Source organism: Lytechinus variegatus, chromosome 9 (assembly GCF_018143015.1).
Source record: "Lytechinus variegatus isolate NC3 chromosome 9, Lvar_3.0, whole genome shotgun sequence".
Lineage (NCBI taxonomy): Eukaryota > Metazoa > Echinodermata > Echinoidea > Temnopleuroida > Toxopneustidae > Lytechinus > Lytechinus variegatus.
The window spans coordinates 3110171-3254349 of NC_054748.1; the positions used below are offsets into that span (position 1 = coordinate 3110171).

Genomic DNA, 144179 nt, shown 5'->3' on the forward strand with positions numbered 1-144179 from the left:
ATATGACATTTTAAAGTTTTGCTTAATTTCACAAAACAAGTAAATGCACATCATGGTTGGTATGCAAATGTGGAGACTGATGACATCGTCCACTCACTATTTCTTTTGTATTTTATGATATGAAAAATGAAATATTCTAATTCTAATTACACACAAAAAAGAAATATTGTATTTAATTCAAACAATAAAAAACAAAAGAAATAGTGAGTGAGGGACATCGTCGACTGCCTTATTTGCATGTCACTGAGTTGTGCATATCACTGTTTTGTGAAAACTAGGGGAAACCTTAAACCGTAAGAACTTTCTTATTTTACATCCGATTTTGATGAAATTGTCAACGTTATATGTTAGTTTTATTTTTCTGTATTTTCTTTAGATGAAAATTTTCCTGGGGTGAACTTGACCTTTTAGTTAAATGTCGAAAGAAATGAAGAAAGAAGAAAAAGAAGAGGAATAAACTTGAGAGGAGAGACACTGAAAGAGAACGGTAAAGATAGAGGAGAAACAGCCCCCCCCCCAAAAAAAAAAAGATAAAAGAAAAACATGACAAACCAAGATTGAAGAAGAAAAACCAAGGCAAATCAAGAAAAGATTCCAAATTATTTTATTGGTCGATGTAGGGAAATTTTGTTTCCAGTGGTTTTAAAGGACAAGCCCATCCCAACAACGACTTAATTTGAATAAAAGGAGAAAAATCCAACAAGCTTAACACTGAAAACCTTATCAAAATCGGATGTAAAATAAGAAAGTTGTGACATTTTAAAGTTTCGCTTAATTTCACAAAACAGTTATAATTATGCACATTATGATCGGTATGCAAATGAGCAGACTGATGACGTCACCCACTCACTAATTCTTTTGTATTTAATTATATGAAAATTAATTTGAAAAATTCTAATTTTCTCCTAATTGTCATATGCAACAAAAATGTTGATCCTTTTTGAATATGTGGAATCGTCATTATTTCAACAGTTTATGATTAAGTCAAGTTGGTCCTTGTCGCATGTATTGTCAAATTTGTAAAAATTGGAAACAAGAAACGAAATAGTGCGTGAAGGACACCGTCGACTCTCTCGTTTGCATATCACTGAATTGTGCATATAACTGTTTTGTGAAAAATAAGCAAAACTTAAAAATGTCATAACTTTTGTTATTTTACATCCGCTTCGGATGAAATTTTCAGCGTTGTTTGATTTTTTTCTATCAATTCACACCAACATTTTTCTGGGTTGGACTTGTCTTTAACAATAAGTATAATATTGAAATACTTTAGGGCGATTCCACACTAGAACTTCAAAAATATCATAAATTTCAACATGCTTTCAATAAGTCATAAGTAGTGTAATATTGATACCTACATTTTATGAAAATTATGAGTTTTAACCAAAAGTGAAGACAGATATAGTTTTTTGGGGGGAGAACAATGGAATTTTAAATTTTCAATAATTTTGCTAATTGAATAGTCAAGAACAAATTCCGCCTGAAACAATTATTTGCAAAGCAAGAGAAGATTGAAAATATTGCAGGTCAATAGAATAATATATCATTGATGATTCCAAATAATATCTACAACATTTTCATGATCCACCATAGGGGCAGCCCTGATTTTTCCGAACCTATTTTTGGCAATGTCCCGTACGACACATGACAATGCAAAAGTTTTTCCTACAATTTTATTTTTGATGATGCAATTTCATAAAATCAGTTTCTCTTTGTTTGACCCATGGGTGATCGATTTATTCCATAAGGATCTAATTACTGCCCTTTCATTTTTCAATTATTGTCCTATTAAAAGTTGTCCCGTGCGACACACAATATAATAATGCATTTAATTGCAGGATTTGGATTCAGAAACCATAAATAGTAGGCATATTTAAATTCATTTAATTGATTTAACATAAAGTGAACTGAAAAAGTACTATGTTTATCTCCATAGAACATGAAATAGGTGATTCTAAACACTTTAATTGATTTCATGTAGGCTTATTCTTTAGTGAATCCCTTCAGCTAAACTGGTGATTTTCACTGATCAGAGCAGGTCAATTTCTTTTCATTGAGCATGAAAAGAAAACTTTTATAATTATTTCAACCTAGCCTGGAAGATGACTTCTTCTTGCATGCTAATGTGGAATTATTATAAGATGTAAAAAAATACATATCAATCATCATGATCATCTATTTGGACTTCCCTTGATGATCACTATTTTTTTAATACAGTATTGAAACTCCTTACTTTTTTCAAGTTGTAAAAAATATCTGGAAAATAAGACAAACCATATGGTTTCATGAAATGCAGATGGGTTTGAAATAGTAGAACCGCATTTCTTTAGAAAAAAAATTGTGACAAAAAAAAGCAAAAAAAGTGACAGTTGTGACATATATCATGTAGATATACATTTTATTAACAAAATCATAACATTTTAGCCCCATAATTTACACAAAGTTTCATTCATTTATTGTTTAGTGTTTGGAAATCATCAATTAATTCCCTAAAATATAACTTCACACAAAACCTGAAGTTTTTCAGCTCGTAAAAATGCTGTGAACACTTGTATATTTCCCATCATGAAAAAATTATAACATATTGTTCCCAATTGTATATATTGAGGTTACTTAATTGTATTGTCCTGAATGACTACTTATTAAAAGATTTTTCATAAATAAGCAAGAATTTAGGGGCAATGCTCCTTGTACAACACACAAGTGTCCCGTACGACACACAAGTGTCCTGTACGACAAACAATTGTCCCGTACGACACATTATCTTGTTTATGATATATTAACAGAAATATTCACCTAATAGCGGTTTCTAACCTAATGAATGTCTTAGTTTGATAGGATTATTATTACCATCAGCCAAATAATGTGATTGAAGAAGTCAAAGTGACATAAAGTAAGAAAGTTTGGCTTCAATTTAGAGATGTCCCGTACGACAAATTTTGAATGTCCCGTACGCCACAATGTTCTCGAAAATTACAATTTGCTTTATTTATTCATGAATGTTTATTTTGCTTTCTTTTATAAATGTGTTTGTTCTTGGGTAATTGAGAGTCAATTTGAGTTCAGTTTCTATGAAATGTATCTGCCCAACTCACAGACTTTTGAGTACAAACTTGAGGTTTCCAAAAAAGCCACTTTTTCTGCGTCCGTACGACACATTACTATTTTTAATCTGTATTATACAGGATGTGAATTCAAGTCATGTTAAGTCTTGGTTTTTCTTACACTCTGGTAGTAGTTGATGACCACCTATAGTTACTTTTTTTTGTTTTTTCTTGTCAAAAACTGTCAAATGTTCTATAAATGTCCCGTACGACACATATGGAATCACCCTTTACATTAACAATCAAGACATATCATTAATAGCCGTCTGCAATTACTTTTAATGCCCCTTAAATTCATAATATTAGTAATAATATAGGGTATTTATATTGCGCATATATCCACCTTGTTAGGTGCTCAAGGCGCTCCTATATTACCCGGCTAAGCTAGGCGTTCATAGCGCACACAGCTTCTTGAGGAATTACTTCATACCGGTACCCATTTACCTCACCTGGGTTGAGTGCAGCACACTGTGGATCAGTTCCTTGCTGAAGGAAATTACGCCATGGCTGGGATTCGAACCCACGACCCTCTGTTTTCAAAGTCAGTTTAGTCCAGAGGGAAAAATAGATATACCACATTCGAAATAAGGAAATGAATGATGACCCAAGATGAGATAGGTTGGGGGAGAGAGAGAGAGGGGGGGGGGGGTGAGGCAGGGAGGGAGCGGGAGAAAGAGAGTGTGAGAGAGGAAGTACGGGATGATGATGAAGATGGTGATGATGATGACGAAGGTGGTGATGATGATGAAGATGGAGATGATGATGATGATGAAGATGGTGATGATGATGAGGATGACAATGGTGATGATGGTAATGGTGATGATGATGATGATTATGATGGTGATGATGATGATGACGATGATGATGACAACGACGACGATGATGGTCTTGATTTCATTACCATCATGGCAAAGTTGCAGTATTAGTTGAAAGTCTTTAAGGCATAAGTTAACGTTATAGACATGTACCGTAGTTTAAAAAAAAAAGAGAGATCATATATGTACATGGATGCCTTCCTATTCACCTAAAAACTCTGAAACCAACAAAAAATCAAAAGAAATGCTTTTGATACGTTAAAATTTGAGATTTTGTGAAAATTTCTATCGTGCCCATAATAGTAGAACACATAAGTGTATATGATGAAATTAAAATGTTGTTTCTTGTCACTTTATGTTTCACTTTTTGAAAGCACGAAATAATGATTTTCGGACGCGATTTTTTTTTCTGGGCTGGATTTTTGTAACATATCACAGACACGGATGACAAGTGGGGCCTGACTGCTTAGATTTTTTGAAGTCAAATCAATGTTAGCCATTGCCTTTAAGGAAACGAGTTTCGTGTTTCAAATGATATGAATAAAGAATAGATCATAACATTTTAATAAACGGAACATGTTTCGAGGTGTCGCACCTCATCCTCAGCCTGAAAATTATTAACAGAGTCACTGGTATTTATACAGTTAGGATGTCAAGTAACAATTTCAAGAATGCAGTTACACAGGATTACACGGTGTGAATTCAATTGTTAAATAAAATGAAGTAAAAAAAAATTACAATGTCTATGGATTTATCAGATAGGGGTGGGTTGAATTAAATGGATAACATTATTTGGTAATTGTACACCTGTTGGTTTTAGTTGGGGTTGTTTCCATTCGATGAAAAGCCCTTCTTTTATTTTTAGTTGAAAGTCTGTTTGAGCAGTATCGAGAATTTTGAAACAGTGGGTATTGCATTCTAATAATAATAATAATATTCCGCATTTATATAGCGCTTAATACATCGGAACGACGTCTCTAAGCGCTTTACAGACATATTATTACCCCGGTCATCGGATCCTTGCATGCCCGCATACAATGTATGCACCTTCTCCACTCCCTGGGGAGCATTCCAACAAGAGTTCCAAGACTCAATTGCTAGGCATACTACATATAGGCTTTCACATCCTACCGGGTTGCCATTTAACACCTGGGTGGAGAGTGGCAAAGTGTGGATTAACGCATTGCCAAAGGACGCTAGGCCATGGTGGGATTCGAACACACGACCCTCTGATTACAAGGCGAGAGTCAGAACCGCTACACCACGACGCTTCCAATCTAACAAGCATTGTGGTGATGACTGCAAGTGTTTCCAGATATGAAGGTTTTGACATATTGACATATTGACACGCCAATATGGTGCACGTTATATCCTGGGCAATGGGGGTGAAATTGCCTCTCGTCCAGTCCCTTCAAGAGATTTGACTACCTTACGTATTTCTCAACAAGACACACATTACGGCATCCCCAAGCGCACTCCTCTCATTAGTATTGCCGATCTTCCGTTACCATGGCAACGTGAAACAGCTTTTTGATGCGATCCCCCATCTCTGAGGAATTAACAAAGGGTAAGAGGGAAGAGAGAGGACGAGAAATCCAGAAAGTGTGAAAGAGAAAGGGGTAGGGAGATGGAATAGATAGAGGGAGAGACGGAGGAAAGAGCGAAACAGAAGAGGAGAGACGATGAGAAAGGCAAAGGGTTCCAACCCAGCCGGCGTTAGATTTGAGTAAAGCGTTGCTTGGTTACCCCTTGGGAGTATAGTTGGCTGTAAAATTCACGAATTGTTAAGAAGCTTTATCTATGTTGTTTGCATCAAGGAGGAAATGTTAGTAACCAAGTTTCCCCCCGCATACGGCTCAAAGCAAGAGAGAGGGAGGGATAAGCACGAGAAAACGAGACTATACATAGGAGTATTTTTCACAATAATATCTCTCTTCTCTTTTGTCGATCGCTCCTCTCTTACTCTGTCTTCACTCCCTCTTCAGTCTCGAGCTATATCCCTTCTTTCTCCCTCTCTCCTCTCTTCTGTCCATCTCTCTCCTTTCTTCTATGGCTGTCAATCTCTCCCCTCTCTTCTGTCAATCTTTCTCCCCCCCCCCCTCTCTTCCGTTTCTTCACCCTATCTCCCTTCCTTTCTCTCTTATGTAAATCACTCTCTCTTCTGTCCATCTCTTTCCTTTCTTCTATTCTGTCAATCTCTCCCCTCTCTTCTGTCAATCTTTCTCTCTTCTGCGAATGTATCTCTATTCTATATATCTTCTCTTCTGTCCATCTCTCTCCTTTCTTCTCTCCTCTCTTCTGTCAATCTTCCTCTATTCTATCTGTCTACGTCTTTTCTTCTCCTTTTCACTCTTCTGTCAATCTCTCTCCTCTCTTCTGTCCACTTCTCCTTTCATTTCTTCTTTCTTCACTCTCTTCTCTTTATCTTCACCATATAGATGTTATGTTCTTGCACTAACTTATTTTTCTCTTCTTTCGATCTCTCTCTCTCGTATGTCACCCCCTCCCTCTTTCTTTCTCCCTCCCTGTCACACTCAATATCTTTATGAAAACAACTTTCAAGGCAACAAATTGATATTCAACAACACATATTTTTGCAATGCCAATAAAATAGCTTATTTATTTTTGAAACATATTGTGCCCGGTAACCTTTCAGGCCAAGATTTTTTTTTCCACATTTTTTTTCCATATTTTTTCTCTCAAGTTACCTCTCCTCTGCAGAAGAAAATGCCATTCAAAATATGTAATCCTAACAATATTTGTGTACAATATATATAATAACAATCTAGTTTATGATGATAATCCATGCTTTATTTCTTGTCGGTGCAGATGGGTACAGTGAACTAGAACACTCACACGACCCGACAGTACACACAAATAGGAAACAGTACCGCTTTTTCAAAGTTTCGTACAATCGCTATCACCCTAGTACATTCATGTCAACTTCAAATTGGCAACGATGTCACATGGTTAACTAAAATCCAAATCTTCCAATAGTTTGTCGGGCAGAATTACAATCCATGAGTGCTGAAAACGGCTTTTCAGGATCAAAATTATGATCATCAAATCATTTAATATTTTTGGTATTTAACAACCATGCACAAAGCGGAACCTTATTCATTGACTGAATGTACTAAAGCTATTGATCACATCTACAAAATTACATTGAGTTATCTATTCAATCTTCCTACGCATAGAACTGCTACCGCCTATCACTGAACGATTGCAATTTCTCTCCGGACGAAGCAAAATCGAGAAAAAGGCAAAAAATTCGCAACAATTACATCCCCCTACACACTACAATTCTAATATCTGTATTGCACACACACAAAATGTATACTGTCAATAACACAAAAAATTACAATGAATCAAAATGCTATAGCTAGATGAACCTATATAAACACACACAACCCAATGAACAAACATTTTTTGGATTAAAATTAAGTGCAAATGCATTTTCAACTTCATCGCAAACAAGCCTTACAAGGGAAAACCCCACTTTATTCTTGTTACAAAATAATCCTATAAATGTGTATTATTAAGAATAAAATTAAAGTACAATTTTGTCTGGTTTTGCTTTAAAATTGAATTTATGCTGGATGATACTCCTGATTACTCGTAAGAGACAAAAAAAATGTTACAATTAAAAATTAAGAAAAGGCTGAAGGCAATCCCAAAATAGAGCATTTTAAACTCGTTACAAGTAAAATTACGATTAAAACATTAAATATCACATTATAAGCAGCATTGTCAGTTTATTTCATTTTTGCATTGCATACTCCCGCTCGAAGCCCATAATATATCAGTTGAGAAAGGGAACGCAGTTGGAGTCGTGTCAAAATGGGATTCAAACTGCCTTCCAATCCCTCATACATCATAAACCATTAGAGGCTTGAACACTTTTCTTTTAATCATATCTCAATCATTCTCAACATTTTCTGAAGAAACTAAAATGCAGGCATGCCTGACTTATTATATCACCTCTGAATTTTAAAAAGCTTAATAATCACTTAACGAAAACGAATATGCATGTTTCCTGATACAATTATCTTTTGATTTTCCATTAATTAATAATTGAACTGTTATGAATGTCAGGTTCATTAATACACAAGAAAGGTGTGATGTATTATTATATTGGCACAGGGAAATTCAAATATGTTTTTATTCAAATAAAAATATGTTTATATGTAGTACAAGTCTGAATGCATACCAAAGATAAAAATAAAAATAATAACCACACGGAACATAGAAAAACACTGTTGGGTACATGTCATTGTGAAAATATTTGGATAAATTTGATTAAAAAAAAAAAAAAACCTCATGAAATTTCCTCACTACTTACTGATAAAAATTCAATATTTATGTCTCTTCTGTCAAAGGCACATGCAAGTTTTTCTTTCTCAAAAAGTTTTCAAAAGTAACACAATTGCTCAAACAAATACAATACAAATTTGGTAATTATTTTGATTTTTCATTACTAGTCCTTTGCTTACAATATGCAGTAAATAGACATTGGAAATGGATCACAATAAAAACAACACAATTGTGCGAAAAATGTTGTTGTTTTTTAGAAATACAAGTCAACATTTTTTTTTAGAAGCAAAAATTTTAATCAAATGCTGCAGGAGATATCTGGAAGAAAAAAAAAAGCCTGAAAATTGCTGAATTCACGGATATCAAAAGTACTTTGCCAAACAGTTCTTATTTCCCTTACATGAATAATAATTATTCTGATGAGATGAAAAGTCTGCAAGTAACGTCATGAACCTACATGACAACACATATAGAGGGAGCATGAAACAGGAAGGCACCCTGCAAAAACTCTGGTGTTGATTTAACACCAGCCCGGAATATATATATGTTCACACCACAGAAGTGTTAATACCAGTTTCGTTTTGGTCTAACACCAGATAGGTGTTTATACAACACCAATTAGTATTAAAAAAAAACAGCATCGGTTTGATTCAAAACTGGTGCTGTTTCGATACCTCTCTGGTGTGGACATATATAGATTCCGGGCTGGTGTTACATCAACACCAGAGTTTTTTCAGTGTATATTTCATTGAAATCACCTGAGCCTGTATGGTTAATTTACATACTTTCTCCCTAAAAAGACAGTGAGTTTGAAACAAAACGGGGATCGAGCCATTCAAACAGAATAGCTCCCTTTTACTTCTAAAAGTACCATTCGTTTATAAGCAGAAAGCAATCGGTGCAGGAAGACCTTTAATACCACACTTTCGAACATTTCATGCGCGCAAAAATTCCCTTAGCAGCACGCACAAGTGTGTTGTGTATGGGCATTTCTGCAGCGATGTGGTGCGCAAAAATATTTTGCTAAGGGCGTTCTTGCACCAATATGCCAAGCTGTTGACCGTTTCAGCTCCAAAACAGTGTACTAGCATATGTTTAATGATGAAGTTCTGAATACATTTTCAGTTCATATATGTACTCCAAGACGGGGATAATCCGTACTGAAATTAAAGAGTTTAGTTCACTCTAATAAGTCTGGATAAACACTGACTAATGCCCTAATTATAAAGGAGACTCGATAAATACTAAAATGATCTACAAGTCAGGCTTACACGAAGCATTTCAACAAAAATAAAGCATCATTTAGGAAGCATACATGGCAAATAAATGATTAAAACAACTCCAAAATATAACCAGCATATGTTTCTGAAATAAATGAAGTAAATATGATATATGCTCTTTGAAATGGATAATAACATCGACATATTACATCAGCTAGGTTAAACAAATACTTCTGATGCACAAACTAGTCAAAAAACCTATTTTTGCAGTGTAGAAGTGTGTGTGCCGATGACAGAGTATACTAAATAGTACCACACTTATATAAATCCCTCAGACGAAAGGACTTTTTTTATATGTCTTGCATACGTAACATCAAAATCTATAACTCTATATATGGATATGACTAAAGTAATTCACAGCTAAGGCTGCTAGGTTAGGAGAATTCACAACAAATTTGGTATTAAAAAATCAAAAGAAACACCTCATTCACAAATAACCTCAAACTAGCCAATTAACCACTTTAAAAACTCGCCACGCAAAAAAATATGTCATAAAATTCCTTTACAAACACACATTATTTTCAGGAAAGGTAATTAAATCTGAGCAAAAATAAAATAAAAGGAAACATCAATTGGTATGCTACAAGTCACTACGGTTAAGTATTTCAAACAATGTATATTAGATGCAAATATATATAGGTATAGTGAATCCATCAAAGACCAAACAAACGACTTCTCGAAAAAAAGCTAACAGACTAGGATTAAACGACGCGATATGACGAATAATACGGAATGGATAATACTGTTATCGAAAGATACTTTTTAAATAACCATCATAAAAAACGTGCATGTTAAATCTATTGCTGCAACACGAGTCATTATGTACCGACCATTAATAAGATACATGTACAAACACTGATGTAGGCCTACTCACAATGTGGAACTGGTTTTTACGAAATACCACCATATTAATGTCCTCAATGTACCTTTACATGTGACAATCAAAAGAGCACTTTTGTACTATAGATATATATATATATATAAAACACTATCTAGGCAGTGGCTACGACTTTATGACCATTATTGTCGTGAAGGTTGATATATGTTAAGTATTATGGTGTGAATTATGGGGGGGGGGCAGGACAAGGGGGGGCGGAACAGAGGGGAAGAGAGGAAGGGAAGAGAGGAATGAAAGAGATGAAAGAAGAGAGAGAAAGGAGAAAAGGAAAGAAAGAAAGAAAGTAGGAGAAAAAAGAAAGAGAGACACGTAAGTCTATAGAGGTCAAAGACTCCTGTAAGTGTCAATATGGGCTGTGAACTTTCCAACTAAATTTCTCTTTAATCAAGTTGTACTATTAAATCTTCTCTGGAACTTAACTCATGGTAATCTAATACTTGGTAATCTTACAAACGCTATGCAAGGTTGACACAAGTACCATTTTGTGAAAAAAATTACAGATGTCGCCAAATTTCATCAACATTTATCAATCAATGTTCCAAGATTTAACATCGCATCCTTTCATTTCCATCGATTATTTGTGTGGACTTTACAAACGGGGAAAATAGCATAGTTTTCGGAAAACTTTGACAAATTCATTTTGAAAAATTTTACACGCACCATTCAAGGTAATGCTAGCCCTGCACGCATTCGAACGTGCAATTGCTAGAAATGTATCAATTTGGAAGCCTAATGTTAGTGTCTCAAAACTCACACTACACACACATATACATATATATATATATATATATTTATTTATATTTATCAGGAAACAAAATGGCTCACCGAAAATGCAAGCAAATCTAAATATCTACAAACGCCAATAAAATCTCGACTAAAAAGATCACAGCCTAACACGTTTACCGATTATACCCCAAATCTACTACACAAAATAAAATATACATTTATATATAATCCTTAAATGAAATCAACACGCAACAGTGGCCAAAATGCACTTATATTGAAATTACAGAGAAATGCAATAGAGTACAACATCATCTTCAATAAAGTGGACTATGCATACCAAGCTTTAAATCGCTACGAAAAAAAATTCCACTACATGATATACCCACGCTAAAAATTTGCATATATGCAAATATATATATATATTTATATATCTATATATATACTTGAAGTGAGAGACGACACGCTGATAAACAACATACTGAAATAGCAGGAACCATGCTTAGGGACCGGTATCACAAAGCGATTGATATTAGAAGAGATTTTCACAATTGATTGTAGCGACTTGGATGTACCATCAATCGCAACAATCGATCGTTGGATCAGTCACTATGTCCCGAATTCACAAAGGTGGTTTTGAAAACCGACGGTTGAGTCCATGGTTTATGCAGATTTCTTGTATAAATAACGCTTAATTTAGCGCGTACCGAGCGCGTGTTTAAAACATGTCCAATGCTGATGCGCGCATTTGTCACAGTGCGCCAAATTAATTGACGCCTGTTGCCGTGGTTATCAACGCTATTTTATTCATGAGTCCACTCTTCAAACAGTGGACTCATGAATGAAATAGCGTATCTAACCATAGTAACAGGCGTCAATTTGGCGCACTGTGACAAGTGCGCGCATCAGCATTGGACATGTTTTATACACGCGCCCGATAGGCACTAAATTAAGCGTAATTTAACAGGAAATCTGCATAAACCTTGGACTCAATCGTGGGTTTTCAAAACCACCTTTGTGAAATCGGGCCTATGTTTTGTGTGGCATGGACCCTGCCGTGTAACCACCACATGCTCTCCCTTCCACAAAATTCACACTCTTAGGCACACATAAACACAAGTTACTACAAACACTAGTTTGAACACGTAGATTAGCACCTCAAAATAACTATCGACACATGAATATCATTTTCAATCATACAGGCAAAGATACGGTCGGTTGGATTGAGCGGAGCCAAGTCCATGATTGATTAGAAAGCAAGCTACCAGCCGAAATTCATCAAAAAGCTACACAAAAACCAGTTAAGAGTAACCTAACGCCTATCGAACTACATCAACACAATTCTGCTAAGCATCAAATACAATCAAATCAATCCAAATTCAACAAAAGATAACTACAAACTAAGAAAAAAAAAATTAGAAATAAGACTTTTGTAAGCGTCCACAGTCAGACCGTGACGCTTACTTTATTTACAAAAACAGTTTGAAAACTGATTAATTTGGAATGATCGTTAGAGGGTCAATGTCCTTTTATTTCAGGTGGACGTAACATGACGATAAAAAAATGGTCAGTTTCCTTCTTTTTTTATATACAGGACGAATTTGGTTGATAATTTAGTCGTTTAATTTACAATAATCAATCTATTCACAATCTCAATAAGGTTAAAATTTATCTTACAAATTCTTTTTACATAATTATGCCATCTTCAGGCATGGGGAAACAAATTAATTTACATTGGTTCCAAGAAGGAGAGTTGACAAATTGTAATTTACAATATGTTATCATATTCACATGTTAGGCAGGGAAGAGTTGGGGGGGGGATAAATTTCTAAAATGGAAAGGGTTCGAAATAAAATTTTATTCAAAATTCATCAACCGAGTCGAATTTTTATTAATTCCTTTTTTGTATCAGGAATAGGTAGGAAATCAATATTTTAAATTTTGCCACTGAAACATGTGATGCAACCCACAAAAATACAGCATTTCAACCTGGATACAAAAAAGCTCTGTATGAGCTTTAACACGATTTTAATTTATAAATATTTGAGATCAACTCAAGTGTACTTTAAACGGGCGATATCTTCGCGGTCACGCCAGGAAAACACTTTCAAGAAAGACATAAAACTTGAAATCACATCAAACAAAGATCTCTTCACTTCTTCAAATTTCTACTTGACAAATGCAAAAATTCATTAATCCAAAACAGACAAACACGAAGCAAGATGATTCTCCCCCAAAATGTGCAACATTCTCAACCAAGGTACAATGTATACCTCAAAAAAATTGTCCAGTTTCTCCAAATTCGTCTAGCAAAAATAGTTATTCTCTATGTTTACAAATTTCATCATTCACAAAATGTACAAATTTTATTCACAAAATGTTTCCATTTAGTTTCACAAAAAAAACAGAAGTCCATCAAATTCACAAAAGAATCCATCGGAACAGTGATGGTATATACCAGACCAATAATCGAAATGCTTCAATGAAACGCAATCTAAGACGTAATTCGGTAACCTATCAATTCTTAGGTAGGTAATCCATTTTCCACCAATTCAAACAGGATGAACATGTATATAGAAACATGAAGACAAAAGAAGAAAAAAAAATGACTTTTGGTATCATAGTGACTATATATATGTATACAGTCTCAACAAAAACACATATTTCTACAAATTCACCGAAGAGAAATATACATGTACAAAATTACAATTTCATATCACTTGCCCTCGATTGTCCACTATTACACATCCATGCCACGAGTTACAAAAATACTCAAGATTTTATCTAAAATATCAAATACTTTTTATCAAAATGTCAAGTATTTGCCAAATATTCATAATGCTAACTCTCATCAACTATATGACATTGGTTACGTGCATCAAAATGATGCCAAAATATCCAACTAGTATACAATTGTCGAGTAAAGTTCGAATAATGCTATGTTATTACATGTAGAGTGAAGACTAAGAGTACACCAAGAATAATTGTTGGTTTAAATCCATGTAGCACCTGTTAAATATATATATTCAACATTCATATCTCATCTATTGAAAAAAATAATTTTTGAAACTTTTGACAAGTATCTTTTCACACAGTATCGTGTCCTCAAAGTCCCATTGCAAGTCGATTAATCTTATCCATGGAATCCTCGATTCTGATTGGCTGCTGGGGCCATGTAGCCATGGTAACTACCAATGATAGCAAAGCTACCATTTACATTCATTCTATGCAATGGGACCCAGTCGCATACGAATCAGGCCATTTTGAGAAATTCATCGTAGCGATTTTTTATCTTGCGTGAGCTAAATCAGATTGAATGCCTACTCCTAAATATTATCTAGGACATAAAATGGAGGGACAGTTTCATAAAACATCTATCATACAATCCCGCACAGCCGTATTTTGCCTATTACCTACGCCATGCCCGTTTTCACAAATCTCTACGATCAAAATGAATAAATCAACGATGAAAGAACAGAATAAAAGGAGGAAAGGGGTTGGCCGATAAATACATGCTTTGAAAGCTTCTCAATACAAACAGGGAGGGGAAAAATATGTCACTATCATTTTATATACAAGCAATGAGGTATATGTTAAAAAGGCAAAAAAAATATATATTGCAAAAACGTGCACTTTAATTGAGAGAAAGAGTGTCAATAAACATGGGAGAATCTGTACATTAACAAGATACAAGAAGAATAAAACGGTCTGAATTTAGCAAACGCATCATGTACAACGAAGAGATAAGTTTTAAAAGCTAAAATGTATTAAAATATTAACAACAAAGTGTGCATGCTGATAGAGAATGAAACAGTTAGTGTGCCACAAATACTTCATACACTAATGAAGTTCCTTGATTGTAGCGGCAAGTGAAATAAGAGCTTGCTTTGGAAAAAAACAAATGCAAACAGAGCCCCTAGGGCCCCGTAACACAAACGTTAGCGATTGATCATAAACTTGATTTTCACGATTGATTGTGTATCGTAGTCAATGGAATCAATCGCAAAAAATGTTTCTACAATCGTTGCTAAGCTTTGTGTTACAGGGAAAATAAAAGCGATATGGGCAAGACAAGCCTAAGGTTCACCAGCTCCTCTCTCTCTCAACATAATTTTTGTATTGTTCTAGAAGATAATGGGATCCTCAAATTGGCAATCCCACAGGGATGCCACCTTGAATTGGTCTTTAACCCTTTGGAGACTAAGCCTTCTTATATGTGCGCTGGAGTCAATGGAAAACATGTGTTATGGTAAAATTATCTGGTCTCAAATAGGTTAAAAAGTGGTAATTTATAATGAATGGAGCCTTTTGAAAAGTATAAAAGCAATTTCTATTGCTGAAAATAAAAAAAAGGAGAAAAACTTTTCGTCTGGAAGATGGCATCCCTAAACTTAAATTGGATAAATATGGGAAAGTATCAAATACCAAGTAAAATTTACCGGTAGAGTAAAAATGAGCAGTTGAACGCGACATTTTCTCCCATGTTGTGATTAAGAATAACCACCATAATTCTTTCAAAACAGAATTCTTTTAGTTCAAATAAGGTTACAGTAGGCTTTATCTTATTTAAGAAGCTTAAAACGAAATTGACTTTACTGCGTGTAATTGTCAACCAACGTAGCTAGCGGTCGGCTCCAGTAATAAAGCTTTACTGTTCATCAAACTGTGATTCTGGACAAATTATTTGATTTAATGAATTTCAGTCTAAGCTCTTAATTTCATTTTGCTAATGACCAATACGCTATTGTCAGCGCTCACTAGAAATTCTGAATACAATCATTACTAAATTTTTTTTTCTGACTGAAATCTACACGAATATAATAGGGATTTCCCCTTATCATATTATTTGGGGATCCCCATGCAGTATTCAAGGGTATCCCTTGATATCAATTAATCAAACATCCAGTTATGTTTTATATTCTCACGTACAAATACAAGTATGCCTAAAAGGCTTGCCCATTTCCGAAACTAAATATTAAATTTAAAGCGTAGCAATAATATATAATTCATTAACAACATGAAGCAGGTAGCTGCAATTGGGTTTGCTACGAATGTGAAACAAAACAATTAAATCACTCTCTGTACTCTACCAAGATCATGAGACATATAGTAATAAATCAAATTTTCATTTCTTAGTCCCACACATGGTAATTCTTATTATCAGTGCTGATAATTCTTCGATCTCAACCCTTGATGTTATTCTGTAGTGTTGTGGTCCTGTGCCCAAGATGAGGAGTCATCATCTCTTGAAGGCACCACCCTGACCCATCCTGAGTCTAGAAGAAGCCAATCGGTGAGACGGCAGGGCCTCAGAGATGCAGCTGGGAGAGCTTGTCTTGCACCAACAGAAGTCAATCGCCTTGGTAGACATACTGGTAGGGCCGCGCCCTGGTCGGACTCAACGGGTAGGTACTGTAGATGTTACCCGACGGAGACCGGACGTACAGAGGCCTGTTGTAGGGAGGATGATGGTGGTATTGGTGCGGAGGTGGGCCAGGGATGGGCGAGGGGTGGTAGACTTGGGGCGGGACCGTGGGCGAGTGCAGCACTTGCGGTGGAAGAGGGCCTGGAATGTTGGCGGGGCGGTAGTGGATCTGATGCTGGGCCAAGGTCGGCAACGCTCCTCCCGGTGAGCTGATGGGCGTACTGCCGTAGGAGTAACTCACCAGCTGCGACGTTGACTGCAGGTGGTGAGGAGGCGCCTTTGGCTTGTGGGACGGGCTACCAAGGTGAGCTGCAGTCGTTCTTGACAGAGCAGCACTGGCTGCGACGTGAAGCTGTCTCTCTTGTACTGTCCCAAGTTGTGAGTGCGTCACCTGGTTGCCTGTTCTTTGGGTTTGAGGTTGATCTGTCCGATTGGAACGCTTCCTAGAGGCATCACCTCTCGATGCTAGTACCGACGTTGACAAGTTGCTGTTGTTGTTATTAGGGAGGGACGGTAATGTGCTACTACTCGAGTTATTATTGTTATTCGCAGCCGTCGATGATGGTTGTGGCGGTATCGACGGGGTCTCCACATTTGAGCCTCCAGCGCTCTCCGTCTGTAACAACGGAAGATTGATGAAGGCAATTGCAGAGTCTGTCCGATGGTTCATTGGCCGCTCTTTCTTCAGTCTCAAATCACTGGCTTTTCCAACCAGCGCACTTGACGTCTCACTACCCTGTACCCCCACTGATCGTTCCCCAAAATCATCAACATCAATCTCCTCTTTGATCCTATCAACGCCCCTCCGTACCCCGCTTCCCCGAGCAACCTCATTCACCACTTTCACTGTATTATCCTTCACATCACTAAACGACCTTTTCTTCCCCGCTCCACTCTTTGTGAGGGTCTGCTTCTCCGCGTCCCCTCGAGGACCACCCTTCCGTGTTGTCCTGGTGTCCGGGCTCGGGTTGGGGCTGTCGGGGATGGTCACGCAGCTCACCACGTTGGGTCTGCTCCCCTTGACGACGTCGTCACCAGTCTTGTTGATGGGGGACATTCCTAAGGATGAATAGGAGGAGCCTGGCGATGAAGGGATGTTGTGGCGGGCGTGGCCAGCTTCGGGACTTGCACTCAGGATACTGTTCGAGCTACTCAAAGAGCAACTGTGCGTGATGCTGTTGTCATTGCACGCTGTACATCCCTTGTCTTCACATCTATAAGCAGAGAAATATAACAATCATATACATTTAATCACATCTTAAAACATATGCTGGCAGTTTCGGCATGATCATACTATGAGATTACATTGAGGGGAAGTATGTCGATTGATGGCTCTATTTTGTGCACCAGTATTCCCAATTCAATCACTGAAAGGAGGACCTACTGTGACAGGACCAATGACTAGTGAGGACACTGGGTATCGGTAATTTTACTGTATCAGGGATAAAAAGAAATCATGAATTATTGATGTCCTAACAATATTTTCCTACAAAGTTTAACTTTAGGAGCATCCAAAGGGAGTGGAGAAAGTGCTTTCATCTTGTAGGGGCAAGCCAAAATGAGGCTTCAAGTGCAATGATATATCATTTCAATGTTTGAGTGAAGTCTCTGGAAAAGTGTAGCATTATCATTTGATTGTTAACATGAGACCTTATTATCAAGTCATCGACAGATTCAATAACAAAATTCCCTAGGAAGCGCTTCAGGACAGGACTTGTGTCAGATGTTTTACCCAAAAAGCCTGTGATAAAAAAATAGTTAAAATACTATAAAACCTGTGCTTCTAAGCCAATCAAAACCACAGAAAGTTCTCGGGAATGAGCATTGATGACGAACCTTCTCATCCTGTCTCCCAGACCCAATGACTGAAATTCTTACCCCTTAGCTGGTCGCACCACCTCGTCCTCGCTATCACTGCTGATGGTGATGACGCTTGGAGTCGGGCTCGGTGAGTCCGGAATCACGATCGGCTCCCGCTTATTGGCGTACGACGATATCCTCGCTCCTCTGCCAGCGGTCAAGATCCCGTCACCCTTGGTGTCCTGGTCCCTCTCCTGCTTCAACGCAGGGCTAAGACGCAGCTCCGTAGCGGTAGTGGTGGTGGTGTTGAGGGTCCGGCGGCCGTGGGCCCGGGATTCCGACGCCATCGGAGGCGTGTTCCCCTTGATGCGCTTGCTCTTCTGTGGCGAGAGACTGCTGCTGAATGCAGTGTGTGTTCTATTGGGAAAATGATCCAATGAAAATGGGGTTTATTAAAGGCATCTTTATATCACATTATTTCCATAATACGTGCCTGTCAACATACTAGGAGGGAGATTTGTCTAGCCATGTCTAAATAATATCAAATCAAAAGCAAATCAAAATCGAATCAAGGATTCTACGAAAGTTACCATCAGATGGCAAGTTATGATCATAGCAACTCTTATCAAATGGGTCCTAGATAGGATGAAATTCAAGTTGCGATTGATATTGCAACCCACTCTGCAACCTACACCTGGGCCCGTAACACAAAGGTTAGCAATTAATGGTATGCTTGATTTTCACGATGGTTGTGCATTGAAGCCAATGGAAATCAATTGCGTTACAGGCCCCAGATCAGTTGCCGATTCCTAGAGCCAACGACACTCACTTCTTATCCCCTTGTTTCCGAGCCAGCCTGTGCTGCGATCCGCCCCTGTTGTTGGCTGCCGATGCGTGGGGAAGGTTGTTGGTGGTACCCCACGTCTGCGAGTGCTGCAGAGAGTGCTGGGGCGTGACCGGTATCATCGGGTGGAAGTGATGACCTGATGGAAACTGAGCTCTCTGCAGGATCAGAGGAAAGAAACGATTTAGCAGGGTTGCCAACCCTTACGGAATATTAATGAGATACGTTCTGATGTAAATTCCGTGTTTACTTCCCGATTGAGTAACTGAGCAGAAAACTTTTGTTGACATGTTTGGTTCAGCCGTTTGGATATTCACATGGTAATTTCTAATCTGATTCATATTCCGTAACGGTTGGAATCCATGGATTTAGTCCACTTAGTCCTTTACAAAAATAAATGTTGCCCTCTTCCAATCAACCATATAATGTGACAGAGCAGGGTCAACATTTTTTAATGCAATTTTCATTGCTGTGCTGATTTGATTTGTATCCATTTATCCTTTCATTGAGGTGGACTTTACCCTTTCATAGAAATGTTTAACCCTATCTAGGCCGGGGTATTTTGGGAGTTCATATGGCCGGGGGGGGGGGGGCCTCCCAGGCCCCCCCCCAAAGATCTCGGCCGTCAAGAGCGCGATCGCGCCGAAAATTGGCACGCGGGTTGCCTGGGGCATAATCTACAAGATTGTATAGAAATTTATTTCATGCAAATCACTATTAAGTGATTATGCTAATTTATGCGTAATTAGTATGCGAAATCATACTTTTTCCTCTAACTCCCTAAATAAAGCTCCAAATGTACTAATTTTTGGTATAGAAAATCTTTGTGGTGTCCTTAGCAAGTGTACATGAAAAAAATTGTGATATCAAATCATTTTCTTATGTATTATATTGTTTTTTGCAATTTCTTATGTATTTCTTTGTTTTTTGGACCTTTTGTTTTTCATTGTTTTTCCAATGAAATTTGTTGGGGACTCTTCTGTGATCATAAAAAGCATAAAATTAATACATATAGACTTGCAAAACTAAAAATAATCATACATTTATGAATTTTGGTTGGAAACACAATTTGCATTGACTTTGTACACGAAATCACGTTTTTGAGCAATTTTCGGTCTGACATGCACTTACATAATGTTGCGTAATTTCGGAACCACGTACCCGGGTGACGCAAAATTGGTCTCAAAAGTTGCGCAAGACTTGAAATTAAAAAGTCAGCAAGCGGCGCGGTCAAAAAATTTCGCACGGCGAAAATATCGCGCGATTCGTTGAGGGGGGGGCCTCCGAGGCCCCCCCCGGCCTAGATAGGGTTAATGGAGTACATCCATACACATTCAAAGTTATGATGAGAAATCAAAAAGGTTAAGATTTCAAAGCTATGACATTTCAAAAAACTGAACCTTGGTTATGATTTTAATGTTGATGGCATTGCCGCCATAGGAAAAGCAGGCCTATGCCTTCCTTCTATTCAGGCAAGATGACAATTCTATGTCAACCATTTTCTTTTCGTTAAGAGGTCAACTGGGATGGAAAGTCATGTGGAAGCAAAACAAGTAAAAGAATTTCAAGAGAGAGCTCACCTCGATGCCATGATCATAGAAGGTCCCTTCTCCTACGTCCATATGAAATAGGGCCGGGCTGGGCTCCGTTGTGATGAAACCTGATTCATCTGAGCTACGCCACGATACTGGGGCTGCAGAAACATACTGCCGTCTGGAAGAACATGGCAAAAGGAAGCATGCGTAAGTGCCACCTGCATATGATCTTACATTCCCATCTTAAATAGTGTAGCGGCAACAATCACTATCTTCTTTCCTACCTAGATTCTTCTGGAAAATGTACATGTTCATATCTAGAACTTTCTCTTTATACTTATATTTTATCTCTTTAAATCAACGACTCACTGATTTATTTAGATGCGGATTAACAAAGCTATCAAATGGAACCTGAATGGCACGATCTGATCATATATTGTCTGAATATATCGCAAATAGATGATCATGTAATTCTTAGGAAAACAAAAATTTCTTTTTCATGACTTTTAGCTTATGGGATGCCAATCTCTGACAAGCGGGACCTTAAAAAAAAAAAAATTCTGACACCTGTAGGCTATAATTACTAAATGGCTAGCAGACATACTACTGGGTACATCTGAGACAAAATTGCATGCCAGTTTGTTTATCTGTCTGCCTGTTTGTCAATTACTTGTCTGATTTATGTCTGTTTCTCTGAATGTGTCTGCTTTGCTTCTCTGTGTCTGTCTGTCCGAGTCTGTTAAGGGTAACTATAAACCTATCGATAACCGTGTACAGTTTGGTTATCTGAGAATGTTTGCATGCATGTGTCTGCACATGTCAGTTTGTCTGCATGTGCATCTGCTTGTCTGTCTGTGCCTTTGTGTCTTGTCTGTGTCTGCTTATCTTGTCTGTTTGTCTTACCTCCAAGTCTCAGTCAAGGTTTGTGCCTCCGGAATGACTGGCTGCTGTGTCACTGCTGCTGCCCCCTGTTGCCATGGTGACAGGAATACTTGGCCTCCGTTGGGCGGCCACGATTGGACTGGCCCATTCTGAAATATAGAATAAGAAGCACAACTAACTGATGGTTTGTGCTATGAATATAAACATGAAACAAACCAAGGAAAAAAAATAAGAACCATAATAAAAATAGCTAGTTTTTTATGTAGCACTTTTTCCATAACGGCTCAAAGCGCTTTACAGCATATAATTTCCCATAACATATTTTCTAAATTGTAGGTGGGTGTTTCATAAAGCTGCTTGTTAAGTTACGCACAACTTTACGAACGACTGGAACATGTTCTTATATCATATCCTGAATTAGTGACATAGGGATGTATCATTCGGCACAAGAAGGGGTCACCGGTTGTGCGTAAAGTCATTCGTATCTTACCAACAGCTTTATGAAACACCCTCCAGGAATCCGTAATACAAAGATTAGCGATCAATCGTTAATGAATTGACCAATTAAGATCAATGTTACACGCGCATTTGTCGCAAAATACTGACTAGGAGCCAACCAGAAGTGTTCTTTCATATTTGCTATTCATCGCAAACCTTTGTGTTACACCCCCCAGGAATGTATTCCATTCAAATAATTGCTTCACCCACAAAGCTCCCAGAACCCTCTCTTGATAAATTGGTGAGAACCTACCGGTAAGAATACGGTCTGTCCCTGGCCGGCCGGCCTAGGTGGCCACCCCTGCTGCGTGCCTGAGCTACCCACAGCCATCGGTAACGCGACGTGCTGAATCGAATGGTTCGCACCATGACCTCTCTGCCCTATGGGTGCTACCACCGTGGTCGTGTGCCTTGAACTTAATGATGAACTCTGTGAAAACAATAAAACATAAAAGACTCGAATTGGCAACAGTTTTCAGAACCCATAGAATATTGTGCATCTTGAACTTAATGATGAACTCTGTGAAAATAATAAAACGTAAAAGACTCAAATTGGCAACAGTTCTCAGAACCCATAAAATATTGTGCGTCTTGAACTTAATGAACTCTGAAAATAAAGAGAATGAAATACTCAAATTGGCAACAGTGCTCTCAGATATTTCAACGAGTGAAAAACAATAACTTCCAGGAAAATGCAAAGCCTACATACAATAAATGTATAGTATAATTAGTATTGAATTATGCTGAAAAGTCACTATTCGTACCTGAACTACATGTTAAGACAAATTTACAAACTGGTAACACTAGATAGAACCCACCCCCCCCCCCCAAAAAAAAAAAGCAAAATATTTCTCTATTATTGTTTGATGTTGTGCATAAACTAATCCATTATTCAATTTTTAAAACCAATGTACGACATGTACATGTAATTTACATGTGATGAACAATGGAAGGCTTTGGCACTTGTTTGCTATCAATATAATAAACATTCTTCTCATGTGTTTATGAATACAAAGAATAGTGTACTTATTTATTGTTCAAAAGAAGAAATATGAAATAATGGGAAGGGGGGGGGGGGCAAAAAACACTTTGAGGCCCATTGATAATCTTGGCCCTACTACTAAAACTGTCAAAATGCCAGTCATTGTTTTTAGTCTGAATATTTCATAGGTTTGTTTTATAATCAAATATAAAAACAAAACACTCCATACTGGAAGAATGAGACAGAGAGAGAAGGGAGTTAGGGGCAGTGAGAGGGGTAAATATCAAAGAGAGAATCAAAACAATGGCAATCTTCATTGTTTTCAATTAGAATGTTTATTGTTTTGGTATTATGATATAACACCAACCAATATACGAATGGCATAGAGAGAGGTAGTGAGAGAAGTGGGGTGAACACTGAATTAGGACTGGAAACACTAGCAATCTTCATTCATTGCTTTCGATCTCAATATCTTGATAATTTTTGAATAACAACATAAAACAAACAAATCTAAGAATGAGATCGAGAGAAGTCGGGAGAGAGGTGGGGTGAACAATGAATGAGGAATGGAAACGATAGCAATCTTCGTTGTTTTCAATCTGAATATGTTGATGGTTTTCTGTATTACAACATAAAACAAACAAATATAAGAATGAGATATAACGACATAGTGAGAGAAGGGGTGAACATTGAATTGGGAATTGAAACAATAGCAATCTTGGCAACTCAGTGCTAGCATTACAACGCATTGATTTCCTATTGTCGTCTACAGCTTGCTATTAAAGGGCTTTGTTGCGCTTGAAGCACTCGATGGATTTACCATACAGCCATGGCTGCCTCCTTGCTTGCTGTGACCCGGCTATTAATAGCACAGGGAAAAGGGTTTAGGAAGGTGAGTCACGGAGTAGGGATAGCGAGACGCAGAGAGGGGGAAGGAAGGGGAGAGAGACAGAGAGAGGAGAGATAGAAAGAAAGTGAGAGAGAAGTAAAAAGAGAGAGAGAAGTAAAAAGATAGAGAGAAAGACAAGAGGTATACACAGAGAAACAACCAGACAGACAAGCACATAGACATACAAACAAATATAAACAAATAGATACAAATATAGAGCTATATAGAAAGCAGAAAAACAAACAAATAAAGATGAACATAAAACAAAAAAAATTCTATTGTATAACTTTTGTGGGCGATTATCCAAAGAGTTACACTTAACCAATTCCCTCCTAGAACTGGGTGATCACTGTACAAAGCCTATGTGAATTACAAAATTACAGAATTCAGTAGTCTCTGGGTTAATTGCATATAAACTGATTTTGTCTTTTATACAGGGCCTAGAATATATAATAAAAAAATATTTTTGCAATCATATAAAAAAGGGCAAGTATGAAAGAGAGACACAGGACAGAGGATAGAGTGTACGAGAAAGCAGAGAGAGCAAGGGGGAATAAGGAAAAAGCAACAAAAATACATAAGCTGCAAAATAAAGATACAAAGTGCAAGAATGAGAAGAGAGAAAGAAAGAGAGACAGGGAGTACAAGGATAAGAGAGAAAGGGAGAGAGAGAAACTGGAAACGGAGAAAGCAACAAAAAAAAGCTGCAAAAGAAAAATACAGACTGCTAGGATGAGAAGAGAGAAAGAAAAAGAGACAAAGAGTACAAGGATGAGAGAGAAATAGAGAGAGAGTGTGTTAGGAGCAGATGATCCGCTCACTTCCCGAATCTATTTCCTATTGTCTATACTCCAGGGTACATATTACTATGAGCCATACACAGAGGCTGACTCTAACCACTCCTATCCTTACAAATAAACAAAGTTCATGACTTTTATCACTCGGGTTCGTCACCGAAATAGCTTTGGACAATACTCAATCACAATTCTTTACAAGGAATAATAATAATAATAATAATAAGGGTAAGAGTAAGAGTAAGAATAAAAGTATTATTGATGATAATAATAAAGAAAATAAAAATAGTTTATTTACTCCCTACCTCCCCTCCCCTATAAAAAAAATAACCTCTTGCTGAATAAAAGTTAATGAGAATTACAGATTTTAGAATATAACAAGAAGTATTACATATCCCACACCTCCAACGCAACATAGCTTAAGATATTTCAATGTCACTATTAAAAAACATCTTGAAAATATACCCCCTTTTCGACCAGATTACAATTATTTAGTTTAAAATACTGACAAATGGCATACTGTATAAATAAAAATCCCATTACGTCAGAATTCATTTCAAAATTCAATTCAAATTCAAATTCTATTCTGTATCCAAAGCAAACAATCTAACATCAGACATTAATAACACTGATAAAGACATTCTTTAACTGACACAGTTCTAGATTGAATGAGTTTGTACAAGATCATTGCCTTTATATATTAGCGCATGTATAGAAGTATAATAACACAAAATGCACTAAACCGAGGTCATACACTAAACATGTTTACAGTTCTTGAAGCGGTTACATTTCACAACGTGACCTACAAATTAGGATTAGCGCAAATAGTCACAGCTGTTGGAGGCAAGGCGTTTGTTCTACGTTTTGCTGACCTTTGTGAGTAGTAGAAAGACGTTTTACAAGAATCGGTGAACAGATTTGATAGATTTTGCACAGGAAATAGTTGGAGACCTACTTCAAAACAAGGCTAATTTTCATTCTAATTTTTTCAACAAATTGCTGTGCCAGTAATTTGAGTTGCATACAAACAATACCAGTATGGCAAGAAAACAAAAAAATTCAGTGTCCTCTACATAGTTTGCATATGACTAGCTTTGTTTGGGACAAGATTTCACTGGAAGCTGCTACAAAATTGGTTGATGATATAATGGACATAATAGACCAGGAGGCGGTGTTGGTATGTATATACCGAACCGACTAGATTACTCTTGTTTAAAAAATCTTACCCACATGAATGACAGTCTTGAATCACTTTTTATAGAGGTTAAAAATAAACACAGTAGGAATGTAATAATAGGGGTGATTTATCGTCCTCCACAATGTCCCCATGATGAATTCTTAAGAGATATCCAAAACATTTTACAAAGTCCAATTATTCAAAATAAACACTGTTTCTTAATGGGTGACTTCAATGCCAATTTGTTGCAGTCCAATGCTCAAGGATTTCCTCACGATTTTCTTGAAATGATTCTTTCGGCTTCTTTTTTACCTACCATAACTAAACCTACGAGAGTAACAGATCGATCTTCCACATTAATTGATAACATTTTTACTAATATGCAAGATATGCCTTTAGAATCAGGAATCGTTATTTCTGATATATCTGACCATTACCCTATTTTCTGTAGAACTACTCTTTTAAACACACGAGATGAAAGTCGTAATTCTAAAATAAAAACTCGATGTTTAAATGCCAGAAATTTAGAGCGCCTGAATGAAAATTTAAGTACAGTCAACTGGCAACAAATTTACGATTCTGAAGACGTGAATGAGGCTTACAATAATTTTATTGATATCTTAAAGGATAAATTTGATATTTGTATACCATTTAGAGAACGAGTGAATAACTATAAAAAATATCCTAGATCTCCATGGGTGACTAAATCTATCTTAAGATCTATAAACCGGAAAAATAATCTGTTTTATAAATACAAAACTAATCCAAATAATAAGACTCGTGAAAAATACACTCGATATAAAAATATCTTGACCAATTTACTACGAAAAGCGAAAAAACATTATTATGCAATGCAATTTGAGCTTAATAAAAATAACATGAGAAACACATGGAAAATAATTAACAGAACATTAAACAGAAACAGTAAAACGCAAAATATTATCAAAATTAAATCAGAGTCTAACGATCTTATTGAAGAACCTCAAGCGATAGCTGAGATTTTTAACTCGTACTTCTCTCAAATTGGAGAAAAACTTGCTGAAAATATTCCGACAACTGGCAGTAAATTTGATAATTATCTGGGGAATAATAACCAATCTTCTTTGTTTTTTGTCCCTACTGACCGTGAGGAAATTATCGGTATAGTGAATAGGTTAGAAGGAAAGAAAAGCTCAGGACACGACGAAATTGATAACTGTCTCCTAAAATCCATAATCTTAACAATAGCGACTCCGCTGGCCCACATTTTTAACCTATCACTCACTAGTGGCATTGTACCAAATAACATTAAAATTGCGAAAGTAATCCCGATATTCAAAAAAGGAGACACATCTGAAACAAAAAACTACAGACCAATATCACTGTTACCATCCTTATCCAAAGTTTTGGAAAGGATCGTATTTATTAGAGTAACAGACTTCTTAAACAAACATAATATTTTTTGCGAATCACAGTTTGGCTTTCGAGCAAATCACAATACAACTCAAGCGGTATTGAAATGCATCGATACATTATCACATGCCGTTGATCAACATTTACATACAATTGCAATATTCCTGGACTTTTCCAAGGCTTTCGATACAATTAACCATGATATCTTATTAGTAAAGTTGTCACACTATGGTGTTAGAGGGAAAGCCTTGGAATGGTTCAGGAATTATTTATCGAATAGAAAACAATTTGTACAAATAGATAATCACAGTTCTGCATTGCGACCAATAAATTGTGGAGTTCCACAGGGTAGTATACTAGGTCCCTTGTTATTTATAATATACATAAATGACTTTTATAAATCTTCAGATGTTCTATCTTTCATTTTATTTGCAGACGATTCGACCTTATTTTATTCCCATGCGAACCAAAACACACTATTGTCTACTATAAATCGTGAACTGAGACATGTAGTTGAATGGGTTAAAGCAAACAAATTATCCCTTAACATCCTGAAGACAAACTTTATGTTATTTAGTAACACTTTGCAAAATCTACTTGGAGACATCCTTTTGGACGATACTGCTCTAAATAGGGTCTCTTCAACTAAATTTTTAGGTCTCATGATTGACGATAAATTGAAATGGAACATTCATATTCAAAATATATCCAAAACTATATCAAGGAACATTGGTATAATGAATAAAATAAGACACTTTTTTCCAAAATCAACACTTTTTACACTATATTCCTCCCTAATACTTCCCTATCTGAATTATGGAATAATGACATGGGGTAACGCCAACAAATATCTTACAGACAAAATTCTCATCTTACAAAAGAACATTATAAGAATTATACATAATGCTCCTCCTCGTTCTCATACTAACAATTTATTTTACAAGTCCAATATTTTAAAACTTCCAGATCTATTTCTTTTTCAAACAGGGCAATTTATGTACAAATTGAATTCAAACGAACTCCCAAACATATTAACTAACATGTTTACAAAAAATAACGCCATTCACAATTACCCAACAAGACAATCACTCCGTTTTCACCTTCCCCGTACCCGCACTCAACTCGCACAAAAAACAATTTCCTTTTACGGTCCTAAATACTGGAATACACTCAGTCACGACATCATTAACTCCGTTAGTCTGAACTGTTTTAAAATCAAGCTAAAAAAGCACATTCTCGAATCTTATAGAGTAAGTCCAAATTGAGCGCTCAGGACCCAACTTCTCTCTTTCTCTCTCTCTTCTTTCCTCTATGTCCTTCCCTTTCATCTGCCATCACCCTTATTCCCCCCCCCCCCTTCATTCTCTTTCATCCACACAGGTGCACCAGTCTTTCTTCTCGGTTATCTATCTTTTCACTTTCATCCATTTCTGTACTCCATCACAATAGCTTTTTTACGATTTTTTTTTCTCGTTCTTGCATTTATACTTATACCTACAAACCTGTCTTTTAACTTATTCTTTGAGGAATCCACACTCAACAAGCCCTGCTTTTTAGTGGATCCCTCCATTTCCTCAATATTTATTTAAATAGTAAAGATTATATAATGATTATATTGTTCCGTGTCTATTGTATATATTTACTTATATATGCCATATTGTCATACTATATATACTTGCATATTCATGTATATCTTTGTAATGATTTCTTTTGCTGTTAAAATTGATTTGAGTTGAAATGAAATAAACCAAACTGAAACTGAAACTGAAACTGAAACTGACACATTGGTCCCCATTGAAAAATAAGTATAAATAACCCTAGAGGGAAATAATTTAAGATCATTATTACAATGGGGAAATTCTGTAAAATAATTTTTTTTGCACATCCGACCCCCATTTTTCTCGAGTTTTACTTCACTTCAAACACCGACCATGTCATGGTCATTTGACAGCATTCCAGACTGTCAAATGAACCAGAAATCAGAGATAGAAAATTTCATGGAGGTCCCTCATATAGGGGGTCGGACATACATATTTTATGGAATTGCCCAATGGAATGCTGCTAGAACAATTGTTCATTTTCAAAAAATATTTCATATCCATTTCCTTTGTGAAACAATCCAAATGACATAGACTTTCTCAAATATTGTTACAAGCAGTATGCAGGGCCACACTACATGACCGAGCAAGAGACAGTCATAGTCACAAATCCCACATAGAATATCAATATATAGGACTACATAGCAAGATATAGACGTCACTGTGATCTTTAGAGAGGAAAGACTGCGCTTTCACGATAAATATGGCAAGCTTTCTTCCCAACAGAAAATCCAAAAGCCTCCATGCTACTTCCTAAATCTGATATACGTGGGACTACATAATAAATGTTGTCCTGTTATTGTAATTTATTTATAGCCAGTCTGCCACTGGTATCATTTCATCTTTTGCTCCTTGATGCGCCCGATAGCAACGGTTTCCTGCCTCTAAGAATACCTTTTAATTTTCGCCCGACGACTCTCTTTCTTTGTCGCCGCCCTCCCTCCTCTCATCTCATGATCTGACCGCTTTGTTCAAGTTAACACCGTTAATCAATGATCATCTGCCCCTTTGTGTCAAATTTCAATATCCTCCCCCCCTCTAACCCCCAAATAGAAATTGGTATATATCTCAATCATTATACCATCAACTGAACAATGGGTTATACCAATCAGAATCATAGGGGTGATGGGGAGAAGAAATAAATGAGGGGAAGAAATTCTACTATAATAATGAGATACAACATTCAAACATTACAACATGATAAAAACAACCTGCAATAAATCACAATTTGGGATTCACAATCACCCATAAAAACTTTTCAAAAAATTAATTGATTTTTAAAAATTAATCCAACTGTTACAAATTTTCACCCGATTATGCGTCTGCTTCTTGCAGCAACTGATACTGTCAAAATGCATCAGAAACCTACAATTGATCGTAAATCTTTCCTCGCCACCCCCCCCAGTGTTGTTTACTTGATTTTAGTTGTATTCATTCAGGGCACTTAACACATGTACATCCTACCAAAGTGATTCAACCGCAAAAAAAAAGAGCAACAACAATTTAGAGCGAGGATATTAGAGGATAGTTATCGAAGGCGAATTCGTAAACAGAATTGACGAGGTTAAGCGTTCCGTCTAGGTTGAAGTCCCATGTATAAGCCAGGTGTTACATCCTTGGATCGGGCCGGGGTAATGCTATGAATTTCCTGCTTCTGACTAACTTCCCTTTGTGTGTGTGTACTTGCTTCGCTCTCACTAGCTTTCACTCTTTAGCTTTTCTCATCTTCCTCTTTTTTTCTTCCCTCTTCCCTTTTTGTTCTCTTCCATTCTTCTACAATCCTATCTCACTTTCACTTCCCCTATCTGGTTTTCCTTTCTATTTTCCTACTTTTTCTCAAATTGTATAAATATGGTTTTACTTTCTATTTTCCTTTTTTTAACTGTCTAAATATGGTTTTACTTTCTATTTTCCTTTTTTTAACTGTCTAAATATGGTTTTACTTTCTATTTTTCTATTTGTTTTCAAATTGTATAAATCTGGGTTTTCTTTCATTTCCCAACTTTTTCTCAAATTGTATTATAAATCTGGTTTTACTTTCTAGTTTCCTTTTTTTTAGTTGTCTCTAAATATGGTTTTACTTTCTTTTTTTCTGATTTTTTTTCTTTTTCTTCAAATCATATAAATCTGGTTTTACTTTATATTTCCCAACCATGTATACATTTTTCTAAAAATTGCATGCATCTGGCTTTACTTTATGATTTCCTATTTCATTTTCCCAAATCATATAAACATCCATTTCCCTTTGTGTAAAATCAGCATCAAACAATCTCACCAAACTGAAATAATTTTCTTTGGGTGGATATTTGATTTAAACCCCATTTTATGAATATGGGATGTCTGTTTTCCCCCTCCCATCTTCATACAGTCAACATAGTATCATTACTTCCTGACCGTTTTTCCTAATATATTTCTAACATAACTATCCCTCTTATGTTTTCTGATTTATTGTTAGTTCATTAAGGTAATGCTGCAGTAGCATTTCCCTATGGCAGCCCTACGGCGAGTCGAAAACAGCCATTATAGTCATTTTTATTCAAACCACCTATATGTAGCTGTTACAAAAAAAAAAGGTAAAAACAGCCGTTTTCGACTCGCCATGCGGCCGCCGTTAGGGAAATGTGCCTGCGCCATTTGAAACATCACACTTCCCCTATTTGGATCTTATTTTCATATCAATGGCCAATATAGAGAGGAGAGACGATTTGTAATTGTAATGGTTCAGTCATTTGCATTCCAAACTACTATGAAAGGAGGATACTTGGTCCAGTGGTTAGAGCATTGGACTCATAATCAGAAGGTTGTGAGTTCGAATCCCCACTCTGCCATTGCCTCCACTTTGATAAAAAGGCCCAAGAGTTGCATCTGTTGTCTATAAGGTCAGTCACTACGACTGATTAAACCGAGACGTAAAATGTTTGCTAGGTAATTGGTTATATACCAGCTTGGCGTTTACCAGCAAAATGCTGTTCTGCCGAGTTCCTAAGGGAGTTACCATAAACAGAAACAGAAACAATTAATAATAACATTCCAAAAGCACTTCATCTCGAACAATATGGGATTGCAAGACAAAAACATGTACTCCAGGAAGGGGCGAGCACGTATCACTTGCACGGACAAATTAAAGAGGAGACTGGGGATCAAGTCTAATCCGGATGCATTTCTCCTCCTTGTTATGGGCAAGGCCGTGCGAGTTACATGCATTGATAGTTCCTGCCTAGACTCTGGACAAGGTGATTAGAGGTATCCTGCAATTAAGAGTGTCTGGCACCAGGCGTCATGTGGCCCAGGCATAAGAGATAACCCATGGTATGTGAGAGTCGAGTGATTATGCAGTTGGCAAAGAAAAAAGCAGGGCTTTGAGAGAGGTTCAGAATTCGCCATTGGCGAGGTGGGGATAGTCATTTGCAAGGATTTTTTTTTTTTCATTTTAATCTTCTAAGTACTCATTATTCCTAAGTTTTCCTTTGCATTTCCTCATTCATTTATTTCTATTTACTTTTTGAAATCTTATTTTGTAGAAGTAGTAGTAGTAGCAGACTAGCAGTAGTAGTAGTAGTAGTAGCAGTAGCAGCAGTAGTCCAGACTAATGCTGCATAAAACAGGCGGCTGAGTCATTAAATTATGTCTTTAATCACACCCCAGAAAACATGCCATTTTTGAATAGTAGTAGCAGCAGAAGCCAAAGTATTTGTAGTATTTTGTGGAGGGGGGGGGGGTGATGTCACGTATAATTGGTAATACCATTTCTCATTACTCTGCCTCAGACCATTCTACAGCATGTTTGGGTTGGCAGAATTGTACATTTCATACCAATGTTCCATAAAACAGGCGGCTGAGTCATTAAAATTATGTCTTTATTCACCCCCCCCCCAAGAAAATATGCCATATTCGAATTAATGCCTCATCATAACTCAAAACCATCCTTGGAATATTACCTCAACCACATCAAATGAGTCAGACTCAATTCCAAGAACCGGTCCCTAGATTAACCCTATGAAGGTATTGCCTCTACTGATCAGGCACCCCTTGGAGTTGATACATTTTTTTTAAGTTGGGGCTAATGCCCGTGTTTAAGCCAGAAAATGTTAATGTATTTTAGCTCAAAACAAACTCCATCCCCTCCCCACCACCCTTCCTCAACCATCCCTCCTCCTCCTGAAAAAAAAAGTTTGCCTCAGATGATGACTACACCTTTTTTAGTCACGTAACTGAAAATATCTTAGTAATTCTCTTTTCTGTTCAATTGCCACCTTTATACCCCCCATCCCCTTCCCATACTCCATAGCAAAGGGTACAATATACAGGGCTTATGCTTTCATTGAACAATCCAACGCTATTTCTTCAACTCTTTAAAAAAAGACAAAATTTCCATGATACCGAACGTTCATTCCCTCCCCCCCCGCCCTTCCAAGTCTGCAATTGAAAATTCTTGGATTGCAGACTTAAGGAGCTGAATGGGGCTTGAGCGCTATAGCTTCTCGTAACGGAAATTTGCATACCAGCTATAAGACTGGTTAGACTTCTCCAAAGACCCAATCGTTGATCCAAATTTCAATAAGGGCTTTGTGCCTGCAAGACTATTCCGTAGCCTCGACCCCCTCATGTTCCCTCCCACCCCAACCCCCTTAGCAGAGCACATGTCAAACAGATAATGCGAGGGTTGATCCACGGTAGATTACTCCGTAGCGCCTGCACGATCCCGTCACCTGGAATCTCGCTTCATCACTGCAATGAGTCAGGGATATTAATAACCGATCCAACCCCCAAAGTCGACCCCCCGAGGAGCCTCTGAAGGAACCCCTCCAGAGGAACCCCACTGAAGATAATCCTCCAGGAAAGCTCAAAGGAACTTCTTGAAGATATCTTCCTTGTTGGGACATCGTAAGAGAGCCCATGAATAGACTCTTAAAAGAAACTTCCTAGACAACATTCAGAGGGTGCGATTAACCCATTGACTTCTGAGTTCTGTGATTTTTACACAGAAACCAGCTGGTTCGTGTTGGCAATGTGAACTACATGAAATAGAACTTCTAAAAGGAACATTTAGAGATCTGAAAAATTAGTATTAAAAAATGTCAAAGTAAATAAAAAACCTTGTAGAAAAATAATTTTGGAATTTAAATGGCTCTAAAAAAGCACTGGGTGTCCTTTGAGAATGATGTTTGGGAACACAGCTTGATTTTTGTTGCAAGACAGAAAAGAGCTTGCTCATTTTTAATTCAAAACAGAAAATGCGAAAAGAATAAACAAATGACACTCTTCAACAGTCTCTACTTGATATAAATAACCACTCGATGTTAGTCTTTTTTAATGTCTCAGAGGGGAGCTCCCAATATATATATATCTTTTTTCAAGGAACTCACAGGAATACTTCCAGGAAGTCCACTGAATCCCTCATACACCTACAAAGGGCATCGTTCTCAAATATCAGTAGGAACTTCTGAAAACACTCTCTTGAGAGGAAATTGATAAAATTTTGAGAAAGACCATCTACTTTCAAAGTTTATTGAAGAAAGTGTGCATGTGGGGGGGGTTATGTCATGAAACAAATATCATCCACAACTGTTAAAAGCTAGTGAAATCATTGCATCTGATTGGCTCAAAACTATTCAGTCAGTGGAAAGTAAAGTCTGTATGCTTCAAGGAACACTCAGTTCTATAACACGACAGATCAAAAATTAAATAAAAAAAGGATAAAATGAAATATAGGCTGGGGGGCACCATGTCTGGACACTTAAAGTATTGAAGCCTTCTTTTTCTGCTTTGAATTACACACAAATATATTCATTGGTTGTAAAAATTCATTAGTTGTAATCTTCTACATATTTGTTCTTTATAATACTGCCAAACATTTTGTACTACAAACTGATAGAACTTTGCTGTTAATTTTTCCACATGGCTGTTAAATGTAGATTGTCCAGACACAGAACCTGTCCGAACGCACAACAGGGTATACTTTGAAAATAAAACACTCTGATGTATCATAAGATCGGGTCATTAAATTTCTTGTTCAGAGCATGTAAAAATGAAAAATATTAATCTGGTAAATATATCAAACCACAAATTATGTCAAAGCTTGATAAAAATAGCTTGAATGTCACTTGTAATCCCCCTTCCCCTCTCTCTCCCTCCTAAGGTGTGTTCCTATTAATATTCATTTAGGAAACTGGATGTTTTCTGGTCATCTTTCATCATTTTTTAAGTTTGGAAATCCTCCAGAGTGATCTATTTCTGCCATTTTCCATGCCATATGGGATTGGAATCAAGATACCCTGAAAACCACACGATTTCCCGTCAAGCCCTCATCACCTCATAAATATTCTTTTAAATTCTGAAAGGAAGATAGGCATTGGGGAAGTTTTAATGACTAGGATACGCATAAGCATAAAGTGAGGTACTAGAGATAGAAAGAAATGGAAAGACCGAGAAAATAAACAATATAAAGGGAGAAAGAGATAGAGCACGACATATTGACAGAGCCATACAAACAGATAGACCAAAATTATAGATGAGAACAGAAAAGAGAAAGGAGGTAAAAGCAAAAAGGAGACAATTGAGGAAAAAAAAGACATTAAGACCAATAGAGACACACATAAAGGGAGGAAAAACAGTGAAAACGAAAAAGTAATAGAAATAAAATACAAAAAGACACGCAAAAAGAAGGAGACATTTGAGGAAGAAAAAGACATTAAGACCGATACAGACACACATAAAGGGAGGAAAAACGGTGAAAACGAGACAGTGACAGAAATAAAACATAAGAAGCAAAAAGGAGACATTTGAGGAAGAAAAGACATTAAACCTGATACAGACACACATAAAGGGAGGAAAAACAGTGAAAACGAGACAGTGATAGAAATAAAATATAGGAAGACATGCGTACAAAAAGGCGCAAAGACAGAGACAAACGCAGGGTCCTGACTGGCCACTGCTTGCCAACAGACAAACCGATACACACACACACATAAAATTGACCAGTATCAAGAGACATAAAGACAAACAGACAACGTATTACTGACCTGTGTGAATAATTGAGGCTGAATCTGTAGACTCTGCGGTTGGGGGGCTTGACTGACCATTGCGACATGATTGTCCACTCTGACAGGGTAGACCTGTAGGGGCTAACAACATTTACAGTCAATTCATTGATAAAGGCAAGGTATGGTTCTGGTAACTGAAGACTTCTTTTTGACCTATCCAGAAGATATAATGCAGCATGCCCCTTATAATTCCATTGACTTATATACAGTATAGGTCAAAAGTTAAGGCTGGATTTTTACATTCAACAACAAATATTTTCACACCTTCCTGAATATTTTATTAATCTACATCAATGTAGCTAACACCGGTGTGTTGGCTCAGTTGGTAGAGCGTCCGTCTCATAATCGGGAGGTCGGGGGTTCAAACCCCGGCTGCGTCAGACCAAAAGACATTAAAAGATGGGAGTTGCTGCTACCCTATTTGGCGTTCAACAATTAAAGGGATAGAGCCTCGTCGATCTGGCGCTGCACGGTGGCTGCCGGGCCCACGATCAATTGGGCAAAGCAAATTTCCAGAGTATTTCATTTCATGTCTATTTCGAACAATAAATTATGGATTTTCATTTTTTTCATGTTCCAACGTTATGATCAGGCCTTGGGTCATGCGTGGTTGGTGGTCATTTTTGGTTGGTGTTTTGGGACACCCTTTTAGGAATTTGAAGTAAATTCTTTACAGACAGGCCATCTCTTTACCAGAGTATAAAATACAAGAACTATGGTATTACCTGTTGAAAGGGATCTGGTCTTGGGTACTGGGTGGTTGCCGGTTGTTGTTGGTTGGTGTTCTGGGACACCCTCTGAGCGATCTGCGGTGGTTGGTACGGTATGTAGGGACCGGACTGGAGGTGGTACTGGAGGAATGGGAACTCGGGCGCCTGGGACCGGATCGAGGTACCCAACGTCTGCGAGTGTGCCTAACAATGGAAAGGTTAAAAGGTCATTGAGTCAAATAATTTTCTAGGCTTTTGCTTGATTCTGAAAGCATAAAATGTTTTGCACGGCCACAACTCTGCATTGGAGGTCCATCCTTTGTTCTGTGAGTTGTGTTCACACCAGCATGACGTCGCTATCGTTCACACTGCTAGCAATTGCTTTTGAAGTCAAGAAAACGGTTTAAGCACGCAATTGCTCAGGCATGATCTTTTGCTTGGCTAGCAATTAAGTGTGCTTGAAGCAATTGCAACTTTTCTGCATCTGTCTACATGAAATGATCCTTAATTTATGGCAGGAAACAATTCTTTGTAGCAGTTGCTGCACTAAAGTGTTGAGAAACTTTCGAGTGATAATTTCTATATGGTATATCACAAGTATAATTCTCATTATCATTGTGTATGTCCCAAACCCAATTTTTCGATATTCTTCATACTTCATGAACTGCTCCAGATATGATAATTTATTTGAGAGCATTTCAACATTTTTAGGAACTAAAGAGATATATATATATATATATATATATATATACAGTTGAGGCCAGAAGTTTACATACACCCAGGAAATTCAAAGAAAAGCTGACATTTGTCAAACGTCATAGAATTTACTGTATCTTATAAAATATTTGTGCTATCATGACAAATTTGATATCAAATTAATGAGTATGTCATGCCCCTTCATCACATTGCTTTGTCACCAGGAGCTGAAAAATATTTAGGTGAAATTTTTTCCCCAAAAATCTTCATATTTTAGACGAATTAAAAATAAAAACTTGACAAAAACATTTCATATTTGTGCTAGTTACTTCTCAAAACAAACATTTCAGATTACACATTTTTGTTCAGTGGTGACATATCATGATAGAAAATGTAATATAAATCATAGATTTGACATCTTTATATTTTTATGAAACAATGTTTGAAAATATAAAAACTAACAATAGAATACAATGGCATTAATATTACTTTTTTTCTTCAAAGAAAATTCCACCTGAAATATTTTTTGATCTCAACGGTATTCCAATCATGTGGAAGAGCTCAATATGCTCTTTCATTCGATACCAAATTCTTCATGGTAGTATTCATATTATTGAAGATATAGAAAATTCAATGATGTTTGGCAAGTGAACAAATTTCACTGAATTCCATGGGTGTATGTAAACTTTCGGCCTCAACTGTATATAGGTGCATCAAAATTGTAGTAACTGTATTGACTATAAATGTTGAGTTGATGACAAATTCTACATTATCTTTTTGTTTATATTAAAAAGAGCATTACTATCATTTTTTGTTTATTGCTGTGGTTATCATTTTTTCTCTTGAGGTTATCATACTTGCATTCTTTCTCAAATATTTGGATTTGTTGTTTATAGATCATGGGCCCGTATTCTGAAGTCGGGTTTAACTTAAACTCAGGTTTAAAGTAGTGGTTCAAGTATGGATAGCCAATTGTTACATAAATCACTAACAGTACAGATATCATACTTCAGCTCATTTGGCTCTCAAATCATTCATAATTGTGTAGGAAGTATAAATAGATGATTGTCTTCATCATCGATGAAAGCGGAAAGAGCACAGTAAACATATGAAACATACAACTTAATAAAAATTTTGATACTTTTGGCTTCCCATACTTAAACCACAACTTTAAACCTGAGTTTAAGTTAAACCTGACTTCAGAATACGGGCCCATGTATTTATTTGAATCCAATCCTTCTGGTTGCTGAAAAATCTCTTGTATAAATAACGAGAATGAAAATATCACTCAACTATCGGTTCAAATTTTCCCAAAGAATCAATCATTGAAAATCAGTTTGAACGGTGACTATAGTGTAGAATTTGCATTACAGAAATTCTGAAGTGTTATAGTGCTAATCCTATAACTCACCTTATTAAAATTTTGTACAGGCTTTCAAAACATTAATCAAAACCTATTTAAGAACTTTCTATGTGGTTATTACTCATAACCTGATATCCCATTTCTAAACAACAAATGTTATGTCAACCTATTCTAAAGCCATGAACAATAGGCAAAAAAGGATCCGAGATATATTTAGGTCGATTGGTTTCAGTTCTGCAATTCATTATAAGCCTCTACAATCCCCTATAAATAACATTGACAAACCTCTCGCTCTAGCTTTGAGTAAAATGAAAAGTCACATGCCTTGGTTACATGTTTATTTGCTTATATTCCTTGAATTGTATATTTGTTTTGTATTATTGTGTACTTCTTGTTTTGAGCAAAATATTGGCGAATGCCAGTGACATTCTAATAAGTTCAATTCAATTCATGTAGATGTGACTCTTATAAAAATAATGGTGAAGCCACGGTCACAGATTGAGTCAAATCAAAAGTGAGCATTGCTGATAAAAGGATGGTGGGAAGTTACTAAGATATTTTTGTTCTGGACAGTTTTTCATTATTTTATTTTATTTAATTTTTTTTTTTTGGGGGGGGGAGAATTTGAATGAAACTGACCATGGTTTTTATATCCACAAAAGATTATTGATGCTAGCTTTATTTTATTTTATTTTTTTTTTGGGGGGGTGTCTTTTCACATTGATGTTGTTTTGATATGCAACAAAATATAGACAAGAGTCTGACTGACGACCATGCTTTTGACTTTTGGGCTGATAGAAATTCCCTGATTTCCCCCTCCCCCCCCCCCCCTCCTTATGAGGTATTTTTAAAATCAAACTCCCTGATTTTTCCCTGACTGGAAAAAAAATGATTTTCCATGATGGGCTGGGAACCCTGAAGTTATTGGTTTATGCTGCAATGGTTTGAACTTTGAAATGAAAAAAAATAATAAGAAATTGTACAGAAATGTATAAATGGGTGGGACTTCACACCTCTAAGCCTGTTCACGGTTGTAAACTGCGCACAAGCAGTAAAAGGTCATTTGAGATAAAGATGAAGGTGGTTTTCAAATCCACTGACATCTAGGCATTTGTGATTTGATGATTATTCATGTATGCCTTTTAAAATATTCTTTTCATCAAATCCAAGCTGAAGAGAAACACAGTCTTCTTCATCACTGGTATTTGACAGTAGCCCAAACTGTAGTCAAAATGTGCCAGGAGCAGACAATAAAACAAACAGATTAAAAAACCAAACATTAATACCCCTGATGTATTATTCTAGTCACCTGCCCTACAAATGTATACAATGCCTTTCATTCTTAGAATCTTAAACTTACGTAACATCTTCGTTTGAAAATGTTAGTGCACATCCTAATGAAAAATTGCAAAGGACATTTGAGAAAAGTTGATCATCAGGTAACAGTGAACTGGCTTCTTGTCAGCTCAAACACTGCTTGATACTCATAGTATCACTAATGGGAGGTCATTTAAAGAGTAGTCATTAACAGTGATGCTTCCTCCTATGATGATTTTCATTAATTGATAACATTTAATACTTTTTTTTACTTTTCCTAAAACTAATTTCCTGCTTAATTGTTTTTATTGCTGTCGCTGGAAATGACAGTTCTTTAATGAATCAATTGGTTGAATTTTAAAAACATCCCAAGAGCAGCTCATCATTCAAAGTGATATATTGCCCACTCTTAGCTCTGATACGCATCTCTTTGTTTTTGCCTCCAATGTTTTTCATAAATGAATACCATTTAAAACTTCTTTTAACTTTTCCTAAAACTTAATTTCCTGCTTAACTGTTCTTACTGCTGTTGCTGGCAATGACATTTCTTTAATGAATCAATTAGTTGAATTGAAAAAAAAAACACTCCAAGTGCAGCTCATCATTAAAGAGAAATACCAGTAGTTGCAGTAAACACTGACTTCATGAGAAAGTCTGTAAAACCAGGCTGAATTGTCAGTATATCATCGAGGATCTAGATCTGATACAGTTACATAAACTGAAGTTTGTGAAATCTTGAAATCTACGCTGAAAAATGTTCACACTGAAGATCACCAACACAGATGGGACAGTGGGACAGTGTATCATTATTGCTGGAATAAAGACCCCACGGAAGTGACAGAATCCGCGCTTATTTTGCTTATTTCTCTGCAATTACACAATTTCTTCCAGAATCCTTTGGCACATATTTTTTATTCATACAAACAGACACTTGGGTGGTCATTATATTAGATTCTGTAAAAAGTCATTTTGAGATTGTTACCAATACTGGAATTTATCATTAACCTCAAAACAAAGTGATACATCGCCCACCCTAGCTCTGATACGCATCTCTTTATTTTTGCCTCCAATGTTTTTCATAAATTAATACCATTACTTCTTTTAACTTTTCCTAAAACTAATTTCCTGCTTAACTGTTCTTACTGCTGTTGTTGGCAATGACATTTTTGAAATGAATCAGTTCTGAATTTTGAAAACATCTCAAGTGCAGCGCATCATTAACCTCAAAACAAAGTGATACATCGCCCAGTCTAGCTTTGATATGCATCTCTTTGTTTTTGCCTCCAACACTCAATTGATCAAGTGTGGGTGGATAGCTAATTAACATGGCGTGCTTAGGCGCTTCAAGAGAGCTCCAGGCTTGCGTCCATCCATTAATAACTAATGTTTCTCCATGGTTACGACACCATCCAACTAACTGCGGGCGAGAGCAACGGACAATTGAAATGCCACCCCACAAACGGCATGCATATATATATTTTCTTGAGAACAACAAGTATTGGAGCTTTCATAACATGAATCCCTCCTTGGGCTTCATTGATCATAAATTCATCATCAGGTTGCCAGCAATGTTTTCATTCTGAGGGTTATTAATGATAACATAATTTGGTTATTAATGATGACATAATTTTATTATTATCATTGTGGAAAAGCAAAAAGGAATCTACATTCCCCAAAGCTGTACATAGACTCACTAAAGTCATAATATCCATTCCCCCCCTGTTTATATAGTATATTGGTACCAAATGTTGTTTACTGTGGTTGCTACACCAAGCATGTGGTAATGAAAGGAACACAATTTTAAACAAGCCTGAATTATGTTTATTAAACTTTGTTGTTCTTAATAAAGCATTGTGGCATATGATAAGCCAATTCAGATTCCGTCCAACTATTCCCTATCAAAAATTAGACTTCTACACCAAAACTCAAACTGAGCAAAACAAAATTAAGAATTGCACAATGGATTTAAAATGCTATACTTCTTTTACCCATGATGTTCTCTTACCTGGTTCTGAATGGCTGCGTTGATCTGGTTGTTGAAGGCGATGTTGAGGTTTCCTGCGCTGGCCGAAGGGGTCATGACCCCGCCAAAGCTGGCCGGGACGCTGGGAAGGTTGCCCTCGAAGAGCTGGGTACCCCGCTTGCACACCTCCATGGCTCGCACGGATGCCTTGGTGCTATATCAGGGATAATTACACAACCGAGTTAGCAATACTTTTTAATAAATATTCTATGAGGAGAGAAAAGGAAGGAAAAGAATAAGTGGTTAGATAGGAGGAATGATGTGGATCTTTACTTTCTACAATGACCGTACTCTGCTGGTTGCCATTATTTTGGCTGAGGGAAGGTCAGATAACAAGAGAGAGAGAAAAGAAGATCAATAGGAGATAGGTAGAAGGAGTGAAAAATTCTTTCTACCGTGAGCAAACACTTAGGCCACTCTAGGAGGGATTCTACATGTGCATAAAAGCTAGAGAGGGGGCTAGATTGTGAAGGTGGGGGAAAACAGAATAGATAAAAGGAATGATGATACTTTCTATGAGCATACTCTGATACTCTGCTTGATGATATTGAGGAATTGTAAGATGTAAGAGAGGATAGATTGTGAGAGGATGAAGAAGAGGATATATGGAAAGACAAAGATAGATAGAAGGAATGATGATACTTACTTTCTACAATGAGCATACTCCGCCAGATGAGTCAGACTAACGAAAGGATGGTTGAGAGCCTCTAGAGGGGTGATCCGCTTGTCTGGATCTATAGTCAACATCTTCTTCAGAAGCTCCACAAACTCTCTCCTAAATCAACCAAACATATAAACATAACATAAATTTCATTCCTTTATCAACTTTTTAAAGCTGCATAAGTGTACATTGGGTCCAGTGGATAGAGCATTGGACTCGTGATCACAAGGTTGTGAGTTCAAATCCCTATGCTGCCATTGTCTCCACTTTGATAAAAAAGGCCCAAGAGTAATATCTGTCATCTATAAGATCAGCCTTTATGACTGATTAACCTAGACATAAATGTTTCCTAGGTAATTGGTTATATACAAGCTTGGCGTTTACCAGCAAAAATGCTGTCCTGCTAAGTTCCTACGGGAGTTACCCATTGTAAACAGAAATAGAACAACCAATCTTGCAGACTGAATTGGCTTATTACAAGTTGATTCTTTATTTACACTTGATTCCTCACACATCACATTTATAATTTATTCATATACATGTATGTGATATTTTCAAGTTTCAAGATTATTACATTGGTTTAACGGATGCAAGGTTACAAAGAAATACAGCTTCCAATGGCTTTAAAGAGAAATTCCAGTAGTTGCAGTAAACACTGATTTCATGAGAAAGTCTGTAAAACAATGCTTAATTGTCAGTATATCATCGAGGATCTAGATTTGGTACAGTTACATTAACTGAACTTTGAAATATACGCTGAAAAATGTTCACACCGAAGATCCCAAATACAGATAAGCGCATGTGGGACAATGTATAATTATTGTTAGAGCGTCGGGCCCAACGCTCTACCCGAATCCTGTGCTTATTTGCTGATTTTTCAGCAATTACACAATTTCTTCCAGAATCCTTTGGCACATGCATTTTATTTATACAAACAGACACTTTGGTGGTCATTTCATTGGATTCTCTACAAACTCATTTTGATATCGTTACCAAAACTAGCATTTACCTTTAATAAATACTGTACAAATTTGAACAATTAAACTCAATAGATTGTTTACAGGAAAATTAGTTACGCATCATATTATTGTAAAAGAAAATACTACATATAGTGAAGCTTAATGCAAGCAGACGCACACATTTATTTTTAAATGGCTTTCAAACACATATCTACATATCTGAACCATATTACAATTATTTCAATGTATTAACTACTGTAGTCAAGTCAGTTAGGCTGTATATCATTTTGTAGAAGACATTGTTATAAGCTTTTTCATTTATGCTTTTTTACATATACCATGTCATAAAGTACACAAGTCATGTTCTGTTATAGGCCTCCTTGTATTAAAACATATGTTTACCAGCTACAGAAATTATCCAATTATGCAGTGTGTCATGACTGCGCATCTAAGGTCACATGGAGGAAGCATTACTCGTTTGACTTCCCCCAGGCATTCACTTCCTTCCCGGTCGCCCCGGCAAGTCAACCAATTAATCATTTCTAGTCAAGTCCCCATCTCTACCACCACAATTTTTTTTCACTCATGAAGAAAGACATTGTATCAGTCAGAACAGCGTGACTTCAAGTTGAAGTTCACAGAAAGGAAGTAGATGTAATCTGTCATACTCCACAAGGTATTTACTTCCTTCAGGGGTCAGACAATAAATCATTCATTCTCCATTCCCACACCCTTACCCCCCCAATCCCGACCCCTCCCCAAGGTACTAATTTTTAATTTACCTCCTTCGGGGGGGGGAGGTCAATCAATAAATCATGCATCCCCCCCGCATTCCTATAAAATTCTAATGATTTCTAACACTAGAAAGACTGAAAAAGTCATGTCACAGTATAGTATTATAATAAACTCCATGTTTAAGGTCACAAGGAGGAAGTAATTCATGTAACTGTCATCACACACTACCTATCCACTTCCTCCTAGGTCAGCAAATATCCCAATCATTTTTTTTCCCCTTCTTTTCCCAATCCCCAAAATCCTCTAAATGTCAAAAAAAAAAATGCTACCGTAGACCTAATATCCATTCATTAGTCAGAATTTGGAGTAACCTGAAGTCTAAGGTCACAAACAGGAAGTAGTTATTACCTGTCAGCCTTCTCAGCCAGGTATTCACTTCCTTCCAGGTCGGTGGGCAGGTTGACCCCAGCGATGTCATCCAGACAGTTGAAGATGTACTTTCTTGCTTCTTTGGATTTTACGCTAGTCTCTGTCTCATGCTCCTCCGGGTTCTATTACAAAGCAAAAGAAAAATGCAGAGGTGAGTTCACACGGCGATCCAGAAATTTAAAGTTATTCCTTTTTTCCTTTTTATTTTAATCATGAAGTTATGAGTAGCTTAGAGGCTGTTCTCACTACGTTCCTAAAACTAGTTTACTGGAAACTAGTTTAGTGGAAACTAGTCTAACGCGTAGTGAGAACGGTCAAAGCGGTCTTGGAAGCGATCTTCCAAACCAGTTTGGAAAACCACCACGCGATGTAGTTTTCAAGATCGCTTTGCCTCGTTAAACTGGTTTTTCTTCGGGAAGCGATCTTCGCACATTTTGAGCGCACTACTCCACACGACAGGTGTAGAATGACCATGCTGCGGTTTCAAATTTCGCCCGAAACGTGTCACCCCACTGAGAGCTTTTCCATAGCAACAAGAGCGCTTTACGTGAAGTGATTTTGAAAACCACTTTCGTTTGATCAAGTGGGAACGCTAGCAAAGCGATCTTCCAAAGTGGTTTCCGGAATCGGTTTCCAGTAAACTAGTTTTAGATAGCGTAATGAGAACAGCCTCATACACTCACTACTGCAGTGATTCTACTCTCAGCCTCATTGGTTGTTATTCTGAAGTCGGGTTTAATTTAAACTCTTGTTTTGAGCTAGTTGTTACATAAATCTCTAATAGTAGAGGTTCCAAGTATAAGCTCATTTGACTTCCAAAGCATTATCAATTGCCTGGGAAGGATGAGTATGACAGTCGTCTTCAACATTAAATAATAAAAGAGCACAGTAAACATGAGAAGCAATCACTTTATTTATATATTAATATTTGAAAACTTTCTTTTGATATTTAGAATGATGACCTAAAGATTATCCAAACAAATTTTTTACAAAAGCAATAATTTTCTATAAAGCTGTAATTAAGTATAAAAAAAAAAATATATATATATATATGTAGTCCCATGTATGGAATTTTTTGTATGGTTCAGATTTTCCTACATGTATAACGAGATGTGTAAGAAAATAAATGTGTGGCTAATTATGTTCCCCTTTTGTATTTATGAAATCCCATATGAGTTTTTATAGAAAAATTTGATCCAGATTTAAAATAGAACCAATGTGATTTTTTTGGAAAATGTCCACTTTTGCTTGGAATTGCCCAGTTCTAGCGAGCAAATAAAACATTCACATTGGCATCGATTATCCAGGTGCTTCATTACTTCTGTTTTCTCCAACTTGTGAAACTTGTCCCAGGAGGGTAGTCATGCCTACATTGGTACAGCACCATCTTGTAAAACACATTATCCTTTTTCTACCACAATGTCTGCTTTCCAGAACAATCGAAGCGGCTCGGATTTCACGAGTCTATCATCGCAAGAAATACCTTCACCTTTGCCAATTTTCTTTTCTTTTTTGTCTCTTATTGCCACCATCCCCGAAGACTCATAATACCAGAGCACATTGGCATTAAAACAAAATGGAAGAAAATTTGGCTGATGGCGCAATATCCAGGGGCTTCGAAGCCAATAGATCCCCGGTCCTCCTATCATTACAACATGAGTCAGTGAATGCTTCAAACAATCCAAACTGCACAACCAAAACCTCATTTACAATCTTTGAAAAGTTGTAAACAACATATTGTCCCGTAAATAAAAATACTTTATATGGTCCCTTCAAAATGAGGATAAATTTTATTGAGAAGTTTCAAGGATGTGTTATTCGCAAAATATATCAATTTGACTCCATATAATTGTGAATATTAAAGAACGTATTTACCCAAGATCTTCTCATATTAATTTTGAAATGTAATAACTTTGCTACAACTCCACCTAAAGAACATAAGAGAACTAATGAAGTTTAATGCAACCCACCCTCATATCATCTCTTCCCTCTTGCACTTACCTGTAATAATAATTACATGCACATGCAATATTCTTTCAATAACATATTCACTTTTATTGAATAATATTGCAAATAGCATGCGGAAATCATATAGACGCCACGCCGAACAGGCATTCTCAAAAACGATACATTTGCCATTTCTTTTTTACATTTCAAAATTCACTTTTCCTTATTTTACTTCCATGAAAGACAAGATGACTTTTAATGTCAACAGACAGGCCAACAAACAAGGTGCCGTCCTACTGTAGAATTTATTTGACCTTTTACGGCATTTTTATACCTCCAGTTTGGGGGGAGGATTTCATCTGAAATTAGCTGGATTCTGTCCAAAATCATGGTCGATATCTGTTGCATTTACATTGGATGCAGAAAGAGTAATACTTTTTCTCACAATCAAAAAATGACATTTTGATTAATATCCTTCCCTGGAATGTAAATTTTCAATAATTTCATTCATACTGCAGCACAGCTCTTCAATTGGGGTGCTAGTCACATTGCCTTTTGCTTTTTGTGCAATCACAAGTAGAGTGACAATATTGCACACATGTAGGCCTATTTAAACTTGCTCACTATTTATACATGTATGGAAAGTTCTTTTGGCTATAAATTATATTTCTTGAGCAAGAAAGTTTGATATGGTGTTTGAGGGAATCAACTTTACCAAAATTTTTGCAGTGAATCTCAAAGCTTGGCCTTATGACTGATCACATGACATGCTCCTGTGCTTTACATGTAGGTGATAGATCAGGCATGCACACTACACACTCCAAACACATGAAGCAAAAGCACCCTCCTAAAATCTGAACTGGACCCTGTTTTACAAAGAGTTATGATTGGTCCAATCACTCATAACTCTGAAATCCATCAGTGTGTTCCTTTTTCTACAGGAAATTTGCAAAATGTCCTTTGTAAACAAAGGAGAACACACCAAAATGTCAAGTAATCAATGAATTTATGGATATACACTTCATAACTAGAATTCTTTTTTAACCAACATGCATTTCATATGTTGACTTTGCTGGCTTTCCATAGTTGCGATCGATCGATCGATCAATCATAACTAAAAATTTGCCCCAGGTTTTGAGCTCTTCAATGTTACAGTTGCAAATCAAATGCTCTCTGAAAATCTGGTGTGAACCATGACATAACAAATCAAGTACAATGTAAATTAGTCCCCCTCTGCATGATTCATGTCTCGATTCTGGTTCCTTTCCAAATTCCAGTCGGAATGAGGTGACTATGTTACTTTCTTTGTAGTTTCCAATGAGAGTTCCACAAGTGATATTGTATTGGGGAAACCGTTCTCCGGCATTGGCGCTGCCACCCAAATTTTGCCTTTGGACCGATGTTGGTTGATCTGAATACATATGGTTGGACTTGCTTGTCAAATGATCAGACTTGCTGCTTTTACCCATGTATGACTTATGAATATTTTACTATTGACATGCTAATTTCAGCCTTTTGGCTGTGTAACATTTGTTGTTTTTAAGTGAAATAAGCCATGATTGAATTGAACAGAATTTAGATAAACATGAATAAGTTGGAAAAAACCTGCTGCGGCTTTGTACAACAGATATATTTAAGGTTTATCTTTGTGTTAAATAAACTGGAAACATAAAAATGATGTAAAAAGGCCTACATGTAGGTTTATCATGAATGTTCTGAAAGCTATGTTTGCTTTCATTTCAAACCAAACTATCATACTATCTAGGCAATGGAAACATGATATGGCTGTTATTCATGCAAACACCGACATATCTCTTGGCAAAAAAACTAATGGAAACAAAAATCCATTCATTATGTACTGTACACCTGCCACAGGCTGATACAATGTAGATCTAATCAAACTTTTACGCTTTTTACACAGGATTTTCTTAACCCCGGACTATCGCTAACCCCGTACTATCCTTAACCCCGTACTATTTATTTTCCTTTTCACACATGCCAAATTGTTTTTGCTAACCCCGGATAAGGAATGCTTGCTTTTTACACACGAAACTCGCTAACCCCGGACTATTGGTAGCTCATGAATATTCACGAGCGCACTGAGGGGTCATTCGGTCATATCCAAAATCGCTGACTTCTGGTGCGCGCTTTTTTTTTCATCGCCGTGATCGCTGTTCATGAATATCCATTATACTTACCTCTGATTGGACAACAGGGCCGGCTCTGTTGCGGGGCATAAATGGGAGCGCTTAGCCCACTTTCGTTTTACACATGCGATCTTAACCCCGTACTATTGCTCTTAGCACCGCAATTGGTGGGATAACCCTGCTTTTTTGCAGGGCCAAATAATCCCGTACTATAGGTGGGGTTAGCCCACTTTGCAAAAACGCTGTGTAAAACGAAAGTGGGCTAAGCTTAACCCCGTACTATAGGTGGGGCTAAATTGCCATTTAGCCCCACCAATAGTACGGGGTTAAGGAAATTTTAGCCTGTCTAAAAAGGGTATAAGTTTCATTCATACACGAGTGGACAGTGAGCAACGTAATATAACTCCAGTCATAATTAATGTTTCGGTTATCAGGTGTTATTTCAAGGAAAACCACATCCTAGCACTTGCTTCTCCATTTCTCATCATCGCTAATTTTTTTGCCATCCATTCAAATAATTGTTCTGCATTTTCCAGCTATTCCAATCTACAAGTACGGAAGTTACGGTAACCCATTGCCAGCTGGAGACAGGTTTTTTCCCCCTGAACAAATTTTTAATATGAGAAACACATACAGAATTTACTAGTTAACAGGTTAACACATTGCATTCTGGTACCAGGGTCCCCTGCTAACAAAGATTTGGGAATGATCCAATCGATCGCAACAATGGACGGCCAGAAATGTCAACGTCTATTATGCATGTTTGTTCAAAATATTTTCTAGCTATGATGTATATTATTGAAAATTCACTGTGCTTCTCTTTGTTTACAAAAAAAATTGTCCATATTGTGCATGTGGAGCATTGTGGCCCAGTGGATTAGTCTCCGGACTCTGAAACAGAGGGTCGTGGGCTCGAATCCCAACCATGGCGTAATTTCCTTCAGCAAGAAATTAATCCACAATGTGCTGCACTCAACCCAGGTGAGGTAAATGGGTACCTGGTAGGAATTTATTCCTTGAAACGCAGCACGCGTAACAGCTGCACTGCTAAAGCCAGGGTGATTATGCTGCATATACTGTAGAGCGCTTAGAGACTTCTGACAAAGTAAGTGTTAAGCGCTATATACGCAAGTAAATTATTATTATTATATTTCCTTTGGAAAAAATAATGACACTGATGGATTAAAGACATGGCCCAGGTCTTGCCTGTACAAATCTATGGGAAATGCATGTATAGTCAGTGGGTCAAGTTGTTGGGGGTCGAGCCACAGCCCCTTCCTCTTCAATCCTATCGGTCAAAGGGGATATGTTGTCAACATAATGATCAAATTGCCCCTCTCCATCTTGTTTATTAATGGTCTTATCGTACCCCCAACCTCCACCAAAAAAATAATAAAAAATATGTAGGCCTACTATCCCCATTCCATTCCAGTCTTTAGGCGGTGCTGCACCAGCCCAAGTTTGCTCAATCCCGAGATTTTAGCCCGATCGCGATTAATCTCAAGATTCAAGAAGCCCCGTCTCCACCTTCGCAACAAGAGCGATTCCTGCTCCGCAAGCGAGGCATCGATGCATTATGGTCTGACACCGTGAATAAATAATCCTGAGTGCCTCTGCACCTCCGAATTATCGGGATAATTCGTAAAATAGCGCGCTATTTTGCAAATAATCCCAAGTTGACTTGGGACTGCAATCTCGAGATTAATACTACGAACTAGCGTGATAATTGCGTCTCCATTACAAATAATTTCGAGATTGTTCAGATCTGGATAATTTGCCAGATCAGAAAAAAAGCGCTAATTGGAAAACTTGGGCTGGTGCAGACCACTGTTTTGTGCCCCGAACGTCCAAGTCACGCTTGAGTGCACAACTTTTTTTCCTCCTAGTCCTAGTATTGAAGTAAAATATGCTCAAAGATTAATAATACTTTTCAGCACCTGGGGGCTAGGCCTACACATCTGCAGGCTCTTCAAATATGGGTCCTTGAGCCAAGCCTGTTTTAAACTAATACCAAATGCAATCTCTGTATCAGGCCTATAGTCTTTCTTCTGCACACTTCAGACAAAAGTTTCACGTTGCAAGCTACGATTCCCCCCAGCCAGTATAGTCGGCTGTGCAAACCCTTCAAAAAAGTTAAGGGTCTGAACGTGCAGCCTATGGTTAGTTTGGTATGTGCTAGTCTTTACGTGAAAACCCACTTGTTGATCACCAGTTTCAATCAGGGTCTGTGCCTGCAGACTAAGGCTAGTATTCCTTCCTACCGTACAACCACGCTGACATTTTGGTATCCCCCGCCATCTACGAACTTGGCCGCCACATGGAGAAATATTGTCCTATGTCGTGTCATTGACATTTGCAAGCGATATGAATCATGTGTACATTTCATGTCAGGAGGAGAAAACTAAGATGATATGTATCCATGACTGTTATATGACACTACTACAGGAGGGAAGAGAGAAAAGGAGGGTGGGTAGCGTGTGTACTTGTCTGGATACATGCAAGGGTCATTCACATTGGTAGAAATTTTTTTTCACATTATCCATAAGTACATGTATGCAGATCAGGGCCTCAACTTACAGAGAGTTACAATTTATCCAATCAATCGTAACTCTATGGAAATCCATCAGCGTCATATTTTTTTCTATGTACAGGAAAAATGCAAAACATCCTTGGTAAACAAAGGAGAACACACCGAACTGTCAAGAAATAAATGAAGTCATAGATATTCAATCACATCTAGAAAAAAATTTGAGCAAACATGCATTCTATATGTTGACTTTGCTGGCTTTCCATAAGTGCAATGGATCGGATCAATCGCAAGTCTCTGTAAGACAGGGCCCCTGATCATACAAGTAGATGTACTACAATTCATATTTGTGTGAATGGAATGTTTATGCAATCTGTAGCTGCAATGGACATGATTGTTGAATTTAACAAAAATTGAGAAAAAAATCAAATTCTTTTTCAATAAGCATATTTTATGTGTACTACTACTAGTACATATGCAGGAAATCTGTGATTTAATATTTTGTCCTTCTTACTTTAACACTCTTCACAATAAAAAAAATGACCTGCCTTGGACTCTGTTTGATAATATGACCTATTTATCCTGAACTGAAAAAGGTGGAGGGAAGTTTCCTCTGATAGCAGAACCTCAGTTCACATCTGGAGAGGGAAACTTATCTTCCTACGCACTGCAAGGGCATTTAAAATGCACCGGTCGGCTAATGTTTCAAATGTGAACAGCAACATGACACCAGTGTGAAACGGACCCCTGACACACAGCATAACTTTGTGTAGAATGCTAACGACTCTGTAGGTAGGGTATGCTAATTAGTATCTGGTAGCTAAAATGGGTCTGTGCCATTTGCATACATTGCAGAGCTAACATGGGAATGGTGGAAAGACAACAGGTGTAGGTCACTAGTCTCAGTGACCACACACAACCTTTGATCAATCCCGATACAGGATAAAAAGACATAAATCTCGCTTGTAAACATTCACTGTATTCTGTATAAAGATGTGTAGACGTTGGTCATTATAGCTTCTCAAAATACACTAATAGACAAAACAATGTAATATCGGCTGAATTATAAATGTAGGTTTGCAGACTAAAAACTGTTTAGGAGAAATTTGCAGTCGGGGAAACAAAGACTACATCACTCAATGTGTTCCATAAAGCGAGTCTAAATCTTGCATGTGTGCAGGGCTCCAGTTTGTGGACTCGCAAAAGCAGTCTGGATTTTAAGCCTACCACCAGCAACCAAAATGAGTGTAGTTTTTAATCTGCTAGGCTTGTCCCAAGACCCTTTTGTTGGTTTTAAGTGTCGACAAGGGGTTTGTGCCCGTAGACTCTATAGAGTGGGTGGAAATAACACTGCATTATCATAGATAGCCTTGCCCATAGTTTTTAACTAGCTTTCTGTGCACACCATTTGTTCACAACTTTAAGTGCTCTGAATGCATAGCCTAAATTCCCTGCCAATGACTTGTGCACAGGAATGGAAACAGCAGGGGGGGGGGGTTGTTTTATTTCATATGGCAACAAGTCAATTTGACTATTTTCGCCATCATAAATATATTATTCACATTTAATTTCTTTAAAGGACATGTCCACCCCAACAAAAACTTGATTTGAATAAAAAGAGAAAAATTCAACAAGCATAACACTGAAAATTTCATCAAAATCAGATGTAAAATAAGAAAGTTATGGCAGTTTAAAGTTTCGCTTCTTTTCACAAAACAGTTATATGCACATCTCGGTCGGTATGCAAATGAGGAACTGATGACATCACTCACTCACTATTTCTTTTGTATTTTATTATATGAAATATGAAATATTTTTATTTTCTTATCATTGTCATGTGAAATGAAGTTTCATTCCTCACTGAATGCGTGGAATTCCATCATTTTAACATATTGTGCTTTAGGCAAGGAAGTCCTAATTGTCAAATTCGTAAAAAATGAAATATTGTATAATTCAAACAATAAAAACAAAAGAAATAGTGAGTGAGTGACATCGACTCTCTCATTTGGAGTTAACTGGCTCGTTCATATAACTATTTTGTTAAAAATAAGCTTAACTTTGAAATGTTATAACTTTCTTATTTTACATCTGATTTTGATGAAATGTTCAGCATTGTGCTTGTCTGATTTTTCTCTATTGATTCAAATCAATATTTTTCTTAGGTGGACTTGACCTTTAAAAAATATATATAAAGTAAAATTCAAAAATTCAAATATCAATTTCTTTCTTCTCCTTTTTTCTACTCTTTTCTTTTCTATTTCTTTCTTTTTGTTAGTTTTCATTTTGTTTTATTTTTGTTAGGGAATCATTTAATTTGGGCTAGTCTTCTGTGAAGACCCACATGTTGGTAAGCTCCAATTAGGGTCTGTGCATGAAGACTAGATTTCAGTGTATGCAGATCTTACATAGCCATTGATTTTTATCACCTTTGCTTCCACTGACGTACATAAGTGGTTATCTGTCACGATCAACCACCCGATGAATAATTTAGCAATTTCTATCAGAAATCCGCAGCCCTTTTCCAAAGATAGCGATCATTGTTTTCACGTACAAGTCTGGGAATGAATATATGTATCATGTTTACCCTGTATATATGCATACAAATACTTGCCATCGAAGTTGTATAAAATATCACGTCTGTGCCATTGCAGATTAAAATCTTTCCACTCTTTTTTTCTTTATTATTTATTTTTTCTTATTTATTCTTTTTATTATTATAAATGTTTTTTTCCCTAATGATGTTGTGATCACTTGTAAATATTTTAATTATGTTTGATTTGTTATTTTTGTTTATTTTGGGTCAGTGTTGACTTAATAAAACATATAAATACAAAAAAAAACTTTATAAGCTAAAAAAAAAAAGTCTGGGAATGAAACTACATAAACTAATACCAGATTCACCTCCGTGATAGTCATATTATCTCAACAGTCATCATCAAATCTTAATATATGTTCTTATTATTCTATAGCTCATTTCTGGGTAGCAGATCTGAATACCAATGGCGTAACAATCTCAAGATGAGACCAAACAAAACTGAATGAAATTTACCAAAGTGTTTGTACGGATTCATGGAAGTTAAAAAAAAGGTGTGTGTGCCAAATCAATAGAAGAAAATGGGTAAATTGATGAAAAGTGGCATCTTTCTGCTCACTTTATCATTCACTCTATAGGGGCAGTGATTTTCCACGATCACCTAATCCGGACGGAATTCAGGTATAAAACAAACTCCTGAAACGAAAAGTGGCTTTTAAAAAGAAAATCACGGAGACCATATCTTTCCTCAAACTTACTTTGGTAGGAAATGGGTGAATTGATGAAAATATTTCTTTGTGAGTGTGACTTATTACCTTTAATCTCCAGAGAGGAAAATTGGATTCCATATCTCTCTTGAAGAATCTTGTAGTCTTGGTCGCAGCACTCAATAGATTCTCTGCAGGCAAACCTTGGGTCTGAGAAATATACCGGATCTAGAGAATAAAATTCAAGAAAAAATGAGAAAAAAAAATCAGCATTAATCTGTTTTTATCTCTCCTCAAATTGGCAACAGTCATCAATTTCACATTAAATTATCATACTATGACAATAAGAAATCAAATAAATCAGACAAAATGTATTTAAGAGTAGAATTGTATTAAAGTTAATATTCCAATTATGTATGATACAGCTACAATTTTTCACAGGATGAAAATTAACACATACACCTACAGTGATTTTGATTCTATTGTGTGCTAATAAGTTAAAATATACAAACTATATATTATGATTGCCACACTTTAGTCAACTCTTGCAAAATTTCCAACTATTTTTGAAGAATTTTAATGAAAATGGCAAGGAAAACCTGAAATAACACCAATGTGAGCTTCCCAATATATTTGAAGGATTGACGCTTTATTTTTATTTCATTCTTTTTCATACTGCATCAGCAGCATACTTCATTCTTTCTCCCTTCAAAATGGCAAAAAATGTTGCAATATCCAAGCAAAGACCCCAAAACAAATTATGGTCCCCGAAATATAAATGCAATTCAAATTGACTACAAACTTTTCCCTCTTTCTTCAACTATATCTTATCACTTTAAACCTCATGTTTTCTTGCAGAAAACAGTTCTCCGAGGCTGAACCCCGCATGACCTTTGGTGTAATACCAACTACAAAATGACCACTTCCAAAACGACAACTCAGAAAGGTCATCGTATTACAAAGTCCCGTTGGTTCTATAATTACGTCTTCCTTTTTCCCCGATCAGACACTCCTGTTGTGTCACACAAAATGAGAGGCCGTGTCGTGACAAATATCAACCGCTCGGGCAGGGAATGTGAGCGAGATATCATTTCTACATCTCGCGTTTGGAGTCCTAAAATAAATCTCCCCCATCCTCTGTCGCCCCCTGTGAGCCTATGCTATTCTAAGATATACATGTAGCCTGGTGTGGGCCCACATATTCATGTTCATGTTCTTTTTTTGAACAAACCAGTCAGCAAGCCATGAACTTGTTTCCTACGAACCAGAAGTCAACGCTCGTCCACCATCCCCCATAAGTTGTGTAATGTGCTATTACTGGATGGAAGTGGTCCCACACATTAAAATTGGTGTGGGCCTTATTTTTCTACATGTAAACTAAGCTTTTCTCCTGATACTCAACAAGAAATGCCCACCAACACAACTTGCTCCAGTTAAATCTACATGTATTGAAAAGAAAACTCAACATTATCGACAACCCCAAAATAAACTACAATCTTGCTCACTTTTCATTTGCAATGAACTAAAACATTCATAAATAAAGCTGTCACACCATTTAACCACATGACTGTCAACATCCCCCACACAGTGGATCCCAAATATAACCCCAAATCCTATTTGCACGACTTCTAATCTTAGCTGGAATGGGCTTCATCATGACTCTAGTCCCACACAGGCACATCGGTGTTTGTTTCCCCCTCAAATCATCCAACACTTTCTAAAAATAAGCGGCCCCTTCCCCCATCGAGCCCCAGGGGCAACATTCTAAGTTCCTGCATTCTGCGAACGGTCCCACAATATCATTTTCGCGTCATCTCTATAAATGTTAGTGCCATAAGCCCCTTATGCCTGTAGAGTCGATATTCCTGTGTACGACAAAGGATTGGGGTCAAGGATTTGAGTGATAGGAGGTTCCTTTCTCTTTGAAAATTATTTTTAAACTTGAAAGTTCATCCTTCCTTCCTTTTAAAGATGCCCCCCCCCCCCAAAAAAAAAGAGACCTATGCAAGTTCTTAATTCATACGCTGTAGGGATTTCGAACAGCAACATATATACATGATGATTTTGTAGGTCAATAACAAATATGATTTTAATATTAAAGAAGTATATCCACAACATTCAAGGCAACCCTTGTCATAGCTTCTTCACTGTAAAAACACTGAAAGAAATTTTAAGTTATGTTGTTTATAAAGCCCGTCACTCTAACGACTATTATTTAAACATTTTAAACAAGTTGTTTAAAAAGTTTAAATTATTACAAAAAAGTTTTAACAACTTGTTGTTAAAGTGACGGGCTTAAACAATGTGCTAATTTGTTTTATTGTGTTCCCACTTCCACTGCAGTACATCTTGACCATATCGTTTTTTTTTAAATACAGATTAATATTTGAAAAAAAATCATGAAATAGAAAAAAAAGGTACCGATTGAAAATGATACTAGGGATACTAGGTAAAACAATCAACTTCAAATTTGGTGGAGGGCTTTTTAAAAGGGTTGAATTTTCAGAGATTTTATTCTTTTTTAGAGAGAGAGAAGTCTTTGAAAAGGTTCTAGCTAGAGAGTTCATCTTATTCAGAGAGTTGTTCTTGTAGGAATTCTACATGTATATTCGAAGATTCATGCCGCTACTTCTAAAATTCATACTTCTGAAGAGTCCCCAATTTATTGCAATAAAGCCACACTAAGCATGAAGAGTACAGATTCTCTAGTATATACAAATTCATAAAATTTATATAAATCTCCTATAAATCCCCTGTCGATCTATTTAAGCGTATACGACTCTTTGCATATAAACATTGGTGTTTATGTCAATTATATTTGCCTTTACTTGGAAGCTTTCCACTAGGGCAAACACAGTTCACCACTATTCCAAGGTGTGTTTATATGTGTACATATATACATACAGTATATATATATACCTAGTGATTAATATGACAAGAATCATTATACTTCCCCAAGTCCCTTCAGGTTGTTATTTCCTGACTTGTGTACATTTCTGGGGTGCAGGGCGCCTATGGCTCCACGCACTACGACTCGAATCAGATTACGTTATTGCATTACAACGCAAATCCAGGTGGGGGAGGCCGAGTTCCCGACTATTCCGTGAAAGTCATTAAAGACTTCCTTTTGGTAAAAGAGTTACTGGTACGGCAACGTGAAAGTAGCTCGGCCCATGTTGGGTTGATACGTCTGCTATTGGTTAAATTTACCTTGCTGTTTTTTTTTTCAATAGCATGAACAATGTACATGCAAATGTGTAGTCCAAACAATGGTATAGAATGAAATATACACTACCAGTTTTGGCTGTCATTAACGCACACAATCCAAGTATTGAGCAAACGATAACAATAAGCAGAACACAACCTCCGATATACCTCTCTATTATTAAGCTTTTATCTACATGTTCACGTTCATGCCATCTCATAATCATTTTCAGAGCAAATTAAACACAAATTGGCTGATTTTGTACCAAAAAAGGAAATGTTCTTGTCAACAATATTTTGCAAAGGAATCCAGCAAATACACAAATTGCATAAATTTGAAAATTAAAAAAAAAATTTATATTGACAACATGTTACAGAAGAAAAAAAAATAACAAATTTGTAATGACAATATTTATCAGAGGAAATAGGAAGTTAATGATGTCAATTTGAAACAAATGTTGAAGTTTGCCAATAGCAATTTGCAGGGGGTGGGGGAATAAATCAATGTTTGCAATTTGAAACAAAAATTCCCCATTATCAATATTTTGCATGAGAAAAATAAATCAGTCTTGCCAATTTGAAGCTACCATCAAAGTTTTCTATTAGCAACATTAGGAGTAAATAGAAATTGCCAATTTGAAAAAAGACAAAATTTTCCATTAAAATCATATTGCAGTAAGAAATAACTTTAAAATCACAATGTACATGTACTTCATGAACAAATGTTGCCAATTTGAATGTAATAATCTTTTACCTGATCGTACTCCGAGGCTCCGGGATAGAGCGGCCAACCAAGGAAGAGCTCGGCAACCACACATCCAAGGGACCACATATCGATGGCTTCACAGAATGGCAGTCCTAGGATAATTTCCGGAGCCCTGAGACAAACCATAACAGGAACGGGAAAGAGAGAAAAAAACAAAAGGGGAAAAGGCATGATCAGCATTGTATTACTTTCCGGTTTTATACCATATTTGGAAGATATTGATGATACTACAACATGTACATGGTCTGTGTGAATTACTTTCCCTTCAAACCAAAGCAAACACGAACCTGTTGAATTCATCCTTCCATTGGGAATGAGTTCGGACCTGCAAACTGTAGAGGGGTACACCTGTCCACTAGGACTAAGGACTGGTTTCATATTGAGTTGACAAAAGCATGTATGACACTGTTCTCATACTTTCTAAAACTGGTTTATACACTTTACAGGAAAACCGGTTCCGGAAACCATTTAGGAAGATCATGTTGCTAGCATTCCCATTTGATCACCCGAAAGTGGTTTTCAAAGCCACTTCACAAAAGCGGTCTTGTTGCTATGGGAACACTCTCAGTGGGGTGACATGTTTCATGCGACATTTGAAACCGCAGCGTAGGTATTCCACATACAGTGTGTGGAGTACCACTCTCGAAATGTGCAAAGATCGCTTCCCAAAGAACGTTGTGTCCTTACTTACGCTATAACCAGTTTAACGAGGCGAAGGGATCTTCAAAACTACATCGTGAGGTGGTTCTCTGAATCTGGTTGGAAAATTGCTTCCAAGGCCACTTCAACTGTTCTCATTACACGTTAAACTACTTTCCACAAAACTAGTTTCCAGTATTAGTTTTTAGAATGGTGGTGAGAACAGAGTCTCTGGTAACTTTGCCATTACCCTAGAAACTAAAAAAAGAACCAGACAATTCTTATTCACTGCTATGATAAAGCTTGTACAGTGTAGCAGATTAAGGCAGCAGGTTTAAAAAGTAGCCCCCCCCCAAAAAAAAAAAAAAAAAAAAAAATCTGAATTCAGGTTTATCTTCATAGACAATGGTCTTTAATTCTGTGCTAAAATTATGGAGAGCCCCCCCAAAAATGTTTATATTGTATTTTTCTTATTTTTATCAGTTTGTTTCCTTTCATAGTAAGGAGAAACTCCCAGACAATAAAGAACAATTTGGATGTGATATCAGTTTAATAAATTGGATGTGTAACATTAATAGGAATTTATGTTCCAATTGGCTCCCCATAATTACACCAGAGTTTTTATAAACCATGGCTTAATTTAAACCAGAGTTCAAAATACGGTCAGATGAGCTCTGTTACCATAAAGTTACCACAAATTACTTGGGCCCCCGAGTTTGGAATGGCGCGAATGTCCGAAACGTACTTTGTAATCAACATCTTTTAATACATATGATGGTGAATACATCCTATACACTGATTTACCCCTTAGCTCTTATCGGTTGATCTGTGAACCACAGCAGATGGCCGACATAAGCTTTTCTTTCTCACCAATTGATAGGACGGTGATTGGACACCTAGGGTTATTACGTCTCTATTCCAATGCACCTAACCAATATATCACCTTGGAATGACATCACCTAGCGGGGCCATCGAATTCCAGACACTATTGGTCACCTAGTCATGGTCATACAGGAGATAGTGGAGGATGGCATCTCTCTGGGGGCCCTTTCACACAAGAGATGGTTTCAGACAGCCTAAAAGTTTGTCAGTTCCAGGTATTTCCTGATTGGGAAATTTACCCCGATCACAAAATACCAGGTATTATTGGCAATGTGAGAGCTAATTACGTGTAATGTCCCCGAAAGTACAGTACTAAATAGTAAGTACTTGTCAAAATTACAAGAACTTTAAGCCCAGCGTGTAGTTAGGCGCGGGCGCCATGGGTGGCTGCTGAGCTAGTGATTTTTAATCTAGAGCCTGGCCTGCTTATTAGACCATACTGCCCATGCTTGTGTAGTGACTTGACTATATCTTCATACTATTTTCATGTATATATCATACTATTTTCCTGTATATATTTTCATTCATATGTCAACATGATTTTATAAGCCTATATTCTCTGTCTTATTTCCATGTAAATTTCTCTTCTACAGTTTGTGTCAAATGCAGTGCATTTCTACTGCATGCATATTTTCTGCCTAAATCTTACAAACAAACATCTTCCTTTCACTTTTACATAATGGACTTGGAGCAAGGCAACCTGGCATTAATATACCTGATTTATTGTTCTGGCCTTGCTCCCCACTGCACTCATACTGCATCACTACACAGATGCTCTTTCTTCTCTCTCTCTCTCTCACTTTCTCCTTTCAACTTGGTTTTAGTCTCTCTTTTGGGTGTGGTCTTTCATACCCCCTCTTTTTGTGATGCTTCCTAAACTTGCAACTTCAGGAACTTACCCCGAAGGATAGGTTTCGGGGTGGTGTAAATGCAGTAATGATTAATGGGTACTTTTTTGCCTAAAAAAGTTCTCATAATTTAATGGGGATTCTTATGATCGAGGCGGTAACATGTTTGAAACCACCTAAGGACAGTTTTCAAGATCGACAACATGGTGGTGGAGCCATTGTCCTTGTCTTAATACCAAGTTGAAATGTACAGTTGCCATGATAGATTTCATGGGAAGTAATGCTACCCCCCCCCCTTAATGAATAACATGTAGTTCAAACTCCAAATTAGACTCGGCTTTTTACCTGAAAATCCATAACGAGTCCAAAAGAAAACACCAACTACAACAGATAATTCCTTCCTATTGGCAAAACTTGCAGGTCTATCAAAAAAATATCATTTGGTGCAAACTGGCATCAGCAAAAATTTTAGTCATACATGTAGATCTATGTTCAAAGCTGTAAAGTTTAAAGTAAAAAGTCTGACCATTCAACAATCCAAATACCCTGTCATCACTTCCCAAACAAATCATCCTAAAGTTTTTAAGGTTTTTACTTCATGGATACGTCATTTAAATTTTAAACCATGATAGTACATGCAGGCCTTCATATACAGTACATGTATGATACAAATGCAACCAGCATTAAAAGCCCTATACAAATTTTCCAGTGTGTGAGTTGGGGGCAGATAATCGCCAATCTCCTATCTTTATCGGACTGCTCCTGACTGGGAATGCTACATGGGACAAACCGACTTTGGAATGCTAGGTTGGTTTATGAGGAGAGGGCACGACAGGTATTTTCTTTTCAATTTTTCCCTCACCTTTCTCTGCAGTACAGTATATCATACATGGTCACTGCAATTCATAGAAACAAGCTCTGATACATCTACAGTACTTTTATTTTCAAGTTCTAGTTGTAATATTGTCCAGGAATGACGGGCACAAACAAGCTACACGAGGTTTGGTCAACTGAACAAAATATTTCTCAGTAATAATAAATCATAAATGTATAAATGCCCATGTGTCATCAGCCTTCACATCCAACAATAAAATCTGATTGGAAGAATGGTATCACGGTATGTCCAGGGACTGTATAAGGGCATCATCGGGGGAGCGTTTCATGAAAGGATTGTCGGACGTTTTATCCGACAAGTCCTGTTTTATCCGACAGTTACTATAGTAACAGTGCTTCTCAACCAATCAGAATCCAGGAATAGTTGTCAGATCTGACAACTTGTCGGACAAAAATATTGATGAAACGCCTCCCAGGTCACCCCCACCCTCAAACCTCCCACCCCACCTTCTTTTCTCAATTGTCCAGTTTGAGAGGGAAAGCTCATTTTCTAAAATCACACAATCAGATCACCCTCCCCACAACTTCAGTAGAAGCAGTTCAGTTTGCTACTCCTATGGTGGACTGGCCCAGGGCCGGGAGTCAGGGGGGGGGGGGTGCGACCAAACCCCTTCATTTCCTTTTTAGAGACAACCTTATGATGGGGGTGGCACCCCTTCCACAACCCCCCCCCCAAAAAAAAAAAAAAAGAAATCACAGAGCAGTGCCTGCTGTATCACCCAGCTGCCAAGCAGCATTCAACCAGTATGAAACATATTCTTGTTTGTTCCCAAGAGTCAAGAACCCTCCTACAGCTGAAAGGATAATACATGGACTTTGGTCTCTATTATGACAAACACTCCAAACATGGGGACAATATTACAGACATTAATCATGTTTTAATGTTCTCAGACAATAGGATGTTGACATACTATTATACTGTAGACTGTTATGTTGAACCCAGGGTGCGTTGTAGGTTACCAAGATGTCAAATCTACAGGTCTCTCTACCAACTATAGTTACAGAAAAACTTTCCGTGGTGGCTCACAACATGTACAGTAGTGTGCATGTACATGTATTTATGCATCTTGCTAGCAATTTACTATTTGCATGAACAGTAGTACAATCCATTCCCATTACAAATAATAATGCCATAAATAAAAAAATTAATAAATAATAAAAACCAAAAATAAATAAAAAGTAAATGAATATATAGATAAATAAATAAATAAATAAATAAATAAAGGAAATGAATGAAATAAGCAAAGAAATTAATTAAATAAAGAAAATTGTGTAAAGACCACTTTTCTAGTTATATGTAAGCAATGTATTGCATTTCAAGTCCCCCCCCAAAAAAAAAAATAATAATAAATAAATAAATATAATAAAAAAGATACATTTAGATAAATAAAATAGAAATAATAAATAAATAAACAAAATAAAATAAATAACTAAAAAATAGATAATAATGAATACAAAAATAAACAGAAAATAAATAATGACAAATAAATTTGTTAAAAATATCAATATCCAGAAAAGTAAAAAAAAATTATGAATGAATGTGAATGGATGGATCAATCAATTAATGAATGAAGCAATTAATAAATCAAATAACATTTAAAATAAAAGCAAAGCAAAAAAATTGAAGAAAAAAAAATAAATACGGTACAAAATAATTGAATACAAATGAGAACACTTGTTGTCAAATTTGCTTTTCTCTACATTATTCTCCATACCTAACATCATAGAGCTACATGTAGCCTGCATCCAACACGTGTCCCCCTGACCCCCCCCCACACACACACACCATCCCCATACACCCTGAGGCACAGACACATTGCCCCCCCCCCCTCCCCTGCCTACATGTATGTTGGAATGCCATGCCTGGCAATAGAATGAGGAATTCCTGGCCCAGTATCAAGAATTTCTTCAACCCACACTTCAACTTCAGTGCCCACTGAGAAGCAGAAGGTCCTAAAAACCCCACGCAATGCTAGTAAATCGCTACTATGCCCTTCTACATGTGCACACTCACATCATGAGGAAAGGTATGTGGCCCATCACATTCAATGGCAATGCACTTGCAAATTCAATTTTCAATTCCAATCTTTATATAAAACTCGTAATCAAAATATGTAATTCTATCAGTAAACTCGATTACAATGCTCAACATAATCGTCTATTTCACTGCAGTCGTCATGGCAGTAGTGCTTTTCTCTGATGAAATGCTAGAAGGGCAATGTCGTAAATAATTACAAATTAAGCCCTTCTTGCTCTAATACTTCAAACTCAGAAGACTGGCTGCAGAGTGCAAAATTTATAGAAAATTTTTTTGGATAAAAGCTTAATTTAATTCAATATGGTCACATAGCACCATGAAAAGTCCTTCTAACCTTACCCTTTTATGTCCTGTAATAATCTTTTGATTTGCAAGTCAATGATGGTATTAAATGGCTATCAAATCAAGCTCCTTGGTAAGTATGCATGTCGTCAAATGTATACCAGTACATGTATCTGAAATGGCGATCAATTATGTGTAGAAAAAGGGCCACTTTGTAAAAACTTTTCCCCATGCCCCCCCCAAAAAAAAAGAAAGAAAACAAAAATTACTGGACAAAGCTGATTTCACCAAGACTTAAAAATAAAAAATTGAGCTACTGTAAAGAGTGGAGTGCTATTTTGTAATTTGGAAAGAAAGTATTCCTGGTCATATATTTTGTCCAAACCAGCAGGAAACCTATGTACATTTTAATTTTAATAGCTGACCTATTTGATGAATACAGGTTATATTATTCAAGTAAAATACTTTTCAGTTAAGATACACTTGTAATATTTGTGGCATGCCATTCATGTAATAGGCAATCATATCTGGTCTGAGAAGGAATGTAAACTTGGGCTTTCATCAACTTCTTCAATAGTACCCCTGGGGCCTGGGCCAAGACTGTTATTCTAAACATGTGATGATATCACAATGAATAAATAAACATTAAAGGGAACATAACAACAAGATGAAGTTGTGGCCGACTGACATGTTTGAAATTGAAATTGTGCGAAGCAAATAGAACCATCGAGGCAGTCTTTTGAAACAACGCGATTTTAAACAAGTGAGACTAAAATGAAATAAAGGAAAAATATAGTAGGTCATGTCTTTAATATACCGCAATAACCTATAATATTGAGACTGCGGAAGTACAATCTAGGTAAATTCAATATCTAACATTCTCATAATATATTTTTTAACCAATCTCTAAATAACCAACTGCTGGTTTAAACTTTGAAACAAATTGGGACATTTTTAAACCTACATCTGGGTTGGTAAAAAAATCTCAGTGCAAGACTCTACACATATACTCTCTAGAGCATACTGTACTGTGTGCATGAACCTTGTACGCCCTAATAGGAAAGAACACGTCCAAGTGTGGGATAAAATTTAATCCATAAATCAATCCAGCTTAATCCATTTTACTGCCTAAAGCATATCAATGATGTAAATTATCACGGTGTGACAAAATCTAATACATACTTACATTTGCAGGTAGTACATGTATGCAACTGCAACTTCATAACAACTTCTTTATAATATTTCTGTAAGCCTACTTTTTTATTGACATTATGAGGTACATGTAGCTTTGATTTCTTGTATTTAAATGCTGATGTTTGAAATAAAAATTTGATGGTATCCCTCACCAGGCTATTATTAAAAAGAAAAAAAAAAGAATTATAACGATATATTTTCCCACCTGAATTATGTGGACTTTGATCTTATTTGAAATAGAGAAAACAGTATATAAAAAATACACATATTTTGGATTGTGTTTGAAAATATTTTTCAAAGACTTGAGACATCAATTACTATCTGTTTCCATGACAAAGAAAGAAAGAATCTGGGCCCTGTCTTACGAAGAGTTACGATTGATCCAATCAATCTATAATAACTTTATGGAAATCCATCAGTGTCATATTTTTTTTACAGGAAATTTGCACAATGTTCTTTGCAAAGAAAGAGAAGCAGAGTGAATTTTCAAGAAAACAATGAATGCATGAAAATACATCATAGTTAGAAAACATTTTTATCAAACATGCATAATAGATGTTGACGTCGCTGGCCGTCCATAATTGTGATTGATCAGATCAATCGCAACTCTAAAGACGGGCCCCTGGATTCCCTCATCAAAATAACAGTATGTAGACCAATATTTTGCTGAATGGACAGTTTCAAAAATCATCCCCCATAACATAAGGTACAGTACGCATACATGTACATGAAAGCATGGTAAAGATTTCACCTGACTTTGAAGGAATCCTCTACCCTTTTCAAAAATGAAACATGCTTTATTAAAAAAATGAGTCATCTTTTTTTATTTATTATTGGAACACAGACAAATAGACAAGTAAAGAAAGAAGAGTTGGGAGTTGGTACAGAGTTTAATGCATGTGTCTGTACACTGAAAACCTGTGATGAAAATACTATGTGCACAATATTAATGAAATTAAAAAGAAATAATCATATCATTTAAAAAAAAGAAATTATATTTACTGAAATGCTGGGTAAAAAAAATCAGGTCGTACAGTATACACAAACATTTTCTATATTAAATACAAAATTAATTTAACATTTTGTTTGTATTGGAAAACTTGCTCAGTAAAGTGTTTTGCAGGGAAATATTAACAAAAAACAGGAATCAGAAATCTATTTCCGAAAGAGATATGAACACAGCTGTTACAGCACTCAAAGAGTTTATTATTATTAGCACATGATACAAACACTGACAACAGAATCAAAGCGGAGAGTTAATCAATTTTCAATCTAAAGATGATCTTCTTCAAAGGAAATGAAAAGAATTGATTGTGGGGGGAGAGCTCCCACGCTTCAAACATGACTTCAGCAGTGTAGACCTAAATATGGATCGATAAACATTGCATCAGCGTCACTCGATCCAGTGGGTCTACCGAGTTCGAAGAGATTTTATGCTCAATACGGAAATAGCTCATTAATGCAAATTATGAAAATACTTACCTGATTTTCTTATTTACGAGATAACTCATACATCTACTTGATTTGCTAGTTCAGCCCTCTGGACTGCCATACCCGAATAGAACTCCCAAGGATTTAAAAAGCGCGAGCGCGCCCTCTCCCGTTCAGGCTTACTACCCATGATCACCGCGCAATTAGCGTCCATCTTCCTCACCTTTCGCAAGCCCATACGTTGAAACATGTTGCTACGCAAGGCGGAGGGTCGGTGGGAGGGTATCAAGTAGATGTATGAGTTATCTCGTAAATAAGAAAATCAGGTAAGTATTTTCATAATTTACTTCAATAACTCCATACATCTACTTGATTTGCTAGACCAGCACGGACTCAAACCGTAGGGAGGCATGTTTTCAATTGTAAGCCTAAGAAAATTTAAAAGAAAAAACAAAAACAACGAAATTTAGGGAGAGGGGGAAAAAGCCGCAGCTGCTTTAAGCGCCGAAGCAGCAAATCTCGCCTCGCTGGACGGAATGTCCTTCAAGTAGAAAGAAGTGAAGGAGTTAGTTGAGCACCAAAAGGCGGCCCTCAAAATTGTCCTCGAGAGGAATGCCCTGTATACTCAGGAATACTAAGTATCATGGGCCCTCGGCCTAGTGTCAGGAGAACAACATCACCTGCTGACTAGAGCGTAAGAATTGAAATTTGTTGAAAATTTCAACAAGAATCGTGATCGGAAAACTGAAGCTTTTAAGGCTCAGTAAGTGATCAATCGACCAATCTGAGAAGGCGAGATATCTCAGAACCCCTACCGAAATTTAAGCGTGCCGCTTGCTAGTAACTAGCATGCGACTAGCAGGGCACTCGCTTAATAAGCGAGTGCATGCTAGCGAACAGTCCCTGCTCGCTAAAAGATCGCTTAACTATTACTCTGCACGCATATCACACGCTTATTAAGCTAACCGCATGCTAGTTACTAGCATGCCGCAAGCTTGCGCAAGCTAGTCGCACGCTTCCCGCAAGCTAGGAAATTTCTGTAGGGGAAGCCTCCGCGTGGGAGAAAGCGCCCAGAATTCGATATCTGTCTCAAATGCGTGAGGGCAGAAATCTGCAGAATTCTGATAGAGAGCTGTGGTAAAAAGTTACTAGCGGTCCGAAGGGGACTAGGAACGACGGAGAGTAGGGATTTAGGAAGAAAACCACTCGTAAGGCAGACAAGGGTCGAGAAAGCGACTGAGTGCCATCCTGTTAATAAGGAATGCCGCGGACATGTTGCCTATGTAGAATAGAGCAGTCTGGTCAAAACAGCTCAACCGGGCGTGTCAGGGATACAGCGCGGTACACATCACGACAAAAGTGTGTTAGACCGAGTGATCGAGAGAGAACTCAGGATCCCCTTTCTCCCATACTGATTGAAGCACCCATCTGAGGGTGCAGTGCCCGCGGTGGAAGAGGTGGCTTGGCTCAAGCCACCATCGCCGAGAGAGCCCGTGAGGCTAGGCTGCGATGGCTGTCCGCTGGGCGGGGGAATCCCTAGCAGCAGCAAGTGTACGCCAGAGGGAGCTGGCGAAAAAAATCTGTCACGATATTACGTGTAAACGACCATCAAGAGATGCTCTAAACGAACAGACATCGCCAGATATGATACCTCAACCGTTACATTCCCAACGGAATCGAATGAGGTAGCAACGGCCCTGTCCCATCAAGTTAGGGACGGAAACTGGCTAAGAGTGTCGAAGTCCTCGCTTGAAGAAACAAGCGAAGGAGACTTGAGGAAGTAATCACAAAATTTCCATCAGTCTGCGGTGAGAACCAGTTGTTTATGAAAACAGTCACAAGGCCTGTTTCTCAGGTGATCGTAAGAGCGAGCACCGCCGGCGCCGGTTGCGGCAGCGTGGAACAGTCCGATATCGGTAAGATAAGGAGCTCCAAAAAGCTGCGGGGGGCGGCAAAAATGACGCCCTAAGCAGCGGGGGATGAGAATCTAAATTTCTAAAAGAAGAACTCCAGTGAAGTAAATCACTTACATGGGGAGGCTCATCCACAGTCGGCCCGAGAGAAGGCGGGTCGTAGTGATCGTGGTTAGGAAGGCATAAGCATACATCCATCCACTGTTACATCATCCTCGGTCGTGCGGTGACCCTGGCCACATGCCTTGCATGGAAGGAGGATGAAAGCAGCATGCGGGGCGACTCGAGTGTGCCGTGAAAAAATTTCTAAGAAAGAAGCCGATTCGACTAACGGGCACGGTAAAGACATCCACCGTAGACCACTCCGCACAAGGAGGGAGCGGCGGAGACGCCCGCAAGATTGACCCACATAGAGGGCAGTCTATAAGATAGACAGTTAGAGCTCGACCGATGGTCTGGCGGTGTACAGTTTGGTGTGAACTCGCCGACCCGGTACGGTGGGTGTGCCCAGAAAGTAGGCATAGAATGCCGACAGAGAATCCTGGGGCTTTAAACAAGTTTGAACGCACGTACATAGCCAACAATCTCATGAGATGTACGGCGGTTACTTTCCTCCGAGATGATGTTTACCCAACCGGGAAAGACTCGGGGAACAGCTGTGAATGTCAACAGGAGGGATATCTAGCATATGAAAAGCTGATTCCTTCCACGTATTCGGTGCGGGTGCTGCCGGCGGTGTCCGGGGGGACGACCGGTGATGGCAGCTCGGGCAGGGTTCGTACGAGCCGCCCGAATACGAGACAAATAGGTTAACATAACCATAATGCACCGGGTGGTGAAGGCATAGCGATTATTAAGCACAGGAGAACTTTTAATCGCCGTGACATTCAGATCCGATATACATACTCATAAGCTCGGAGAGCTATGAGATAGTGAGACATACCGCTGAGCGGTGATGGTGCTCATATCAGAGTCGCCCTCTCTTCAGCGGCGATCGCTGGAGAACGGGTGTCTGTACTAGCCCTGACTCTGGCGTTGCAAGGGTAGGAGCTAAGTAAGACAGGGCACCCTTACTTTCGAATAGAAAGTGAGGTTCAGGCCAGAAAAGCGACGGTCCCGTCGCCTGGGCGGACGGTCCGCGGACGTGATAGGTTGTCCTCTCAAAGCAGCCAAACATTCTCACGAGAGAAGTGCGGCATGCGGTATGTAAGAGATTCATACCTCCAATCTACGGGCCCGCTTAGGGGGAAGAATGGAGAGAGTTACCGCTGAAGGAGTCGTCGCCGTATGTGAGCTTGACGTAGAGGGCGAATTCGGGAGTACCTGCATAATAATCGCCCCCCCCCCCCTGCCTCTGCCTTCTCGCTAGCCTCGAGAGGCTTGAAAATTTCGAGACGGCGGCGCCGGAGCCTGGCGCTTCCGGGCAGCAGCAGAGCGGGGGTGGGTTTACACCCACGGAGCTGGCGGCTTCCTCGTCGTAGGAGCCGCCTCGTCTAGAGCGACCCCGTCACTCTCCGAGACCCCCAATTCGGCCGATTGAGCTCGGAGCGCCTGAAGAGGCGGGGCGAGAAAATATGGACTCCCTTGCTTCATCAATACCCCCGCTCGGAGGGTAGATGTGAGGTAGATACTTGTCAAGCAGTGCCTGAGCGCTTACTGAAAAGTCGACCGCGGGATAGGGGTTGTCCTCGTAAAGGGAGTCTCGCTCTATGGACTGAACCGGGGGGTTGTCCAGTAAGCGCCGGGGTGGCCCCGCGTGTCGGCTGGGACACGTGCTCTGAGATCGACGAAAATGCTGGAAAGCACACGCGATCTTGGGGCACCTGGTTAGTCGGTGCACTGGCTGGCGATTTAACAGAATCGCTCGAGGATTTCCCGGGTGTCTGGTGGTTATTGCCCACTTGTCTCGCTTGATGCTCAGGGGCATCAGCGGGGTGAGTAGACGTCGAGGGTGGGGTGAACCCGCACTACTCGAAAGCAGAATGTAGCAGCATGAATAGCTGTAACATCTGACCACCGACACAAGGGTCTGAAGGAGGGACGCCCATGGCAACAGGGCTGGCCGACCTCACCTTCGACCTCTTCTTCTTCGCGGCCTCCGCCGGTGTGGCCGGGGCAGAAGAAGGCACAAGAGGCACGGGTGATTTCTTACGATTTGCCGCCCCTGGCAGGGTGGCCGTCAACAACGAAATTTCACCCGAATCTGACCGGGTCAGATTGTGGTCACAGTCTGATGTGTGACGCCTCTTGCGGTAGCAGAATGTAGCAGCATGAATAGCTGTAACATCTGACCACCGACACAAGGGTCTGAAGGAGGAACGCCCATGGCAGCAGGGCTGGCCAACCTCTCCTTCGACCTCTTCTTCTTCTTCTCTTTCTGCGGGCTCCGCCGGCGTGGCCGGGGCAGAAGAAGGCATGAGAGGCACGGGTGATTTCTTACGATTTGCCGCCCCTGGCGGGGCGGCCGCCGACAATGAAAATTCACCCGAATCTGACGGGGTCAGATTGTGGTCACAGCCCGATGTGTGACGCCTCTCGCGGTAGCAGAATATAGCAGCATAACATGTATGACTGTAACATCTGGCCACCGATAAGAGGGTCTGAAGGAGGAATGCCCATGGCAACAGGGCTGGCCGACCTCTCCTTCGACCTCTTCTTCTTCTTCTTATTTTGCGGGCTCCGCCGGCGTGGCCGGAGCAGAAGAAGGCACAAGAGGCACGGGTGATCTCTTACGATTTGCCGCCCCTGGCAGGGGGGCCGCCAACAACGAAACTTCACCCGAATCTGACGGGGTCAGATTGTGGTCACGATCAGATTGTGGTTACAGTCTGTGTGACGCCTCTCGCGGTCAGGGGCTGGGCGATCTCTCCCGATGCTGTCAACGGAGGACGACTTATACGGCAGAGATCCTGACCTGTGCCGGGGGGAGAGAACCGCACTCTCCCTCCGGACTTCTGGTGACCCGGTAGCCGGTGGGTCGCATAGCCCTATGGGTGCTGCGGCGGCAGGACCTAGTTTAGGCTTGGAAGCCTTGGCTACCACTTTTTCCTTTGTCCGAGACCGTGGCACCACAGTCTCGGCCTTCCTTCTCTTAGCATCCGACCGCAAATTCGGAATGCTGATCGACGCACACTCATACTCACCGCCGCTGGGCGCTCACCGCGGTGTCCCTCCTGCTCGCCTGGAGGCGGCCGACTTCTGTAACTTGCAATCGGGGCGGTCCCCGTGGAGGGCACCAGGTCCTCTGGGGCTGTGTTAGTCCCATTCAAAGATACCTCTCTATACCCTGAAAAAGGAAAAACAAGAATTTTTCTTTTTCTTTTTTTTTTTACAAAGATCTCGCTTAGATTAAAAGTGGAGACCGGAGTGGTCTTTCCCTCCTCCTAAAAGGAGTTTGTTTGAGCAAACAGAACAAAACAAGAGGGGAGGGGTAGGGAGGAAGAAGAACCTAAGAATAGTTTAGGTATCTGCCTGTAAGAAAAAGGAGGTCGGAGACTTTGAAAAAAGAAACTCCTACAAGGTTCCCCTACTATATTCTCTTTTTTTGTGCCCGAAGGAAAAATTCGAAACAAAAATTCAAAAATGAATGCAAGTTCAGAAGAGAACGAAGTTTCCACCTGCGAAGAAACACAAAAACAAGCATTTCAGAGCAGGAAGAAAAGGGATTGAGAGACAAATAATTCCAGATAAGAGAAATTTTACGATAATTTCCAAGAGGAAAAAAAAAAGTAACCTCCTGTGGAAAGGTAAAGAAATTCAGAACAGGAGGAAGGAGGAACGTCTCTAGTAACGATTCCAAGAGGAAGAACGACACAGTAAATCCTCAAAGGGAATCGTAGAGCCCGCCTGTCGAAATAAAAAAATATATAAGACTAGGAGGGAAGAGGGAATTGAACGAAGAAAACAATTTTTTTTTTTTTTTTTTAGGGGGATTGAATAACCAAACAATCATCAGGTATAATTGCGTAAGCCGAATTAAACAATCCCCGAAGCGTCTGTGAATAAAATATTAATCAAGAATTTTATTCAGAACAGAAAGGAAAAGGAATTGAGCTTTAGGATGCGCCTGTGAATAAAATATCAATCAAGAAATTTATTCAGAACAGAAGGAAAAGGAATTGAGCTTTAAGATCCGCCTGTGAATAAAATATCAATCAAGAAATTTATTCAGAACAAAAGGAAAAAGGAATTGAGCTTTAAGATCCGCCTGTGAATAAAATATCAATTAAGAAATTTATTCAGAACAGAAAGGAAAGAGAATTGAAGAATTAATCAATCAATAATCAATCGAAAATCTTAATAAATCAATTCCAGAAAGCAAGGAAGGAACAGAGTTGAAGATCCCAACCTGCAAAAAGAAATAACAATAACACCCTCGACAACAAAGTGTAGAGGCTGTCTAGAATTTAATTCAAAAACGGCACCAAAAGCCACCACGCTTTGAACGTGAAGAACAATAACCATGACAGGTGGTGAAGGCTTGCTGCCACGTAGGCAGGCCAAGCCCGGTGCCTCGCGAACGCGCTAGCGATGCGGCGCGACGAGAACTCAAACGTTAGAAAAACAATTTAAGTGTCTCCAAAAACACGTCTAAAAAGTCACGCCAAGTGTAAATTCTGAACACAATCTTACACACAAATGGAAAGATTGAAATTAAAAGGGAGAATGCACCACAGATAAGCGAAAATAATATACCAAAGCTCAAAAAGATTTGAGCTCTTAGGAGACTTATCTGAGCACGTCTTGACAGGTGGCTTGCCGAAAGCAAAAGAGGAAGATGGACGCTAATTGCGCGGTGATCATGGGTAGTAAGCCTGAACGGGAGAGGGCGCGCTCGCGCTTTTTAAATCCTTGGGAGTTCTATTCGGGTATGGCAGTCCAGAGGGCTGAACTAGCAAATCAAGTAGATGTATGGAGTTATTGAAGTAAATAAAATATATACATGTCTGTTTTTTATAGCAAAACTTATGTTCACAAATGGGGAAATCCAAATTGTTAGACCAAAAGCGTACTGAGCTTTTTTTTAGCAAAAACCAATGAGTATATTAATTATTCTATTTTTTTCAGAGAACCAGAATAATAGTTTAAATAAAAAATGATAAATCCTTACTGGCTTACAGTTGCTCCATCATTAATGATGACTCAATATTTTTTTCTTCTCAAAAAATCATCATTAATGGTGGGTTGCTTGCGTCTGTAAATTATTTTTAATAGAACTAGAAAGATGTTTTGATGTGTGACTCAGAGGAAGAAGTCTGCTTTTTTGTTTCATAGAATGAACAGATTTCAGTTAATACATTCTTGTAGATAAAAAAATATAGGAAAAATGATGAGACACGTTGTGTAATCCCAGCACGTCACGGAGGATCGTGCGTGAATCAGCGGCTTCTATCATTATCAGCACATTAATGATAAGACCTCCTGCCCCAATCCCTATGGATCAACACTCATTACACATTCGCTTCACAACACAATAGAATTCCATGTTGAACAATGCTGACTGAAAGGCACAAAGGAACTAGTCTCCAGGAATCGGGAACCCTGAAAATTACAGCGATGACTTTGTGCGAGTACATTTCAAAGACTACAGGGGGGGGGTACGTTGTCCCAGCAAAGTATTAAACTTTTGATGCTTTAATCAGTATTAGTTGCACAAATCTATAATGGTGATTGAGGCCTGTTTTTGAAAGAATATGCTTCCCTCCATGGGTTTCCGGGGCTAGTATAGCATATGACTGACAGTCATCAACATGGGTTCGTTAAGGATCATATATGAAAAGTGATAATGGAAGAACCATCAATCAAATGACGGCTATGTACACTTTAACTGTACACAGTAAAAACACTGTATGAAATTTTGAAAAGAGACCAAAATATCAAAAAAGGTAATAAAAGTAAAATTCATTTAAAAAATCCACATTCATGTAAATAATGTGTTCTGTAAACCACACATTATGAAGGTACATACATGTACATGTAACAGTAGGCTGTAGGAATGATCTCTCGGACCCTTGTTTCATTTTGTATCACTCTAATTACCCTCATCAAAATATTTGTTACTACCAAAGGATACACACATACCATAAATTTACCAACCAAGATTTACCAACCAACACTATGATTTTAATCACTTTTCAAACTACTATAAAGGCAAAATCAAACCCAGAAAATTAATAAAAATGGATGGGGAATATGGGGTGGGCCATTTAAGAGGCTTCAAAGTTCACAACTACACGTTTGTTTCTCTCACTATGGTATTTACTTTCAAACAATACTCTATTGTATTTATTCAACTCCATTTATACAGATCCTTCATTACAGGGTGAACCAGGGGAAAACACGGTTGTTTTGCCCAAAGGATGGGTGTGCTAAAAATTTCTTTTGTCTGAACTGTCACAGTAAATTAGCTCTGTCTCTAAAGCACTGGTCCAATCAATTGAAGAGTAAAAGGGGATGTCACAATGATGGAGAGCTATTAAAGTCAGGGAAAAATTTTGCTTTACAAATTTGAATAGTATATTTGGTCATTTATAAGAGAAAAGCTCTCAACAAAGTACAGTAGTAATGTGCAGTCCTAAGTAAAAAATATGCATTACAAAAGACTTAATGCATAGCAGTCTTTCAAAAATGTGGAGAAAAGTGCGATATGATACCTTGAAAATTATTCCCTGAAAGTTTTCCTACATAAAATTCTAGACTTTGCAACGTGAAGGTCAATGATATATAGTACATGTTGCAAATTAGGCAACCCTACATTGCTATTGAAACCTACAATGTAGTACCTGATTGAAATGCATTTTTTTCTCGGGCTACTTTTCACAGCTTTACATGTGTCCTGCCCAATTGTGCAACATTGGAAAAGCTTTGACATGGCAATCAATTTATAGGATTTTCCAGGACTCCTCCTTGTTTTCAGTGCTTTTTTGAAACAATGTTGGGGCTCGGGGTCATTTGTTGCGGGCAAAATGACCCCGACCCCCGTGTAATCTTTCCTGAAGATTGGAAACAAAAAAGTTTGATTGGTATGCAGTTTCTGACATTCACATATTGTATTAAAGTGAATGGACACTTTCTCCCATTTTTAGAATTGTTTTTAACCAAAATATAAAATTGGTTAAAATATGAACGACTGTTTAACAGTTCGTTTGCATTTGATTTTGTTTTAACCAACAGTTGCTCAGTTCATACATGTACTCAATCAGTGGTGTAATGAGCCAAAAAATTTAAGGGAGCTAAATATGGCATAATGCGTAAAAATCAATCAAGATTTGCCAGCGAGCACGCAAAAATTGGGACATTATTTTTATTACCAAAAAATCCAAGTTTGTAATAGATTTTGACTTAATATTTAGAAAATAAATTTACCCATGTTATCCCTCTCCTTTTTTTTCTTAATCATGAAAAAAAATGGGAAGAGGGGAGCAAGAGCCCCCAAGCCCCCTCCCCCATCTGTATGCCAGTGTATTCAACATACATGAAGATTGGTTAAAACTTGTTTAGAGTGCACTGCTTTCCCTTCCGAAGTTCAAACTGTAGTGATGGCACTATCTGTATCACTAAAGGTTGCCTAATGGCATATAATAGATTAGATACCAAACTGAATGCTGAACATGTCAATTGAGATATGAACTTAAAGGGAGAATTAAAATCATTAAAAAAATACTCCGGTCTACTGTACAGTACATACAATAAACCCTGAGATGCCATTATCCAGATGACGGAAGCAACTCGCGTTCATTTTCAAAGCAGACTGTTGTGTCGTTTTCAAGTTTCTAACTTCCAACCTGGTTTCCAAAATAACTTGAAAGAATGAATATACAACCATCCACTTTTTGATGCTACATTTGTATTAATTTTTGATGGGTCATCAAGAATGGAATAAATTGAACTTTAATTTGAAGTTTCTCTATTTCCACTTGATTTGTCACAGTCAGGAAGGAAGATCCCAGCCCCCCCCCCCCCCCCCCCCGATCCCTTGTAAGCTTCCCACAGAAGTCTGAAAATTGTGATATTTACTTCATATCAAATACAATAGGGTTGCAAGGAAATTCAGAGAGTCAGGAGACTGCTTCAAAAATGTAGTGAAATGTAGTGAATTCGCCAACAGCAGTCATTAATTTTTTGAAGTTGCCTACAGATATAAAATCAAGTGCACCATAGTAATAATCTGCTGAGCGTGATATCGTCGCACGCACCACGAACCGTCCTCTCTGCGCACTTCTATGCGAAAGTTACTTTTGCAGAAAACGCATTTAAAGAAAAGTTTTTTTTAAACCAGCAATAAGTGCACCTACTAGGAGAGCAAATTATTTACCAGTGTCTTAGTTAAAAAGTTCAGGTTCCAAAGTTTCATCCCATATCTTTATATTTTCTTGAAGAATTATTTACGTCACAGTGGGCAACATAACAGAGAGGACGGTTTGTGGAATAGATACAATGCGCTTAACTTTCGCATCGAAGTGCGCAGAGAGGACGATTCGTGGTGCGTGCGACGATATGTTTTCATTGTTAGTGTTGTTGTTGCTTTCCTTGGTACTGTTATTTCTGACATTGTTGATGATGTTGGGCTACCCACTCCCCCTTCAGTTCAAGTTCACACATACATGTATATTGTGGATCGTTAAAAAGCTATAGAGATGTTTTTGTTTTGTAAATTATCAGCAGGCACTATCATTGACCAGAAAGTGATAACATCAACAATGGAATCTCCTATTAAAAGCAACCAAAAAGAAATTGACCTCTGTGCAACACAATTTCCTAATCAGTTCAAATTTCAGTGTTATTTTCCTCCTTCATGAAAAACAAATCCAGGTCATCTTGGGTAAGATTAGTGTTTTCTCTAAATTCATTTTTGCTGCCAAATTGCTATGTGCAATGTAGTTCCCCTAAAAGACGAGAAAACAAAATATAAAAATAAAATAAGTGCAGTTGAGCATTTTTTCCCCTTTTGGTTGCCTCAAAATCATCCATCGAACCACACATTATATTTAACTACAATCTGCACAGTATTTTATGTTTTTCCCCTTATTCTCTTTCAAAGGCAATTATCGAAGAATGTAATATCAATAACAATGAAACAGAGAGAAATTTCATGATTGCACATTTATCTAAAATCCATGACAATAATTGATCCGACTTCTGATTTTAACATTGAACTAACATTCAAAACAATTCTGAAAGAGGGAACGTGTCCCATGACACTTGCACTTTTGTTGCAGCTCCACATTTCATGAGGAACACAGAGTGAAATTTATTGATATGCCTCCTTCATATGAAACTGGGAATCAAAACACCTCCAGAGCATCAATTCTGGAGTTGCAATGTTTTTTTCTTCAAAATATTAATTTATGGAGTTTGAAAAGAACTCTTAACACATGTAAATGCATTAAGGTTCAAGTAATGACCTTTAATAAGGTACATGTATGACTCCGAGCAGCCATTCTGAAGGTCATAACTTGAACCGGCGATCTATTAAAAAGCATTGTAGACTGGCCTCCTTTCGACGAGAGTTCATGTTTTGCATCGCACCAGGCACATTTCATGGGCATATTGGTAGTGGTGGTGATGGTAGGCCTACATGTAAATAGTGAACCCCATCAGAAAACAAACATGAAAAGTGTTCAAGTTCTGCAATTTTTTTTTTATTACTGTCAAGTCCGGTAATAAAATATTTCAATAAAAGTTTCCCTTAATACTTTCTATGGGATTGCCGAACATTGTGAAGTTGTTTTCTACGTTCAACACTCAGCATCAAAGAGGGCATTTTTTGGAAGGGGTCCACTATCTATTGAGCACAACTGTACAGGCCTATATCTACATCAAGTGGGTTCAAATTATTTTCCTTTTCAAAGCTAAAATCAAAACACAAGCACAAAAGTGGTAAAAATTGGCCAGCACTTCTGAGTGTATACATATGTGCCCCCTCCCCCCCCCCTTGCCACTTTACATGTACATGAAGGTCTGAAATCCATTTTTTTTCAAAATCCCACAAATATTAAGAATTTGAGAAGTATGAAGTCTATTAAAAAGCCCTCCAATATTTCAAGGATAGTAGCTGCATGTACATGTACATGCAGCCTAATTCTTAATGACCTGACTTATGGTATCCTATAGGCACAAAAAGAGTGAACCTTGTTACAATTTAGCACATAATCAGGCCGGAGAGAGTCCTTTATTGAAATGAGTGACAGGTTTCAGCTCAGCTTGTGGCCCAACATAATTACTAGCAAGTGGGACTACGCTCCAGTTGTTGTCTGGATCTACATGTATACGTAATTACAAGCATGTCGGACTGAAGGCCAGTTGGGAAAGGCCTTTGCATGTAGTTTTTAACCATGTGCAACTAGAAAAAGACAAAGGAAAATACACAACCAGGAAAGGAGGCAGTGCCTTCGGACCTTGTGGTTACCACATATAGAGATTTCTGCTGGTAGTGTTTGCGATAGACTGAGAAAATCAATCCAGCATTTCAGATTGAACCCAAACTCAATACCAACATAGAATTTGCAATCATGTACAATGTACATGTAGTTCCTATTCAGCCAAAGTTTCTTCGACATGTACATGTTTATGTATTTGACAAAGATTATCCAAAACTATCTCCATCGGTGAACTACAATGTTGCATGCAAACTTTGCGATTGTTTCAATTTGCATTGGTAATTTGAATTACCATTAAAAGGTATTTTCACCTCTATTATTAAGAAAGGAGAATAAATGTTTCCCCACAGCAATACTTCATTTTGGAGTGTACGATCTGAACACAAAATACATGCAGCTTGCAAATTTTGTATGTACATTTTTTTCTTTATTTATAGACTTTTTTTAAAACTTGCATGGATCAAGATAATTTGAACACAGGGATTGTGTTCACTAAAGGGGGATTTCTGATGATGTCAAGTTGAGTTTCACAACCCCTCCCCCCCCCAAAAAAAAAAACCTTGACAATGTGAAGTACAGTATGTACATACAGTGCACACATTGCTCATGAAATTTTAAAGTTAAAAATAGATCAGGAACTTTGATGAATTGGATTGCTTTGAAGCCAACTCTTCTTCAACATCATGCCTTGCATCCTAATGAAACTAGCCAAGAATAATGACTGTTCATTAAAACACAAACTGATCTTTAATGCAGATAATGAACTTCTCCCAAACACTTTTGGCATTCCAGCTTAACATCGCAATGGCAACGGCACGAAGCATCGCTTCCTGCCAAAGCATGATTTCGAATCAATTCACGCTAATTGCCATTGTGTACTGATTATTTCTTCAAATGAAGTGTCTTCAAACTCATTTCCTGTTTTGTACATGTACATTGTTGTTGCAGAGAAAACAGTATTTGTGTATACCTTTGTGTCATCTTCATGCTAGCAGAATATGAATGCATTGAATAAACGACAACATTCACAAGCAGAATAAAAGTTCATTGGGGGGAAAAAACAAGAAAAAAAATATGTTTTCAAAATAAAAAATGTTTTTTTAATGAGCTGGATACATACATGTATATAGAGAAAGAAAATTTGTTTAGAAAGGAATAGGCAAGACAATATGAAATGGATTTTAAAGCCTGTGTATAGCTTTGGTAAAGGGTCAATAATGTGATTGATAATCGAATATCATCTAATATGACAGTCTTACTGAAGCCTAGAGACCGTTAGATATTCTTCCAACAGCACTTCTCTGAGAAAATTTCAAATATTCAAATCTTGGATATATAGCGCCCTCTCTCGGCGATGCTTGTTTTAAATTTAAAAAATGGGCATTCAAGCACTTATCTTATAAATTTAGTGATTAGATATCCAAAAGTTACAGACAAAGAACATATCTTGAAAGTTTCAGCCCATTCCATGATTTGGAATAGGATTTAATTGAAAGACAAAAACACACAGATATTTTAATTTGATCGGGTGACCCGATCAAGTTAAATTTCCATGTGAAATCGCAAAATCTATCCTGTAAAACACATTTTCATTTCATATCCTCCACATCATAACTGTTATAGGGCATATCCATTCATATTAGCTAGCAATGAATTGGAAAAGTGATAGGTGCATTTTGGTAGATTTACCAAAACTATACACAAGCTTTAACAAACATGCATTTTTATATGTTGGCGCTGCTGGCTTTCCAAAGTTGTGGTTGATCGGAACAACTTCATCTCTTTGTAAGATGGAGGCCCTGACTTCACCATCTCACACAATTACCATGAAAAAATATTATAAACAGACTGGTTGGCTCACCTGTAATATCTTGATTGGAGATACGTTGAACACACTGCTTTCGAGACGTGACTCGCCGACCCGAAGTCGATGACTTTCACGCGGTACGGCTGACGGACGGGGTCCACCAGCATGATGTTTTCGGGTTTCAAGTCCGCATGAATCAAACCAAGGGTCTTCAACTTGAGAAGAGCGACCAGTACCTGTTGGAGGGTGGGGCGGATGTGTTTCAGGGGAGGGGGCGGAACTTACTCTGCTTGAGGAAATCATAAAGGTTCTTTTCGAGGAGTTCAAACACGAGGCACGTGTGGTTTTTATGCTGGAAGTACTCGTAGGCGCGCACCAAGTTGAAATCGTCGGCGTTCTCGGCGCTGAGCCGCGCTAGGATGCTGACCTCAATCTGTCCCTGCCGCGCATAGGAGGGGTGGTTCTTTAGGATCTTGATGGCTACGATTTCATTGGTCCCGCGCTTCCAGCACTTGACCACCTGCCCGAACGTCCCTCTCCCAAGGAACTCCAACACTTCATAACTGTTCGTTAATGAACACAGTACCTCGTGCTGCACCAACTGATAATCGCCTTCCCCGCCCGACGAACTCTTCTTAGAAGAATTCGCATTCTTATTTGAGTTCGTTGCCGTGTTGGCATTGCTTGTTGTTGCTTTACTTGAATGGTTTGACGTGTGTGCTTTCTCATGCTTATCGCTACGTTCCGTCCCTTCTTTGTACTCGTTACGGTTAGTCCGTTCTTGCCGCTCGTGTCGGTCGTGCCTCGTGCTGCTGTACTGACGGTGGTTATCCAAAGTTTCCTCACTCTTCCGTTTCAACCCGCATTTCTGGTACGTATCCAACAGTCTGACCGTCGACGCCTGAATGACGTTCTGAGTTCTTCGGTTTGACGAAGACCCGCTGCTCTTGGAGGTGGACTCCAGGAGCACCGGGTCTTGTGAATTTGAATCTGTCAAAGGGACTGTCCGTAAGGTGCTTGTGGATGTGGAGACCCCGGTGTGGGGGTTGGTCGTTACTATAACGTCATTGTTGTTGGATGCGCACTGTCGCAGCTGGTGCGTTGCAGCGGCGACATGGTCAATGTGATTCTTCTTGAAGGAACAAAAGGCGCTGGACTGTGAACCAAAGTTTGCGCTCCGGTTGAGGGATGACATACCTGGAGCAAGAGACAGAAAATAGAAAAATACTGTTCGTTTAAATTCAAGATTCTATAGCACTATATCGCAACCTACAAATACATGCAACTCATTCATTCTTTCAACTTTCCTTCCGAAAGCAAATTACAAACATACTGTACTTTCCGTTTCCCTTGAATGTGGTTTGACTCAACCAATCAAACCTATGAAGTCCCAAATAAACAGTTCTGCTGGAAAAGGTTGTGTATAATTTCATTTAGTTGGCATTCATATGCAATTCTTTCAGCAAGCGCCTTTACACCATAAGATCCAACCTCATAAAAGAACACTTGTCACATGTATTCTGCGACCAATGATACACAGAAGTTTCACTCAATCACAATTCATTGCTAGTCTGCAGGCACAGACCCTCATTGGAACTTTGATCAACAAGTGTGCCTCCACGCAAAGACTAGCACATACAGAACTTGCTGTTCCAATACTGAGCGAGAGAGCCTTCAGTACACAAGGCATGAGTAGGCTGCACATTCAGACCCTTATTTCGAGTGAAGGGTTTGCCCAGCAGACTAATTCATTGCTATAATTTTTCACATTCCTTCCTCAATAACAGTGGACAAAACTTTCATCAAACTACATTTTCAAAGAAAAAACAAGCATACATGTACATGTATATGTACATGTACATTTAATTAGAGGAAAGCTGTTGTACCTGTACATGTGCAAAAACAAACACACACGCACAAATCATTTTTTGTGACATCCTTGTCATTTATACTTCCTTCCGTGTGATAATCTCTTCTTTGTACACATAATGTTTACCTGTACACTGTACCTAGGTAATAGGCCTATTAATGCAAAATCTAATATCATGGCACTACCAGACCTTCATTTTTGAGAAGCGCGATCGCGCTGGCACTCCTACCGCACTCCAAAAAAAATAAGGAGACCAAAAAATTACGCTCCTATAAAAAAAAAAAAAATGAAATTTACAAAAAAATGCTAAAATTTCACATTTTACATCTTTAAATCCATGAAATGGCTATCTATTTTCCATAAATCCTTGAAATTATCTTGATTTAGTTGAAAACTATCAGAAAAATGAAGAATATTCACCTCTTTCCCAACTCTGATTTGAATTTGAACTTGGTAAATATTGTAGTCCCATTTGTAGATTTTCATGTCAACACCATTGAAGTCTAAATGTGGGACTACAATATAGAGTAAGTTCAAATCAGAGTCGGAAAAAGAGGTGAATATTTTTCATTTTTCTGATAGTTTTCATCTAAATCAATATAATTTCAAGAAATTATGGAAAATAATTGGCCATTTCATGAATTTAAAGATGTAAAATGTGAAATTTTAGCATTTTTATATTTTTTTCATTTATTCATTTTATTGTTTTTTAATTTTTTTAGCAGGAGCTAAATATTTTGTAAACATATTGACCCAGGCCTAGTTTCACCACAGATTAATTGATAGCTACTTAGCTATTGCATATACAATGTTGCGAAAAATCTACAATTTATCAAACATGTATTGTATTGAATTGATTTGAGCTTATCAAGGAGAGCGATTCTGAGGAGCTCAATCGAGCTCCTCAAAAAATTAAGGAGAGCGATTTGTTGAGCTCCACGAAATTATAAACGTGAAGGACTGCACTACATGTACATTCGATACAAAGTATAATGTACATGCATATAAAATCAGTACAACACAATGGAGATCAAATTAAAAATATCACAATCCCTCCATCCCCCAGCAAAATCTATTCCTGAGATGTCCTTGTCGCTATTTTGGGGACTGGATCTGCTAAATATGGGTACTCTGATGAAATCAATGGTTCTAGAAATAGAACGAGCGCTGCCGTGGTAATTCACTACTTCTATGAATTTGAATATAATAACACAGTGATTACAGATAGTCATTGTTGATTTTGAACACAAGGAGATTGAAAATAGAAAGAGTACTGGTTTATGAATAAAAGTTTGTTGCTTTCTTCCTTCTTTGTGAATTGACATGCATTGATATTACAACAAAAAAAGCAGTGGATGAAATTTTATGTTATTGGATGTTTTCATGTAATTTACATGTACATGTACACTATTACCCGTATTCTGAACTTAAAGACCAATTCCAGTAGTTGCAGTTAAAACTGATTTCATGAGAAAGTCTGTAAAACAAGGCTTAATTGTCACTATATCATCGAGGATCTAGATCTGGTACAGTTACATTAACTGGACTTTGTGAAATCTTGAAATCTACGCTGAAAAATGATCGCACCGAAAATCCCCAACACAGATAAGCGCACGTGGGACAGTGTATCATTATTGCTTAGGGCATCGGGCCCGACGCCCTACCCGAATCTCGTGCTTATTTGCTGATTTCTCAGCAATTACACAATTTCTTCCAGAATCCTTTGGCACATGCGTTTTATTTATACAAACAGACACTTTGGTTGTCATTTCATTGGATTCTGTACGAGCTCATTTTGATATCGTTACCAAAACTAGCATTTACCTTTAAAGGGGAAGTTCACCCTGACAAAAAGTTTATTGTAAAAATAGCAGAAAAAATAATAAAAAATATTGCCGAAGGTTTGAGAAAAATTCATCAAATAATTAAAAAGTTATTAGAATTTCAATTTTTTGATTTGTGACGTCATATGCGAGCAGCATTCCTACATAGCGAATGGTAAAAAATCAATGAAATGTCATTTTCTCAGAAAATTGAAAATGGTTTTCACTGTAACTTTTGTATATCAATAGACAAATCATTTCACACCCGGTCATGAAAAGAAAACAAAATTAAGTCATCAGGAACCATACAAAATGTGAAATTCATACATTTTATATTACATAACACATGGGGCAGCTGCTCGTTTATGACGTCACAAATCCAAAATTTTGAACTCTAATAACTTTCTTACTCTTTAACGGATTTTCCTCAAGCCTTCACCAATATTTTTTACTATTTTTTCTGCTATTTTCACAACAAAGTTTTCTTCAGGGTGAACTTCCCCTTTAAGTTGTGGTTTAACTACATGTACATGTATGGAGGGCAAATTGGGGCACAATCCCTACAGTAAACATCCCATTTATTAAACTTACACCCATAGTCAGGGCTCAAATTAATCGCTATTTTTAACCTTTGTGTTGCCAGGGGGCCCCTGTGTTAATTTCAAAATGGTACAGTGTACATGTACCCAAAACATCATATTGGTTTCAAATCCAAAATGTAGAACTTCACAAAGGGAAAATAGCCCTCATACCGTACACAAAATATGATCTCTTTGCCTGATGTTTACCAATTTACACCCCAAAATGCAGTTCTAAGGTAAAGAGCCATTGGAGAAACGAGAAAGCAAGACTTTTTTTCAACCGCACTGACCAGGGAGGGACTGGACCTTCAAATATAGATCATCCCCTTTTTAAAACACACTTAATTCTCTACATGGTACATGTTGGTCAGAGTGTGCAAAAAAAAATCAATAAAGATAAAAAGGACCCACAGGGTGAAGTGAAAAAAGAAGGATGAATTGGCCTATTGATGACCCCCCCCCCCCCTTTCCTTCTTTATAGGAACTTACAGTGTAGATCAGCAATTAGTCTGAAGGCACAGACCCATGTCTTTTGCAATTCGCATCATGCATGACGTTGAGTCTGAATTAGTGGGACTATGTATGTGCAATACTGTGGCTGGCACACAGACAGTCTCTGGAGGCTAGTCTTCACTCTAGACTCTTGGTTGAAATGTCAAACAGGAGTCTGTCCTTGCAGACTACTCTAAGATGGCAGGTCAGAGAAAGGAGGAGTTACAAAGTTAGCCTGCAGGCGCAGACCCTTGATTTCCGCAAATTGCATAGTGCATAACACAGAGTCTGCGGTAGTGAGACTATGTACATGTGCATGTACATGTAGCTTCACTATGGCTGGCTCTATATTTGACACAGACAAGAGAGTTTGGAGCCTAGTCTTCACTCAAGACACGATTTTGGCTCACGTGTCAATTAGAGTCTGAGAGTGCAGACTGGTAAAAAGTGCAAGTAGCATTTAATATAAAAGTCTTAAAGAGGAGACTTATCATCTGTAATGAGCTTTTGTTCTAATGTACAGTGGGTCTGGCCTCCTCCAAGACTAAAACATAGACAGGATAAAGGATCAACTATTTTTAATTGAACAATTGATTGGTGAGGGCCCATTTACTGCTTGAAGGACACAATGGATTAAAAAGGGGCTACACAGGGGAAGAGGGGGGGTATGCAGTGAGAGGATTAAAAAGGGGTTACATAGGGAGGGGATGAAAGGGACTCTTGAGTTAATTTGTTCAAGTATTCAAAAAGTACAAGGGGTGCAATATTTACAGGTGTATTTAAGGAAGGAGAAATGCAACACATGCGGAGGACAGTCTCTTATCTTCATTGTGATTGACCATGTACAGTTCTATGGTGAAGTTGTAGCCAGGTGGAACTGCATGTAGGCCTACTACATTCACCTTGCTAAAAGATTAACAGCTGACTAATTAGAGAAGTAATCCTTTAATCCCTTTAATACCTTAATCCTGACAAGCACAATCTTATTCTTTCTTGAATTTCTGGAGGAAGTCCAGTGTAGCAGATTCCATGTAAACCTATACATGAAGATAAATGGCATTATCAGGAAGGAAAAAATTAAAGAATTATTCAGGCGAATAAGCTTTCAAAGGCATGACCAAGTGAAGTTCAAACATTTTTTTTTAATCCATCTTTTTTTATTGTTCGAAATGGACACCAGAAATGAAATACTCGGAAAATTTGTTTTGTCCAATCGATCATGGGCCCGGCAGCCGCTGTGCCGCGCCAGATGGACGAGGCTCTATCCCTAGTGGCAACTCTTTTGGTCTGACGTACCCAAAGTTTGAACCCCCGACCTCCCGGCTGTGAGACTTACGCTCTACCAACTGATTGTTTTAAAAACACTGGTTCAGTGTTTTAAAATACGCAAATGCACTTGTATAACAGGCCCTACCATGTCACAAAATGTTTAGCCCCAAAAGCAGTGCCAGAAGTTTTTATTAAAAAAAAAACCTTTTGACTTCGAGCATAATATCAGGTCCAACATAATGTAAAAGGGGTGAACAAGTTCAAAAAGTTTATCAGGAATCAGGAAGAACTGTAATTAATATGTCACAAAGTTTGGCTATTGAGCACCAAAAGCAGCACTGGAAAAGTTTTTATTTATAAAATTCCCGTCCAGCCTGAACACAAACATCGATTCCCTTAATAATCTGCATGTACATGTAAAAAGATCTGCATCTTCGTGCTCTGGGCACATACATGTACATAAATATATATATACATGTATGTACTGTATATTATTCTCAACTTAAAACCATATAAACAGGATGCAAATTGGCAACTTATTCACTGATGAGGGGCTATTCCATGACCTCGTTTGGGTTTCCCTGCGTCATGAGACGGCCTATCTGCACTCACTCATCGTTCGATCATGTGACCTTCCTGGACTGAGCAGGAAACCACAGCCTAGGACTCTGAACATTGAGCAGTTCAAGGGCTTTCGTAGGATTGCCCCCCATAACATAGGCTTTTGATGTAGAAATCTCAATACGGAGCTGTTATAGAGCCTATAGGCCTGTGTGAACATGTGCAAGTGTAGTCACAGTAGCATACTGTACCATTTGCTAGTCAAAAGGTCAGAGATTTCGCACTCAAAACATGGAAAACTGTTTCAACTTTTTATAAAAATGTGCTTATGTGCATGTACAGTAGATAGGAAATACACAGGTAAACATACATGTACATTGTAGTGTCGTGTGAGGAATATTGAGGAGGAAGCCTAATATTAAAAAAAGACCTTTATAATTTCCCCTTTTCCATATGTTTTATTTAAAAATCCATTGCATTGCATGTGCTCATGACCACTGGACTTTCCCCTCGTATGCCAGCATACCAGGCAAAAAAAAGTTCATAAATATTTTTGGAGGTGGGGGGGGGGGCTACTTTTAACTTTTCACAATGTACAGAGTGATTCTGGAATATTGGATAAACTTGCACTGTATGGCAGGGAATGGGGAATTTCTGAGCCCCCGTCTTTACAAAGAGTTACGATTGATCCGATCCATCGTAACTCTATGGATATCTATCAATGTCAAAATTCGTTTCTACAGGAAATTTTGCATAATGTCCATTGTATGCAAAGAGAAGTGCATGTGAATTTTCAAGAGAACAATGAATGCATGAATATAGATCATAACTAGAAAATACTTTGAACAAAGATACATAGTAGATGTTGACATTGCTGGCCATCCATATTTGCGATGATCGGATCAATTGTACTATACATGCATAATTTAGGCAGTACAATGCATGGTACAATATTTTATTCAAACAGATCACAAATTCAAAGCCATACAAAGATATTTTTATACTTGTGAAATCAAAATAGATTTGCTTGTGAAATCAGTCAATTTACATGCACGCTTTGCATACATGTAGGCCTACCCAAGGTTGTAAATCCAGGTGTAAAAGTTTTCATCTGCCCCATACCGGAATGGACACGAGGGGTCAAAAGGTCAAGTTGACAGGCGCAAACCATTCAGAGCGATCAGCCAAAATCGGCCACACAAACAGATGCGAGGAGATCAGAGAAAGTCCAAATCGGTGATAAATGATCCTACCGTCTACCAGGCTCCCTCCAATGGCCAGGCGAGTCATGCGTACACATACCTCACCATTCCCCCCTGTCCGACTTTTGAGGACGTCATCTTGTTTTGAAGTTGACGGATCCAAGCGCTGGCTAGCGGGGATCTATTTTTGGTCGCGCTCTGTCTCTCTCTCTTTCTCCCGAGTCCCCCTTCGCTCGTAATCCGGCCAGGGCTAGGGGGACAGGAAACAAGCCATTTGCAAGCTGTCCGCACTCGGCTGCAGCTATACGTACATGTAGTCTAGCTCTAATAAAATATGTACTGTAACATACTTAAAGCCTGTGTATAGCTTTGGTAGAGGGTCAATAATGTGATTGATAATCGAATATCATCTAATATGACAGTCTTACTGAAGCGTAGAGACCGTTAGATATTTTTCCAACCGCACTTCTCTGAGAAAATTTCAAATATTCAAATCTTGGATATATAGCGCCCTCTCTCGGCGATGCTTGTTTTAAATTAGAAAAAATGGGCATTCAAGCACTTATCTTATAAATTTAGTGATTAGATATCCAAAAGTTACAGACAAGGAACATATCTTGAAAGTTTCAGCCCATTCCATGATTTGGAATAGGATTTAATTGAAAGACAAAAACACACAGATATTTTAATTTGATCGGGTGACCCGATCAAGTTAAATTTCCATGTAAAATCGCAAAATTTATCCTGTAAAACACATTTTCATTTCATATCCTCCACATCATAACTGTTATAAGGCATATCCATTCATATTAGCTAGCAATGAATTGGAATAGTGATAAGGTGCATTTTGGTGGATTTACCAAAACTATACACAAGCTTTAATGGGACTCCATGTACATGTACATGTGCATGGCGACAGAGCTAAACTTGCCAAGTGTATCCCAATGTGAAAAAAAATATTTCTTTCAAAAAAAGTACTTGACAGCAACAGGCATTCTCCCCCTATAACCCTGAAAAATCTTAACAAATTTTGAGAAAAAAAATGTCACTGAAAAATTGCTATTCAATTTCAATTGTTGGCATCATGTCTAGATTTCAAATTTTGTAATTCATATAAAATACAGTGTCAATCATTCAAAGGACAATGGCCCTTTAAAAAATGCTGGAAACGGCACCATTCTGCATTTGACATTATCCAATTTAATATCAAACATGTTACATTTCAGCAGATACAGTATGTTCATACATGTAGCCATGTTATAGCTATTTTTGTTTATATAGTACATTGCCCCTTTTCATTGTTTGAGGACCCCTTCTAAATGTCATTTCAAAATCTTATTTCATGCCAACACAAGTCACATGTCTCACCATACATCAGACCGATCTGTCTCAGATCTGTACACAAGTTTGCTAGTGGATCTACATGTCCTATTGGAATCCGAATTCAATTGTTCTGTCATCCCAATCTAGATAAAATGAATGATCTTTGGCCCGCACACCAAACAATTACGCAAAAATATTGACATCGTGCAAACTCTACCCGGTTTAAAGATACAGTAGGGTTCAGTTCTGAGAAAGGTAGATCTATTTTTCTATTTGAGGGTGGGAGCATTTTCATCAGTAATTGATACATAAAGCGCACACGAGCAAGGTACATGTACATGTAGGCAAAGTATCAAACAAGCCCCATATGTAGGCCTACAAGTACAGTACATGTACTTCTGGTCTCCATGAAAGGGAACTTTCCCTCTTTTTTTTCCTGGAAATATTTTTTTTAATCAAGCTTCATCAGCCCAAATCTGTTACATTAAAGTTTACAACAGAGCTTGTGGGAATTTCAGCATCACTTTTTTTCCAGTTGGGTGGCATATGGGAGAGAACAATTGCCCCTGGTCCTAGTGAAAAATTACCCCCTCCCCCTTGACATAATAGCTGCATGTAGCTACATGTACTGATCATAAATCATTGAAGATTGAATGCATTGACTTTGCAACAATCATGCATTCTGAATAGTGCAATATAATTGTTGTTTTTTCTTCAATTATACATGTACATGTCGTTAGAGTTCAAAAGAGATCACATGATGTCATAGGAATTTCAGTCAACTTTCATGATATCAATAAACAACCAGGCGAACTTTCTCAAACCGAAAGTGGTCTCAGGAAATCAGATGACTGCAATGCATCATTGGAAGGTGGGCATTTCATAAAGCTGTTCGTTAAAATTGCGAGCGAATTTACGCACAACTGGTAATCCTTCCTTGTGCTTATTCTATGACATCCCTTGTAGCTGCCTTTGCACCTAACATGTTCCAATCGTTCGTAAAGTCATTCACAGGGAATACATGTAATTTTGCTTTAAAAATTTTAATAGCGTTTTTGGTGATTGAGAAAAAATCTCAACTAAAAGTAATGTACAGTCCTATGTAAAAGTATGCTATACAAAAGACTTTTATGCATGTATACATGTAGCAGTCTTTAAAGAATGTAGGGCAAATGCCATAACCAGGAAAATTATTGCGTTTTTTTTGGGGGGGGGGGTTTAATTCAATTTGTTTACAAGGTTCAAGTGAAGAAATGCCCCAGCAAATACCAGGTTCAAACAAAATTATTAAATCATGCTTCATTGCACCTTTGTGAACATGCAAACACAACCCAACACCTCCCCCTCCATTCCTCCCTGCATCAACTTCAACCATAACTTTACTAGTGCATAATGACTTTCTAATGCTTATTTCATATCAAATTGATCTTTGAGAGCTAATTTTGAGCAGTTGTATCATCGATAAAGAGTGAGTCAGACATCAGATAAAAACTAAATGCATCCTTACTTGCTCGGTCCCACTGCTCTTTACATGTATGACTAGTCTCATTTCAGAACTTGCTTAAGGGTCCCCTGACTAGTGCTGTTGTCGATAGGCCTCATATCGACATTGATGTCGACATACGAAGGATTTTCAATGTTTCCGACATGTCGACATGCACGCACCCACATCGACATGCAAACATAAAATAAAAAGGGGTCTAGCCTAAAGTCACGAGTATAAAGCTTAGCTGAAAAGTTAGAAGCTTTTATCCACAGTAAGTGGCGCGATTAAAAGGTTTATTCAGCTATAAAGCGGCACATTAAATGAAAAAATACCTGCGAGCTGCGCGGCAGCAGAAATACGTCAGTGCCTGAGTGCAGTGGGGCCGGCCTGCCCGATCGAGCTGTCCCTCGACGATCGCTCTAGATCTAGCTAGCGTAGCGTACGTAGTAGCATTCACCGTACCCATCCATATGTACCCATCGCTATTCACCGTGCTTGATAATACGTTGCTCCTCAATGCATTACTTTTCACATAAACGTTTTTGTCAAAGTTGTGACCGCCGCAATTGAGCGCTTATTTCAAATCACGAAGTCACAGAAAACTTCCCTTCCTTCGTTTGGAGATCGTTGCACGGATCGCCGCGGAAGTGATGCTGAAATTATCGGTCGATTTTCATTATTTTTTACTGTCAATTTGAGGAGCTTGCGTTTGCAGCACATGTGTACCAGCGTATAATACGCAATGATCACTATTGTAATTGGTGATTCTCAAATTGGCTCCGAGTGTTATTGCGCAATGCTTTCGAGACCGGATCGTGGTACAAAACTTGATTCTCCAGAAAAAGATGTGGATTAAATCGGTGATTTTGAAAGTGAATTCACTCTAGCTTAGTGAAAATATGTTTTCCCGAACTGAGCCTGTATTATATAGATCTAGATCTAGTGTGGGGATATCACTCGTGTCAAGGTGAATACATTTGATTGAGAGTGTTATGTTCCACGATCGAATTATTTTTTTTGTTAGGGAGCCTAGGCTAAATTACGGTCCCTTTTTCATGTCGACATTGTCGATGTCGGGATTAATTTTTAAGCGACATGTCGACATGGATTTTTGTTCCCGACAACAGCACTACCCCTGACATGGTTCAAGGGAACGGAACCACCCCCCCCCCCAATGCTAGGCATTTTTCCCCACAACCTGCTGCGAAATCTGTACAACAAAAAAAAACTTTCAACAATGCAGTGGATGGCAATTATCCATGGCTCTTTTTTTTCGAGGGCTCTTTTGACCATTTCTGAGGCGTAATCGTCTGGATACACTGATGGACTGCAAGTGGTGTTTGAGAATCCTTGGCTTTAGTGTATGTAGTTTCGTACATGTATGAACACAACTTCTGTTCAATGTACATGTAGATGTGTGCATACAATGTACTGTACTCAGAATCGAGGGCAAATCTGGCTTTAGACCAATACCAGAACTCAACAGGGATAGCAGGCAGGGCCCTTCCACCCAGGCGCCCACGAAAACAATGTCAACTGTCTGATAAGCCCTGGGAGGACTACCCCATACATTGTTGGTCTTGCTATCTCATTGCAGAAGAATGTCACGTTGTCAGGCCTGCTTTTTTGGTGGCAATGCTGTACGTGTATGCCTACATGTATGTACTCATGGATCCTACATCATGTACTAGAACTACATGTACATGTACATGTAGTAGGATCGATGATGTACATGTAGGCCTGCATGGACATGTACGTACCTATAATAATAATAATAACGGTTGTTTTTGTGCGCTATACACAAAAAGTATCACAGCGCTTTATTCAGAAATAAAATATGAAATAGGAATCCACAGCAGATTATGCAATACAGATGTACATTACATGTGTAGTCCAGGGAATTCCCCTACAAAGATATCAAGGTAATGTCACATTCTATTGCAACATGTACTTTGTAGATGGAAACTGGTTTAAAATGTGATTCATGAATGTGAAGTACATGTACAGTGTATACTAGTGTGGCTGGAAATCAAGGGGAAAAATACATGGGGATGGGGCCATTTAGCCCCCAAAATGCTCCAAAGAGCACCGGAAACTCAAAAAGGTGCACTTGAAAATCTCCATTCATTGCAATGATATTAAAAAAATATCCAATTTTGCTGATTTTATTAAATAGGCAATGAACTTTTAAACAGTAGCCCCCGGAAAAAATCTAAATAAATAAAATGATTTTTTGCACGCTGGAAAAGTTTTTTAAGATATAAGTTACAAACATACTGTATAGCTATTAAAATGTAAAATGTACACCTGCATTTGTATGGATGTACTGTACATACTGTACATGTAGGCCCATGTATGTAATCATAGATCTACACGTATGTAATAGCTCCATGATGTAATAGTGATAATACACGTACATGTACATATTGCTGAACAGCAACTAAGTATGATAATGTACTGTACTTGTACTTTAATACATAGGCTTGCCACACATAATCTGCAACTGAAAATCCCTTCTCCAATATCCTAAATTATGCAGATTAAAAAAGGAATACTTCCAAATTCCATGGGGCTATGATGATGATGGGTTTTTTGCATGCATTGCCAAGCTTTTGCATGTACAGTGTACAAGTACATTACATGTACAGTGTATGTTTCAAACCACTGTTCCAAACTTCCAAATGGGTTTGCGGCATGGGAGCATATTTCACAGAAATCTTGTTTTCACAATATAATATTGTTGGATTTGTTTGGAGATTATTTCATCATGTTGTGTATCTTTTTCTTGTCAGTCTGAATGAAAAAAAAATCATATTTCACTTTTTACCAAGCTATAATCATGTAAGAAAGGAAAATCTTTCAAGGCATACATTACATGTGCAGTACACGTATGTATGTACTTCAAACTTGAAAAACCGTGAAAACATTTTAACGCATGCAGCCATGCACTGGCCTCTCATGAAATCATGAATTTTAGAGGATGTGCAAGAAATCATACCCATCTTTGCCTCGACTAACGTCACGTCCACAGAGATTCTAAATCGTTGAATATCTAGAACTTGATAAAATCAACTTGGAACTGACCTTTTCTCATCACATCTCCTATAGACTTGCTTCCTGGCAAACATATTCTTTTATTTTTGCTTTGAGAGCATTGCTCTTGAAGGTTTTTTTTCTTTATTATCATTATTATTAAATAATCATTTATTATTAGTAGTAGTAGTAGTAGTATCATAATTATTATTAGTAGTACATGTAGTAGTAGTAGTAGTTGTAGTAGTATTACTGTAGTAGTAGTAGTAGTAGTAGTAGTAGTAGTAGTAGTAGTAGTAGTAGTAGTAGTAGTAGTAGTAGTAGTATAGTAGTAGCAGTAGTAGCAGTAGTATTACTGTAGTAGTAGTAGTAGTATTACTGTGTAGTAGTAGTAGTAGTAGTAGTAGTAGTAGTAGTAGTAGTAGTAGTAGTAGTAGTAGTAGTAGTACTGTAGTAGTAGTAGCAGTAGTAGACTAAGTACACGTAGTATTAATATAGTAGTAGTAGTAGTAGTAGTAGTAGTAGTAGTAGTAGTAGTAGTAGTAGTAGTAGTGGTAGTAGTCGTGGTGGTAGAAGTAGTAGTAGTAGTAGTAGTATTACTGTAGTAGTAGTAGTAGTAGTAGTAGTAGTAGTAGTAGTAGGAGTAGGAGTATTACTGTAGTTGTAGTAGTAGTAGTCGTGGTGGTGGTAGTAGTAGTAGTAGTAGTAGTAGTAGCCGTGGTGGTAGTAGGACTTAGTAGTAGTAGAAGTAGTAGTAGTAGTAGTAGTAGTAGTAGTAGTAGTAGTAGTAGTAGTAGTAGTAGTAGTAGTAGTACTGTACATGTACTTAGTAGTAGTAACCCTAACCCTACATGTACAAAAAAAGCCTAAAGGCTAAAGCAATTTTCGCAGGAGCAAGTATTGTCACCATAAACAAAATAGTGTTTTTACAAAAACTCATGAAAATTTTATCATCAGGTACATGTAGAATGAAAATAGACACATGAACAAAAACATACTTGTATGATTAATGTGCAAAATGAATCTAAAACCAACAACTGACATTAAATATTTCTATGTATAAAATATTTTTTTATATCTTTATACCAAATTGATTGCATTTCAACCACAATCAACCACACAAGTTTCATAAACATACAATCGGAGCCATGATGATTTTTATTTATTTATACCTGTACGTGCATACAAAGAGAGATGGGGTCCCCCTAAGGAGTACATGTAATTTCTGAGTGTCAAAAAACAATCTGCACTCTTGTAAATTAATGCTAATGGATTTGACTAATACATTTTGGTGTGAATAATTGTTTGTCTACATCCATTATCCCCTGGAAGACTATCATTCAGCTACCATTCATCACCTTTGGGATCCTCTATGCAAATGAGGTCAAAAGGTCAATGCCAGGATAAGTCTCTTCCTGTTGAGTTTTGCCTTGATTTACATAGTCTTGAGATTCAGACCCTAATCACAATACATTGGATAGGCAAATACAGGAATAGATATAATCATAGACACAGTCTCACTCACACAGACAATGGATGAAACATTAATCAACAAGTGAATCTTTACACAAGACTAGCAAAATATGCAACTTGCTATTTCAGAGAGTGACCTCCTATATCAGGGACTTTTACATGTTGGCTGCATTCAGACTACTTTCCTCAAGTGAATGGCTTGCACAGCATGTAGGCCTCCTGTGTCTGTAGTCTTGAATTGAGCATCGACATGTCTTTCCACACCAAGAAACAGTGCAAACCTTGGAGTGTTGTGACTGAGTCTGCAAACACAGACCCCAATCAATCACCAATTTTACAAGCAAGTGAGCCTTCAAAGAAACCTAGCACAAAACTTTCTGTATTACATGTATTTCAATGGAGAAATTTCAACACAGTCCCATTGAGCTTATTTAGTCTGTGAATTCAGACTACTTGAAGAACCAACCAATAATTTGGAAAACAGAAAAAGAAACTTGGCATGATTTTGCGGGATGTGCATTTTCCTGTTAGGCACATAAAACATGATGCAATCACAAAGCAAAACCGATGCAATCCGAACATTTCCTTGGACACTTTGAGATGGGTAGCATGCATCAGACGCAGAACCAACCAATGATTCACACATACAGAGCATCATGTAGGCCTATAGATGTGTACATGAATGTCCATGTAGTCTAGTTATTCAGACAGTGCCACTATCCCATGCGAACTGTCAAGTCTGTTGGCCACAAACCTGCCGTGAGAGGGAAAGGGAGGAAACTGACAAATTTCACCTCGTGAGCAGGGAGGAATCGAGCAGGAAAGCATCAATCTATCTTTAGATGGGAGCAAGATCCATTCATATTAATCACCACTTTGGATGGCATTAATGTTCACTTTCACTTCATTCCTACCCCCCTTCTTTGTTTAAAGGTCAAGTCCACCCAAGAAAAATGTTGATTTGAATCAATAAAGAAAAATTTACAACCATGATACTGAAAATCTCATCAAAATAAAGAAAGTTATGACATATCACTTTAGAATTGCACAAAAACAATTACGCACATCCTGGTCGGTATGCAAATAAGGGTACTAATAGTGTCACAGACTCAGTATTTCCTTTTCTATTTTATTACATGTAGATGAAATGTGAAATATTTTTATATCCTCATTATTGTCTTGTGAAACAACGTTTTATTCCTCTCTGAACATGAAGAATTTCCATCGCTTTTTATGCTTCAGTCAATTCAAACAATACAACAAAAAAATGGTAAAGGACAACATCGAATCTCTCACTCACAAACTGCTTTGTGAAAAATAATAATACAGCAAAACATAACTTTCATCTGATTTGATAAAATGTTCAGCATAACAATTATGCTTGTTTCATTTTTCTCTATTGATTCAAAATCAAATCAACATTTCCCTGGGTTTTAAAAGTTCAACAATATTTAAATTTAATCCACAAAGCATTAAATATCGAGAAGATGACCTGTAACTTAAACCAGATACACATGTACATGTACCAGCATTTTGGCCAAAGCTGTGTCCTTGCCAAAGTATTATACATGTACTATATTGAATTTACGTCTCTTTCATACATGGCTGTATGTATGCAATAGGCCTACAGCATAGCCTCATAGAGTACATGTAGTCTTTCCTTTCACTTTTCTACAGTACAGTACATGTATGTACATGTACATGTATGCAGGACGGCATGAAAAGGTGTTGAATATCAAAATCATGAATGTAGGCATACATGTACATGTATACAAGTTACTTTATACATGAAGGCCATAATTTGTAAACAAGACAAAAACACACCAAAAATGTCAAGATAAAATCAATCAAATACACGTAGGCCTACATGTACACTCACTACACTGTACAAGACCAAAATGTATAGCCCTACAGTATACATGTACAGTGTACATACATGTAGGCTACATGTACATGCACATGTAATGTTTACCCATTCCTCATTGATATTCTAAAAAGGGCTTTATACATGTACATGTACAATATCCATTGAATATTGTGACATGCTACAAAGATGCACATGTACATGAAGGCCTACATGTAACTGTACATACAATTGTAGGTGTACATGTACTTGCAACAAGTTGAATTGAAAAACCCATGTAACTGGCATTTGCAGAGTTTTTTAATTACAAACCTAAAAAAACAATCTACAGAGTACTGTACATGTACGTGTACATGTGTACATGTAGTACAATAATGTATAGACAAAGTACATGCAGGCCTACTGCACCTACGGTGTCCACAAATGCTTGCCCAAGACAATAAATTTGATATACACTGTATAAAAATCCAACAGAAATGGTATTGCAATGCAAGTTGCATCAATTTGTAAAGACCCTTGTAACTAAACATCTCCTTCCTGTGTAGATCCAATAGGGAACAGCTTCTTGACCTCTTCATTAAAAACAGGGGCAGATCGTGACAACTCCTTTCCCTCATTGCTGTGTGTTAAAGGCACACTCACAGAATACATAAAAAAAAAATTATTGTTTTTCATGTACATGTATTCTAACCATCGCAAGAACCGATTAATGCTATTAAAGCACTGTTTGAAGACAATGAAATTTGTGAGACATTTCCTACTTTTGTGCAAGCACCATGAGCGCAGAGCAGAGGCGGATACTGGCACTATAAAAAACTCATCGAGTCATCATCATCAGAAATAGACCAAATGCTTTGGTCTCTATCATGTTGGTTGTTCCGCTGAACTCTGCTGGCTCCACTCACCAAATACAGAGACCGAAGTTCTACTGTACATGTAGCTCGATCTGTACAGGGGACTCAATGGCCATGTGTTTATGTCCAGTATACTATTAAGTTCGGATAAAACAGGGAAGTGAAGTTGCGCGACAGCCGAAGTAAGTCACTGTTTTTCCTCTTTTCAGTTTATTTTTCCATTTTGGTGCATTTCAGGCCAAAACGGAATAATAATAATCTTTATTTTGGTACAGTTCTTTTTATATATTTTTATGAAATAAAGACAAAAATCGATGAGCCCCGTTGGGGGATTTTGCATTGTTAATCCCCTAATGGTGGCTGCATGATAGCGAGCCGCCTGTGTACGAGAAAAAAATTAAAATGTTCAAAAACTCCTCGAAACCGACGGCTGCCAGCTGTCGACATCAGGAAGTGCATAAATTCAGCGCTTTGTATCCTCTGGAAAAAGTGCTATATAAATCCAATTATTATTATTTATTATTATCAAATTAGCATAAAATTTTGAAGGTCGGTGTACAAAGCCATACATCATTTTAATCATTAAAATGCATATGGTGCAACAAAATCTACCCATGTGGGCAATGTAACAATACATGTATGCCTACATAAAGGCCCTACGTGTACGGCCGACACACAAATGTACAGAGCACAAGAGCATGGCTGAGAATATGCAAACAACCCCACAGGCCACGACGCCACCACAACCCTGTCTGGGTCACGCAGGGCACCCACACACACAAGCACTGACTGACTGCAGCGCACAGAAGCTGTGTTTGCAATAGCAAGTGAAGGCATGTGAGGCAGTGATTTTATAGCATGCACGCTCTCCCATTGTCTAGCATCCTATACCCCTTTCATACACACACCTCTGGGGGGTCGGGGGTCAAGCGAGGACTGACGAGGTCAAACCACTCACCAACCTCCCTCTGAACTGTCAACAAAGAAAAGACCTGCTGGTGTTTTTTTTTCTTTCTTTTTTTCGGGGAATGCAAACTTTCCTGGTTTCACTAGTATCAGTGAACTCTTGCAGGGCGCAGGTTTTCCTTATTTTTCTTTCCTTCCAGCCACTTCCCAATAAATTTGATGGGAGAGTTTCTTTCTCTCCCCGTGGTTCCCAAGTTTGATTTCCTACACAAGGCAATGACCCTTTCACCAAGGTACCCCCGACTACACTATTTAATCAGGGGCACAGAAACTTCAATACACACCTACATGTACATCTACTAGTACTATGGCTACTGCTATAAAATGGCGTAGCCATTTGAATTTGTAGCTCAATAAAACTAGAAGAACTTTTTAAATGTAGATCATATACTGTAGATGTTTGTGAAGAAGTATTAAAGTTAAACTTCATGCCTGTGGCATACATTTTTTTTTCCTGTCAAATAGACATTAGAACAAAAACCATCAAAATCATGCAGGCCTATCATGGCCGAAATTATAAGAGGTTTATGCTCTATAGAGAACCAATAAAGATTTTAATCTGTAGCGCAGTTGTTTTGTGCACTCTTTATACTTTTACTTTATACCGCATCTACTGGAAAAATACAGTTGTGTCTGCAGTCAAGTTTCCAGGTCTATCTTGTACTGTACGTTGTCTTCCTAGCTTGGATAAATCGCTATCTGTGCTATTTGTCCTTTGCTGTGCCAATGCAGTGACTAGTACTATTCCCATGCATGAGCATAATGCCATGCAGACCAAAACTTGTCTAGTTTTGTTTTGAAGTGATTGACTGTTGATGCTGTGCTCTGTTTCAAGAATGAAATGAATTTCAAAACTAAACACTTTCAAAATTAGTTTCAGGCTGTGTACAGGAATTCAAGCCTTGCCTGGGCCTATGCTGTTAATAACATTTTAACCTCTACAACAAAGAACATATTTGTAGGCCAACATGCACCTCATATCAAAGAGATACTGCAAAGACACAAAATAGTGATTTTGAACAATGCCAACTGATAGCCTCACCGTACACAAACGCGCCTCATGAGGGGTCAGAGCTGTGCTTAGAAACCACATGTACCTTCTTCTATTCAGCATGCAGACAATGGGTTCCCCCCATTCCTATACACTCAACTCCCACCTGATTTCAAAAGGTTCCTTTTTGTTAAGCAAACAGCTGCCACACGACCAAACTCGCCACCTGCCTATTCAGGTGACCCAGCTTTTGTGCATGTTCCATCTTTTAGAGAAAAAATTGAATTCCTATGCATGATGCTTATTCATGAAATAATTCACTTTTCTCTTTACTATACAAACTTAAAGTTTGTTGTATCAGCTGCAAACTGCATGGTTAATGGTTTTGCCCCTTATATTTATACATACATTGTACATGTAGGCCCCCTACACATGCAGTACATCATGTACAATGTATGTATGTTCGCATTTTGTATTATTACACTTGCATACTGTACAATGTATATTATCATTATGAAAAAAATCTGATGCCTGGCCATATACAATGTAACTCGCATTTAAGCTAGAGCTCTTACCTCAAAAAACTATGGCTGACATAATTTACATGTAGAACAATTACAAGAATATTTCAGTAAATGAAAATGTGGTATTGACCATCTGTACGCAAAAAAAAATCTACAAAATTACAAAAGTGTGTCCTTTACACCAAATGTATTGCAGCAAAATGCCCCATAGAAGAATATTTCATATTCTTATGAAATAAAAATGTGGGTTTATTTATCAAAAACTTTGGAAAACAATGCAAGAATTGTTTATCATGGAATTCCAATGATTGCAAGATCTAGCCTTGTGGGGTAATTTATTATTTAAAAAAAAGACCAACATTTCTGTTTAATACATGTAGGAGAAATGGTTTGAAACTCGACTGCAGATCTCTGCACTTTTTCAGTAGACAATTCAATATTTGCACAGCATATGGCAATTAAACGTTTTTTTAATGTACCGTATATAGGCCTACAGGTAAATTAATCGAATGAACAAAGTAGATCCTGGGTACTCCGACATGTTGTTTAGCCGATAGGGCGTGATTCAGCGACTGTCACAAATGTATTTTTTTATATTATGGTCTAAGTCATCATCATCAGAAGCATCTGATGTCATTTTGTCACTCACAAAGGTTTAAATTTTTTCCACCAACAATAATATTCACCACGTTCACCAAAAAAGAATCTATTCTCGATAGATACAATTCATTCCCAAACTCTCTCTTCTCTCTCGCTCAGTCATTGTCATCCCATCGCCATACATTGTAGGCCTAATTCATCTTCATTTTAAACTCTAGTCTCTACTTTCACTCTGGAATCAAAAGTGTCACTGACACTGCACTGCCACTAGTCACTGTTCAACATCTGATTCTGATCAACAGACAACTCAATTGACCGAGTCAATTTTACTTATTTTTCAGGGGAAAATGACAATTTTCAACATATTAAGCAAGTGAATCTAGTAGATCTATTATTAATTGGCAGAAAAAATATGTTTACGTCGAATTTGTTGAAATGGATGTGTGGTTGAATTGGAATTGTTGTTGGGAGACCAGTCATGCAAGTCGAGAATTATAATTTAAACTTTTTTTAAAGTTGTCCAAAATTGATAGTGATACACAGGTCTGTCTAATCTAAAAAATCAAGAGAAACATACAAAATAATGGGTACTTTCAGACCCCGAATTACCTTGCATATGGTGGTGAATTTTCGACAGTTTAATCTTGAAAACATCGCCCTGTTTGACGACACACGAACATTTACAATTCCGTTTCTATAGCCCGCGAAAGATAGATGGCTTGAACAATGGACTTCTCGCGTGTGTTGCGTGCATTCCCCAGCGACGAATTCCTGACGATCTCTAGAGCACGTTGTTAGCAAATGTTACCTTGTTTTTCACTTTTTCCACACTTGTTTCGACTACTTCCACTAAAAATCCAATTTGGCTTGCTGTTTCTGATACCTTCGTGTCCTTTCAAGATGCTGAGTCCTTATTTCGTGCATTTTCAGGGCAATTTTGCCGAAAAATCTTGTCTTGTTTTGGCCCTGTGTGTTCCTTTCCTCAGCATTTCGCCATCTAATCAACATGTCTTCTTTGGAATCGATCAGCTGCCACACGATGACGTCACGGCGAGTTCATTCGAGAGAAGGCGCATTGTGTTGTATTTAGGAGGGATAAAATGTTACGCACTCTTTTTTTTCAAAACAAAACAAAATCGGGAATCTCCGTTTGAAGTGTAAACATTTCGTGGTTTCTCTCTTTCAGAAAATATAAGCCTACTTAATTCAATCTTGAAAGTATCTTCCAATTTAGGACCTGTTTTGGAGTTGTTTGAATGATAATATTCTAATTCATAAAATTTGCTCTCGATCTGGAAATTCACGTGGGCCCCCCCCAAAAAAAAGATTTAGGTTGATGTCCCTTTTTTTGCTTGTCAAAAAAATTTGGCGATCCCCTCCTTAGATTTAGGTTGATAACCTTTTTTCCTGTGTCCATCCAAAAATTTCAGGTGCCCCCCCCCCCTAATTTTTTTGGCTTCCGCCGCCAATATAATGATAATGGTAGGCCTACAGAAAGAGGAACTTGTTATTATTATCTATTCGTTAGTTTATGACAAGCCCAAAATTCTCCTGGAAATATAAACATCATTTTCTTATATAATCATAGGGCGAATGTTTGAAAAATTGGATCTAAGAGTGGCCAGGCATACAGATGGGGGGGCTGGGGGCGCCTCCCCCCCGAAAAATAAATTAGAATAAAGAGAAAGGGTGAAATATGATATTACTTTCTGAATAGCATGTCAAAATCTTCACAAAATTTGTTTTGTGATAAAAATGTCGAAATCTTTGCTCACTTGTTTCACTCACTCGCAGCTTTTTATAAATTTTGCCTAATACGCCATATCTTACCCCCTCAAGGTTTTGGGCTCACTACGCCATTGCATTAGATGATAAATTCTTAGAGTTTTGAAACTCCTTACCATGTTTATCTCAAGCTTCGATCAACTTTTTATCATTATTATTAAAAACAGAAATAGAACACGGAGAGCACTAGCGTACCTAAGGGGGGCAGACTGCCCTCCCCCCCCCGACCAGTCACAACTCATGCAATGGACGTACCCCTTTTTCCACCGTCTCAGATCAGGGCCCCATGTATAAAATCTAATATTATCATGTTAACCAGTGGCGTGCCTAGAATTTTCCACGGGGGGGGGCAAAATCGTCCGCCAAAAATAATTGACAAGCAAAAAAAAAAGAAAAAAATGTCTTCAAGCTCGTCAGGAGGGGACAATAAAGGTCTTGAAGCTCGTCATGGGGGCAATAAAGGTATTTCAAGCTCGTCGGGGGGGGGGAGGGGCAGGGATACGTCCTTTGTTGTGGCTCGTCAGGGGGGCAGAGTCCCCCCCCCCCCCGTAGGTACGCTTGTGATGTTTTATCGATATCAATGGAATTTTTTCATGGAATCCTTGATTTTGATTGGCTACTAAGCGTTGTTACCATAATAGTTAACATAGGATAGCAAAATTACCATGAAAGTAACTTTTATGCAATTGGACCCAGGGTTCCGCATGACATAAACTTTTATAGCGACTAATCGCTAAATGAAATATAACAGCCTATCAAGATCTTCGTTACATTCGCATTTAGCTATTTAACTAACAATGGATATGTACTTATTCTTTTTTGCTTGTCAAAATTTCATTCAACTCGACTACCCCCCCCCCCCACACACACACCAACACCTTTTAAAAATCCTGCATACGCTTTAGACATAACTTTAATGTGTGTATATATATGTATGTATATATATATATATATATATATACATTTTTTTTTATTTGGATTTTTTTATAGTCCCAGCCACCCCCCCCCCCCCCCATCAACGAAATTAACATCAAGAAATTCAAAATGAACAAATATATCATTTCAAAAGACTAAATAATGAAATACCTGATTAATATCGTATGTTTTCTTGCTGGTCTCTGATTTTGTCATGTTTGCAGTGTTTATTTTTGTGTATTGATTTGCAGTCCCTTTTTAGAATTAACATAAATTAACATAAACATAAGCCCGGAATATAATACGCTGCCTTTTGATAAAACGAAAAAAAAATGTTAGTTTCTTGGGAAAAGAGACTTTATATCATTATCCCATAAATAGTTGAATTGGAAAATAACTGACCAGTTAATAAACAGGTAATTCACTCATCAAATATATTCATTCCGTGTTCCAATAGAACAACCCTCGGAACCGCTAGTCGTGAATATTGTCCCTCCAAACTGAACGAATCTATCTACCCTAAAAGGGAGTGTAATCGCCCGGCAACCAATCTATTTATACCGCCAGTGATATGTGCGTGGTACGAACCACATGATCCCGCGGCGGTAGTATTCTGCCATTTGCTTGGCATGGACCATGGACTGAGAAAATCGTGGGGCCCACATTTTCCTCTGTGCAGCGTCCCTCACGTCTTATTTGAACCCCTTTCCATTACGGGCCATTTGGTTTAATCCACTCGAATTACATAACAGTTCTACGTGCGGGAATTTTCGTCATCCAGACGCAATATTGCAACGTATATTACAGAATTGATATTTCATAAGCCGTATTTTGTCTTACAATGTATTTCATTTCACAATGGCATGGTTATCGTGTAAATCAGAACGACCTATCAGGAATAGGACGTTATCAATTTGTATTTATCATATCCCCGACACTGACTCCTTTGTTTCTGTCCACTGTAAAAAATGAAAAAATTAATAATACATAATAATAGTAAAGTGACATAATAAATATATACATAACCGCTCTATTCCAGCAATTGGTATATCTTCTGATTATTTTTTTTTCGGTTACAGTTTCATTTACCTCAGTATCAAAAAGATTTTTTGGAGAAAATCGAAGTTCCAATTTGCACCGATGCAGAAAATTCGTCAAAACTCGATATGGAAATTTGCATTAAAAAATAATGCATGACGACGTGCAAATTTATGCGCTATCCGATTCGATGAAAACCCTGATTATGGAATAATAAAAGTTTAATTGAAAAACAAATCTGCTGTATACCAGTTTGAAGATATACCTATATTTTTAAGTAAAATGGAGGAGGATTTTTTTGCCACTGGTTATGGGGGGCTTCGTAAAATTTCAATGTGAATTGTAATTTTATAATTTATCTGCATAATTGTATATAACAAAGTTTCACAAAATATTTATAAGCAGCCATTTTAATATAAAACAGTCCCTTTCCAGGTCAGATGTGCTACATGAGCTACAGCATATTCGCTTCGCTCTCAGATGTCACGGTGGGAATCTGCGCAAATTGTGTCATACTTGCGTCTCGCTCCAAGGGGGTGGGGTCAAATGTATTGCTGTATACAAACGTGACGAAATTATTTCGAAACACCACAAACGAGTTTTTCTCTGTGTGCAAAATAACCCCAGAAACAAGTTTTTCGCGGGCTTCATTTAGACATTTTGGCCCCTAAACAAGTTGTCGCCAGAATATATGAGTGACCCCTAAACAAGTTTTGTCTCGGGCTCGAACGCCGCAGAAACGAGGAGGAAAAAGCCACGGGGGAAAAGCTTGGGGGAAAATATACCCTAAACACGTTTGGCTAGTAAAAAAAATCTTTAGAAAAGAAAACACACTCCGTAGGTTTTGACCCCGCGATTGCATTGACCAGTCTTTCAAATCAATCTCTTTTTAGTTGAAAATCTATGTTCTTGAAACCCTTAACTATAGTGCAAGCGCGGCCCGCGTCCAAAACTAAAAGAAAAACCTTAAAAGCATTTTTTTCTTCTTCTTTTTTTGGAGGGGGGGGGGGGCGGGGTCACGCATGTGTAGAGCAATATATTTGACTCTCCCCCGGTCACCGGCTTGTTGTTTCCTGACGCTTATATGTCGACCCCCCCCCCCCTGTCCCCACCACCGCCACCACGAAATCCTGATCCGTCCTATAAATGTTTATTGAAAGAAACTGATTTTTGGAAGCAAATTATTGTTCATCATTGACAGGTCAATCCGACTAGTACTTTTCTGCAACTGTCTCAGAGTAGGTCCATGCTTGGAGGAAAAAATGCAGTACTTTCATGATAACGCCACCTACGACAATAAACATTATAGTTTCCACGATTCATATCGATCCGATTCGGACCAATGATTTTATAAGGCATGATGTGCCGTCTACCCTGCTTTTCACCACTGTTTGATGATAGAATTTTAAGTTGTGATAGTGCTGGTCATTTGCATGCATTTAAAAATATATGATAGTAATATTAATTTCGCCCTTTCAGCCCCCCCCCTTCTCTCTCTTCTTTCAGATCTTTTAAATACACAACCTGTTTAAAATTCTTACAGTGTTTATCAGAACCTTACACAATAGTACTGTTGTTAGGGCACAACAGTTTAAATTGTGTTTGATTAACGGCCTAACCACCAAATTTTTAAAAATACCTAATCATCAATAATGCATGGTTGTTTACACTATAAAACAACTACTGTAACTTTGATATATCATGTACAGTAAACAGCTTTGTATGAAATTTTTAAGTACGTAATTGTGTATCCGTCAGTGTGCTCATTCTGCCCCCCCCCCCATACATTTTAATTCAGAATAAAATAAACTGAAATAAAATTAAAAATCTTGCTTTGATGGAATCATAATCACATCTGACGTATGTAAAGATGAATATGAAACACATAAATCAATCAATCGAAGCGTTTATAAAAGTGATATTCATTATGCGGGCGCGTGGTGGTCTAGTGGTTCTGACTCTCGCCTTTCAAACAGAGGGTCGTGGGTTCTAATCTTAACCATGGCGTGTTTTCCTTCAGCAAGAAATTTATCCGCAATGTGCTGCACTCGACCCAGGTGAGGTGAATGGGTACCCGGCAGGATTAATTCCTTGCATGCACTGAGCGCCGGTGATGGCAGCTCGAGCTAAAGCCGGGGTAATAATAGCAGCGCTTTGTATCCTCAGGCAAAAGGCGCTTTATAAATACCGCTATTATTAATATTATTATTATTCTAATTCTGGATCTGTGACCACAGAGTCATGCCATTTGACATCAAGCTTACCAATAATTTGATCTTTGGGCCGATTTTATGATAGATCATATTTATAATCATTTCAAGCTGTCGTAGAAATCAGCTCCACACTGCAAAACCCCCGGTGTTGATTTAACACCAGCTCATAAACTATATATATCCACACCAGAGAAGTATTGAAACAACACCAGTTTGGAATCAAACCGATGCTGTTTTAACACTAATTGTTGTGTAAGCACCTATTTGGTGTTATTCCAAAACCAAACTGGTGTAGTTTAACACTTCTCTGGTGTGGACATCTGGGCTGGTGTTAAATCAACACCGATGTTTTTGCAGTGCACAGTCAATTATTGCAAAGCTTTCTGCAACCAAACCAAGGTCTAAAGCCGGTTAACTTAAACTCAGGTTTAAAGTTGTGGTTTAAGTATGGGAAGCCAAAAGTATCAAAATTTATATTAAGTTGTATGTTTCTTTTGTTTACTGTGCTCTTTCCTGATTCATCGATGGTGAAGACAATCATCTATTCATACTTCCTACATAATTATGAATGATTTGAGAGCCGATTGAGCTGAAAGTATTTGATATTTCTACTGTTAGTGAATTATGTAACAATTGGCTTCCCATACTTAAACCACAACATTAAACCTGAGTTTAAGTTAAACCCGACTTCAGAATACGGGCCTATGAAAATAATAAGAATCATTCTTCTTTCCCATCTCTATAATCTCTATATTTCTGCCCATAAACTTGTATTATTTCATTATCATATTTACCCGGCAGATTGAAGGTATCTTTCAAAATAGTTTGTTTAGAAAATATAAATAAACAGCAAACTTATGCGTGTATAACGTTTTCTTTATTTCTTTGGTCCAAATACATACAGCGAAGTATAAAAAAGTTCAATAGATGATAATTGAAAATATCTTTGAATATTACAAAGTGTTATTGAATCCTTTACTAAGGAAATATGATTACAATAATATTGTTTACAAACTGTACAATTAGTTGTATAATGATAATCTTGTTTAAACAAGGTTTTAAATATAATGATCAAACAACTCATTTTAACCCCTTTTATCATTGCAAATCGTATCTCGAACTTTGATCGAGGCCAATAACAATAATCGCTGATATCCATCTACATAACATAAAAAAGAGAACGATCTTTATAAGGTATAACTTATCTTTACATCATGCAAATAATATTATGAGTATTATAAAATGCAACCAATGCCCAAGCATTACAGCTGATTATAAAGACTGTAAAAAATTACTTTAAAAATAATCATTATCCCGTTTACTTAATGGCAAAAATTTTTGTTTTCACTACAAAAATTATTTATAAAAAAAAGCATTGTACAGCGAAATAGTACACCTCACAATTTTCTGTGGACATTACATAGATATTATAAATGCGTTTCTTAGCTTCGTACAATTCACTACAGCCTTATCAAATCATATTCATGCAGTAATACTTTTTTGTGGCAGGTCAGATAAAACAATTCTCCACCCCCACCTCTCTCCCTCTATTTCTCTTCTTTTTTCTGTCTCTATTTTCTAAATCGGACCCCCATCATCTCTCTCTCTCCTTCCCCTCCAACTGTCATTTGACCTTTACCCTGAAATTTGTTTAATTTTTAAAATTTTCGTTCTTGAAAATGCATAGTACCACCGAATCCGAAGAGCTTGACTTGATAATGCACTCGTCCACAAAGTACCCCCCCCCCCCCCCATGCCCAATCTGAAAAGGATGATAACTTCACATATATGACGTTGCTTAACTTAAACAAAATATATATATTGATGTTTTTGCCTTCCTTTATTGCAGCCTATATAATTAGACAAAATTGATCAGTTGTTGTGGATACAGTAAGGAAAGGATTTCATTGTTATCCTGTTGTGGACATTTAAGGCTTGCAGTAAAACGCCATCTACGGCAGAAACATTATAGTATCAGATCCTCAAAACCCGTCTGTGACACTGCAAAATGAAAAAAAAAAATACAAACAACAAATATAGTTATGGGCAGAATGTACGGGAAATATTGTTTGGGGCGGGGTGGGGAGAAAGAAGGCGAAGGGGGGGGGGCATAAGACAGAGAGATATGGGGTAAAATACCATTAATTTTCCCGGTAATCTTGTTGAAGATGTTTAATTTGATTCAAGTCAATCTGACGACATGAGTTTTCGCTACCGTGATGCAAGACAAATTCAAGCCAATAAATCAGTAATTCTATTGAAAATGCACGTCAAATAACAAATCACTGTCAAGAGGTCTTTGTTGAAAATTATAAAAAAAAAACACATATTCGTCCTAAGTTTTGGAGTTGACAATACGTCGCTTGTCCAGAATGCATGCAAGACAAAACTTCTGTCTTGATTCGTCTATTTTTGACAAAGCCTTCTTGGTTGTTCATTGTCTTGAAGGGCATTTAAAAATACATTCTTTATGTTCTTGAATATGTCGTGCGTGTTGGAAGCGAAAACGTCGTATTTGACAAGTGACAAACTCAAACAACTGGAGGATCCACGGGGGCACAGCCGGCTCGTGCACCCTCACCCCTTTGAGAGACTCAATCAAAATGTGTAATGTAAAATGCCGTTAAAACACGAATGTGCCCCCCCCCCTTGAAAGTGAGGTCCCTCTTTGTTTTTTTTTTGCTTGTCAAATTTTTTCGCGGACGAAATGTGCTTAATTCTTGGTTGAAATCTTTTTTTTGCTTGTCAATTTTTTTTTTCTTCGGGGAAATGTGCCTTCGGAAAATCCTGGATCCGCCCCTGACTCAAACCATAATGTTCGTTAAATCCCTCAGAGAATTGCATGTCACTATTCCATTTAATTACCAGATTAAGTTAATCGGAATGTGCCCCCAAACGTTGTGGTGGGAAAGACTAAAAAAAAAACAACGTCTTATTGCAGAAATTAATTGATTTTACGTCATAATCTTATTCGATTGGGAGCCCAATTAAAATAGAATATCTGATTATTTTATATATCGAGTGCATTATCCATAAATCATACTACCATTGCGACCCCTGCCCGGCCGATGGTTCAGGCATGACGATCCTGAGTGACGTCACCTCTCTCTCTCTCTCTGTTCTCATCCCTCCGCTTGGTTCGGAGATCGTCGGGTCCAACCCGCATGTGATGTATATGTATCTTGACGACTGAATGATAGTGACTCATCAGGCCAGGAGAGCACTGGAACGGCTATTATGGATTTTTGTGATATATATCAAAGTCGCTTTTAATAGCTTGGCATTGATATCCAGGGGGAGCTTTGAGTCAAAGGCAATAAGAACATCTTGGGTGAAATTGAAGTTTACAGCTGGTTTGTCCGAAAAATGCTCCAGATACCATCGATGATCCTGTAATATCTCCTTGATTTTGAGTATGAAATCATCTCTAATATGCTTTAGAAAGATGCAAGATGCTATGAAATGCTCGATTGTCTCATCTTCAAGCTTGCAAAGAGGACAGAGGGTATTAGTGCTCTTTCCGATCTTACATCTTCTAGCCTGTACTAGATATGTCCCAGAAAGAAGTTGTGCTCGATATATTAATGCTTGCCTCAAGCCATCCTGGACAGGACCGGGAGGATAGAGTACCTCTACATTGATTTCTGATTTTCCCATCCAGAACTTCAGGGAGGATTTCTGGGATATACTTCCGACCACTTGCTCTCTCACAGCTGCATGAACTTTACTTTTGACCACCTGCTTCCATTGCTGGTATGAAGGAGTCAATTCAAGAAGTGAGTTCAAGTCAGGCAGTTGGTATTTAAGTAGTAAATCCTTCAAAGCTCTTATAGAGGGAGTGAGGAGGGCAAAGGCATGAAGAAAGGTCTTGAGTTCAAAACGTCCAGGGCTCAGGTTGATTACATGTCCTAGTAGAAGGAGTCTGTTTAACTCTATTTGACGAGAAATAGGGATGAGGCCAGTCAACAAGAAAACTATCTCATTTGGTGCAGTCAATGGGACACCGATAGAGACCTCAAATGCCAGGACAGCCTATTCGACAACTAACTTCATCTAGTAAAAAACACGTATTGAAGATATCCAATGGGAAAATGGCTTTCATTTTCATGAAATATACATTCCGTTCCTCAATAAATCTTTAACCCCGTCGTTAACTGCCCATTCATTCTCGAACAATGGGGGAATGAATGCAGAGTGTCTCAAAGTTTGTGTGAAAAAAGGTGCATTTTCCATAAAACTTCTGCCAAAAAGCAATGCGTAAGGGAAAGATTAGCCCCAAAACACGAATAGATGAGTTAATCAAATGGAATGAATCATGAAAATCAGTGAAATATAGTTCCTCCTGTACTCATTACTGAATACCCCGACTTGATTTTTCCCCCTCTCCATCAACTTTTAAGAAAAAGGGTGCATATTTTCATAAAAATATCATGTGTTATATCGACGGACGCCCGTGCGTACGAGCAGGAGGAAGCCAAATGTCTCGTATTTTTCATAATGAATGAATGAGTAGCTAAATAAATAAAGGGGGAGTTTAACGTGAGTTGGTTTAATATAAGCAGAAACATAAATGAGAAAGAGATTGGTGAAGGTTTGATTAAAAAAAACACCAAGAATTAGAGAGATATGTTTTGTATTTATTTATTTATTTATTTATTTAACATGTTTAAGGCGAGGGGTGCAGGAATGCAACAATACATACAGGCTCTTTATCTTCAGGCCTATATATTCATGCTTCAACCCATCAATCCAGCCCGCATAATAATGCAAGTTGAATACAATCGTTACAATAAACCCATTAAAATCCAACATGGTATTATATTACACATTTCCATCATCATTGCCATGTTAACGGACAGCTCTTAAAATGTTCAGCGAAAATGCAGGCATTCCTTTATTGCAAACTAAGTGTATATTTTTTTCCGTACAGAAATGCCCCCACCCATTTTTTTTAAAGAATCCTTCATCCACCCCTATCAATGAATACCAAATTTCGGCAATATTTTGTTTAAAAAATATGTATGCATGCCATCAATATTATTGGTGATGGGCTGATGACAAACACCCTTCTCCGTTTTCCGTATTCTATTACATAAAATGAGAATAATTTGATATTTTTGTAAGTGTTTAAAACAGGTCTCCCAGATAATAATGACATAAGTTTCAGAAGGGATTCTTTTCACACATCACATTATTAGTCAATGTTATTTGTACTTTCTAACAATATGCAAAAGAATTAGGGAAGATAACATTGCATCGTCAGCAACTAGCCCATTGCATATTTATGAGGACATTAACCTGTTTCAGCGAAATCATGAAAACCACTGAAAGGCCAGAACCTTGTTATTCATTGTTCAATTTGAATCAAATTGCCAGTGGTTTGCTTGTTGCATGGATTTACTCGTTCTGTTTAAATCACACAATTTTCAGCCGGGAGTAATCCTTCAATGATAATGTTCTTGGCTTGACAGATTTTTTTTTCAAAGACATATGCCATGATATCCTTCCCCCGTTTCACATTTTGGCGGGAACAAACAAATCAAATAATTAGTAACGTAAAGGTGGTGTCACAGCTTGGCGTTTTAGACAGCGTATGCCCGACGTATCAAAATTTCTCTAAAACGTCGGCATACGCTGAACTTTGAATTTTTTTTCAACTCTGGGCGTATACTTAGCGTATTCATAACGAGTTGGACGTATACATAACGTATTAGTAACTTATATCGAACGATTCGTTAACTTATAAGTAACGTATTCCAACGAATGCTTAGCGTATTGCTGGCGTACACAACTTATGCCCTACGATAGCCTAACTTACGCATAGCGCGCGGCAGCGTATCGCTGACGAAAGGCGCTGTCACACCTTGGCGTTTTAGACAGCGTATGCCCGACGTATGAGGAATTTGGCGAATACGCTGGCGTACGTCGAATACGTTACGGGTAAGTTTTGCATACGTTAAGAGTACGCTAAAACACGCTGGTATACGTCGTCATACGGCGAGGTCGTCGAAAAATTTTGTGCAAGCACAAAATTTTTCGACGTATGCCAGCGTATGGCTCATACGTCCCGCATACGCGGGTCATAAGTTGTAGGCAAGTTACGCGATCGTTGATACACGTTGACACACGTTACTCGTAAGTTACTCATAAGTCGATGTACGTCGAGATAATGTCCAGCGTACCCTAAAACTTACTTCTAACCTATGAGTAACGTGCTTTGAACGTATGTGTAACTTAACTCCAACGTATATTGTCGTATGAAGACGTAAGGCCAGAACCTTGTTATTCCTTGTTCAATTTGAATCAAATTGCCAGTGGTTTGCTTGTTGCATGGATTTACTCGTTCTGTTTAAATCACACAATTTTCAGCCGGGAGTAATCCTTCAATGATAATGTTCTTGGCTTGACAGATTTTTTTTTCAAAGACATATGCCATGATATCCTTCCCCCGTTTCACATTTTGGCGGGAACAAACAAATCAAATAATTAGTAATGTAAAGGTGGTGTCACACCTTGGCGTTTTAGACAGCGTATGCCCGACGTATCAAATTTTTTCTAAAACGTCGGCATACGCTGAACTTTGATTTTTTTTCAACTCTGGGCGTATACTTAGCGTATTCATAACGAGTTGGACGTATACATAACGTATTAGTAACTTATATCGAACGATTCGTTAACTTATAAGTAACGTATTCCAACGAATGCTTAGCGTATTGCTGGCGTACACAACTTATGCCCTACGATAGCCTAACTTACGCATAGCGCGCGGCAGCGTATCGCTGACGAAAGGCGCTGTCACACCTTGGCGTTTTAGACAGCGTATGCCCGACGTATGAGGAATTTGGCGAATACGCTGGCGTACGTCGAATACGTTACGGGTAAGTTTTGCATACGTTAAGAGTACGCTAAAACACGCTGGTATACGTCGTCATACGGCGAGGTCGTCGAAAAATTTTGTGCAAGCACAAAATTTTTCGACGTATGCCAGCGTATGGCTCATACGTCCCGCATACGCGGGTCATAAGTTGTAGGCAAGTTACGCGATCGTTGATACACGTTGACACACGTTACTCGTAAGTTACTCATAAGTCGATGTACGTCGAGATAATGTCCAGCGTACCCTAAAACTTACTTCTAACCTATGAGTAACGTGCTTTGAACGTATGTGTAACTTAACTCCAACGTATGGAGACGTATGAAGACGTGCTCGGACGACCACAAAACTTACTGAACGTGTTTATAACTTACAGCTACCGTATAATGGCGTATTGGCAACGTTTATAGGAATTGGTATATAAAGGTGGGGTTCACAGGAGTTTTCTTCGGCATGGCGGTGGTGTTGATACGGTGATGTATCGTGCGATTATGCTTTGAATAGTCGAGCGGCAGCCTTTTTATAGGCTACGACACGTGTTCGTCGGCGATACGCTGCCGCGCGCTATGCGTAAGTTAGGCTATCGTAGGGCATAAGTTGTGTACGCCAGCAATACGCTAAGCATTCGTTGGAATACGTTACTTATAAGTTAACGAAGCGTTCGATATAAGTTCCTAATACGTTATGTATACGTCCAACTCCTTATGAATACGCTAAGTATACGCCCAGAGTTGAAAAAAACCCAACAAAGTTCAGCGTATGCCGACGTTTTAGAGAAATTTTGATACGTCGGGCATACGCTGTCTAAAACGCCAAGGTGTGACAGCGCCTGAACACGTGTCGTAGCCTATAAAAAGGCTGCCGCTCGACTATATTCAAATCATAAGCGCACGATACATCACCGTATCAACACCACCGCCATGCCGAAGAAAACTCCTGTGAACCCCACCTTTATACCAATTCCTATAAACGTTGTCAATTCGCCATTATACGGTAGCTGTAAGTTATAAACACGTTCAGTAAGTTTTGTGGTCGTCCGGAGCACGTCTTCATACGTCTTCATACGACAATATACGTTGGAGTTAAGTTACACATACGCTCAAAGCACGTTACTCATAGGTTACAAGTAAGTTTTAGGGTACGCTGGACATTATCTCGACGTACATCGAATTATGAGTAACTTACGAGTAACGTGTGTCAACGTGTATCAACGATCGCGTAACTTGCCTTGAACTTATGGCCCGCGTATGCGGGACGTACGAGCCATACGCTGGCATACGTCGAAAAATTTTGTGCTTGCACAAAAATTTTCGACGACCTCGCCGTATGACGACGTATACCAGCGTGTTTTAGCGTACTCTTAACGTATGCAAAACTTACCCGTAACGTATTCGACGTACGCCAGCGTATTCGCCAAATTCCTCATACGTCGGGCATACGCTGTCTAAAACGCCAAGGTGTGACAGCGCCTTAATGAAAAGCAATATGAACATTTCTGCGCCATCACACCCCCTCCAATTTATGAAATCTTGGATCCACCCGCAGCTGTACGTTTGCATGATATAATTATTTTTACCAGACGGATGATAAAAAATGGATTAGCATGATCATCGTAGAAGTTTATCAATACAATTAAAGTATCACTAAAATCTGTCGGTCTACTTAGTTACAACTTAGTCTGCTGGGCAAACCCTTCACTCGAGTAAAGGGTCTGAAGTGCAGCCTACTCCTGCCTTGTGAACTGAAGGCCCTCTCGCTCAGCAAGTTTGTATGTACTAGTCTTTGCGTGGAGACACACTTGTTGATCAAAATTCTAGTCAGGGTCTGTGCCCGCAGACTGGTCACAGCAACCGACATTAAATGAAATTACTCATTTAATTTTGGATTGGGATCTTAATCATCATCAATGTTATAAAAAGAAAAAAAGAAGAGTGATGGAGCTTACAACAACTGTCTTTTCCTCCTTGACAACTGTCCTCGGTGGGGGCGGCTGACGGCTTGCACTGGCAGCGGCTGCGGCCCCGGCCCCTAAGGCCGCTCCTGCCATGAAGCCGAAGGCAGGACCAGGTCCATGGTGATGATGACGATGTGGAGGGGGATGGTGGTGGTGATGGTGGTGGTGGTGGTGTCCAAACTAGATTGAAAAAAAGAATACAGGGGAAATATAATTATTCTATAAACAAGGTATAATAGTAAAATGTTATGGTGATATAGGGAAATTATCATAAATCTACCAATTCAAAGGAGGAGAGCAAACTGACGGTACTTGTGTGATATCACAATGACTGTGTTAAGATTATCCATTCCCTAAGTCACAGGTGTTGATTTCTTGTGATGACTGGGGGGGGGGGGGTTATCGAATCGGCGAGGGAGCGAAGGATAGGTTATATAACTACATGATTGGTGCGAGAGCGAAACGCGAGCAGAAAAAAAATGAGATTTTGGCCTAAAAACGGGACACTCAATTCATGCTTTATAAATCATAAAAACTAGGGCAATGTGGTACTTTTATTCTTTCTACATTTATAATGCCAACGCGAGGTGCAAGCAGAAAATTGTTGATATTCTGATCTGAAACTAGATAATTTTAGCAAGTTTAAATAAAGAACAAGTTGCGAATCTCAATAAACATGAGAAGGCGTGTTCTATTAAATCATAGACAAATAAATGAAATCAATAATGCGAGCGCGAAGCCTGAGCTCAAAATATTTGATATTCCCCTCTGAAAAAGGGTCAATTAAAGCACTATGTAAAACACTGTATAGGAAAATTGTGAAGTGGATAGGCCTATGGATCGTACTTGATAAATGGGGCGACATTCTATTATTCGTCATCATATCTTCCTAGGCACGAGATAAAACTTGTCGGTATTCCATTCTGAAAGTAGGGACACTTTAATTATTAAAGGAATTCACAAAAATGTTATTTTATTAGTTATTACTGTAATAAGCATAATTGGAGAGCGAAATTTGTAGATATCAAGGAATGATAATTGATAATTGGACACTTTAAGCACGCTTGTTATTATGAATATGATGCATGGGTATATTTTTATTGATCCTAGCGCAAATCACGAGCCGAAATGTTTTATGTTTTGACAATCAGACGTGATAAAGGATATTTTCAAACTTTATGGAATAAACGAAGAGCATTGGTTCTTGGCAATTCAAAACATACGAACACGCAGCTCGTGGTGAAATGATATCAGATCATAAAACCGTGACGGACATTTTGCAAAGCACTTTTTAAAGATAAATTTGTAAATCAAACAAAATGTTTAACGCTCGCTATCCGAGCTGAAATATGTTTTGTATAATGACTCCAAAACTTATTATTTTAAGCTCTACATCAGCCTTTGGAACAAGATCTTGCATTATGAGTAATGATGCTGATAAGATTATGAGTAGTTGAGAACTTAGGTCAGTAAAGGTAAATTTTTAAAGATGCAAAAATGACGACCGATATTTAACATTTCAATATAATTTTCATTAATTCCCCATTCTCATTTTTATCAACACAAAGACATTAACTGACAAGGTACGTACATAAAAGCATTGTTAATTAATCCACTGTATTACATTGCGGAATCACATAGATACGACCGTGGATAAACAAAAACCGACTCCGGAATGACCCAAGCTTCTTACGTTATTTTCATTGACATACCATCGGTTGGTCTAGAGTCAGTTTCGTTAGTGTGGCAGTAGCTCCACAACTTTGAAAGGAAAAAAATCAAAGGAAAATAAACATGAACTTTCATCTGATATTTACTAAAAGAAAAAAAATATAAAATTAGGCGTTGTCGGTGTTGCTGCCATCTACGTTCTACGGTTGCGATCTTTTCAAGATAATCAAAACAAGTCGGCGCTACAGCTGCCATCCCAGGAAGTGTGGAGGGGGGGAGGGGGGACTTAAGGGATCGTACTTTTAAAAAATCTATGATATGAATTATAGTCAATTCGGATAATTCAAGGTTCCGATGCCGTCAACAAGACATATTTCAGTTCACTGCATTTAGTGCCCGAACCCTTTTCCCGGACCGTTGCGTCCTAGAAGTAGGACAGTGAGTGTACGCGTGTAAAATATTTATGCTTTCTATAAGGAGATATCATACTTTTCTGCAGGGACAGTCCATAATCATAATAAGCGCGGGGGGGGGGGGGGGGGTGGAAGGATCCGGGGCAAGACGACCCAGTGGTGACATCATATTTTTGCTCTTTGTGTCCCGTGCCAAATATTCCACATGTGATGCACGGATGCACGGTGAACACTAATTTTATGAAGAAACAACCGTACAAACCCGAATCATCAGACTTTCAGACTTTGAACTGTTCCGATCAATATGAACAAACGACATATTGATATTCATGCGTACACTCTAAACGATGAAGTGCTAATTCAGCTCTGAAAGAGCGTGTATAGTGACTGCACTTCAAAGTGCTGATTTGTCTAGTTCAAATTTTAACTAGACAAATCAGCACTCCGAAGTGCAGTCACTATACACGCTCTTTAAGAGCTAAATTAGCACTTCATTTTTTAGAGTGTAAATATACAGACATCGGGGGCCCGTAACACAAATCTTAGCATTCATCGAAGATGTATTTTTTTTTAACAAGTGCACATGCACCTGGTTACCAATATGCGTATAGCATTTCCATTTATTTGAAAGCAGGATAAAAGAGCATTGTTGATTAAATGCCTTGCCTACGGCCAAAGGTGCCGTGGCTGGGGATCGAACCCCGGACTTTCCATGTACATCCAGGCGCCTTAGACCACTCGACCAATGCATCTCATTGACTATAACATACGATCAATCATGAAAGTCAAGCGGATTGGTAGCCCATGTAGACCAACTGCTTATAAACCAAATGATAATGAAGGATCATATATACTTGGAAAAATGCCCATCAAGATATAATATGATTATTGTCTGTTCATTTCGTAAAATGGAAGTAAGGGTTCACAGTTAAACCATATGAGGAAGTTATGGCACATTCACGTTTCATAATACGAGTTTCAGTGTTGTACATAATTTTGTGAATAATGAAATCTGCTGCACGGCATGCATGATACAGTGGAAATTCCCCATTCTATTTTTAGTTTGAGTAAATACATGTTTCGTCAGTTCCCTTTTTTGTGGAGAAACATCCTTACAATACGAAAGCAAAATTTAATTTAGTTGAAAAGGAAATTAGACGAAATGGAAGGCAGTATATATGGCTCACTGTAGGGCCTATCTGTTTCCATCTATCTAGACTAGAAGGGGCCAGACTTGACTAGCATTCATGCTATTTTCTGGTTCCTATTATTCATGCTTTTCTATGTATTCATAACTGATTGTCTGTAAACTTGTAAATTGGTATCATCATTGCATTGGTTAATCAATTCATTCATTCATATATCTATTCAGAACTTATGACGTCAGCTAAGAAGCGTTGTGGCCAAGTGGATTAGTCTTCGGACTTTGAAACAGAGGGTCGTGGGTTCGAATCCCATGGCGTAATTTCCTTCAGCAAGAAATTTATCCACACTGTGCTGCACTCAACCCAGGTGAGGTAGGAAGAAGTAATGCTTTGAGCGCCTAGACAGCCCAGCTAAAGCCGGGGTAATAATAATAGCAGGGCCCGCTGGGAGAACAGTTTTCGGAACTGAATCGGCTTTCCTGGGTAAATATACCTATATTATTATATTATTATTAGCTATAGATTTTCTTGACACCACCCTCCCGATATAAAACTTATCGTGACACTGCTCTCTTCGTGTAGGTCCTATAAGAAGAAAATATAGGTGCACTTCAGAAATATTGTTAGCTATGATCATGATCCTCTCTTTGAACTAAAACCCCCATTTCAGTATTCTGATCTTGATCCGAGATAGAAACGATTGTGTCTGATATTGAACTTAACAAGCTCTGACCACCAACTCCTTCCCTCCTTTCATTTTGAATTATTTTTATCAATTAATCAACGAGTAAATAAATGGATAAATTATTTAATCAAGAAAGTAATGAAGCAAGTAAGTAGTAAGAAAGCAAGTAAGTAAGAAAGTAAGAAAATAAGTAAGTAGGTGATTATTCAATTATTTTTTTTATTATTATTTATCAATTCGTGAATATTTATTCATTTTGTTCAGTACTTTGTGGGAGGGGGGGGGGGTGCTTTTGTCGGCTGATTATCCTTAGTCTGTTTTTCAGTAGGGCTTGTATCTTAATATTTACGTTCCCGACCTGCATGTTATCTTGATTATTATACATAATAATTTTTTTTGTTTTATTGATTATAATTATATCAAGATGTATGTAACAAAACTTATTGTAAATGTAAATGATTGTTGGAAATGGAAAAATAAATGAAAATGTTTCTATAAGTTATTATTATCCTGATAAATCTTGCCCTTTTTTCAATTAAGAGAGAGGACGCGGAACAGTGAGACTGGAAAGCGTCAGCCCCCTCCTTCCTCACTCAACATGTACAAAATAACAAAAAAACATATGAAAAACCCCATCAATAAGCATGTTGGTATTATTATCATTGTTATTATTATTATTATCATCATCATTGTGATAATAATATTTAGCCCCTATACCTCTATAGGGATCGACCCCCTACTTAATCGTTCCGTAGCACATGTGTGGCTGTTATTGTGTCTGCCCTAATCTCGTGTATTATATTCATCTTACGATTTCTTTCTCTTACTTTCAAATCATTGACACCATGTGAAAATGTAACACTGTGGAACAACTTCCCTGACCGTAAAATTATAAGCAATGACATATTGTTGCAAAGTAAATACTGATAGAGTCTACATGTATCATAGGCCTGCATTGAACACCTTCCATGTAGTTAACCTTCGAGAATTCCTTCAACATGTTCAATGATTGTGCAATGGTTCCTATGTGTTCTCAATGAGACAAAATATGTCACAAGCTAATATAGTTCTTAAATTGCATAAAATTAACAAGATATATATATATATATATATATATATATATATATCATGTATACAATGTATGTATAATATTATGTATGTGTGTTGTGGATTTCGTCGAAACAAATTGTTAAAAAAAAACATCCGCGATAGAGAAAACTCTGAATTTTACAAAGTAAGAGATTGCTTACCGGCATTGTTAGATGTTTTCCTGATTTTCGTTATTCAGCAAATGGTTGCTCTGATGAAATACGCCTCGTCTAATCGTCCCGAAGAATCGAAACTAAAACACGCAACGATTGACTTTGCTTTGGTGCGCTACTTCGTCCTTTTCACGGTAAAAAACTACTACTAGTTTGCTGTGATCAGCAAGGGAGGTCACACCGGTTAACCGCCTCCAGTCCGACCAAAGCTTTCACGTTATTTCCAACGACATAACCACCGGTCGATTATGATTCGGTTTGGTCCTTGTGCCTGTAGCATTTGACTGTTTCTTGCACGTCGATTATGTCCAAGTTTGCATTTATACACAGTGTATGTCACGTGACCGTATAGGTGAAGCCGATCTTACCAGTTCCTTATCTGCATGACGTCATAGGATGGGGTTCAAGTAGGCCCATAAAGTTCTGTTGAAAGTCGTGTTTAAAACATAAATCATACATGTGAGTGCCTTTCATTCTACCTCCTTTTCTCATTTATTGCTATATATTGCTCTAGGCAACTCTACAATAGGCCTATTAATAATTGTTTTACCGTTTTTGGATACGAGGGGGGATGTGCCAATTCTCACCCCTTATTTGTTGGGTTAATAGTCTTCATTATTTTTTTAGGCAAATGAACAATCAATTCTTACTTACTAATAGAAAAATTGAATTCAATTTTGTTATTCTTTTTAGGAAGGGAATCGAGTCTTCAGTCTTCTGACGCCCACGTGCACACATATGGCATTCATCACCCCATCAGTTAGAGGAAGCAACAGCTTGAAAATGGGCTTCAGTCCCATCCCACCCCCACTCACACATTTTCTGTACATTTATCTTACCTCCCCCCCCCCTCTCGCTCTCTACCAATATTCATACCCCCCATCTCCCAGTTAAATACCCCTTTAAAGGAATACTCCAGGCTGAGATTAATATGATTTGAACAAATATAGAAAATCAGAAAAACAAGGCACTGAAAATGTAATCAAAACTGGACAAGGAATAACAAAGTTACAAAGTTACCTAATGAATATTCATGACGATGTGCATATCAATGTTTTCACAAAATATTTCTTAACTTAAGAATTCAATAACTTCGCTATTTAGTATCCGTGTTTGATGAAATTTTCAGCATTTTTTGGGGTGAATTTTACTAATATTTTCAGCCCGGAGCATCCCTTTAACAATATTATTTTACACTCTCTGCCTCCCTTAGCATGCTTAGTGTAAGATCTTAATCTTTCACCCTCTATTTACCTCTGCTCTCTCTCCCTCTCACTTCCATATTTCCCTGTCTTTCTCTTTCTCTCCTCCTGAAACTAATATTTACAATTGTCAAGTGAAGCAACGATTAATCAACTCCTTGATTATGTGGAATTGGCTAGTTTGATACTATATTGTTCAATCCAGTTGGTCCTTATCGTCAAATCTGTAAAAAAATTAAATGAAATATTGAATAATTCAAACACATTAAAAAGAAAATAATGAGGGACACCATCGACTGACTCATTTGTATTTCACTTAATTGTGCATATCATTGCTCTGGGTAAAAAAAATCCGAAATCTAAAATGTCATAAGTTTCTTATTTTACATCCGATTTTGATGAAATTTTCAGCGTTATGCTAGTTTGATTTTCCTATATTTATTCAAATCAACATTTTTCTGGGGTTGAACTAGAATGGGCCCATTCGTCTGTATCATGTTTACGATACATGCACACTTGTTTTCATGTTCCAGTCTATCAAAAAATGGCGCAACTCGTCGCGTAGGGCTATGTCATAAGATCTGAAGAAACAAGAATGCTAAATTTTTGTAACGAAATTGTTTTTGATTAATTTTAATAAATATAATGTAACAATAAACCCGCTTTCATACCGAATATGAAATTGAATAAGAGATTGATGACAGCTCTTTTCATGATAAAGTCATCCTTTATTCACGCACACACACATACCCTCACACACACCCTCACACACAGACGCATAATAATGATGTTTCTTCTTGTCTTTCCGCTTTCGAATTTACCGATCATTTTCTTCTTAATCTCCTTACAATACTTAATACACGACTACATGTCACCGTTGCTATAACAACAAATAATTATTAATCTAATTACACTCTAAAAAATGAAGTGCTAATTCAGCTCTTAAAGAGCGTGTATAGTGACTGCACTTCGGAGTGCTGATTTTTCTCGTTCAATTTGAACGAGAAAAATCAGCACTCCGAAGTGCAGTCACTAAACACGCTTTTTAAGAGCTGAATTAGCACTTCATTTTTTAGAGTGTACAATATTATCATTAACATCATCATCATCATAACCATCATTATCATTATCATCATTTAGTATTGTTATAATTGATGTTTGTCAATATTAGACCCTTCATCAAATACGAAGATTTTCACATCCGACCATAAATGGGTATATTATTATTTGCTCAATTTCGGTAATAAACCAACGTTTATGGCGCCATCACACGACGAAATCTAATCCACAACCTGAAACTATAAATAATTTTTCAACACTCCTACCAGTCGACCAGTTTAAAAAGCCGACAAAATATTTCTTCACAATTTCGGCAGAAGAAATACCCTTCCTAAATCAGTGCTATATACAAAAATCATATTGACTAATTTTCGTGTCAATCAACTATTCAATTTACACATGTTGGTTATAGATAAATACTGCTTTCCTTCTTGTGTCAATAAGGTGTGTAAAATGTATATAGGGCGCACACGAGCAATTGATTAGCGCGCAAAGCATACCCAAAGAGGCATAATGAAGGATCACGCGACCTTTTAAATATGATAATTCCTCATAATAAGAAAATATGTTAGTATATCAAACAGTCAATGATGAAATTTATATTTTTGTTCATCCTTCCTTATATGTAATAATGCCTTTTGAGAAGCTCAATCTGCATGATTGTATTTTATTTTAATTATTTTTGTCGGCAATGCACGACCAGCGATTCTCGGTGTTAACCACTGATCTTTATCCTACAGATACAGTATACTACAGATAATACCTGTCAGTGCTATGAACTGATCGAAATTGTTAGCCTTGTTTCTGGTCTGACATTCATTTCTGTTTTTAAGCTTGACAAACGGTCGCCCACCAAACGCCCCCAAACAGAAAAAAAAGGAAAAGGGAGAAAAAGAAAAAGCAAAAGAAGGAAAGGAAATAAAGGTAGAGCTTGTTTTTGTTTTCCTTCTTTTTTGACAAAAGAATAAAAATCTAAACGAGACGTTCTCTCTTCATACAAAACTTTTCTTCCGCGCTCCGCGCGGGAAAACTATAAATATTGCCATTCCCTTTTGTTACACCTTTTTTCTTCTCCACGTTTACCATTCGCGGCTGTGTGAATCTTCTACTCATTATTGTATAATGTATACATGGGTGTAAACCGTAACTAGTATGAACAAATATTTTTTTTTCATATTGCATTGACACAAAATATTGGCTCTTCTGTTCGGAGCAGGTAAACATTACCATCCCTCACCGAATCCCCAAAATACTATTTTCTTCCGCTTTTCCGCAAGTAATTTTTGGCAAAATATCTGCTCAAAGGAGAGGCATTAAATTCGTGCCGCACTATATGTAAATGTATACACGATATTAAACTTAAGTTCTATTCCGCTGCACATCCATCTTCTGTGTTGTTTTGCGCCATTGATTTGACATTTTGATCATCACTGAAGTCTATTAAACAAAAGGAAACGGATAATATGAGCGAAATTACACAATTTGTTTTTCTTCCAAAATTAATCACAGAGGTTTCCGTACTTTGCGAGCATTATGGGAAAGGAAAAGTCCCTCTTCTAGCTTGCAACATCACTTTCACATTTTGAGCTCATTTTTACTTTGAATAGAGTTATATATAATCTAAGAAATATCTAAATCAGAAACGATTAATTTTTTAGAGAAATTTTTAAAATTCAGAGCTTCAATGCCATTCGCGGAAACGAATGACTTAAGTTTACGAAATTTAGTGTGGATAAACTTTTTACAATGAAATCTGATGTGACCAATGTAGGCACAATTGTAGGCCTATCATCTCTATTCTCTATTTTTCATGAAACGTTTTAAGCTTCTGCGTTTTGCATGGTATAAGAGGAATTATTCTAAATTCTTCAATCTTTTCCCATTTTGGTGGGCGCTCGTAATTTCTTAAGAAAACTATTTTTTCTAATCAGAGCAAGTCAATATTCGAGTTGATAAGGGTACTAGAGACGCAAGAGATGCCTTCTTTTGATTTGAATTTGATGGGATATCGAAAACTTCGCGGGAGGGGGGAAATTCTCCCTACCTGCACCCTCCCCCCTGTGGAGCGCGCTTCGCGCGTTCTGTAAGTGTTGGCACGCTTCGAGTGCACTTACTGCCCCCTCCAAAATTAAATCCTTGTTACGCGGTTGATTACGGTCCGCGATTTTGTTGTACTATGGTTGTGATTCTTTGAAGGAAATAAAGCAAGATCTATAGAGGGGTTGAATTTTAACGATTTGTTTGTTCATTTTTTAATATTTATTTATTTATTAATTCATTTATTTATATATTTTTATTTATTTATTATTTATTCATTTTTTAAACTTCTTTTATTTTTTTTTTTTTTGGGGGGGGGGATTTAACACGCAAGTGAATGGGATAGGAGTCTGAGTTTCTCTTGCGTGCCAAGTGATTTGCCCCGTGATACTCGTCACATATCTGTATCTGTGCATGCCGTAGCCCAGTGCCCGCTATCGGCAAGCAAGAACAATTCTCTTCATACATAAACTGGTATTAATTAACTCAATTTAACTTTATACCCTATGAAACAGGGGCCGCAAAATTAGGGGGGAGGGGCTGGGTGGGTTTCAGCCCTTTCCTCACTATCTCCAAAAAGTCAGTACAATTTATTTTTTTAATTTCTTCTTATTTTTTATGATGATCCTTCAATGTCAGGATTTGATATCAATAAACTTTTGAATTTGAATTGTACAAAAACGCAATAATTACCATCTAGGTCCCGTAAAACAAAGGTTAGCGATTGATCGCTAATTTCAAAAGACAATTCTGATTGGTTCACAGTCAGGCTATACTTAATAAAATGCGCATGCAACGATGATCTTGATTGGCCATTTCATTTAGCGATTAATCGCTATATAACCTTTGTCTTACGGCGACCTGATTGTGGTTCTTGGCTTTGTCAGCCCCCACTTTTGGCTGAATCCCCAAGCCACTTTCTAAACCGTTCCGCATCCCCCTTATATATTGGGGGAAAACTTGAACGAGATTTTAGCCGATTAATCTAGTTTATAAAAAGGGGAAAGATGAATATATTAAGTGCCCTTGATCTGCTAAATCTGTACAGCATAGAATTTGCACGAAATTTCACGACACAATTTTGTCAAAGCATATTCATATCTAATCACTCCTTTTCTAGGAGTCTAAAGAGACAGACAACAAACAAACAAACAAACAAACAGAAAATCTGGACTTGCAAATGTTTCCAAGAGCGACATTTATTTGTGATTGACACATATCTAAGACAATAACTGATTTAAATTCACGTAGCTGAGCCTTAACCAATTTTATTAATCATGTATGTATATAATTCTATTTCATTTTGAGAGACACTTTTTATAATTTTAGACTTTTTGGGGAAATCTAAACACTGAAAACAGCTTCCTGTGTCGCAACGATCCGGTCACGTGAAGCGCATTCTGCAATCCTATTGGTTGGCCAGGATAAAGCCCGCAAATACGACCACACCCATGGTTACTAGACTGGTTGTCAAGGCGTTCCCTCCGTTGCAGAAATCGGAGGTACAGCAGTGGGTGCACACGTCACCCGAACAGCCTTCGTGGCAGGAACTAGCGCAGAATCGAGTCACCTCCGATCCGTAAACAATTTTCTGCATTATATATAAAAAAACCAAACATATAATTGTTACGTAATTTTGTACATACATACACCCATACATACATACATACATACGTACATACATACATACATACATACATACATACATACATACATACATTCATACATACATACATATATTTAGCTATTTTAATAACACGAGAATGCAGTCTCATGCATTGTCAGGGGGAATCAACAGTTGTTCTTTTACCGGCTCCTTATAAATAAATATTCCTTCTTGCTGGTGTGCCAGCAGTGCAGCATATCATCTTTCCCTCTGGTAAAAAATGCTTCATGCAACATGCTGCTGCTGGTTGCCCTCAGTCCAAATTCAATCAGAATCTTTCTCAGCTTCCTCAGAAGCAGCCCTACAAGCATGCTTATTCTCTCTAACTCGCCAAACACCGAGGCAATGACCGCGCTACGATCCAACGACAACCAACCTATAAAGGGGTAGCAAAACACCTTCCAGCCCTTATTTGTGGAGTACACTATGCTACAAGTTCAGAATATCTTGTGAGCTTCCACTCAAAGGTATAGTCAAAATTATCCTTCCAAGGGACGGTCAACGCTTGTTTGATAGGACTAATTCCTTAGCAGAGTCAGTCCACAAAACAGTAGAGAGGCAGAGACTTGTAGCATCACATGCTGTGGGGAAACTCCCTTTTCTGTCCAGGTCGACTTTAACCTGCCAATCACGAGCTGAAGACAAGATACTGCTTTTCTGGCCTTGCCCTTGATCTTTGCTTGGACCCTCCCTTTACAAAATCAATATGGGGCGAACCCCATTTGCACCAGCACCCTTCTCAGAATTATGAGATTTCACCCTCTTTACATACATCCGCCTCTTCAACAACCTACAAAACTTGGTTATGCCTTCAAGTATACATCCCAGAATACAGGCTAACTTCACAGACACTAAGTATACGCTGGAGGGTATACCTCTCCCTCCAAAAGCACTACACCCGTCAGGCTCGATATACCACTTGCTGATGAACAGGAGTAGACAAGAGATCTGAGGTCGAGCGAACAACGAAAGAAACTCGAAGCGGCTCCATCTGCCATAGCACAGACCGTGTCTACCTTCTGCCCTTAGCCCCCTCCCGACCACTTCGTCCACGAAACCTGCTGGGCCTGGTCAATCGCTGTGGCCCATCTCTTCTCCTCACCCTCTCATATTATCTCCACGACGCTGTCGCGCTGCTCCCTGGCTGAAGCTGCGCTGACCACCTCTTGGTCGAAGTTAAAACACAGGCCCCAGTGGTGGACCGTGACCCGGACGAGATGAAGCATGGTGGGGGGGGGGGGGGAACAGCATTGTTCACAAACAATACAGTGCCCCCCAATGCTTTGTCTCCTTTGGGTCACTCTCCGCCACTCACAGGCCCAAACCCGTTTTGGCAGCACCAACCATCTCCTTATGCTTCAACGTCTTCTCAGCCTCTTCCCCTGCCTTATCGGCGTGCCATTTACACCAGGCTGGTAATCTCTGATATTACAGAAGCACGAAGCATGACAAAATACTTTTGTCAACTTTGTCTTACTAATAATATATGCAGGGCGACGTTGGTCAAAGAACTTGGAACACCCAGCCACCTCTTGACATAGCCATTAATCTAACGCTCCATGGCTTCAATATACGACAACCTTCTCATAGACAGTTAATGGCCACATGATGCATGACATCAGTCAAAACTGAAGGCACCACAGTTTGCCTCAGAGGCCATATTTAAGTTTGCCTTAGAGGCCATATTAAATTATCAATTGACTCCAGACCTTTCCTGATCTGCTCCCTAGTGCCCTTATGATTCCTCCTACGTCTTTCAAGTCTTCAGTTTACCAACGGCCTAGTAAGCTCTTTTAACCGGCAGCTCCTAGATAGATGGGATCTCCTCCTAACACAACAGGAAGTGTAAGTAACCTCCTTAAGTCACTCAGCCTAGCTTGTGTCAACCAAGAAGCTTCAAACACAAAACGCCCCTGGACTTCTCGGTATTGAGTTTCATCCTTCCCCAATCTATTAATTCCTCGAGCCGAGCCTGAATGTCCTTAGAAGCCTTCGTACTTAGACAGAGGATAGTAAGGTTGTCCATAAAGTCACGAATTGGAGGCAGTTCCTCTGCACCAGGGAAAGTCACACCACAACCGAATCCTCCAGCGGATCTAACGATATAACGACATAGCAAGTACAAAACAAAGTGGGAAAAAATGCACATCACATAAGAATACCAACCTCTAGACTCTGCCAGGCTGTGGTATGCTGCTGAGTTGAGAACTCAATCTTGAAACCTTGATAATACTGCATCACATACCTGGGGCCTGTTGCACAAAAATTTTTACCTGAGAAAACTCCGATAAAAATGAAGACTAAGGTTAGTCAATTTTCTGCCAGTGACTTTAACACAGGGCAAAAACTCCGGTAAAAACCACATGAGTTTTCTCAGGTAAAAAGTTTTATGCAACGGGCCCCTGGATAGCTTAGCAGAATTCCACTAGAAATCCACCGCAAACTCTATCAACGCATGCGGAACTGAGCCATATGCATTGACAAAATCATGCCTGCACTACTACAAGGTTCCGTCGCACTTTCTTTGACAGAGATATGACCCGCCATATTATACTGGTATGATCCAGGTACCCGAGAAAAACCTGGGGTGTCTGTATTTCTCTTTGAGTTATAAATCCCAAGGAGAAAGTTTAAAGCCGATAGGCTGGCAAAATGAATAAACATATTTGCTACGTTCACGCAATACCATATCCTATGATGATGATGACGATGATGATAACAATAAAACAATAATAATAACAATAAAGATAATAATGTTAACAATAATAACTAAAATAATGAGAAGAGCATTATTAATCAAACAGCTCTTACCTGACAATGAGAGAAAAATTCCGGAGTAGTGCAACCTTTAATGACCCCGGAACCACTTGGGTCAAAAGGGTCTTCACAACCGGAACCGTTACATTGGTAGCAGTCGATAGCCACGATACCTAAAATAAAAAATAAGAGAATAGTTATTTCATAGCAAGGCTAAAGGGGAATCAAGCATTGGTCATAAAATGTTGTGATAGAGAAAAAGAAGCAAAATAATTAAAACACAATAGTGAAATTTTGAAAGAAATGGGATAAGCAATAAGAAAGCATTAACCGTCTTCAAATTGAAATCCTGACAACTAGGCAAGTAATAATTAGACGGGTATGGACAACTTTCCTTATATGCTTTGTACTTCAGGGATTGGTGATTTTCTCCTAAGTACCTAGTCTACTGGGAGAGTAATCAATAATAACCGAGGTACCATATTGTAATATACCTTCATGACGAAGAATATAATTTGAATGAAAACTTTTGAATTCCCTCCCACGAGAGATCTGGGATAGCAAGCGTTTCAGAAATGATTTTCTGTTACTTGACATTTTGTTTGCCCCCCTTCACTTGGGCGCCTTGAACATCTTTTACGAGATGGATATGGCGCCTAACAAATTGCATCTATTACTATCATTATCAATACTGAACAAAAAACATTTTTAGCCGTTTTATGTATCGGAGTAAATGGAAGAGAAGACATTGTCTTACATGACAATACACCGATGCAGACAATCTAAAATCTCTATGGTTCAATGTAAGTGATTTCCATTTTTTTACAACGTTCAAGAACTTATAACATATCGTGCAAACATTCACCTATCTACTTGTTTGACTTTTCGGTTTCCTTAAAAACAACCTTTTGTTTGGGTTGGAATCCACTTTAAAGAGATATCTATTTCTAATTTACAGGAGCTTAATTGTGCTATTTTGTATGTGAAAACTAGTACTTATGTTAAGTTTTAGAAATATTAAATTTTTATTCATGAAATTATAAGATATTGTATGTATTAATTTATTATCATCAAGAGATTATAATTATAATAAAAACAAATACAGAATTCAAAACAATTATTACCTGCCACCATTGAGATCAGAATGGCTAAAACGAAGAACGACTTCATATTGAACATGTATGTTATTCTTAAAAAGACAAAGACAAAAGAAAGAATGATTTCAAAATTATATGGCTATATTATGTACATGTATATCATAAGAAAGTGAGTTTACGTGCATTCTTTTGAACCAGATGAATCGGCATGTCTTGCAACTGATTGCTAAACTGATTCTGCCAATCCTCGGGGCATTTTGAATTTTTTTTTTTGGGAGGGGGGGAACAAATTGATTTGCCTCCCCCAATAATTTTGACAACTTGAAATTTATGATAATATATGCAGTTTTGATTGCTATTTTAAAAAAGAACTGGAAAATTACTATAAAACCAAACCTGGCATGAAAATACCACTGTTTTGTAACATTGTCTAGTTCTCGGCGCGCATTGTGCACGAAATTCTGCATCGAACTTCTGACCCCATCGCCTTCACTTCTGACCCCCTCCCCAAACGTGGATCGGCGTCCCTGCATCAACTAGAGAACAAGCTGACTAGCTAGTGAGAGTGGGTTTTTTTTACAGCGTTAAATAGCCCAGTCTGTAAAGTCACCAGAGAAATTTTAGGTAATCACATTTAGCACAAGGATATGTTTTACCGTTCGCAAACTCATGTCAAATTCAAACGTACAGATATCTTTATCAAACATAGATTAGGCCAAGTAAAATAAGAAAGTAGTTGATCGTCCTCGCGCGCATCACTTTTGGCCGCCGCATGAAAATTTTTGCTATTTACTATTTAAAAAAAAAAAAAAAAAAAAAAAAAAAAAAAAAAAAAAAAAATTGTGTTGTTTCTCGTCCGCGCCATCTTCCCTTTTTGATTGCAGCATCAATTTTCTTGTTATTAACTATTTTTATGGCTGCTGAATAACAAAAAAATCACAAGATTACTTTGGGATCCGTCTCTCGCAACTTCAAAAACAATTGCAACGTCCGATATCGCCGTAATTGCAAGAAAGAAAAAAATTCTGATTTGGTTTTTTATTGGATTTTGAAGATACCTTCATAAATTAGCGAGGAAATAAAGTTTGCAAACTCGGATAAGATCACGGATTTCTTCATTTTTAGTGCATTTTCGGGGACCACGCTTACTGAATCTGAACTAATCCGTCGCGTGCTCTGGAAATATGGCGCAGATAAATCAATTCTAATGACGTAATTTGTATTTCAGCGGGGTTTTTTGGTAAGTGATAGCGCCTGTACTTAGATGTGTGTTACGGTGATTGTGTGCTTGTGACTCTGTTGGGTGAACTGCATGTGTGCTGGGATGATGTGATTGACTGTGCTGGCGTGACATGTGAATTTGTGAAATGCATTTAATTTTCTGGCGAGTTTTCTAATGTCAGGAGGCAATGCATCGAATATTCAATGAGGGAATATTCAATATCAATTTTAAAAATGAATAAAAATTGAACAGTATTAACAATTATGTAAATGAACAAGCAGCTGAAAACTGCGATGCGAAACCATGCCCAGAGCAGAGGCAGATCTAAAAATGAGATTGGCTCTGGAAAATTGAACAAGACTCCATTGTAATAAAAAAGACCTCCCATGCATTTTTTTACCCTTACATAAATTAAAATGTTTAAATTATTCACTTGACATTAACATTCTGTTTGACAATACAGTACCAGTATACATCAGTAATTAATAGATTTTTATCGCACAATACATTTTCCATAGATTTCCAATCAATCGTAGATATTTATACATATATAATAATTAATAGATAGATATATATATTTCTACTCATGTATTATTAATATTGAGCATACATCGATCACATAATTCGAGCTTGACATGGCCTGACAATCATTTGAATAAAAAATAGCAAAACAAATAGTTAATAGTAAGGACCTCCCTCATCACTGATGTCAAAAATCGGGCCGAGAAAATGCCTCCTTGTTTTTAAAAAAATAGTAAGATAGCAAATAGCAAGGACCTCCCTCATCACCGCTCTCAAAAAACCCGGACGATCAACTACTATCTTTTTTTACTTGGCCTTATTGTTATTTTTAGCAGAGAGACAAGAGACATACTTGCATACATGCTTGATTAAATCCGTGACCAAGGCGATAAACATTTGCTATATTTATTGCCCTCTCCAGATATTCGCCCATTGGATTACTATACAAAAAAAACTGAGAGCAACATTTGCCACATTTCTTTCCTAGCGCTTGCGCAGTAGGAGACAATTTTTGATCGCTAATTTCAAGCATATCCACCTCTATGATAATACTGCAAAGCCAGCGCGAAAAAAAAATCACACTAAGTGTATGTGCGTGCCATGCATCATAGTGTGCGACTGCGCAGTCACAATTTCCAGATCATGAATAACCTGAATTGAGAAGCAGTGACAGGGTATATAAATTGTTCAGAATAAAGATGTAGGTAGTGATAATAATATTGACTGGCTCCTCTTTCGGGTAATATCAAAATAATATTGCCCTCAACTAACGACCTTGGTCATATATATTATTCTGTTGTTGGCAATATATTTTGTTTTCCCCTTTAAGACCAATCAATGCTAATTAAATTGAATTAAACAAAAATAATCTAATGGCAATGCAGGTCATTTCAAATGTTTTAGTTTTGGTCAACATGAACCAAACACATGCATAAAGCATTAACAACATTAAAAATCATGACCATATCGTTTTCAATCCAAACTTGTTTTCATGATCCGTGCTGTATGTTTAATGTCTGCCATTGTAACTTTTCCTGGTACATTACCATGTGCAGAGTCACTGTATTAGTATGACGGCCGTAAAGTTTAATTTCATTTTCATTCAATTACCTAGAAATCGTTACCATTTGCGGTGTTCAATTGGATGATTGCATAAGATTGGTTCCAAAACAACCAATACCCGTACTATCAAAACTAAAAAGAGAAAGATATAGTTTATATCGTAACATCTACAAATAAATAAATAACGAATTGTTTGATAGATTTTAAATTGTATAATAATGAGCAAGTTTACTATTGTGGGGGTAAATATACTTTGAATCCCTTCACCTAGGGTTGATTCTGTATAACTTCAATTGCGTGATAGATTTTGAATTGTATAATAATGAGCAAGTTTACTTTACTATTGTGGGGGTAAATATACTTTGAATCCCTTCACCTAGGGTTGATTCTGTATAACTTCAATAATGTCTGTCGACGAAAATGTCTTTTGCCATCATTAACACAATCTATTACTTATTTGTTTTATTATTTCGTTTTATTCATTCAGGGTAGCCCCGTCAGTGGTCTTGCGCTGTTTTCCAGGTATTTGATAAAAGGCAAAGTAAAAGTAGTTTTTAATATTTGATAAAAGACATTTCATTGTCTGTGGAAAATAAAATCTTTTTTTTTAAGTACATCATATGATATACGATTAAGCGTTGACAATCTCGATTAACTTTGATTTGAATTAATTTGTCTAATAATTACTGTCGCTTATTTCTGTTTGATAACGTTGCTTAAAAATTAACAATGAAATAAGATACCCAAAGCTCACCATGGTGGTTGACGCGATGAATATTATACGAATTTTGGGGTTGATAAATGAATATCAAAAAGGAATCTGCTTTGTAGATAAAATATTGAATAGGCCTTTTTTTCATTATCGATTATCATATGCGAATGTAAAACATACAAAAAAAAATATGAGGGTCAATAGCACATTTAACACATATCGGCATTTTTACTCTTTTTAATCTTTAAAACGCGTTCTCTTGCAAATATTCGATATGATGTTACCATTGAGATCAGAATGGCTAAGTGTATTTTTAGTGTATAATTCAAGAAGGTAAAAAGCAGAGTAAAGCATGCTAATTTGATTTTCATAATGCAAAACACCATGCTACTAAATAGTAATTAAAAGTGGATTTATAAAGCGCATTTTGCGTGAGGATACAGACCGCTGCTAATATTTCACAGGCTTTAGCTCGAGCTACCATCACCGGCTCTTAGTAGTGCATTCAAGGAATAATTCTTGCCTGGTACATTTACCTCACATGGGTCGAGTGCAGCACGGTGTGGATAAATTTCTTGCTGAAGGAAAAACCATCACCATCTGTTTGAAATGATAGAGTCAGATCCACTAGACCACGACGCGCCCACAAGCATGCAATGGAAGTAAGCATGAGTTCCGCCACCAGTCCTTATCATGCTTAGATGCTGAATTTAAAGATTTCAGTAGATACTAGATAACCTAACAAACATAAGGCGGATTCCTTTCCTACAGAGCATAGAACGAAAAGGAAAAGAAATATCCGAAATAATTTTGATCTACTAAAAGATATAGGCTTTGTTAGGTGCACTCGCATGCATAAGGCGACAATGCTACGCAGTCACATCACGGACACACCCACATCCTCACTCACACGAGTACCCACGCGCACAAACTCATCCGCACATGCCTCCCACACACACACACTGGCATATGAAACGTGAACATATAACAGCACACCATGCTTATCGATACACCTTCCAATTTCGTTAACGGATTTAAACAATGTGCTCTAGGAATTAATCGCCCATTTGCAAGTGATAAACCACCCGATCTCCTGAATAGTTAGAAATCCACTTTCGTTATCATGGTTATTAAGTCAATTTGTCATTGAATCGGTGCATTTAAATCTTATAATAAACTTCAACGTGTTAAATATCACTCTAAACCATAGGCGTGGCGGAGGCAGGAATCGTCAGGTGGAATGCATGAAATACCGATGAAGAGAAGTTTCGTGACTTACCATTAAAGACAGTGGTTCAGACCAATCAGTGTCTTGCAGGGAAATGACATGTCACGATGGTCACTTGACTACCAAATTCCACCTATGAAAACAAATGGGAGGCAGCCCCTACATCTATATCGTATTACAAGAACATAAAATGACTTTTGCTCATGTGCAAGATGATATTTTATGAGGTTTATTTATGTAAGTCACTCCATTTTATGTATCAATGTCCTTTTTAATATCAAGAGATATTGATGAACTGGTGCACGTCTGAACATGGAAGAGAGCAACACGTACGGACCCAGGGGAAGGGGCAATTAAGTGGCCCTCCAATCGAAACACAAATAGAGAGAGAGAGAAAGAGAGAGAAGGAAAAGAGGTGCTAAAGAAACTTGAAGAGGGGAAAAAAGAGGCCTTACCAAAGTGGCCCCGAACCTCAGTCTCCCGGCAAATGACAAAGTGAAGGGGGAGGGGGGGGGGGGGCTGGGATTTTAAGTCTTTTAAATTCAGGCTATTTGTCAAAATATTATCATTAATCTAAATCTGGTGCAAAATGTAAACTTATCCTTGCAAAATCCTGAAATCTTAATTCAAAATCGAAAATGATCACTAATACAAAAAAGCACATCTCATGTATGTGGGTCAATGTATTAATATTGCTTCGAAAAATACCTGACATTTGATGGAATTCTGAGTGTATTTTGCTCAATTGTCAGCACTTATACGCATTTTGTTTTAGAGCTAGTTGGCAAATACTTTCTATATATATATACAGACACTTTGGTAGTAAATTCATCGGATTCTGTTGGAACTCATGTTGAGATCCGTAATGCCACAACTGTTGTTTATCTTTGATTCCGAACTCTACGTTTTTAGTCTAGCCGATCGGTGCCATAAATAGCATGAATTGTTCAGATTATGGTACAAAGCATGAAAATTGGCTGACAGGTACAGTAAATAGCGCCGAACATTTTTGGCAGGGGTTGCCAACCTGATCTCTCCTCGTATAGCAACAGTAGCTAGGTAACATATTTACCTTAGTAACCACCATTTCGAGGTGTTATCTACATTTTAAAAACTATATTTTGACTATTTTACAACCACATATCAAGAAACATTCCAACCATGCATTGCAACAGTTGCTAAGCAACATATTTTCCATAGCAACTATACATAATATTCCTGAATACAACATCTGGACATGTTTGAACGAAAGTGGTATTAGAATAATTGGTCAAAGTATGAAACGTGGGATTAAAAAACATCTCATATGTCTGAATAGTTCATAGGCATTCCAAATTATTATAATAATGTCTGCGTAAAAAAATAATTTCTAGGTAACAATCCTAATGTCGATTTACATAATTTCATTATTTTTCTTCACTCATACATGATACAGCTGAAACACAGACAAAAAAATCACCACTGGGTCATTGAATGTGCTTCTTATTTTGTTGGATTACTCATGTTGTGAAACCGAGACAAGGATTGTAGTGGATATGGCATGAAGCACTGGGAAAGACACTGAACTTTGAGGGCAAAGAAAAGTTGAAATTGTATTGATTCAACTAATCGCTCCCAATTAAATGACAAAGCTTCATTGGGAAGTAATGGCCACATACTTGCTTTTAATTAAAATTTTGATATTATTCACGACTTTGAGTAGCATGTACCGTAGACCTGAAACAGACTCAAGCATCATTGACTGCATGTGCATTGTATAGCATGGACAGTAGACCTGGAACAGCCTCAAGCATCGTTGACTGTACTTGCACTACTTGTGAATGTGTAACGAACCAGTACATTTGGTGATTATACAATAACATCTTTTGAGAGAAATTATTACCTCTGTAATTGACACTAATCACTAACGCCACATCCTACAAATCATTGAAGATAAAGCGGTAGACTTCAAGACATTGTATGTTGTACCAGCTCATTAAAATGTGTGGTTGGAAAATAGAAAGCAATGGAGGGATGTTGGTATAGCTTCCAATTTGCTTGAGATGACCTCTTTCGTAATTTTTGCCCATTACATTCAAACATCTTTTAAAAAAATGATTCTAATCTTAAGTTTACTTAAGATTTAGAATAAATTGCCACTATATGTATTTCTTATATCTTATTATAATGCTGGGCAGTTGAGTGTCATTACCATAATTTTCAGATATTTTGCAATTGTTTCTACATAATGAAGAAAAAATATATTATTTACTTAATGTATAACTGTACAGTTTCTAATAGCGGGACTTTGGGTACAATTCTAGCGAATGGATCGAACATATATATTCAATGTGTCGCACATGCCTCAAAGCTGGGAATAGGTCTATATTTAGACCAAAATCTAGGTTAGGATTGTCAGGATTGATTATAATTAGTGGAAAGCAAATCATTGTGAAGCATGAATTATGATTGGTAAAGATTATTACAAGCAACAGAGGAATACATCAAGAAAGTTAAAGTCATCATCCTCTTCGATGGGACAATGGATTGTTCATCAATCAAAGTGTAAGAGACATTTCTCCCCATATCCATATGAGTTGGACATGCAAAGAGGTATTGAAGGCATGTGGGAGGAAGAAGCATGTCAGAACTTCATGCTACTATTTTTTGGCCAAGTACGGATTACGTCCAAACAAACTGATATCACAAGTGCTTCACATACGTAGGTGACTTTGCTTCGCATAGTCCTCCAAGATCTTTCAAGACATGACCGAACTTGAAGCTGCAGGATCCCAGCCAAAACACCGCAATCGGAACTGACACGTCAAAATCAACTTCTACAAGACCTTTCAGGTCATGATCCGGGTCATGATAGATTCTGGAGCTGCTGGATCCAGGCCAGCACGCTTGGGAACAGGAATGGCCTGTCCAAATCAACTCTTGTAAGATCTTTCACGTGATGATAAATCCTGGAGCTGCAGAGTTGATCCAGGTCAAAACACTTGGAAAACGATCGGACAGGACCGAGTCTTGATAGATCAATCATATAGCTACCGGATACAGGCCAACATGCCTAGAAATGGAACTGATGGATCTAAATCAACTTCTGCAGTGTCGAGTCATGATAGATCATTCATATTCTGCAAGATCCAGGCCAACACGCCTGGAAATGGAACAGAATGGTTCAAATAAACTTTGACAGGTCTTTCACATCATGATGGATCCCGGAGCTGCGCAGGATTGATCCCAGTAAAAAAACCTGGAGACGGAATATACAGGGTCTTAAATGGGATTTCTAGGGGCCCTCTTGGAAAATACAGAGTCAAAAATTTCCAGAATGTCAACGGTTTCTAGACTTGTAATGCTCGATGATGCAAATGTCGATCAATTCTACCTCCACTGTCAATCACTCAGATAAGTAAACGTGAGGTCTAATATCATCCAATGAAAGTGCGTAATTATATAGTAATAACAAGCATTGTACCATATTTACAAAGAACCTTTTACTATGAAAGACTCCAAATAATTGAAATCACTTTGGTCGATCTTTTACATGATTATGTTTAGGTTAATCCATAGTAATTATGGTTTCCAAATGGAGAAATGTATATATGGGATTGGTGTTAAGGTGATTTTTTTTTAACATGCAACAATTAAGAATGTTTGTACCAATGCAATGGAACCCGTAGACATCGTCTTTAGAAATATGAGATCATGAAGTGGTTTATTTTTTGCAAGGTTTTGCGTTTTTAAGCATTTATTAGTACCTTTATGATTTACACACATCAATTGATTGATTGGTTGGTTTAAGTTTGGCAAATCACCATAACATATATACAGTAGCATTAAAACAACAGGCTTGCACAGGTTGACCCACGAAAGATCGAAAGTTTATTTCCAGTGGGGTTCTCAATAATCTTATCCTAAGACCTTTAATGATTGGTTTCTACAGAAAACATGTTTCTTAGCATCTGGTACTTCACATGGGTGCGTATAATTGTTCCTTGGTTGTTGTGATTAATGTATTAATGCTTTAATAGAAAAGATGTGGCTCACAGACATGATCGTGAAAAGCACACCTGTAAGAATTGGTAACTGTGGATAAAAGTTACCTAGTACCCGTTGCTATGGTGCTCACTGGGTTTATATATGGAAACATTCATCAAATGAGGAATCTATGGGCCAGATTTAATTTCTGATCTATTCTGAGTAAATTATATTGATCGTATTGATCTGAACTATGATAAACAATTTGTTGCTATGGGAAAGGGTCCCTTAGCAACCGTTGCTATGAATAAATGGATTAAAACTATTGTGATATGAAGGAAAATGCTTTATATTAAAACTTTATGTGACATATCGCTCGTGAAAATGTTACTCAAGCCCAATTATGCTCAGTTACCAAGGTAAATATATTACCTAGCAACCGTTGCTATATTTGGTAAACTCACGTTGGCACCCCCTAAAAGTGTTTAGAATAACCTACTCTACCTTTGTGCCAATTTTCATGCTTGTACCATTTTCTGAACATTTTCTTCACCAATCACCTAGACAATTAGTTCCTTTAAACCAATGCGGTGATGTTAATGCCCTAGGGTCACTTGCATATATAGCCTACGCTAGCAATAGCCCAGCCTAGCATTTTGTCTCGTCGTTTATGGCAATTTTGATAAGTGCTTAATACCATGGTTACATTTGTTCTACGGCGGCCGTATACGGCGAGTCGAAAACAGCCGTTTTAACATTTCTGTACAAGCTAGATATAGGTGGTTTGATAAAAAATGAATAAAACGGCTGTTTTCGACTCGCCGTACGGCCGCCGTAGAACAAATGTGACCATGGTATAAGAATTGGATCTAGACATAGATCTAAGTCTTCTAAGCCTAATATATGGCCTAGAAGGGTACCGGCAATGCGTATACTCTTATTCGGAGGACGCAAGTCATGAATATTCATATTGGGGTCCGGAACTACTGTGGGAACAATAAAATCTAGTTGCTTAATCTAACTCGGTCGTCGAGAAAAAATAACCACTTGTTTATAATTACATGGATGATGGTGCTGTTTAAATTTAAGGAACACACTCGCTCCATCCGCTGACCTAAGTGGAATAAAGAAGAATTAAACATTGGGATCGGATTAGCTTCTATGAAAACAAGATGGAAATAAAAAAAATGCAATCATATTGTGAGAAAAATATAACGATGGTGAAATTAGTAGATTTTGAGTGTCGAAATTACTCTTATTCCAATGCGTCCAAAATTAGTGATAACACACTATATAATATAATTTCACTACATACAGAGGGCTTTATATTTTGAACTTTACATGGAATTTATAATTACAAGCTTTTCTTGCCATTTTATTTATTCATATTTCACTTTGTCTAATCCAATAAATTTTTACATGTTTTGGTATGCCCTACACGTATACAGTTTTGCTTAATAGTCCAGTTCGTAGTTACTGAACTATTTTGGTCAAATGACCTTTTATTTCTTTCATAATGATATGCAGATTTCAAAGCAAGATATTACGTAAGCATGCATTACATAGCAGTATGAAGAAATTGAATAGACCAGGTGACTAGAATAGCACACTAATGAACACTCTATGAAGGTATTGTTCCATTTCTCCTTTGAATGCATTTTATAGTATGTCGTACAATGTACTTGGCAAAATGTGAAATACCAGTCGTTCGTCGACGCATTGTTTTTTCGGATATAAAATGATAAACACAATGCAAGAGAATATATGAATAATACGAACTGGCTTATTGTTTTTATATGATATGAAATACGTGCAATCGTTGTTGCCATGCCGCCGTACAACAACATTTTGTTGTACTCACTTTTTGCCTAGGTAGTTCATGCCAGCTCTTCTCACTTCTCCCCCTCTCGATCCTAGGCCTTCCCGTACCTTTGATCTTCTTCCTACCCTTTCCTATTCCTACCTCGTTTCTCGTCTGGTATTTGTATTTTATCTGTGTTACAGGCACACTGTAAAAACTGTGATGTTAAAACTGACACCAATTGGTGTTAATAGAGGACCACACCACAGAGGACCAGGTGTTAAAATTACACCCTAGAGATTAAACAGAACACCAAAGAGAGTAACTGTAATAACAAAAGGTGTTGTAATAACACCTATAGGTGTAAAACTAACACCACCAATTTAGCACCGGTGTGAAATAACTGGTGTGGTCCTCTTTGTACACCGGTTAACACCACAGTTTTTGCTGTGCACATCCCACCACAAGCTTTTTGCCATTATGACTTATTCTTTTAATCTTTTATGAGAAAGGATTTTGTATGGACAAATTTGAAAATTGATTTTTGGTGAAAGTGGAAAAAAGGAACAATGGAAGTGAATTGAATCCCTACACCGCATATTGTATTTCTTTTAGCTTCATCTGTTGTATATCTATGCTAATTTTACTTTTCTTTGATGGTGCTATATGCAATACTGAATTTACAAGTATGTTTGATTCATCAACTGACCGCGAAAGTGACGGCGGTCCTGAGGTTAGAGCTTTGGACTCATAATTCCAAGTTTGTGAGTTCGAATCCAACCTCGGCCATTATCTCCACTCTAACGTAAAGGACATGAGAGTAATTTCCAGTGGGAGGGGGGGGGGGGCAGTCAAATGTATTGTTATCACACGCGTGGCAAAATTTTTTCCAAACACGAGATTTTCTCTGTGTCCAAAATAACCCCCTAACAAGTCTTTCGCGGGCTTTATTTACACATTTCGGTTCCTAAACAAGTTGTCGCCAGAATATGACCCCAGGGAAAAAGCTTGGGGGAAAACATACCCTTACCACATTTGGTTAGTCTTAAAAAAGCTTTGGAAAAAATACCATAAATACGTTTGTCCCTGCGATTGACCATTGATCAGTCTTTCAAAAGTACCCCCTTTTTAAAAACAAAATCGGTGTTTTGATGCCCTTAACGACACTGCACACGCGGCCCGCGTCCAAAATCGAAAAAAAAAACCCCACCCATGTACACACGTTTTTTTGGTCACGCGGGTGTACAGCAATATATTTGACTGCCAACCCCGGATAATCTATATGATATATCGACTATGATTATTCAACCGCCATGATAGCATAGGCGTAAAATGTTCCCTATCATGCCTATGTACCTATGTAATATTAACTTGGCGTTGATGATGCGGGGGGAAGCTTCTGAGCTGAGTTTTTTCTTCAACATTAAAAAGCACTTTGTTTCCTCAACCTGTAGCAATTAACAGAACACTTGAAACACTCATTTTGGAGCCATTGGCATCGAGATATAATAATACGCTTTCTCCATTAAAGCAAAGACATGATACAGAAGAAGAAGAAAGAAAATGGAGGTTAGATCTTTATGATTTTTGCTTAATTTGCAGATTTTCCATCGGGGTAATTGTCGCATGAGCGAATGTCATTGAACCCTGTGTAGAAGAACTAAACTGTATCGCATCATAATTAATATCGTAGTTATCATTGTAAGCGCTCGTTTACAGGTGGATTGAAACTTGACTTTGAATCCGACGGTTGGGTGAATCGCCTATGCAAATCAGCCTGTTCCATACAATTAAACGTCATTTGGCATTAATCGGGAATGCTCTAGAGCGCGTTTTTGTCAGCGGGACTTCCACGTTGGTCCGGATTTTATGATCATGCATGATATGCACACATCGAAATGGTTCTACTTCTGAGTTGGATTATGCTCTTAAGAATTTTATCAATACTGAAACAAGC

General features: G+C 37.8%; 2 protein-coding genes across 2 annotated transcripts; both read right to left on the bottom strand.

Annotated features, from left to right (window-relative positions):
* Nucleotides 1–15705: 15705 nt before the first annotated feature.
* LOC121421636 (homeodomain-interacting protein kinase 2-like) lies at nt 15706–102965 on the bottom strand. The gene is given in 16 exon segments (XM_041616402.1): nt 15706–17773; nt 18438–18776; nt 19189–19361; nt 20784–20916; nt 21642–21769; nt 22372–22548; nt 35973–36065; nt 36719–36907; nt 42085–42256; nt 42749–42877; nt 44866–45008; nt 54856–54975; nt 58706–58829; nt 81079–81283; nt 81286–82221; nt 102546–102965. Coding segments are annotated over 16 exon segments (4356 nt in total). The 5' UTR covers nt 102553–102965; the 3' UTR covers nt 15706–16485.
* A 23766-nt stretch (nt 102966–126731) lies between these two features.
* Nucleotides 126732–136601, bottom strand: LOC121420970. Its single transcript, XM_041615526.1, has 4 exons — nt 136507–136601; nt 131737–131801; nt 130667–130785; nt 126732–127780 (listed from the first exon to the last, which is right to left on the bottom strand). The coding sequence occupies exons 2-4, from the start codon at nt 131789–131791 to the stop codon at nt 127598–127600; spliced, it is 357 nt and encodes a 118-aa protein (XP_041471460.1). The 5' UTR covers nt 131792–131801; nt 136507–136601; the 3' UTR covers nt 126732–127597.
* Between the last annotated feature and the right edge of the window lie 7578 nt (nt 136602–144179).

Coding starts and splice junctions, on each gene's coding strand:
- LOC121420970 (XM_041615526.1), bottom strand. CDS start 131,791: ATGTTCAATATGAAGTCGTTCTTCGTTTTAGCCATTCTGATCTCAATG. Junction 130,786..131,736: donor TCTGATCTCAATGGTGGCAG/GTAATAATTGTT, acceptor TTTTTATTTTAG/GTATCGTGGCTATCGACTGC. Junction 127,781..130,666: donor AATTTTTCTCTCATTGTCAG/GTAAGAGCTGTT, acceptor TATATAATGCAG/AAAATTGTTTACGGATCGGA.